Source organism: Oncorhynchus clarkii, chromosome 27 (assembly GCF_045791955.1).
Source record: "Oncorhynchus clarkii lewisi isolate Uvic-CL-2024 chromosome 27, UVic_Ocla_1.0, whole genome shotgun sequence".
Lineage (NCBI taxonomy): Eukaryota > Metazoa > Chordata > Actinopteri > Salmoniformes > Salmonidae > Oncorhynchus > Oncorhynchus clarkii.
This window is the reverse complement of record NC_092173.1, coordinates 25,325,028-25,469,206: the sequence shown is the minus strand read 5'-3', so window position 1 is coordinate 25,469,206 and position 144,179 is coordinate 25,325,028. Positions and strand designations below refer to the sequence as shown.

Below are 144,179 nucleotides of genomic sequence, written 5' to 3'. Positions count from 1 at the left end.
CTGGAATCGGATCCATTGTCCTGGGTGGTGGACCAAACAAAGGATTCGCAACTGAGCAAGTAGACAAGTACATTAGAGTGTCTACTTTGAGAAACAGACGCCTCACAAGTCCTCATCTGGCAGGTTCATTAAATAGTACCAGCAAAACACCAGTCTTAGTGTCAACAGTGAAGAGACAACTCCGGGAGGCTGGCCTTCTATGCAGAGTTCCTCTGTTCAGCGTCTGTGTTCTTTTGCCCATTTTAATCTTTTCTTTTTATTGGCCAGTCTGAGAGAAGGCCAGTCTTTTACAACAATAACAATGTCTACACTGTATTTCTGATCAATTTGATGTTATTTTAATGGACAAAAACGTGATTTTCTAGTAAAAACAAGTACATTTCTAAGTGACCCCAAACGTTTGAAAGGTACTGTAGGTTAAGTTGGCCAGACAGATAGTACAATTTCGGTAGGCCGTCAGGTAGGATAAGTTCAGACGGCTGGCCAGATAGAATAAGTCAGTCTGATAAGACAAGTCGGCCAGATAGCAGAAGTTCCACTAGTCGGCCATATGGCATAAATTTGACCAGCCGGTAGATAACTTTAGCATACAGGCATAAGTTTGTCCAGCCGGCCAGATAGAATAAGTCAGACAGATAGGACAAGTCAGCCCGATAGCATACACTGGCGAAAATTATCAATATCAGGGGATATCTTTTTGAACAATAAGGTACGAGGGTGTGTGGTATATTGCCAGTATACCATGGCTAAGGGCTGTTCTTATGCATGATGCAAAGCGGAGTGCCTGGATACAGCCCATGGAGTTGATGGAATAATCCTTTAATTCATGGCCACTTGCTCAGCTGGGACAGGGGCACTTTAATTAGGTCTGGTGGAAATGTTCAACGGATCTCAACTCATTGAAAGGAGAAAATCCACATCGCCCGACCTCGCTGCTTCCTCTTCCTTAACTCCGTCTAATCTAGACATTCTGTGCGTCCATGAATCCACGTAAATCCACCAAACCTTTTACCTTTCATGTAAACTATCTGTTGCAATCGGGAGAGCGGGCCATCAGTTACTGTTTATAGTTATTACCGCGGAGCGCGGCTTGGAGCGCACGCTTCAACCCTATTGCGTAATATTGATGGACAATGCTCACTGCCCTACAGATCATAACAGACCAATCATGCAATCGATAAATGGTTAATATATAAGGAAAATGTATGTACATATGAAGACAAACTTGAAAGGGTGATAAATTAAACGTCATTATTGTTTGCTGAACTGATAAATTCTGATATCAAACTGATGGAGATTATAGATTTAAGAACCGATCACTGATTATTTATTACTAAATTATTTGAATGATTATTCTCCTGATTATGATGAATAGTTATGAGCTTAAATGACTCAATGATGATTCCTATTGACTTCTTATTGAAATGAATTGCTGAATCATCTAATCATGTTAATAATGAGAATGATTATGATTTGACCTTAGTGATTATGAATATGATTGGATACATGTTATTATGTTTCCTTTGTTATGCAGCACAGACAGACTACCCAGTAAATATGCCACTTAATGGATAAAGGAATTCCTGCCTCAGTCTGATCCATTCCTCTGTCACCTGACCCGTGCCCACCTGTTCACCTTCACTGTCAGTCATCCTAACTGTTCCGTACCCACACAGATTCCAATAATCTTTCAACCACAAACCCCTGAGGTGCCTTATTGCTTATTGCAGCCAATCAACATTCAGGGCTCGAACCACGCAGTTTTTATATCTACAGTGTATATACAGCACCAGTCAAAAGTTTGGACACACCTCATCCAAAGGTTTTTCTTTATTTTTTCTATTTACTACTGTCATGACGTTGGCCTGGGGATAGGTTTATGAAAGTCATAAATACATCTTCCCCCCCTTTTTCCTCTCTCTACCCTACTGATGTTACATTTGCAAAACCCTTGGTTAACATAGAGATTCTGGGAACATCAGAAGGTGGGGGGAAATTAACTATATTCTGGTAATCTGACCAATTTAACATATGCGGTGGTACTTAATGAATATGATGTCAGTTCGGTTGTCATCTGAGACATTCTCATCAATGATAAGATGACAAACTCTATAGTGGAAAGTCTACATATCAGAGTTATCGGATTCAAATGGAATTGTTGTTCAATTTAAATGTTTGAATATGAAATTATTCGTGATGGGATGAAATGTGATTTTAGCTTCTAAAATGTGATATTTGAGTTTTCACAAGGTTAGGGCTCTGCTCAATTAGTGGCCCGCCCCTGTGAAGGGACATGGCCTATACAACTTTTCAAACACGCCCTCCTCTCTCTTCCTATATAAAGCCTTGACGACAATATAACCTCCTTTTCCGAGGATGTGGGGACGACGGTCCGATGTCAGAATGGTTCAGATAATAACTACAGAACAAAGCCAACATCAGCGTGAGCTTTGGTTGCGAATGGTATGAACTTTGAACTCTTATTCACTACAGAAGTGATACCTCCTAGCCGTTGAGTTAACAACAGCAGCTGCAAACGAAGGTTAGGAAGGAACAGACAGAGTATCCCGTCTACCACAAAACGACCTTACTACAACATATCCAATTTACCAGAAGAGACAAAGGACTCTGTTGGGCAACACGGCCTTCCATCTACCACCAACCTACCGAAGCGCAGCTCAGAGTAAATATATATTGCATTTTCCTTTTCCAAATGGGCGGTAATTTAGAATGCATAAGATTCTGTATTTACGATAACACAGCTTTGTTCCCAGTCTTCCCGCTCTTTCACTCAAACCCAGCCCTTTTCTTAGTTGTAACAAGCTGTCATATCTGTTCTGCCTGCTAAGGGCGTTTTCCTTTATGACGTAATTTGTAATCAAGTTATGATTTAGTTATATGTATGTGTAATTCTGTGTGATTAGTTAGGTATTTAGTAAATAAATAATTAAACCCAATTTTGTATTGCTGATTAAACTTGTTAGCCAGAGTTCGTGCAGATAACCAAGAATTTACAACTTTCAGGTGAGACTGAATTAAGATGACGATTAATATCGACTGCTATTGATGTAAAATATTACTAGGTCTTTAAGAGTTTATTCGGAAGATAACAGCTCTATAAATATTATTTTGTAGTGCCCGACTCTCTAGTTAATTGCATTTACATGATTAGCTCAATCAGGTAATATTATTTATGGAGAAATTATTTCATAGAATAGCATGTCATGTCACTTAATCTGGCATAGCCAAAGACACGACACGACATTGTATAATAGCAGCAAGTCTCTTCTTCTAATTGGTTCCCTTTGGTAGTGGTTTCTTTCTTTTATTTGAGCTGTTCTTGCCATAACATGGACTTGGTCTTTTACCAGATAGGGCTATCTTCTGTATATCACCTCTACCTTGTTACAACACAACTGATTGGCTCAAACGCATTAAGAAGGAAAGAAATTACACAAATGAACTTTTAACAAGGCACGCCTGTTAAATTGAAATGCATTCCAGGTGACTACATCATGAAGCTGGTTGAGAGAATGCCAAGAGTGTGAAAGCTGCCATCAAGGCAAAGGGTGGTTACTTTAAAGAATCTCAAATATAAAATATATATGAAATATAACACATCTTTGGTTATTACAATATTCCATGTGTTATTTCATAGTGTGGATGTCTTCACTATTATTATACAATGTAGAAAATAGTAAAAATAAAGAAAAACCCTTGAATGAGTAGGTATGTCCAAACATTTGACTGGTACTGTATATCCAGATACACTATAAATATACTTCACAATAACAGCACTTACAGTTAATCGGTGCAGCTCTAGCAAAGCAGAAATTTGACAAACTGACTTGTTGGAAGGGTGGCATGCTATGACTGTGCCACGTTGAAAGTCACTGAGCTCTTCAGTAAGGCCAGAACCCTGCCAATGTTTGTCTATGGAGATTGCATGGCTCAATTGTATACACCTGTTAGCAACTGGTGTGGCTGAAATAGCCAAATCCACTAATTTGAAGGCGTATCCACATACTTTTGGCCATGTAATGTATCTGGGGTGAGATCCCTTCAAGACATGCCCCTGATGCGTGTGCACCCGATTACATATTTGTAGACTATTTTAACTCCGAAAAGGGCATGTGTGAACATGCTGACGTACAGTACAGTACCTTTATACTTAGGCATGAATGAATCCACATACTTTCAGAAATGTATCATATCTCTAGAAATTACCTGATCATTTATGGATCCGTATTTCTCACAAAAGTACATTTCAATGTAATATTCATCCTCATGTCCGATTCAAATGGGCTAAATTCGACGCATGATCAATGTCCAGTGCCCAAATTATTTTACCTGGTCAGGCGTCAAAAATCATTGTGATTTTTCACATGAAGGTGACATAACCAGTGGCGACCTGTTACTAACGAGAAAAGCCTGCCCTGTTCGTTATGGGCACTGGATGCGATGGGTGCAGAAGAATGAGTCATCAGCGGCGCCGGTGGTGGTCCCTCGCAGTCCAGACCTAATGTAGTGGTAGTTTTGGTCTGTGATCCAATCCAAACTGTTGCATATATCATTGATCAGAATTGTGCTGATATTGCAAGAACGTATTGTCATTTTACATAACCATACCACAACTAGGATTTCACATTTTGAGGTATAATCAGAGGTGGAAACTTTCTGTGGGAATTAAAGGGAATATATGGGAATTAACAGGAATATATGGGAATTAACAGAAATATATGGGAATTAATGGAAATATTTGCAAATGTATATTAATACCATTTAAATGTAGATGTTTTTTGCATTGGATATATTTACAATATCATATGGAGACAGAAACATAAATATTTTACCTTATCATAAGTAGACATAATTGCAAATGGTTAAATCCTTCTAATATAAATTTTTAAAAACAATTTAGTTACGGATTTAACTTTAATTAAATGAGTTGACTTCACATGGGATGATTTCACTAAATAACAAAAGAAAGGGAATATTGAATGATCCATCGCATCTCCCAAAATCGTTTTCAAAATACATCTGTAAAATGATAGTCTAGAAACTAAAGCTTTGGTTGTCTTCCTCTCAGGCTTCCATGTCTTCTCCCTGGACCTCCTCAATGTCCACCTCTTGAACATCAGACTGAGGCCTCATCTTCACTGTCACTTTCCAACCTCGTTGAGGAAATGTTCCTGATTCTAGTTACTAAGACAAATAAAACATCTCAAATTAGCTACTCACTTTAGCGTTAACTTCTTTGAGGTATTGTTTTTAACAACTACTGACTTCTTTGTTTCTCCAGTTGTCAGTTCGGCCACACAGCATTTACAAATTAATTTGTGGCACCCAAATTAAAAAATTATGTTTTTTTTCCTTTATGTAAAAAGTTTATCTAGTGTCTGAAAGATTTATCTGGATTTAATATTTGACAAATTATTGAACATGTCCTCAAAACTCAGAAATCGTTCATATTTAGCATATAAAAAAGCATATCAAGATCCGGATATGGACCTAAGCCAAGAGAAGCTATATCGATATAGCTTAATATCTTGAATGTGCTGAGAAAACACAGATATGTGATGTATACAGTCAGTCCATATCTGGCCATAGGAAATGTCCATGTGTGATATTCGGAGTAATCCAAATATCATATACAGTATGTCAAAAGACACATCTGAAATCAACATTTGTAAGGATGTGGTGCAAATCCACAAAACTCAAAATATGCATTGGAAATGGTCTGTATTCTGTAGAATATCAAAAACTTGTCATGTAAATATATCCCCTAAAATGGACCCTTTTCACCCAGTGATACGTTTGGATAACCAGGCAGGATGGGTTAGGCCGGGTGGCCATATTGGCTAAGTTTGGCCTACTGGCCAAATAGGATAAGTTCGACCATCCAGATAGTACAAGTTCGGCTTATTTCTACTGGCTTGCCAGATGGAATAAGATTGGCCGGGTGGGCGGTCAAATAGGACAAGTTGGCTGGATAGGACAAGTCGCCCAGATAGCATAAGTTCCACTGGCCGGCAAAACAGGATACGTTCGGGGGCTGGCCATATAGGTAGATAGGTAGAAGGATGGGTTCGGCCGGGTGGCCCCATATATGCAAGTTCGGCCGGTCGGCCAGATAGGACATGTCAGCCAGATAGGACAAGTTGCCAGATAGGACAAGTTTGGCCAGTCAGACTGTACAAGTTCGGCTTATTTATGCTGGCTGGCCAGATAGGATAAGATTGGTCGGGCGAACAGATAACATAGGTTCGGACACATTTTGCCCACCCCTGGGACAGGACGTAGGGAGTAGTAAGGGGTAGGGTTTAGAATAACTGATCTGAGTGTTAAGTACAGTGAGGAGACAGGACTGACCTTCATCCCTACACGGGCACATGTTATAGCTACATCAGGCCTCAATGCTTTAGTCTAGGCAGCCACCTGCCACCTGGCTCTATGTGCTAGATGAGTGCTGCTGGAGATAGGAGGGGATCAGAGGGAGGGAAGAGGGGATGATTGTATGGATAGAGGGAGGAGGGAAAAGGTCATGGGGTCACCCTGAGGGCAGTGCATTAGTCGTGTGTGTGTGTGTGTGTGTGTGTGTGTGTGTGTGTGTGTGTGTGTGTGTGTGTGTGTGTGTGTGTGTGTGTGTGTGTGTGTGTGTGTGTGTGTGTGTGTGTGTGTGTGTGTGTGTGTGTGCATATGTAAGCCGTACCTTTGTCTTTATGTTCAGGTTAGCAGGGTCAGCTTGGACAGACAGAGCCACAGATTTTGTCACCAAGGCAACCAGTCTTGTAGGAATTTCACAGAGGCCAACAACCGGCAGCAACACTCATCACCGTCACTGGACACGCATCCTGGAAATGTTCACAAGCATTAACAGAATCACACACACAAACACACACACAACCATTAGCAGCCTACATTCAACCTATGACAGACTCACAATCCCATTGTAACAAATCATTTTTGTTCTGTCATACTTTATAGTACTCTAATAATACTTTGTTCATTATCCTCAATGGAGCCTTTGTCGATTCCATTTTGCCCTGTGTCTGTAATGGCATATCACCAATTCCAATAGCATTCTGCTGTCATTACCAACCACCAAGCAGCCATCAGTGTCATTGGACACTCACAAAAGTAGGGCCCTATCCAGACAGACAACAGACAGACCTACCGACCTATGGTGGACGGACAAGCTGACTTTGGCTTCACACAGACATTACCATCCCTGCCCGTCCCTGCTCTATTCAAAGTGTAACTGGGTAATTGGGATGTTTTTCATTAGCCGTTAGATGAGAATCCAGAGATTAGGGGAGGAAATGGCCTCATCATGGTGTGGATGTGTGGTGTCACGCGCGCGCCCGTGTGTGTGTGTGTATGTTTCTGTGTGTGCGCGTGCGTGCCTGCCAAGCGGCCCGGAACGAAGACGCTCCCGCTCAAAAAAGGGAACAAATTGCCCTGGCTCTTATAACAGCAGGCCTTATTCCACCATTACCACAGAAGAAGACAAGGAGCCATCCCACAAGCCAAAAAAGATTGCTGTAAAGAGAAAGAAAAAGATGGAGAGATGGAGAAAAACAAGACCGGGGATGAGGAGGGGAAAATGAAAATAAAAGATGAGCTGATGATGAGGCAATTGGTTGGGCTGGGATGAAAACGAGAAATAAGATAGAGGGACAAATGAAATGAGAGAGAGGAAGGGAGGGAGGGAGACAGATGGAGGGAGAGAGAGCGAGAGAGAGAGACGTAGGGAGAGAGGGACAAATTAAATGAGAGAGACAGAGAGAGAGGAAGGGATAGAGAGAGTGAGGGAGAGAGAGGGAGGGAGAGCGAGACCGAGAGAGGGATGGATGGAGAGAGAGAGCGAGAGACAAATTAAATGAGAGACAGAGAGAGAGGAAGGGATAGAGAGAGTGAGGGAGAGAGAGGGAGGGAGAGCGAGACCGAGAGAGGGATGGATGGAGAGAGAGAGCGAGAGAGAGAGAAGAGAGAGAGAGAGAGAGAGAGAGAGAGAGAGAGAGAGGGAGAAGCAGCCCAGTGAAGCAGAACGGTGAGGGGTTAGAGAGGGACAGAGTAGTCGGGGGTAAATGTGGTGTGTATGAACCAGGAAAATATTTGATGTTTGCAGTAGCCATACTGTACAGTTTATAGAGAATACACAGTATATGTTTTGGGATATTCAAGCTGTGTAGTCAATGTTTACTATACAATGTGTGAATGTATTTCGCTGATTGTGGAGTTTGGAGAGTTCCAGTGTGTGTATGTGTGTGTGTGTGTGTCTAATGCGTGCGTGTGTGTGTGATGCTTTATCTCACGCTGTGGTCTGGTGGATGAGACAGGGACTGACGAGGACACAAAAGGGCCCTCTCAGCACTTCTCTTTCCCTCTCCCCCTTCCCTCCATCTCTCCATCTCTCCCACCCACCCTCTCTCTCTCTCTCTCTCTCTGTCTCTCTGCAGTGTTAGCACAACAGTTCCAGAGGTTACCATTCAATTAAGCGTCAGCGCTCAGCTCGGGCTAGACAAAGACTCCACTCCTTCTCTCTTCCTTCCCTCCCTCATTCCCTCCCTCTCTCTCTCTCTCTCTCTTTCCTCCACCAAACTTGTAATTACAATGTTCAACACTCTGTTCCTGTGTGACCCACTGTAAAATATGACTATCAATTTGGACCTTATCCTTTCATCAGGCTTGCTTGGCCGATGCTGGGTGATTCTGGCTATGCCCCCGTCATGATGAAGAATATTGCTGGCCGCTATCTCCCGTGATGAATTACTTTCACTTTTCACCTCACCTCACCAGTTTGAACTTATCTCCACAAATCATTTTATTTTTTTTTTTTTTACCTCCACCCTCCCTTTTAACCATGTAGGCTTACACTAAATGTAAATGTGAAGTCACGCCATTTAGAAGTTGCTGCTGCAAGCATGTGTGATGTAGAGGGATAACGATGACCTGAAATAAAAAAGAAACGTGATTAAAAATAAAAATATAGATCTTTTAAAAACACAGAAAACTCCCACTCTAATTTGAACGCTGTAGATTGTAGAGGCTGTTAATGTGGCCGGACCATCTCCAGCCAAAGAGAACATAAATCACACAGGGTGTGTGTGTGTGTGTGTGTGTGTGTGTGTGTGTGTGTGTGTGTGTGTGTGTGTGTGTGTGTGTGTGTGTGTGTGTGTGTGTGTGTGTGTGTGTGTGTATGTGTGTGTGTGTGAGAGAGAAGAGTATGTTCAGTACTTACCCAGTAGCCTACAGTAAGGGTGTTCATGCTTTGGTTGTGCACATGTGTGTGCATTTCAATGTGTGTGACATGTATTTGTTGATTATTTTTTTCCACCGTGTATACTGACATTTGAAAGCCACACAAGGCGAGCTGACTAATAAAGGCAGTCGATTCCACAGCATTACAAAACACCTCAAGGCTTGGCTACCTGCCACAGACCACTGTGTCCAGGGCAATGGGTCTCACTGATACGTTCAGTGTCCAGGGCAATGTGTCTCACCGATACCTTTAGTGTCCAGGGCAATGTGTCTCACCGATACCTTCAGTGTCCAGGGCAATGTGTCTCACCAATACCTTCAGTGTCCAGGACAATGTGTCTCACCGATACATTCAGTGTACAGGACAATGTGTCTCACCAATACCTTCAGTGTGCATGGTAAGACTAAGTCTGACTCTGAGTTAATGTATTTCTTAACTGTTTTTTTTATCTCAAAGAGACAAATTAATGTGAAACCACTGAAACCACATTCAGACCCCTTTATTTTTTTTCACATTTTGTTACGTGACAGCCTTATCCTAAAATGGATTAAATTGTTAGTTTTTTTCTCACCAATCTACACACAATACCCCATAATGACAAAGCAAAAATATACAATTTACGTAAGTACACAGACCCTTTACTCAGTACTTTGTTGAAGCACCTTTGGCAGCGATTACAGCCTCGATTACAGGGTATGAAGCTACAAGCTTGGATGGTGAGCGTCCAACCTAACAGAGCATGAGAGGAGCTGCAGAGAAGAATGGGAGAAACTCCCCAAATACAGGTGTGCCAAGCTTGTAGCGTCACACCCAAGAAGACTCGAGGCTGTAATCGCTGCCAAAGGTTGGGCTACTCAAGGGCATTCAGAGACTTTTTCCAAAGTAACTCCTGCGTTGTCTTGGTTGTGTGCCCACAGACGTTGTCCTGTTGGAAGGTGAACCTAGCAGGTTTTCATCAAGGATCTCTCTGCACTTTGCTCCGTTCATCTTGCTCTCGATCCTGACTAGTCTCCCAGTCCCTGCCACTGAAAAACATCCCCACAGCATGATGCTGCCACCATCACGCTTCACCGTAGGGATGGTGCCAGGTTTCCTCCAGATGTGATGCTTGGCATTCAGGCCAAAGAGTTCAATCTTGGTTTCATCAGACCAGAGAATTTTGTTTCTCATGGTCTGAGAGTCCTTTAGGTGCCTTTTGGCAAACTCCAAGTGGGCTGTCATGTGCCTTTTACTGAGGAGTGGCTTCTGTCTGGCCACTCTACCATAAATGCCTGATTGGTGGAGTGCTACAGAGATGGTTGTCCATCTGGAAGTTTCTCCCATCTCCACAGATGAACTCTGGAACTCTGTCAGAGTGACCATCAGGTTCTTGGTCACCTCCCTGACCAAGGCCCTTCTCCCCGGATTGCTCAATTTGGTGGTTCTTGGTGGTTCCAAACTTCTTCCATTTAAGAATGATGGAGGCCATTGTTCTTGGGGACCTTCAATGCTGTATAAATGTTTTGGATCCCTAGCTCTGTGCCTCGACACAATCCTGTCTCGGAGCTCTAAGGACCTCCTTCGACCTCATGGAATTGTTTTTGCTCTGACATGCACTGTCAACTGTGGGACCTTTTGCAGACAGGTGTGTGCCTTACCACAGGTGGACTCCAATCAAGTTGTAGAAACATCTCAAGGATGATCAATGGAAACATGATTCACCTGAGCTCAATTTCGAGTCTCATAGCAAAGGGTCTGAATACTTATGTAAATAAGGTATTTCTGTTTTAATTTTTTTCATACATTTGCAGAAATGTCTAAAAACCTGTCATTATGGGGCATTTTGTGTAGATTGATGAGGGGGGGAAATATTTTATCAAATTTAGAATACGGCTGTAATGTAACAAAATGGGAAAGGAAAAGGAAAAGGAAAAGGGAAAGATTCTGACTACTTTCCAAACGCCAATTTCTGCTATATTTTAAGATATAGTTCTCCACTCTGAAAATAAACCAAAAAGTATTTGAAAATGTTCGGAAAATGAAATTCTCTACACGTTCACTTCCTGGCTTGATCTCTTAGAGGAGAACCTCTGTGATAAAAGGCTGGATGTGTGTCTGTGCACAAATATCTGGGGGAGGTACAGTCAATGTAGGTCCTAGGCTAAATTTTTGTATTTTACCTTTATTTAACTAGGCAAGTCAGTTAACCTCTCTTGGGTATGTGGCACGCTAGCGTCCCATCTGGACAACATCCAGTGAGATTGCAGAGTGCCAAATTCAAATACAGAAATACTAATTATAAAAATTCAGAAAAGATTCAACTATTTCACATAGGTTTAAAGATGAACTTCTTGTGAATCCAACCACGGTGTCAGATTTCAAAAATGATTTATGGCGAAAGCATACCTTACAATTATTTGAGAACATAGCCCATTACAAACAGTAACCAGCCAAGTGGAAGAGTGACACAAGTCAGAAATAGAGATTCAATTAATCACTTTTCTTTGATGATCTTCATATGTTTGCACTCAGAAGACATTCATTTAGTCAATAAATGTTCCTTTTGTTCGATAAAGTCTCTCTTTATATCCAAAAACCTTGGTTTTGTTTGCGTGTTTTCTTCAGTAATCCACAGGCTCAAACGCAGTCACAACAGGCAGACAAAAAAATCTAAATTGTATCCGTAAAGTTCATAGAAACAATGTTTCCGTGAAGTTCATGTCAAACAATGTATATATTCAATCCTCAGGTTGTTTTTAGCCTAAATAATCGATAACATTTCAACCGGAAAATAACGTCGTCAATATAAAAGATAAACAAGAAAGGCAATCTCTCGGTCGTGCACATGAAAAAGCTCTGTGACACGGCAGAGTCCACTCATTCAGACTGCTCTTACTCCCTCATTTTTTAGAATACAAGCCTGAAACCATTCCTAAAGACTGTTGACATCTAGTGGAAGGCATAGGAACTGCAATATGAGTCCTAAGTCAATGGCTACTGTAATGGCATTGAATAGAAAACTACTTCCTGACTGGATTGTTCTCAGGTTTTCACCTACCAAATCAGTTCTGTTGTTCTCACAGACATTATTTTAACAGTTTTGGAGACTTTAGAGTGTTTTCTATGCAAATCTACTAATTATATGCATATCCTATATTCTGGGCCTGATAATTTGGGCATGCTTTTCATCCAAAATTCTGCCCCGTACCCTAGTGAAGTTAAGAACAAATTCTTATTTTCAATGACAGCCTAGGAACAGTGGGTTAACTGCCTTGCTCAGGGGCAGAACGACAGATGTTTTTTTTACCTTGTCAGCTCGGGGATTCGATCTTGCAACCTTTTGGTTGCTAGTCCAACGCTCTAACCACTAGGATACCTGCCGCCCCAAAATTGTACCACTGGGCAGGACTGGTGTCATCGTGTCTACAAACACACAAAGAGCTATACAATATACTACCTGGCCAACAGGCATACAGACACAGGTATATTACCCTCCCTGCTCCCCACGGCCTCCCCCTCTGATAACAGAAAGGACTACCTTTGATGATACCAATTCACAAGGCCGATTCTCATCTCTCCTGTGGAGCACAGCATCACTGATGGTAGGGCTGTCAAAACCCCCAACCCTCCACACACAGCAGCAGTATTGTTAGAGAGGGGTAAAGATAAAGATTTTTGTTGGGGCGCCAGGCAGGTATTTACACTGCTGACATCAAAAGAGTAGGAGACAAAGAGTACTGCTACTAGAAACACATCAGCAGAACAGACTGGCTAGTGTAGCATGTTTACCAGTGGAGACTAGAATGTAGCCTGTTGGCCAAATAGCCAGTGGAGACTAGAGTGTAGCCTGTTTACCAGATAGCACGCACGCACACACACACACACACACACACACACACACACACACACACACACACACACACACACACAGTGTTATCATTTTCCTACCAGTCTTGGCAGTTTCTCGCCGTTCTCTTCCTCCCCAGATAAGAGAGGCCTTGGAAGGGCCCTCCTGTTGTCAGCTTTTTCAGAGTTATCATGTGTAGTCTACCAGCCTCTGATTTCTCCACATATTTCTCCCTCTTAACTTGTCCCACACATGTGTTATTGGAATATAGTCGTATACATTTCAGGGTGGAATACTTTAATCATTACCTTCAACATATCAATTCACTTATCAATCAACCCTTTGACTAAATATTACACACTGATACGTCAACCTTGATTGGGATTGGAATTATAAATGTCACACAAAATCAAACAAAACCAATACATATATTTACATCATATACTCATCAACGACTGTTCTAGGCCTATATCCAATTATAACTCTTCTTTTTAGGATTTTCATTCTAATCTTCATTAAATGAACAGTCTGTCTCAACATTGAAGATAGTCTCATCCAACATGAGCTCCTCGTGGTTGAAAGAATCGGAGCCATCTACTAGGCCTGGAGGCATGTAGTTGTCATCCCACTGGTCGGAGCTCGGAATCGGTCCGTACCTCATCATTTGTTGCGTCATCGATCTCTCTAGAGTCATGGTAATTAAACCTCTCACACATGGGATAAAACAGCATCCACACAACACTAACACACTCATACAGATGAAAGCAGCCCACAATACAGTACCTACAGCATTTTTCAATTTTCCAAACGTACTATCAAACCACCCAGTCAGGGAGGTATCCACCCCAGAGTGCTCTGCTACCTAATGAGCTAATGTGGTTAAACCGGCCAGGGCCTTGGTCATTGATCCATCTGGAGCTGTGTTATTAGAAATAAATGTGTAACAATGAACCCCAATCATTCTACATACCCCAGCTCTTTTCTGCCAATAACATATCGAGAATCAGTCTATTTTACCAGGTCATGAGGGAGGTGGCGGATAATTGGTCAGAGAACCCCTTTACTGCATCCCCGGTTTCATTCATGAATCTCTGTTGATTATAATAGATGTATTTAATCAAATCCTCATTTTTATTTATTGTCAACCACCAAAAGAACGTGGTGGTAAAGCCTTCACTTCATAGCTTTGTATTCATCCGGAACTTTCCTGGGGATGCCAATAGCATCCATCTAGACAAAGCTACTCCCATCCTGATCAAACCTCCTCTTGTGCCTACTTTAGCCTCCTATAACTGGCCTCTGATGGCTAACTCAAACTGGTTGGACCAAAAAAACGGGCCGCAAGTTCCTAAACACCCTTTTGGTAGTGTCTATCGTATGCGTCCTTTGCTGGTACAAGCCCACCATACATCAGTTATAGGTGCTGTGAGGTTAAGAATTTTCTCCTCTACTTCCAAACCTAAGTCAGTCACATTAACTATCAGCCTTACATCCATTAAAATCTCCTAATTCCCTGGTGCCTTTCTTGTGTCTATAACACTGGTACTCACCAGGAGTTAAAGTGAACCGAGTTGGGTTGGCCAAGTACTTCGATCTGGCCAACCCAAACCCTGTAAAGTTATTTGCTTTCCGAGGGAATTGTTTAATGTTTACCTTAAATCCTGCACCTTGACCTTCTTTGACTCCTTATTCTGTAAGGCACTCATCCTTGATGGTCAGTGTATTATATAGTTTATATTTTCTTATCAATGACAACGGCATCATATAATTAGTACCGGAAGGTGGTGGATCTGGATGTATCAGAAAGGTTACCAAGACTATAATGCAGCTCAGAGTCCCTAATATTGCCAAAACCCGCCAACCCTCTCCTGCCCTTAGTCGGTCTGCTAGGTACCACCCCATACTCACACCTCTAGGAGCACACACAGTGATGAGCGGTAGGGATAGGGATTATTCGTTAAGGAGGTAACCCCCGAACCCTGTTGGTACTCGGTTCTTCTCCTAACTCTGTGTGTTATCAGCAGTGCTTGTATGTGTTCATACCTTTTTGCAGTGGGTAACATGGGCCCAAGTGACTCTCTCAAGTGACTCTCTCTAATGACAAAGGCGGTGGTTTAACATCTTACGGCTGAAATCCCGCTAATGGGATCGATATGACAACAGCAGTGAAAGTGCAGGGCACCAAATTCAAACAACAGAAATCTCATAATTAAAATTCCTCAAACATACAAGTATTTTACTCAATTTTAAAGATACATTTGTTGTTAATCCCACCACAGTGTCCGATTTCAAAAAGGCTTTACAACGAAAGCACACCAAACGATTTTGTTAGGTCAGCACCTAGTCACAGAAAACACAGCCATTTTTCCAGCCAAAGAGAGGAGTCAGAAAAAACAGAAAAAGAGATAAAATGAATCGCTAACCTTTGATGATCTCATGATCTTCTACTCGATGCACCAGTCTTTGGAATATGGTTGAGGTTATTCTTTTGTGCAATGAAAAAGTAGGGCCAACTAGGAACTGCATAACATTGTTGAGAGTTGCGCAATACTTGAAAAGTAGCTTGGTTTGTTGTGTTCCTGTATTGAACACAGATAGACCCGTCTTCAATTGATCGATAATTAACGTTTAAAAATACCTAAAGTTGCATTACAAAAGTAGTTTGAAATATTTTGGCAAAGTTTATAGGCAACTTTTGAAATATTTTGTAGTGACGTTGCACATTTTGGAAGCTGTTTTTTTCTGGATCAAATGGGCCAAATAAATTGACATTTTGGATTTATATGGATGGAATTAATCGAACAGAAGGACCAATTTTGATGTTTATGGGACATAAGGAATGTTTTATATTTTATTTCTGCGTTTTGTGTAGAGCCTGCAGGGTTGAAATATGCTACCCTCTTTGTTTACTGTTGTGCTATCATCAGATAAAAGCTTCTTATGCTTTTGCCGAAAAGCCTTTTTTAAATCTGACATGTTGGCTGGTTGTGAACGAGTGTAGCTTTAATTGAGTATCTTACATGTGTGATTTAATGAAAGTTAGATTTTTATATACATTTTTTTAAATTTGGCGCACTGCATTTTCCCTGTTTTTTGGCCAAGTGGGGCGCAAGCATCCCCTATACCATAAGAAGTTAAATTCCATCATAATATTCAATTACACAAATTACCTTAAAATCAGTATTACAAATTACTTTAAATTCATTATCCAAATGGCTTTCCAATGAGGCTGATCAAACCATAATGGAAAGTCAAGATAGAGGTCATAGGCCATACCAACCCTTTCTTACTATATTAGACAAATTAAGGAAAAAAACATCAAACATTTTCTACATGTTGTATCTCAGGTTCCCATTTAACAAAAGAATTCACGTGTTTAATTAGAACTCTAAAACTTCTAAAATTCTATGTGTGTGCGTGCCCCTTTAAGATATCGTGGCACTAAGAAAAATTGAAATCTCCTTTAAGATATCGTGGCACTAAGACAAATGGAAATCTCCTTTAAGATATCGTGGCACTAGGACAAATGGAAATCTCACCAAACCCAAAAGGAAATAGAACACACCAATCCAAACATAGTATTTTAAAAATATCAACAAATAGTTATACGCTATTTGTTGTGTGTGGATATTTGCAAACCATAGAATAAAAACAAACAAAACATTTTCAGGCCTTTTCAATTTGTAAGTTTTTATGCCTCTATCTCCCCAAGATTTTATCCCCAGGAAACATTCCAAGGAGAGAGTAAAGGCCTGGGGACTGGGGACGGTCGCTGGAGGCTCCGGACTGGAGACCGTCGCTGGAGGCTCCAGACTGGGGAATGTCGCTGGGGGTTCCGGACTGGGGACCGTCGCTGGAGGCTCCGGACGGGGGAACTTCGTTGCAGGCCCCGGACGGGGGACCCTCTCCGCATGCCCTGGACTGGGGACCCTCGCTGCAGGCTCTGGACAGGGGACCCTCGCTGGAGCCTTCGTGCCATGGATCCTCGCTGCAGGCTTCGTGCCATGGATCATCACTGGAGGCTTCGTGCCCTGGATCATCACTGGAGGCTTCGTGCCATGAATCATCACTGGAGGCTTCGTGCCATGGATCATCACTGGAGGCTTCGTGCCATGTATCATCACTGGAGGCTGGGTTCATGGAGCTGGCACAGGATACACTGGGCCGTGGAGACGCACTGGATGTCTGGAGCGCAAAGTTGGCACAACCCGTTCTGGCAGGATGCTCACCCTAGCCCGGCACCTGCAGGGCGTTGGCACATGATGCTGAGCGCACCGGAGACACTGAGCATAGAGCCGGCACAGGATATACTGGGCCGAGGAGGCGCACTGGAGGTCTGGAGTGTAGAGCTCGCAACAGCCTTCCTGGCTTGATGCTCACCCTATCCTGGCAACTGCGGGGCGCTGGCACAGGATGAACTGGGCTGTAGAGATGCACCGGAGACACAGTGTGCAGAGCCGGCGCAGGATATCCTGGACCGAAGAGACGCACTGGAGGCCAGATGAGCTGAGCTGGCACCATCCGTCCTGGCTAAATGCCCACTCTAGCTTGACAAATGTGAGGAGCTGGCACAGAGTGCACCGGCCTGTGCATGCACACCGGAGATACACTGCGCAGAGCCGCATAACCTGGTGCCTGACTAGTCACACTCTCACCACTGTAAGCACGGGGAGTTGGCTCAGGTCTATAACATGACTCCGCCAATCTCCCCCTGTGCCTCCTCCAAAACATTTTTGGGGCTGCCTCTCTTGCATGCTTCGTCGTGACAACTCCTCGTATCTTCGCTGTTCCGCTTTTGCTGCTTCCATTTCCTCCTTAGGACGGCGATATTCTCCGGCCTGCACCCAGGGTCCCTTGCCTTCCAGTATCTCCTCCCATGTCCACTCCCCCAGAAAACGCTGCTTGGTCTTCTTGTGGTTGGATCTTCTGTGACGAACGTTGTTGGTGGAATTAGACCAAGATGCAGCGTGGGGTAGGTTAATCATATTCTTTAATGATAACCCGAAAAACAAGAAAGAGAGAACCAACTAAACGTACAGCCTTGTATGGCTCAACCGCAACAATACAAGGACAAGATCCAATCAGCTGCCTCTGATTGGGAACCACACTCGGCCAAACACAAAGAAATACAACACATAGAATGCCCACCCAAATCACACCCTGACCAAACCAAATAGAGACATAAAAAGGCTCTCTAAGGTTACATTCTCAGATAGCATGAGCTCCTGCGTTGGAAAAATATATTTTGCAATACACTGACGCATATCTTGCATTCAAGATTTTAAATGTCCAGGCTCCCCTCCACTCAGTAATGACCGGACATTGTTCCACGTAATGGAAACAGATTATAATGTTAGAATACATTAAACTTCCTGGTCAAATTCACCAAGCAACAATAAAGGTCTCAATATTTTATTTCAGCAGACCATTTAGGTAACAGACAACGTTTTACATCGATATCGCCTCGCTATTATTTTGAATGAATTAGTCTTTCAATTTAACCTAAACCATCTATTAGAACGTTCAGTCTATCTTAAAACAGGCAAAATATACCAATAGTTGAATTACAATCAGAAACCCAGATTTTAATCAATTGGTGCATAGGTTGGGAAGCGAACCCAAGCATCCCATGTGATAGGCGAGAATTATACCACTGAACCACCTAAGCTATTCAAATGACAAAGACGGCTCGCAAATAACCCTATTTATAATTGTCTGTAGTTGTAAAATCAGGCACATACTACCGAGACAATTCCCAGAAAATAGCCCTAACTTAAAGGTCCAAGCATTTCTCCGGCGATGATTCTCATTACTCTCGCTCTTGTTGTCTCTGTCTCTCTCTTTCTCTCTCTATCTTTTCCCCTTATCTTCTCTTTTCCTTTCCTCTCTTAACTTTTGTCACTCTATCTCCTACTCAGAATTTAGGAATAATTACTATTGTGACTTTTGATAAGTTATTAGATCTCACACGCGCATAATTTTCCCCTGTTGATATCCTTCTTGAAACTTTCTCTCTCTATTTCTCTACTCTTGCCATCTTTGCCGGGCTTCAGACAGCCACACCCTGGCTGTATCTAGCCATCGACCTGCTGTTTCCCTTGATTATCTACACACGTCTTATGTATCTGCTTTATCATTCATTCAAATTTTTCTCTATTTAAACTTCCATCAAATTCATATTTTTTTCTCCATATTGGACAAAAATAAATGTTCCTTCTATATATCTCCCATCTCCGGTTAATTCCGGAATCTCCTTAGAGGATGTGCCACCTATGTTTATTCAATTACTATTGTTGTTATTATGCTTATTCTCACAATCTATGTGTGTGTTTCTATAATTTGTTATTATCCTTAAATTATATGTATGTGCTTTTACATTCTATGTTGATAAATACCTCCCGTTGATCTCTCCTAGGATCTTAGAATAATACTTTTTATGACTTTTGATAGATTATTAGGTCTCACACGTATACAACAATAAGCTATTTCCGAGGGGTTGTAAGGCCCTGGCTAACTGCCCATTTTTCCGTTATTTCTTATGACTTTCGACTGATTAATATATCAAACTTATTCGCAAGTAATTATCTTCTTATCCTCGTTGAAAACTTTCTATGTGTGTGCTTCTTACCTTCTTACTCAATTACTATAGTTATTTCCAAATGTGTATTCTTTCTTTATGTGTGTCATACATCTCTCATGTCTTCCACCCATGGTATCCTCTATTGATTTTTAGAAATTGTCCTATACGGTATAGGGTTATATGGTTGTTATTGACCTACGCGCGTTCTTAAAATAATCCTAAAACCTTTTCAATTGGATTTCTATCTGTTAACTATTTTGATTTATCTCTACGCCAATACTTAACAAGTTCAATCCTAGCGGGATTTCTATCTGTTAACTATTTTGATTTATCTCTACACCAATACTTAACAAGTTCAATCCTGCCCTGTATACAGTCTTGGACTATCTCGATACCGGGTAGTTTCTTTTGGTAATGGCCTTAACTACCACAAATAATTTCGGACCCGTCCCCTTGTTTTGCCGACATGTTACCCAGTGCCACTAACACTAACATAGATACTTTTGTATTAAAACTTTCTCTACATTAGATTATATGGATGGTATACCCGATACAAATCTTACTTACTGTTAGTTTTACAGTTAAAATCCTCCCTCACATTTATTTTGACCAATGCTTTATAGGAATTTAATCCAGTCCATTCTAAGTACATTTTTTGTAAGTTTAGAATTAACCCCCAAACTAATGATTAAAGATTACTGACCTTATCTTGCAGCTGAGAATTCAATGTAGGTTGGATCTCGTCACCGCCTCTGTCATGTACCAGTTCACCACTGGCCTGAAGTAGACATTTAATCTTAGAGGTCAGGGATTTGTTTTACGGATCCATGATCCGCCCGTGCACGGTTTTCAGCAGTTCCTTGGGACGACAGAGGCAGGTATTGAGATCTGGCTCGAAGGACCAAGCTTTCACGAAAGTTTTCGATCCCAATTATGATAACAATCACTATCGCTTTGACCAATTCCCCTTAGGTTGAACAGCTAGGGTTAACTTCTTGACGCTACCCATCCCGTTAGCGGGATCATTTTCGTCAGCAACCGCTGAATAGCACATCGCCACAGTCAAATAATATTACTAAAAAATATTTATATTCATGAAATCACAAGTGCAATATTGCAAAACACAGCTTAGCCTTTTGTTAATCCACCTGTCGTCTCAGATTTTGAAATTATGCTTTACAGCGAAAGCAATCCAAGCGTTTGTGCAAGTTTATCGATAGCATAGAAAAACATTATGTACACTAAGCATTAAGTAGCTAGGTCATGAAAATCAGAAAAGCAATCAAATGAATTGTTTACCTTTGATGATCTTTGGATGTTTTCACTGACGAGACTCCCAGTTACACAACAAATGTTCCTTTTGTTCCATAAAGATTATTTTTATACCCAAAATACCTCAGTTTGTTTGTGCGTTATGTTTAGAAATCCACAGGAAAGAGCAGGTCACGACAACGCAGACGTATATTCCAAATAATATCCATAATGTCCACAGAAACATGTCAAACGTTTTTTTATAATCAATCCTCAGGTTGTTTTTAAAATATATATTCGATAATATATCAACCGGGTGTGTAGGTTTTTCAATAACACTGGGATAAACAATGGCCGCTTTACTCTGTAGCGCAAAACTCACTCTGAGAGCCCCCACCTATCCACTTACGCAATATGTTTCATGCTCATTTTTCAAAATAAAAGCCTGAAACTATGTCTAAAGACTGTTGACACCTTAGGGAAGCCATAGAAAAAGGAATCTGGTTGATATCCCTTTAAATGGAGGATAGGCATGCATAGGAACAGAGAGGTTTCAAAATAAGAGGCATTTCCTGTGTCACGACTTTCTCCGAAGTTGGCTCCCCTGCCTGTTCGGGCGGTGCTCGGCAGTCGTCGTCACCGTCCTACTAGCCGCCACCGATCCCTTTTTCGCTTGTCTGTTTGTTTTGTCTTATTAGTTTTACCTGTGTTTCTGTTGTTTGGTTTAATTAGCTTCCCTATATTTAGTAGGTAGACCCGCCCTTGTTTTGTGCGGGATTGTCTTTATGTTACGTGTGTGCATTTTAGGTAGTGGGGGATTGTCTTTATGTTACGTGTGTGCATTTTAGGTAGTGGTGGATTGTCTTTATGTTACGTGTGTGCATGTTAGGTAGTGGTGGATTTTCTTAATGTTACGTGTGTGCATGTTAGGTAGTGGTGGATTGTCTTTATGTTACGTGTGTGCATTTTAGGTAGTGGTGGATTGTCTTTATGTTACGTGTGTGTATTTTAGTTAGTGGTGGATTGTCTTTATGTTACGTGTGTGTATTTTAGGTAGTGGTGGATTGTCTTTATGTTACGTGTGTGTATTTTAGGTAGTGGTGGATTGTCTTTATGTTACGTGTGTGTATTTTAGGTAGTGGTGGATTGTCTTTATGTTACGTGTGTGTATTTTAGGTAGTGGTGGGTTGTCTTTATGTTACGTGTGTGCATGTTAGGTAGTGGTGGATTGTCTTAATGTTACGTGTGTGCATTTTAGGTAGTGGTGGATTGTCTTTATGTTACGTGTGTGTATTTTAGTTAGTGGTGGATTGTCTTTATGTTACGTGTGTGTATTTTAGGTAGTGGTGGATTGTCTTTATGTTACGTGTGTGTATTTTAGGTAGTGGTGGATTGTCTTTATGTTACGTGTGTGTATTTTAGGTAGTGGTGGATTGTCTTTATGTTACGTGTGTGCATGTTAGGTAGTGGTGGATTGTCTTAATGTTACGTGTGTGCATGTTAGGTAGTGGTGGATTGTCTTTATGTTACGCGTGTGCATTTTAGGTAGTGGTGGATTGTCTTAATGTTACGTGTGTGCATGTTAGGTAGTGGTGGATTGTCTTTATGTTACGTGTGTGCATTTTAGATAGTGGTGGATTGTCTTTATGTTACGTGTGTGTATTTTAGGTAGTGGTGGATTGTCTTTATGTTACGTGTGTGTATTTTAGGTAGTGGTGGATTGTCTTTATGTTACGTGTGTGCATGTTAGGTAGTGGTGGATTGTCTTAATGTTACGTGTGTGCATGTTAGGTAGTGGTGGATTGTCTTTATGTTACGTGTGTGCATTTTAGGTAGTGGTGGATTGTCTTTATGTTACGTGTGTGTATTTTAGGTAGTGGTGGATTGTCTTTATGTTACGTGTGTGTATTTTAGGTAGTGGTGGGTTGTCTTTATGTTACGTGTGTGCATGTTAGGTAGTGGTGGATTGTCTTAATGTTACGTGTGTGCATTTTAGGTAGTGGTGGATTGTCTTAATGTTACGTGTGTGCATGTTAGGTAGTGGTGGATTGTCTTTATGTTACGTGTGTGCATTTTAGGTAGTGGTGGATTGTCTTAATGTTACATGTGTGCATGTTAGGTAGTGGTGGATTGTCTTTATGTTACGTGTGTGTATTTTAGGTAGTGGTGGATTGTCTTTATGTTACGTGTGTGTATTTTAGGTAGTGGTGGATTGTCTTTATGTTACGTGTGTGTATTTTAGCTAGTGGTGGATTGTCTTTATGTTACGTGTGTGTATTTTAGCTAGTGGTGGATTGTCTTAATGTTACGTGTGTGCATGTTAGGTAGTAGTGGATTGTCTTTATGTTACGTGTGTGTATTTTAGGTAGTGGTGGATTGTCTTTATGTTACGTGTGTGTATTTTAGGTAGTGGTGGGTTGTCTTTATGTTACGTGTGTGCATTTTAGGTAGTGGTGGATTGTCTTTATGTTACGTGTGTGTATTTTAGGTAGTGGTGGATTGTCTTTATGTTACGTGTGTGTATTTTAGGTAGTGGTGGATTGTCTTTTCTTTAACTTGGCACCCTGTGGTTTTTGGGTTGTCTCATTGTGTGTCCCGCGCCCTGTATTTGTTGGGCTTATTATTTTGTTGTGCCTGAGTAAAGCACTTAACCTCAGTGGAACTCTCTCTGCGTCTGATTCCTGCACCCACCTAGTCCGGCGTGACATCCTGATTGGATTTTCCTCAGGATTTCGCCTGCAATATCAGTTCTGTTATACTCACAGACAATATTTTTCTATCCCAATCTGACAATTATATGCATATTCTAATTTCTGGGGCTGAGAAATAGGCAGTTTCAAATGGGTACGTTTGTTCAACCAAAAACGAAAATACTGCCCCCTACACGCAAAAGGTTAATAAGAATTAGGCACAGACTCAGATTCTGCAAAAGGTTTGTTGTAGTTTATTCATGAGAGCTCTCAAGTCAACCAAAATTTGAACGGACTTTATAACCCCCTCTACACACACACACACACACACACACACACACACACACACAAACAGAGAGAGAGAGACAGAGACAGTTTTATCACTTTCCTACCAGCCTTGGCAGTTTCTCGCCGCAGTTTCTCTCCTGTTGTCAGCTTTTTCAGAGTTATCACGAGTAGTCTACCAGCCTCTGATTTCTCCACATATTTCTCCCTCTTAACTTGTCCCACACATGTGTTTTTGGAATATATTCTTATACGTTTCAGGGTGGAATTCTTTAGTCATTACCTTAAACATATAAATTCCCTTATCATTAACCTTAGAGAATTTTCTATATTCTGTCTTACCCTCCAGTGTAGGAGTGAGGGTATGGGGGGGGGGGGGGGGGGGGGGGGTTGTGAATGGATGTGTGGGTGGGTGTGTTAATAGGCAAAAACAAAGAAGGACTTAAAACTTCTTATGGATAGGTGGCAGCATTTTCACAATTGGATGAAAACCGTGCCCAGAGTAAACTGCCTCCTACTCAGTCCCAAATGCTAATATATGCATGTTATTAGTAGTATTGGATAGAAAACACTGAAGTTTCTAAAACTGTTTGAATGATGTCTGTGTGTATAACAGAACTCATATGGCAGACAAAAACCTGAGAAAAAATCCAACCAGGAAGTGGGAAATCTGAGGTTTGTAGGTTTTCAACTCAGCCCTTATTGAATATACAGGGGGATATGGGTCATCTTGCACTTCCTAAGGCTTCCACTAGATGTCAACAGTCTTTAGAACATTGTTTCAGTCTTCTACTGTGAAGGGGGGCTCAATGAGAGGGGAATGAGTCAGAGGTCTGGTCTGGTCTTGTGATGCACGGTCAGGAGAAAGTTACCTCTTGTACCATTGCTTTTCAACAGACAAATTAATTCTCCGGTTGGGACATTATTGAACATTTAGAATAAAAACATCCTATAGATTGATTCTATACATCGTTTGATTTGTTTCTACGACCGGTAATATCACTTTCCGCTGGAGTTGCCCGCGCCTCGTGAGTTTCAATTTGTTTACTAAATGCCGTAACAAAAGGAGGAATTTGGACGTAAATTATGGACTTTATGGAACAAATCAAACATTTATTGTGGAACTGGGATTCCTGGGAGTGCATTTTGACGAAGATCATCAAAGGTAAGTGAATATTTATAATGCTATTTGTTGACTCCAACATGGCGGATATATTCTTGGGTTGTGTATGTCGTCTGAGCGCCGTACTCAGATTATAGCATGGTTTGCTTTTTTCCATACATTTTTTTTGAAATCTGACACAGCGGTTGCATTAAGGAGAAGTATATCTTTAAATCTGTGAATAACACTTGTATCTTTTTATTAATGTTTATTATGAGTATTTCTGTGATTTGATGTGGCTCTGTGCAAATTCACGGGATGTTTTTGGAGGCAAAGCCAAATGTAAACTGAGGTTTTTGGATATAAATATGAACTTGATTGAACAAAACATACATGTATTGTGTAACATGTTCTCCTGGGAGTGTCATCTGATGAAGAATATCAAAGGTTAGTGATTAATTTGATCAATATTTCTGCTTTTTGTGACTCCTCTCTTTGCTTGGAAAATCGCTGTAGGCTTTCTGTGACTAGTTGCTGACCTAAAAGCTTTTTTAAAATCGGACACTGTGTTTGTATTAACGATAATTTTATCTTTAAAATGGTGCCTAATACTTGTATGTTTGAGAAAATTAAATTATGAGATTTCTGTTGATTGAATTTGGCGCCCTGCAATTTCATTGGCTGTTGGCGAGGGGTTCCGCTAGCGGAACAGGGTTCCAGTCCTAGACAGGTTAAAATGTTCCAAGTCTCCTTGGCCAAATCACAATAGTATCACAAAAAAAGACCTAGTCCAATCAATAAACCAAAATACTAAACCATCTAAAATGCACTCCTTTGAAGACAAATGTAAAAAACAACACGACCAGCAGGGCAATAATAGTCCAGCGACAGTGAACATCAAATGATGCACAGTGAAAAAGCACTGGAGTGAGATAAGTCAAATGTGAGTGATAGAGGGGGGGGGGGGGGGGGGGGGGGGGGCGTCTTTGTTGTTGACTTCAGAATTGCAGTTGAACTTGTCTGTCTGTCCGATACACCTGATGGTTTGTTGGTTAGTTTGTCAAAGCTTCACAACAATGCTGCTACTAATTCCATGCGATTAATTACAGGAGCGGTCCCAACAGATTAACACCACCGATAGACTTAAAAACTTTACAAACTAAGCACACTGAAAATAAACGAGAATTACAAACGCTGTGAAACTGCCGCGCCAATCGAGAGCTCTCACACAGAGCTGGAAGGGCCATCTTCCTTCCTTTCCTCCTTCCTGACTGCTGATTCCATCTTAAAGTGGCAGCGTACAGTGAAGGCTCTGTGCAGGATTTTGCAAAATACACACACACACACACACACACACACACACACACACACACACGCACACGCACACGCACACACACACACACACACACACACACACACACACACACACACACACACACACACACAGACAGACAGGGTTTTAGTGGACTGATTATGAAGCTGGGTGAGACTATGTGATGGTACACAGCAGGATAGGGGTCTCAACAGGATGAGACAGGACTGGACATAAACTCACACACTCTGCGACTGTGCCGACGCAGCTGCCTCGGACATGCGGGCTCCATATGTCACAGGCAGTAGGGGAGCGATGCTCTTCCCAGCACAGCTAATCAATCACAGAGACCCCATCCTCCAAGGTTCAGCACAACACCACAGGGTACAGGGCAGAGCACAGAGCAGTGCTCCAAAAACACCCGAGAGAATTCTCACCACGACTTCAGTCAGGTCAAATGAGAGAGAGGGATGGAGTTGGCATCTGATTTTCCTTTGTGACAGAGACAGGAAACAAAGGTGAAACATGGTAATTTTGGTTTCCATTATTCTTTGCACCTGTAGTTGGCCCCTCGTCTTTTGAAACTCAAAGTTACAGACTGTGAATAATGCTCCAGAAACCACCCACAGTTGCCTCTTTCTGTTTTCAATGGTTCCCTCTTCTGTTTCTTTCCTCCCGTCTACAGTATGCCTTCATCTTCTACTCCTCATCCCTATCTCCACTGCTGAGAAGAGAAGAATAAGCAACAGAGTCGTGTTAGTGGTCGGTCGTTTCAATGTTGTCTCCTTAGTGAGCCTGCCATCTGGCCCGGCATGTAATGGCTCTCTTAATCTGCCAATTATGGGTCAGGGACGAGGATTATGTCACCAGGGCAGTCCAAGTCCCGAGTCCCAGGGACCTCTGGATCAATAAAGGCCTCCACAGGGACTCCTGCCCTGGCAGACGTCGATACTGTCCATTGGGTATTAAAGAGCAGTTTGTCAGGCCACCTTCACTAGAAGGTCCGGTCGTGGGCCGGCGTGGATGTGGGGGTCTCTCTCCCCTAAGGGAGGCCTCTGTAACCTCCAGTGTGTACTAACACCCCAGGGGGTCTCCGTTGACATGCCATCCCTCCTGAGCATCGACATATCGGGTGACAAAGGGCCTCCTCTGGGCCCTCGTTTTCCTCCGCACTGCGGTGTGGTGTGATCAGTCTGAGGAGAGGAGAAACCTACCTCTTCCCTTCTCAAACAACTCTTTCTCAGTCTACACAGGCAGTGAATGTTGGGGGATTTGGTATTATGATTTTGAATGGGCATTTTCTTCACTGAGCTCTCCCCGCCCCGGACCTTTGCCTGTTCTCAGACCGATGCCCACTGCATGCCCGCTGTGTCCCTACCCACTGCTGCCTCTCTGCTCTGCAGCCCCCTGCAGCCCCCTGCACAGCCACCACCATCTGCTCCCTGCCACTACCCTGGCACTGCCCTCCGCTCTCCTCTCTCATGCAGGGCACTAGCGACTGCGCTGACACCCTCTCACCATGCTACCTCTCACTAGGCAGGAAGCACACACACACACACACACACACACACACACACACACACACACACACACACACACACACTCACCCTGCACGCTGGGAGCTGTGGTCCATCCGGCACAAACATGAACCTTCTAATGTCACTGTGGAGATGACACAAAGGAAACAAATAATACAGTGTGTGTGTGTGTGTGTGTGTGTGTGTGTGTGTGTGTGTGTGTGTGTGTGTGTGTGTGTGTGTGCATGTGCAGAAGTGTGAGCATTGCATGAAGGATGGTACCGGGGCCACTGAACTCATTTTCGCTTCTCCCACTACACCCCTGACCTCTGACCCTTATGTCTCATTTACCCCACTTCCCATCATGCCGTTCACCCCAGAAGACGAGGGAGGGAGGAGGAGGGAAAGGGGGCGGTGTCACTGTCTTACCGTCTCACTCTCTTTTGTTTTAACCTCTTCACCCATCATTTCTGTTTATTTATGGCCACCATGGGTTATGGCGTCGGCCGTACACCTAAAGCTGTCAAACCGACCCAGGACCCCAGGCAGGCAGCACGGTAACCTTGGACTGGAGACGCACAGCACTGCACACACAGTGGCCCAGGACACAATGCACACCCACAGACACACACACTACTCTCTTTTTGGCTCCCCAGCACCACTCCGCCAGAGGTGGGTTTCTATTCCACAGGGGGTCGTATAAAGATTATAGCAGTCTTCTCTTTTTCTTCTCTTCCACTGCACCCCCCTCTCCTTTTTTATTTTCTATTTCTATTTGCTCTGGTAATTAGGTGGTAATCAGGTGGTAATCAGGTGGTAATCGGGTGGTAATCAGGTTGTAATCAGGTGGTAATCAGGTGGTAATCAGGTGGTAACAGGTGGTAATCAGGTGGTAATCAGTTGGCCAGCAGCTCAGATGACTGACCCTGTTGTTAATTAAGTGAATGCTTCCCTGGCTGGGGAGGCTGGGGTAAGATTGTGGGTGATTCCGTCTTGCTGTGGGCACCCCTGTAAACTGTCAGCAAGGCAGGGCATGGTTGGGATGGCGGGGTACCCCCTTCTCAGTCTGGTCTGGCCCCCTGCTCTGAGGCAGCTGTGAGGGGGTGCGCTCCTACAGGGGTGTAAAGTACTTAAGTAAAAATACTTTAAAGTACTACTTAAGTAATTTTGGTGGTTATTTGTATTCTACTTTACTATTTATATTTTTGACTGTTAATTTTACTTCACTACATTCCTAAAGAAATGTACTTTTTACTCCATACATTTACCCTGACACCCAAAAGTACTATTTTGAATGTTCAGCAGGACAGTAAAATGGTCTGATTCACACACATATCAAGACAACATCCCTGATTGCCCCTACTGCCTCGGATCTAGTGGACTCCCTAAGCACATCCTTAGTTTGTAAATTATGTCTGACTGTTGGAAGCGGGCTGCGGCTATCCTGGCTATCCACAAAAAAATGTTTAACTAGAAACTAGTCTGGTTTGCTTAATGTAAGGAATTTGAAATGATTTATACTTTTACTTTTGATACTTAAGCATATTTTAGCAACTACATTTACTTTCAATACATAAGTATATTTAAAACGAAATACTTTTAGACTTTTACTCAAGTAGTATTTTACTGGGTGACCTTCACTTTTACTTGAGTCATTTTCTATTAAGGTGTCTGTCACGGCTGATGAAAGGAGCGGACCAAGGTGCAGCGTGTTCGGCGTACATGTTCTTTAATAAAGAAAAAGATGCGGAACAAAACAATACACTCTACAAAACAAAACCCTGAAGCTTAAGGCTAAGTGCCATAAAGAAAGTCAACTTCCCACCAAGACAGGTGGGAAAAAAGGCACCTAAGTATGGTTCCCAATCAGAGACAACGATAGACAGCTGTCCCTGATTGAGAACCATACCCGGCCAAAACATAGAGATAGAAAATCATAGAAACACAACACATAGAAATGCCCACCCCAAATCAAATCAAATCAAATTGTATTTGTCACATACACATGGTTAGCAGATGTTAATGCGAGTGTAGCGAAATGCTTGTGCTTCTAGCTCCGACAATGCAGTAATAACCAACAAGTAATCTAACCTAACAATTCCACAACTACTACCTTATACACACAAATGTAATGGGATAAAGAATATGTACATAAAGATATATGAATGAGTGATGGTACAGAACGGCATAGGCAAGATGCAGTAGATGGTATAGAGTACAGTATATACATATGAGATGAATAATGTAGGGTATATAAGCATAAATGGCGTAGTTTAAAGTGGCTAGTGATACATGTATTACATAAAAATGGCAAGATGCAGTAGATGATATAGAGTACAGTATATACATATGCATATGAGATGAGTAATGCAGGGTATGTAAACATGATATTAAGTGGCATTGTTTAAAGTGGCTAGTGATACATTTTTACATCAATTCCATCAATTTCCATTATTAAAGTGGTTGGAGTTGAGTCAGTATGTTGGCAGCAGCCACTCAATGTTAATGGTGGCTGTTTAACAGTCTGATGGTCTTGAGATAGAAGCTGTTTTTCAGTCTCTCGGCCCCTGCTTTGATGCACCTGTACTGACCTCACCTTCTGGATGATAGCAGAGTGAACAGGCAGTGGCTCGGGTGGTTGTTGTCCTTGATGATCTTTTTGGCCTTCATGTGACATTGGGGGGTGTAGGTGTCCTGGAGGGCAGGTAGTTTGCCCCTGGTGATGCGTTGTGCAGACCTCACCGCCCTTTGGAGACCCTTACAGTTGTGGGCGGAGCAGTTGCCGTACCAGGCCGTGATACAGCCCGACAGGATGCTCTCGATCGTGCATCTGTAGAAGGTTGTGAGTGCTTTTGGTGACAAGCCAAATTTCTTCAGCCTCCTGAGGTTGAAGAGGCGCTGTTGCACCTTCTTCACAACGCTGTCTGTGTGGGTGGACCAATTCAGTTTGTCCGTAATGTGTATGCCGAGGAACTTAAAACTTACTACCCTCTCCACAACTGTCCCGTCGATGTGGATAGGGGGGGGGGGGGGGGGGCTCCATCTGCTGTTTCCTGAAGTCCACGATCATCCCCTTTGTTTTGTTGACGTTGAGTGTGAGGTTATTTTCCTGACACCACACTCCTAGGGCCCTCACCTCCTCCCTGTAGGCCGTCTCATTGTTGTTTGTAATCAAGCCTACCACTGTAGTGTCGTCCGCAAACTTGATGACTCACCATGCTGGGGAGACATACAGGAGGCTTTTTCCTTGTCCGAGGCACCGGATACACTGGGATGTGGGGGAGCACTGGAGATCTGGTGCGTAGCCGGACTGGAGACCGCCTCTGGAGGCTCCGGACTGGAGACCGTCACTGGAAGCTTCGTGCCATGGATCCTCAATGGAGGCTTCTTGCCATGGATCATCACTGGAGGCTTCGTGCCATGGATCATCACTGGAAGCTTCTTGCCATGGATCATCACTGGAGGCTTTGTGCCATGGATCATCACTGGAGGCTTCGTGCCATGGATCATCACTGGAGGCTTCCTGCCATGGATCATCACTGGAGGCTTCGGGCCATGGATCATCACTGGAGGCTTCGGGCCATGGATCATCACTGGAGGCTTCGGGCCATGGATCATCACTGGAGGCTTCTTGCCATGGATCATCACTGGAGGCTTTGTGCCATGGATCATCACTGGAGGCTTCGTGCCATGGATCATCACTGGAGGCTTCCTGCCATGGATCGTCACTGGAGGCTTCGGGCCATGGATCATCACTGGAGGCTTCGGGCCATGGATCATCACTGGAGGCTTCGGGCCATGGATCATCACTGGAGGCTTCTTGCCATGGATCATCACTGGAGGCTTCGTGCAATGAATCATCACTGGAGGCTTCGTGCAATGGATCATCACTGGAGGCTTCTTGCCATGGATCATCCCTGGAGGCTTCATGCCATGGATCATCACTGGAGTGGAGAGACACACAGGAGGCCTGGCTCTGGGAGCAGGCACAGGACTCACCAGGCTGGGGAGACATACAAGAGGCTTAGTTCTAGGCGCAGGCACAGGACTCACCAGGCTGGGGAGACATACAGGAGGCTTCTTCATTGGCCGAGGCACCGGATACACTGGGCCGTGGAGGCGCACTAGTGGTCTCGAGCGCAGAGCTAGCACAGCCCGTTCTGGCAGTTGCGGGACGCTGGTACAGAGCACACCGGCCTGTGAATACTCAACCGAGACACCGTGCGCATCACAACAATAGCACGGTGCCTGACCAGTTACATGCTCGCCACGGTAAGCACAGGGAGTTGGCTCAGGTCTGAATCCTGACTCTGCCACATTCACCAATTTTTTTTGGAGTGGCCTCCCGGTCTTTAGTGCCAGCCGTGACCCTGTGTAAACCTGGGCCCTCTTTCTCGCTGCCTCCACCTTCCTCTCTGCTTCCAGCTGCTCCCACCGCAGGCGGTCCTTTCCCGCCAGGATCTCCTCCCATCTCCAGAAGTCCAGGATCCTTTGCCATTTAGGATGTCCTCCCATGTACAGTCCTCCTTTACACGCTTCTCCTCCTTACCACGCTGCTTGGTCCGTTTGTGGTGGAAAGTTCTGTCACGGCCGTTGAATGAACTGGACCAAGGTGCAGCGTGGTGAGAGTACATATTATTTTATTTAGAAAAGACGCCGAACAAAACAATAAACACTACAAAACAAACCGTGAAGCTAAAGGCTATGTGCCATAAACAAAGTCAACTTCCCACAACCAGAGGTGGGAAAAGTATGGTTCTAAGTATGGTTCTAAGTATGGCAGCCTAAGTATGGTTCTCAATCAGAGACTACACAACATAGAACATATAATACCCACCCCAACTCACGCCCTGACCAACCAAAATAGAGACATTAAAAGGATCTCTAAGGTCAGGGCGTGACAAAAGGTATCTTTACTTTTACTCAAGTATGACAATTTGGTACTTTTCCACCACCGCTCTCCTATTGTAAGTCTGAAGAGCTGCAGCCCAATATGGTGCCCGGAATATGGGTGAGTGGGTGTATGGAAAGGAGTGGGTGTATGGAAAGGAGTGGGTGTATGGAAAGGAGTGGGTGTATGGAAAGGAGTGGGTGTATGGAAAGGAGTGGGTATATGGAAAGGAGTGGGTGTATGGAAAGGAGTGGGTGTATGGAAAGGAGTGGGTGTATGGAAAGGAGTGGGTGTATGGAAAGGAGTGGGTGTATGGAAAGGAGTGGGTGTATCGAAAGGAGTGGGTGTATGGAAAGGAGTGGGTGTATGGAAAGGAGTGGGTGTATGGAAAGGAGTGGGTGTATGGAAAGGAGTGGATGTATGGAAAGGAGTGGGTGTATCGAAAGGAGTGGGTGTATCGAAAGGAGTGGGTGTATGGAAAGGAGTGGGTGAATGGAAAGGAGTGGGTGTATGGAAAGGAGTGGGTGTATGGAAAGGAGTGGGTGTATTGAAAGGAGTGGGTGTATGGAAAGGAGTGGGTGTATGGAAAGGAGTGGGTGTATGGAAAGGAGTGAGTGTATGGAAAGGAGTGGGTGTATGGAAAGGAGTGGGTGTATGGAAAGGAGTGGGTGTATTGAAAGGAGTGGGTGTATGGAAAGGAGTGGGTGTATGGAAAGCGAATCAGCTAATTGGGCAGATTTATTGCCACTCAAGGTTTTGGTGGTGTTTTTTCCTCCCATTATTTTTATTTAACTATGAAAGAAGCCTACACAATAAACTAATATTGATAACCATGTAGATGTGACCTTGATACATACATACACTCAATGGGGACGGCATGAATGGTAACAACACAGGGACACAGTGCCCTTCGCTCCTGCTTGACAAGCACTACTGTCCAGCAACATCATTGGAAGTAGATACCTAGTAGCCAATATCAAGGTGACAGTCACTATAAGAACACACATTCAACGCTGGAAGCAACAGTACACCCATCATCAGTACTTTTAATAAAAAATAAACTATCTTCAGTTTTATAACTGAAAATGTAGAATTGTTTGTGGAAAACTAAGAGTGAAATACAACTCAGGCTCATCCTCCGGCTTCAAAACATAAGTCCTTACTCTCGCGGTACGATAGCTCAATGTATGGATGTTGCGTGGTAAGAAACGGAAGAAAAACGTATAGCAGAGCGCTTTCGACACACCCACTCATTTTTATGGATCACCTTTATTTTTCTCGTTCCCATTGTGCCCGTCAGAGTGTGTGTGTGTGTGTGTGTGTGTGTGTGTGTGTGTGTGTGTGTGTGTGTGTGTGTGTGGCAGGGGAGCAGGGCTGGATAGCATCAGTGGGCTCTGTCTGTGCCAGCGGGTCAGAGACATAGAGCTGACACATTCCCTGGCGCTGCGCCACACGCCCTGTCCAACTACATCAGCAGTGCGGAAACTCAAACACCCAGCGCCAACCCAGCACCAGCCCAGTATCAACCAGGTGCCATCCATCCCCTCCCCGCACCACGCCACGCAGTGCCAAGCAGCACAGTGGTGAAAGTCACACCAACCCGACCAAGGGCAGCCGAGTAGGAAGGAAGAGAGGGGGGAGTGGAGGGATAGTGTTAGTGCTGCAGTGTGTTTATTCATATCGTGAATGCAATACATGTGAATATGTGTAAAATCTGACTGGCCCTGACTGTGGCTGTGTCAGAGACACACTATGAACCGGTATCAGTGCTACAGAAACATCTATTTCCAACAGCACACATCCACACCGGCCTCTATAAAAAAAGTCAATTGAAATGTACATGTTAGTGAGAGGTGGTGGTTCACGCAGCGATTTAAGATGTCATCTAATTTCAAATCGAGCCACACTAATTCACGGAGAGGGAAACGAGAGTATGGGGAGGGGTGGAGACTAGAAGGAGAGATGTGGGTGGAGGAGGAGGGGGTGGAGGTGGAAGGGGAGGAGGGATGAAGGGTTGAGGAGGAGAGGGAGAGAGGGAAAAAATCTCTGTCTCAGCAAAAGTTTCCATTAAAATTTGAGACAAATGATCTCTGTGTCCTTCTCCCATGCTGCCTGGGGCATCATGCTATTTCTATGCAAATAACAACCTCACGCCTTCACTCCTATTATATCTACTAGAGCTAATACAACATGACCCGAGAGGGAGAAAAGGAGAGAGAGAGCAACAGAGAGAGAGAGAGAGAGGGGGAGAAAAGGAGAGAGAGAGCAACAGAGAGAGAGAGGGAGAAAAAATAACAGAGAGGGAGAGAGGGAGAAAAAATAACAGAGAGGGAGAGAGGGAGAGAGTGAGAGCACCAAGCACGTACCAGTGAGTGAGGAGAGACAGAGGAAGAGAGGGAGAGAGAGAGTGTGTGGGGTGGATTCACTGAGCTGTGAAAATATATAATGCCAAGAGTGTGAGAGAGAGACAAGAACAACACAAAGACATGGCCATAATTTGTCTCTGGCTGCCTCCCATTTAATATATGACACCCCTCCGCTGACGCTTCGCCGGTTCACGGTGCACTGCTGTTTAACTGTACACTTACAACCACATCAAACCCTCTGCATCGATATCACAGTCACACACCTTCACAATTACACACTGTACCGTGCCAAAGCCTAATACAAATAACACACTTTAAAGCAGTATCATATGCAAATAAATAGTCATGGGAATGACTGCAAATGCATATGAAATTCTGAGCAAATATTTCACTCTAGATAATGTATGTGGGCTTTTGTGCAGGACCACGCTTTCTTCAGTATCCTATGTAGACAGACCTTTAAATATCTGCAAATGCATATGCAATTCCGAGCACACATTTCACCCAAATTCAAATATGCCACTATTTGCCTAATTTGGGGTCCCATCAAGCAGTGTCATATATTGAATATTAATACATGGCGCAATGTGCTGTATTATAATCATGAAAGCAGGTGGGAATTGTGCCTGTTTGAGAAGACATATCTCAACCTTTTCCAAGCAAACACTATGAATGGACATGGAAATGGAAATGTTTAGAGGTCCTCTACACGTCCGGTCTCAGGTGGCATTTACAAACATAGAGCTATATTGTTCTGAGGAGGCCATGGCATGTTCCTATATATAAATATATATATATATATACATATATATATATATATATCCGTCTGACAAAAAGATACAATTCTGCTGGCTGACTATCCTATCCATAACCCACTCACAATAAATAGACAACCTCCCCTAATTTCTAGCTTTTTCTATTTTTCCATCCCTCTTTCCCTCTCTATTTCTCCATCCCTCTTTCCCTCTCTATTTCTCCATCCCTCTTTCCCTCTCTATTTTTCCATCCCTCTTTCCCTCTCTATTTCTCCATCCCTCTTTCCCTCTCTATTTCTCCATCCCTCTTTCCCTCTCTATTTTTCCATCCCTCTTTCCCTCTCTATTTCTCCATCCCTCTTTCCCTCTCTATTTCTCCATCGCTCTTTCCCTCTCTATTTTTCCATCCCTCTTTCCCTCTCTATTTCTCCATCCCTCTTTCCCTCTCTATTTCTCCATCCCTCTTTCCCTCTCTATTTCTCCACCCGTGTCTCTCTCTCTCTCTCTCTCTCTCTCTCTCTCTCTCTCTCTCTCTCTCTCTCTCTCTCTCTCTACACACAGCCAGTGCTCTGAATGACAGGCACATACCCACTCAGTTGGCAGAACCGATCGATTTGCTCCAGTGTCTGTATCGGGCTGGCGAGATGGACAAGAAGAGAGGGTTTATGGGGTAGGAGGAGTGACTTCGCAGCCGCATGTCCACCTGCACAGACGGGCTCTGAGTCCAGACAGAGGCACCCTGTAGGGGGGCAGCTAGCTACCCAACTGGAACTGAACTGGAACACAACTGCAGTCAAAACAACATGCTGGTTAGCGACTAATTGCGCCTGCCTCCATATGGCGCGGGCTGACCCCGATATGTCCTTAAAGTAAGTGTGTGTGTGTCCGTGTGAGAGAGCGCCTACTCAGACTCGTGTGATGGAAAACGAAAAGCCCGACATCAGCGATGATAAATCTAGCCATTATTACATGTGAGTTGGGACAACAGAAACAACCTGCGAATGACTTCTCACACAAACCCAATCCCATACCCCTCCATTCCACCCCTGTCCCCCCATAGTATCCCCCCACTGTCACCCCAAAGGCTGCACCCCCTCCCCTTCCTCTCTTTAAGAAGGCACCTCAATCCATCTGCTACACATTCCCATTTGCATTTCATGCCTCCCGGCTTTTTTTTGAAGTGGCAATATTTTGATGCAGTCAGAAGGACACATTATCATTATTTCAATTTCCTTTGCGAGGGAAAGAGAGAGATGAGAGAGGAAGGGAGGGAGGGAGGGAGGGATCGAAAGAGGGAGGAAAGGAGGGAAGGAGGGAGGAAAGGATGGAGAGAGAGAGAAAGAGAAATAGAGAGAGAGAGAGAGAGAGAGAGAGAGAGAGAGAGAGAGAGAGAGAGAGAGAGAGAGAAAGAGAGAGAGAGAGAGAGAGAGAGACAGGGCTCTCAGTTTGTGAGTACAGATGTGCCTGGTAGCAAGGCTGTCCACCTATCCCTGCCAGTGTGCCTGTGGTGTGTACACTTGTATGGATGTTCTGTATGTGCATTTGAAAGAGGTGGAAGGAGAAAAAGAAAGCAGAGAGAGAGAGAAGGGAACACACAGAGAGAGATGAGAGAAAGGCAGAACAAGAAGAGAGAGACTGGTGAAGAGAGAAGATGAGAGAAAAGAGTACTGTGAATTTTGTGATGCTGTCTGCAAGCCTCTCCTACAGTAATATGCTTTGTGCTTCGTGATGTGCCTCTCTCTCTCTCTCTCTGCACCCTAGCTCCCTCTATTCCTGAACAATGACACTACCAGGCTAGCTCTGCAGAGAGACACTTATAGCACAATATCCTAAATCTCCCTCACTACTGGACTTTACGTTTTAGGAAAAACGGCGATATTAGAGCAGCTCTTCTTCAACCCGGGAAAGAATCATGAGCCTACTTAATTCTAGGTGTCTGTCTGCTATTTTGAATGTGATTTGAATGTTGGCTCTATAATGTGGATTTTCATGCAATAGTAACAGACAGCTATCATAGAAAAGGCATAAAAAGGAGTGATTGAAGGCAATTAGAAAATTGTCGAACTGGAGAGATGTAGAGAAAGAAAGAGAATAGCAGAGGAAGAGGACGAGAAACAATCTCCTGCTAACATGAGAGAGTATAGGACACATAGTCTGATTCTGCCAAAGCCACACTGGAAGCCATTCTCTGTGGCAGTGTTCCACATAACCCCCCCCCCCCCCCCCCCCCCTCCCTCCATAAATCCACTGTGGAGAAATGAGAATGCACAACCCTCCACCCTGCAACCAGCCCTCTCTTCTTCCCCTGTCCTGTCTATCCTGGTCCCATGGACCAGGTGGGCATGGTGACTGGGACTGCCTGGTTGGGTCTCCCTCCCTGTCTGTCTGTGAGCATAATTTAAAAACTATGCAGCAGGGAACTGGCAGTGGGGAGTAGAGGAGAGCAGCCCTATACAGGCTGTAACTCTCTCTTTCTCAGTCCCAGGCAGCTTCCCAATGAGCTGGGTGCCCTTACTCATGTCTCAGTCTATAATACTGCATCAGGGGGGAGTCGCCAGTGAGCTCTTATCATGGAAGGGGTCTGTGGGATGATGGGGAACCCGCACGGCATCCTTTCAGTCAGGCCAATATAATGTACTGTTGTGCACTGCATGTCATGATACTGGAGATGAAGCTGTAATACAGTAGAACAGGGTTGGCCAAACCTCCTCCAGGAGAGTGGATATGCAAACTTTTGTTTCAGCCCTGCTCTAACACACCTGATTCAGCTCATCGTGGTCTTAAAGAGTAGTAGATGCAGGTGTATTAGAGAGGGGCTGGAGCAAAAGCCTGCATACCCTATCACTCTACAGGAGGAGGGTGGGCCACCACTGAAGTAAATACTTAATGGGACAGAAATAGAGCCTACATTGAACAGTACTTCCCCTATCCAGCACGTACAGTGTCAACATACGGGAATGTCCTGCTCATGACAATGACAGTCATTGCCCAGGGGTAGAGTGAGATTGGATCTGTATTGCTTTCTGCCAGGCTAACAAGCTGACCAATCGTTAACATATTTACAATGCATTATATAGCATACAGCGGCAGTGCACTTCACATACAAAACCACACATGCACAACAAAGCTAACTCAATACCCTGGTTTGTGTGGATTGTTTCAGGCAAACCATTTTCACAGCTATATTGTTTTGGATTTGGTATTTCCCAATGGACTGGCCCAAGATAGGCTGTTATTTACTGGGAATGCTGGGATCCATTAAAGAGCATGGGATTAACCCGCCTTCAACTCCCGCTTTCTGGGGTTAATGTTAATGACGGTCATAAAACGGCAGCGCGCTCAATCTTACATGACTTCCCTGTGGGTCAAAGCCATCCATATGGAATACATTACAATAAATACCACTCTGTTTGGCTGGCTAGAGGTGGCCAGATAGGGACTGGAGAACTCACCATCAGAGAGAGAATACACACACACTTTCTCACATCAACATACAGCTCAAGTCCCTTCCAAAATCTCCATGTTACACCCCAACACTAAAATACTACTGTGCTCTCGGCCTGGCTGGCAATTTCCAAGGAAATGAGAAGCCCTTCCATCAGTGGGTAGATTTAAACAAAGCACATTAGATTGTCCTAGCACACCAGAAAGGTAGTTAGGGATGTGTTTTTATGTGCAGATCAAAATGCAACCCCCAAATCCTCCCGTTTGAATTAAGGGGCCAGGATATGGAAAGACTGAGGGGACTAGCTTGGAGTTCGGAGTTAGCTGCGGACACACACACATGCACACGCACACGCATGCACACACACACACACACACACACACACACACACACACACACGCACACACAGCCTAACAAGAAACAGTTTTGCAATGGATTTCTGAAGAAAAAGAGGGACACCTGTTGGTCAAAATGAGGAACTGCACACTGTAAATGAGCCACTTCCATCAAGTTGTAATTTTTGCTTCAGTTGAGATGTGCTCACAGTCAAAAGAGGCTAGCTGGATGTGAGCAGGCAAACAATGTAAAGGAAATGAGAAGGAATCACTTTGTTTTGAATGAAATGTGTTTTGAATGTGTTGTCGAAGAAATGGATCTCTCTCTCCATTCAACATTCCCAGTATTCTCTAGCAGGCTACACATATTAAAAAATGATTGAATGACTGTGTCTTTCAGCCACAGCACAGGGGTTTTTGTTTGCTTCACCACTGTTTCTCACACACACAGACACACACACACACACACACACACACACACACACACACACACACACACACACACACACACACACACACACACACACACACACACACACACACACACACATTTATTATATATGTTTTTATATATATATATACATTTTTAATGTATATATTTATTTTCACACTACTGCAACAATGCAGACAAAACCTCCCCTCCCTCTCATCCTCCCAGCTCTAGGTTTCAGGGGCAAAAACAGCAGCCTTCCAAATATCACCTGTCTTTGAATTAAAAACAGGCATTATTGTCCACAAACCCAACCACTGAAAATGCTCCCCATTATTCGGAGGCAAGAACGAGCTTGCCTCACATCTACACTGGTATAAGTGTTAATTAAGGAGAGTGAACACAATGCGTTTTCAACTGGATCCCTGTTTAATGCTGTCTGGCAACTCTAAATAGAGAAGGAATGAAATCCTCCCCATATGTCTCTATTCACTACTAAGGCTACTTGCCAGGTTGTGTGAAATAATTATAAAACATGTTTAAAAAAGAAGTAGATGTAATTTGAATTCTCCATCCCTGTGTATGAGTTTATGGTTGTAATCTCAATCGTCTATGGGTTGGGACTACTTCTTGTTCATGGCTACTAATGATTATGGAAATAAGCCAATAAGACAAGTTATAAAATACTAATTTAGAGTTTGTAAAAGCAATTACAAAAAGTAATTTACAAGCCGTAACATGTATATGCATTATTACAGAGCAGTGACTATAACTGTGTTTAATAGAGAACAAACAAGCCCTATAATAACTATGTACAATTAAATATGAATATTAAGGTAAGAAAACTATATATTAGCAATGTAATGAAACACATGCATTAACGGATTCGAAATTACATTGTTAAGTTTTAAATACCAGTGGGTTTATAAAAATAAGGAGCAGATTGAAAATAACTTTCATTAATTTTGATACAAGTTACTTTTATACCATTTGAAATTTGTTTGCGGCAATTACAAATAAATGCAAGTCAGTTACATCTGCAAATAGTCCACGACAATCCAAATAGGCCAGCCAGCGAGTAACATCTCCAGCCTAGAACTTAAAGACTGTCATAGGCCCAATATTCAGTCCAACTCCCTTCATCAGACAACTACTTTAGCTGTGTCTGAATGTGAAGAAAAAGGGAACGCGATCAACTGATCAACTGCTTGAAAGATACAGAGTTTATTGAGATGGAAAATGGCTGCCGGTTAGTGGCCTGGGCTAAGTAAATGATATAAAAGGCAATTACATCCTCTTAATGGGTGCCTTTTTTTCTCAGAGTGGGTGAAAGTAATTAAAAAGTTCATTACGGTAATGAGGCAGGCAGCTTTCGAGGAGCCATGGCTCGGCCTGGCCTGGCTAGAACAGACATGAGAACACTCACAGCATGCCGCAGGGACAGACGGGGGACAGACAGGGAACAACATGTGATGATGTCATCTAGAGGGTACGCTGAAGTCTCTCTACACACCTAAGACCTCAACCCACCGCAAATATAACATCTTAAATACCCTGCATGCGTCAATTGACTATGCACAAGATTATATGAGACACTTCAATGCATTTTTTACATTTTACATTTTGACATCTGATTTGCTTTTTGCTGAAGATGTTTTAAGAACATATGAAATGGCACATTGGATTCTCCATGCAAGGGATACTGTATAAAACCATGTCATGGCTCTCCAGTGTACTCATCCTCACTGTTTTGCCTGCACAGACCTAAATGATGGTTGTGCATTGAGTTTCCTGAGTACTCTGGACACGTAGAGAGACTGGTCTATACAAACACGCCACACCACTGTTATTTTGGCCAGATGCCTCTCGTGTGTGATGGAGAGAACAGAGAATCGATCCAAAGTTGTTTCAGATGCAAATAAGCACTCTGTAGGAGACAGCAGACATACAGCATGGAGGAGAACGAGAAGGGGGAGAGAAGGAGGGGTGAGGATAGAGAGGCAGCAAGAGGAAGGTAGAGAGGGAGAAATAGAGTGGTGAAATTCAGCATTGATGTCAGTCAGAGACTTTTGTGTCTGTTCTTCAAAAACAACTTGCAAATATGCTCATTTCAAGTTAACTTTGCTTGTCAAAACGTGCAGTGTAGGGGCGAGGTGGAGGGACAGGTTGGAGGGGGTCTATTTTAGCCCTGTGTGCCCGAGCAAGAGGCTCCCACTGAGCACTAATCTGATCAATGTTGTGAAAACAATCCTGATGATGCCCTGGAATTATCCCGACGAGGCCCCCCGCTAGGCAGGAGATTGGAGAACGATCTGGGAGAGACCTAGCCTAATGACACCGCTAACTATCCAGCAAGCCTGGGAAATTGGGTGCCTGGTACTTGGTGAGCCCTTAATGGTGAATGCATTGTGAGTCAATTAGCAACTGTAAATACTGTACAGTGTGCACCTTAGAGACTATTTGCACTGACTCTCCACACATCCAACCCTTACACACAATCACACATGCACACAATCATCCATAAACAAACACACACAAGCACACACATACACACAAACACACAGTCAACGCTGCTGTTCTATGCTATTTATTCAACTGCGCAACCAATACAGGACTGATATTGAATCCTACTACACCGGCTCTGACGCTCGTCAGATGTGGCAGGGCTTGCAAACTATTACAAAGGGAAACCCAGGCTCGAGCTGCCCAGTGACGTAACCTACCAGATGAGCTAAATGCCTTCCATGCTCGCTTCGAGGCAAGCAACACTGAACCGTGAATGAGAGCAACAGCTGTTCCGGGCGACTGTGTGATCATGCTCTCCGTAGCCAATGTGAGTAAGACCTATAAGCAAATCAACATTCACAAGGCCGTAGGGCCAGATGGATTACCAGGACACGTACTCAGAGAATGCGCCAACCAACTGGCAAGTGTCTTCACTGACATTTTCAACCTCTCCCTGACGAGTCTGTAATAACGACATGTTTCAAGCAGACCACCATAGTCTCTGTGCCCAAGAAAGCCAAGGTAACCTTACTACTGCCCCGTAGCACTGAGGTCTGTAGCCATGAAGTGCTTTGAAAGGCTGGTCATGGCTCACATCAACACCATCATCCCAGAAACCCTAGACCCACTATAATTTGTATACCGCCCCAACAGTTCCACAGATGACGCAATCTCCATTGCACTCTATACTGCCCTTTCCCACCTGGACAAAAGGAAGACCTATGTCAGAATGGTGTTTGTTGAGTAGAAGCTCAGAATGGTGTTTGTTGACTACAGCATAACACCACAGTGCCCTCAAAGCTTATCACTAAGCTAAGGACCCTGGGACTAAACACTTCCCTCTGCAACTGGATCCTGGACTTCCTGATGGGCCTCCCCCAGGTGGTGAAGGTAGGCAAAAACACATCTGCCGTACTGGTCCTCATCACAGGGGCCCCTCATGGGTACATGCTTAGACCCTCCTGTTCTCCATGTTCACCCACAACTGCATGGCCACTCACAACTCCAACACCATCATTAAGACTGCCGACGACACAAACGGTGGTATGCCTGATCACCGACAATGATGAGACAGCCTACAGGAAGGAGGTCAGAGACCTGACAGTGTGGTACCAGGACAACAACCTTTCCCTCAACGTGAGCAAGACAAAATAGCTGATTGTGGACTACAGGAAAAGGGGGGGCCGAGCACACCCCCATTCACATTAACGGGCTGTAGTGGAGCGGGTTGAGAGCTTCAAGTTCCTTGGTGTCCACATCACTAGCAAACTATCATGGTCCAAACACACCAAGACCGTCGTGAAGAGGACATGACAACGCACGCTCCCCCTCAGGAGACTGAAAAGATTTGGCATTGTTCCTCAGATCCTCAAAAAGTTCTACAGCTGCACTATTGAGAGCACTGGTTGCATCACCGCTTGGTATGGCAACTGCTCGGCATCCGACGGCAAGGTGCTACAGAGGGTAATGCGTATGGTCCAGTACATCACTGGGGCCAAGCTTCCTGCCCTCCAGGACATTTATAGCAGGCGGTGTCAGAAGAAGGCCCTAAAAATTGTCAAAGACTCCAGCCAGTGGTACCAGAGCACCAAGTCTAGCTCCAAAAGGCTCCAAAACAGCTTCTATCCTCAAGCCATTAGACTGCTAAACAGTTAATTGAATGGTTACCGGGACTATTTGTATTGACACCCTTTTTTACACTGCTGCTACTCGCTGTTTATTATTTATTATCTATGCATAGTCACTTTATCCCTACCTACATGTACATAATACCTCAATTTACCTCGACTAACCTTTACCTCCGCACATTGATTCTGTACCGGTACCCCCTGTAAATAGCTTCGTTTTTTTTAAATGCTTATTTTAGTTTACTATTATAAAAAATGTTGGTACTTAAAAAAAAAAATCTGCATTGTTGGTTAAAGGCTTGTAAGTAAGCGTTTGGCGGTAAGGTCTACTACACCTGTTGTATTCGGTGCATGTGACAAATAATATTTGATTTGATTTGAATATACTACCCACAATGTATTTGTAAATACAGTCATTCTTGACATAGCACATTCATTATCTATGCTGTATATCTTACTGTGTATATACCAGGATACTACTATACTACCTCTTCTACTACTTATTATTATTTATTTTTTTCTTGATATTGATTATTGTACTAGAATGTTGCTATCACACAACCATTTCGCTGCACCTTTTATACCTGCTGTAAACTGTGTATGTGACGAATAACATTTGATTTGATTTGCAGACCGGCGGCTTGGAAGAAGTCTCTGAGAAAGGATTAGGATTCATTAGGATTCATCTGCCTCCGGGACTGGCTTCATAGTGTTTAGAGTAAATTACAGTAAATAGAAGCTGGTAATCAGCCACTGACCACCTAGAGGAGAAATCACCTGTTGGATGAATAAAACATGTGTACAAAAGGCGGCTGTAAAGTGATCTGAGATGAGGGAGTATGGCTGCTGTCTGTTAAAGGTCATTGGGGGGCCTAGTCCCTAGACAATGGTATGTTAGGTACAGAGACTTGCTGATTGGGCTAGTTCAATGATTGTGCATCATATCAGTAAAGCTGCAGTTGAGCTCCCATAGACATACAAACCTACACCAGGCCACCCAGGCACTATTGGCAGCATCACTTGTAGCGTTCTGAATTGGCAGAGCCATAGCCAACGGCTACACTGCAATTTTCATTACTGGAGGGCCGGCTGTAGTTTTACGGCATTGCACCCAGCAATTTGTATTTACAATTCGTGTGTGTGTGTGTGTGTGTGTGTGTGTGTGTGTGTGTGTGTGTGTGTGTGTGTGTGTGTGTGTGTGCGTGCGTGCGTGCGTGCGTGTGCGTGACTGTTTGTGTGTCTCTATACAAGCATGTGTTTTTTGTATATATTTATGTGTGCGTATGCATATGTGCATGCATACATTTGTGATTATGTTTGTGCTTAGAAATGAATGTGTGTTGGTGGTGCCATGCCATGCATCAGTGCCTCACGCAAACACCCATCCCCACTCTCTCTCCTCCCTCCTACCCCCTACTCCCCCTGTTTGGCAGTGAGTGACTCATAATCCACTTTCCTCTCCTCCTCGGCACCACACACAGCCAGGGTCTCTTTAAACAGAAAAACAAAGCAACTATGAGAGAGTGAAGGATCATTTAATAGGATTTCATTCAGCAGTGATGGGGGAGGGAGACAGGGAGCCAAGCCAATGGAAGACTGGGCCAAGGCACATTCTCCTGTGTGAGACAGGAACACCTGAAAAATACAGTAGGAGGAGGAGGAGGAGGAGGAGGAGGAGACACATAACGGGGGTGATTACCTCCTAGGGCCAGGAAACAAATAGGACTGGGTGCAATCAAGGCCATGCCTTGTCTAATCAAATGATGCTGGAGGCACTAATCCCAGCATTTAAGGAAAACATGAAGCCTTGTTGTCTTCTAGCCACATTCAGGGATGTGAGAGGAGTGGAAAGGCGGGTGAAGGGTTCATACACACATACACCTTGTACATAGACTTATGAATGCCATTTAGAAAGAACATTGGAAGTGCACTGCAGTACTGTTATGAATAAACCCTTTGGTGCAAACTGCACAATTTCAATTAGTAGTATTACATGAGTAACAAGACGTGCAACCTAAGTTGTTGTCTAATAGTTGATACCGTGAGACAGTGGAAGCAGTGACTTTCTCAGAGAAATACTGTCAAGTCAGTGTGAGTGGAAATAAAATCAAAGACCGCCTTGAGATACCTATATTGGGACAGAGTGGCTCACTGAATATGTATTCACATCAACAGCATTGTGCTTACTGAAAATGTATTCACATCAACAGCATTGTGCTTACTGAATATGTATTCACATCAACAGCATTGTGCTTACTGAATATGTATTCACATCAACAGCATTGTACTTACTGAATATGTATTCACATCAACAGCATTGTGCTTACTGAAAATGTATTCACATCAACAGCATTGTGCTTACTGAATATGTATTCACATCAACAGCATTGTGCTTACTGAATATGTATTCACATCAACAGCATTGTACTTACTGAATATGTATTCACATCAACAGCATTGCGCTTACTGAATATGTATTCACATCAACAGCATTGTACTTACTGAATATGTATTCACATCAACAGCATTGTGCTTACTGAATATGTATTCACATCAACAGCATTGTACTTACTGAATATGTATTCACATCAACAGCATTGTGCTTACTGAATATGTATTCACATCAACAGCATTGTGCTTACTGAATATGTATTCACATCAACAGCATTGCGCTTACTGAATATGTATTCACATCAACAGCATTGTACTTACTGAATATGTATTCACATCAACAGCATTGCGCTTACTGAATATGTATTCACATCAACAGCATTGTACTTGCTGAATATGTATTCACATCAACAGCATTGTGCTTACTGAATATGTATTCACATCAACAGCATTGTGCTTACTGAATATGTATTCACATCAACAGCATTGCGCTTACTGAATATGTATTCACATCAACAGCATTGTACTTACTGAATATGTATTCACATCAACAGCATTGCGCTTACTGAATGTGTATTCACATCAACAGCATTGTACTTACTGAATATGTATTCACATCAACAGCATTGTGCTTACTGAATATGTATTCACATCAACAGCATTGTACTTACTGAATATGTATTCACATCAACAGCATTGTGCTTACTGAATATGTATTCACATCAACAGCATTGTGCTTACTGAATATGTATTCACATCAACAGCATTGCGCTTACTGAATATGTATTCACATCAACAGCATTGTACTTACTGAATATGTATTCACATCAACAGCATTGCGCTTACTGAATATGTATTCACATCAACAGCATTGTACTTGCTGAATATGTATTCACATCAACAGCATTGTGCTTACTGAATATGTATTCACATCAACAGCATTGTGCTTACTGAATATGTATTCACATCAACAGCATTGTACTTACTGAATATGTATTCACATCAACAGCATTGCGCTTACTGAATATGTATTCACATCAACAGCATTGTACTTACTGAATATGTATTCACATCAACAGCATTGCGCTTACTGAATATGTATTCACATCAACAGCATTGTACTTGCTGAATATGTATTCACATCAACAGCATTGTGCTTACTGAATATGTATTCACATCAACAGCATTGTGCTTACTGAATATGTATTCACATCAACAGCATTGCGCTTACTGAATATGTATTCACATCAACAGCATTGTGCTTACTGAATATGTATTCACATCAACAGCATTGCGCTTACTGAATATGTATTCACATCAACAGCATTGTACTTACTGAATATGTATTCACATCAACAGCATTGTGCTTACTGAATATGTATTCACATCAACAGCATTGCGCTTACTGAATATGTATTCACATCAACAGCATTGTGCTTACTGAATATGTATTCACATCAACAGCATTGTACTTACTGAATATGTATTCACATCAACAGCATTGTGCTTACTGAATATGTATTCACATCAACAGCATTGCGCTTACTGAATATGTATTCACATCAACAGCATTGTGCTTACTGAATATGTATTCACATCAACAGCATTGTGCTTACTGAATATGTATTCACATCAACAGCATTGTACTTACTGAATATGTATTCACATCAACAGCATTGCGCTTACTGAATGTGTATTCACATCAACAGCATTGTACTTACTGAATATGTATTCACATCAACAGCATTGTGCTTACTGAATATGTATTCACATCAACAGCATTGTACTTACTGAATATGTATTCACATCAACAGCATTGTGCTTACTGAATATGTATTCACATCAACAGCATTGTGCTTACTGAATATGTATTCACATCAACAGCATTGCGCTTACTGAATATGTATTCACATCAACAGCATTGTACTTACTGAATATGTATTCACATCAACAGCATTGCGCTTACTGAATATGTATTCACATCAACAGCATTGTACTTGCTGAATATGTATTCACATCAACAGCATTGTGCTTACTGAATATGTATTCACATCAACAGCATTGTGCTTACTGAATATGTATTCACATCAACAGCATTGTACTTACTGAATATGTATTCACATCAACAGCATTGCGCTTACTGAATATGTATTCACATCAACAGCATTGTACTTACTGAATATGTATTCACATCAACAGCATTGCGCTTACTGAATATGTATTCACATCAACAGCATTGTACTTGCTGAATATGTATTCACATCAACAGCATTGTGCTTACTGAATATGTATTCACATCAACAGCATTGTGCTTACTGAATATGTATTCACATCAACAGCATTGCGCTTACTGAATATGTATTCACATCAACAGCATTGTGCTTACTGAATATGTATTCACATCAACAGCATTGCGCTTACTGAATATGTATTCACATCAACAGCATTGTACTTACTGAATATGTATTCACATCAACAGCATTGTGCTTACTGAATATGTATTCACATCAACAGCATTGCGCTTACTGAATATGTATTCACATCAACAGCATTGTGCTTACTGAATATGTATTCACATCAACAGCATTGTACTTACTGAATATGTATTCACATCAACAGCATTGTGCTTACTGAATATGTATTCACATCAACAGCATTGCGCTTACTGAATATGTATTCACATCAACAGCATTGCGCTTACTGAATATGTATTCACATCAACAGCATTGTGCTTACTGAATATGTATTCACATCAACAGCATTGTGCTTACTGAATATGTATTCACATCAACAGCATTGTGCTTACTGAATATGTATTCACATCAACAGCATTGCGCTTACTGAATATGTATTCACATCAACAGCATTGTGCTTACTGAATATGTATTCACATCAACAGCATTGCGCTTACTGAATATGTATTCACATCAACAGCATTGCGCTTACTGAATATGTATTCACATCAACAGCATTGTGCTTACTGAATATGTATTCACATCAACAGCATTGTGCTTACTGAATATGTATTCACATCAACAGCATTGTGCTTACTGAATATGTATTCACATCAACAGCATTGCGCTTACTGAATATGTATTCACATCAACAGCATTGTGCTTACTGAATATGTATTCACATCAACAGCATTGTGCTTACTGAATATGTATTCACATCAACAGCATTGTGCTTACTGAATATGTATTCACATCAACAGCATTGCGCTTACTGAATATGTATTCACATCAACAGCATTGTGCTTACTGAATATGTATTCACATCAACAGCATTGTGCTTACTGAATATGTATTCACATCAACAGCATTGTGCTTACTGAATATGTATTCACATCAACAGCATTGTGCTTACTGAATATGTATTCACATCAACAGCATTGTGCTTACTGAATATGTATTCACATCAACAGCATTGTGCTTACTGAATATGTATTCACATCAACAGCATTGCGCTTACTGAATATGTATTCACATCAACAGCAGCTTACAGCTTACTGAATATGTATTCACATCAACAGCATTGTCAACAGCATTGTGCTTACTGAATATGTATTCACATCAACAGCATTGTGCTTACTGAATATGTATTCACATCAACAGCATTGTGCTTACTGAATATGTATTCACATCAACAGCATTGTGCTTACTGAATATGTATTCACATCAACAGCATTGCATTGCTTACTGAATATGTATTCACATCAACAGCATTGTGCTTACTGAATATGTATTCACATCAACAGCATTGCGCTTACTGAATATGTATTCACATCAACAGCATTGTGCTTACTGAATATGTATTCACATCAACAGCATTGTGCTTACTGAATATGTATTCACATCAACAGCATTGTGCTTACTGAATATGTATTCACATCAACAGCATTGTGCTTACTGAATATGTATTCACATCAACAGCATTGTGCTTACTGAATATGTATTCACATCAACAGCATTGCGCTTACTGAATATGTATTCACATCAACAGCATTGCGCTTACTGAATATGTATTCACATCAACAGCATTGTGCTTACTGAATATGTATTCACATCAACAGCATTGTGCTTACTGAATATGTATTCACATCAACAGCATTGTGCTTACTGAATATGTATTCACATCAACAGCATTCACATCAACAGCATTGTGCTTACTGAATATGTATTCACATCAACAGCATTGTGCTTACTGAATATGTATTCACATCAACAGCATTGCGCTTACTGAATATGTATTCACATCAACAGCATTGTGCTTACTGAATATGTATTCACATCAACAGCATTGTGCTTACTGAATATGTATTCACATCAACAGCATTGTGCTTACTGAATATGTATTCACATCAACAGCATTGTGCTTACTGAATATGTATTCACATCAACAGCATTGCGCTTACTGAATATGTATTCACATCAACAGCATTGTGCTTACTGAATATGTATTCACATCAACAGCATTGTGCTTACTGAATATGTATTCACATCAACAGCATTGTGCTTACTGAATATGTATTCACATCAACAGCATTGTGCTTACTGAATATGTATTCACATCAACAGCATTGTGCTTACTGAATATGTATTCACATCAACAGCATTGTGCTTACTGAATATGTATTCACATCAACAGCATTGTGCTTACTGAATATGTATTCACATCAACAGCATTGTGCTTACTGAATATGTATTCACATCAACAGCATTGTGCTTACTGAATATGTATTCACATCAACAGCATTGTGCTTACTGAATATGTATTCACATCAACAGCATTGCGCTTACTGAATATGTATTCACATCAACAGCATTGTGCTTACTGAATATGTATTCACATCAACAGCATTGTGCTTACTGAATATGTATTCACATCAACAGCATTGTGCTTACTGAATATGTATTCACATCAACAGCATTGTGCTTACTGAATATGTATTCACATCAACAGCATTGTGCTTACTGAATATGTATTCACATCAACAGCATTGTGCTTACTGAATATGTATTCACATCAACAGCATTGTGCTTACTGAATATGTATTCACATCAACAGCATTGTGCTTACTGAATATGTATTCACATCAACAGCATTGTGCTTACTGAATATGTATTCACATCAACAGCATTGTGCTTACTGAATATGTATTCACATCAACAGCATTGCGCTTACTGAATATGTATTCACATCAACAGCATTGCGCTTACTGAATATGTATTCACATCAACAGCATTGTGCTTACTGAATATGTATTCACATCAACAGCATTGTGCTTACTGAATATGTATTCACATCAACAGCATTGTGCTTACTGAATATGTATTCACATCAACAGCATTGCGCTTACTGAATATGTATTCACATCAACAGCATTGTGCTTACTGAATATGTATTCACATCAACAGCATTGTGCTTACTGAATATGTATTCACATCAACAGCATTGTGCTTACTGAATATGTATTCACATCAACAGCATTGTGCTTACTGAATATGTATTCACATCAACAGCATTGTGCTTACTGAATATGTATTCACATCAACAGCATTGTGCTTACTGAATATGTATTCACATCAACAGCATTGCGCTTACTGAATATGTATTCACATCAACAGCATTGTGCTTACTGAATATGTATTCACATCAACAGCATTGCGCTTACTGAATATGTATTCACATCAACAGCATTGTGCTTACTGAATATGTATTCACATCAACAGCATTGTGCTTACTGAATATGTATTCACATCAACAGCATTGCGCTTACTGAATATGTATTCACATCAACAGCATTGTGCTTACTGAATATGTATTCACATCAACAGCATTGTGCTTACTGAATATGTATTCACATCAACAGCATTGTGCTTACTGAATATGTATTCACATCAACAGCATTGCGCTTACTGAATATGTATTCACATCAACAGCATTGTGCTTACTGAATATGTATTCACATCAACAGCATTGTGCTTACTGAATATGTATTCACATCAACAGCATTGTGCTTACTGAATATGTATTCACATCAACAGCATTGTGCTTACTGAATATGTATTCACATCAACAGCATTGTGCTTACTGAATATGTATTCACATCAACAGCATTGTGCTTACTGAATATGTATTCACATCAACAGCATTGCGCTTACTGAATATGTATTCACATCAACAGCATTGTGCTTACTGAATATGTATTCACATCAACAGCATTGTGCTTACTGAATATGTATTCACATCAACAGCATTGCGCTTACTGAATATGTATTCACATCAACAGCATTGTGCTTACTGAATATGTATTCACATCAACAGCATTGCGCTTACTGAATATGTATTCACATCAACAGCATTGTGCTTACTGAATATGTATTCACATCAAGCAGCATTGTATTCACATCAACAGCATTGTGCTTACTGAATATGTATTCACATCAACAGCATTGCTTACTGAATATGTATTCACATCAACAGCATTGTGCTTACTGAATATGTATTCACATCAACAGCATTGTGCTTACTGAATATGTATTCACATCAACAGCATTGTGCTTACTGAATATGTATTCACATCAACAGCATTGTGCTTACTGAATATGTATTCACATCAACAGCATTGCGCTTACTGAATATGTATTCACATCAACAGCATTGTGCTTACTGAATATGTATTCACATCAACAGCATTGTGCTTACTGAATATGTATTCACATCAACAGCATTGTGCTTACTGAATATGTATTCACATCAACAGCATTGCGCTTACTGAATATGTATTCACATCAACAGCATTGTCAACAGCATTGTGCTTACTGAATATGTATTCACATCAACAGCATTGTGCTTACTGAATATGTATTCACATCAACAGCATTGTGCTTACTGAATATGTATTCACATCAACAGCATTGTGCTTACTGAATATGTATTCACATCAACAGCATTGTCAACAGCACTTACTGAATATGTATTCACATCAACAGCATTGTGCTTACTGAATATGTATTCACATCAACAGCATTGCGCTTACTGAATATGTATTCACATCAACAGCATTGTAGCTTACTGAATATGTATTCACATCAACAGCATTGTGCTTACTGAATATGTATTCACATCAACAGCATTGCGCTTACTGAATATGTATTCACATCAACAGCATTGTGCTTACTGAATATGTATTCACATCAACAGCATTGTACTTACTGAATATGTATTCACATCAACAGCATTGTGCTTACTGAATATGTATTCACATCAACAGCATTGTGCTTACTGAATATGTATTCACATCAACAGCATTGTACTTACTGAATATGTATTCACATCAACAGCATTGTACTTACTGAATATGTATTCACATCAACAGCATTGTACTTACTGAATATGTATTCACATCAACAGCATTGCGCTTACTGAATATGTATTCACATCAACAGCATTGTGCTTACTGAATATGTATTCACATCAACAGCATTGTGCTTACTGAATATGTATTCACATCAACAGCATTGTGCTTACTGAATATGTATTCACATCAACAGCATTGCGCTTACTGAATATGTATTCACATCAACAGCATTGTGCTTACTGAATATGTATTCACATCAACAGCATTGTGCTTACTGAATATGTATTCACATCAACAGCATTGCACTTACTGAATATGTATTCACATCAACAGCATTGTGCTTACTGAATATGTATTCACATCAACAGCATTGTACTTACTGAATATGTATTCACATCAACAGCATTGTGCTTACTGAATATGTATTCACATCAACAGCATTGTACTTACTGAATATGTATTCACATCAACAGCATTGTGCTTACTGAATATGTATTCACATCAACAGCATTGTGCTTACTGAATATGTATTCACATCAACAGCATTGTACTTACTGAATATGTATTCACATCAACAGCATTGTGCTTACTGAATATGTATTCACATCAACAGCATTGTGCTTACTGAATATGTATTCACATCAACAGCATTGTGCTTACTGAATATGTATTCACATCAACAGCATTGTGCTTTTGTTTATGTACACATTGTTTTGTATTTGTTTATAGTGCTGGATGACAGAAATAAGTGTTTTTGGTGTGTGTGTGTGTGTGTGTGTGTGTGTGTGTGTGTGTGTGTGTGTGTGTGTGTGTGTGTGTGCGCCTGCGTGAGTGCATGCATGCGTGCGTGCGGTGTATATTTGGAAGTGTGTATGTGTGATGTCTCAGTTGAGTGCAACAGGGTGATAGAGAAAGAGAGAGAGAGAAAGAGAAAGAGACTGAGTGGGATTGAGAGGAAGAGTTAGAGGGTCCCCTACAAGCCAGCGACCGCTAGTAGTTCAGAGTCTAACAGGGCCAATCAGCCTCAGAGTGTCAGATAATGAGGGTTGCTGGGGCCTCTCCTCCCCTCTCCTCCTCTCCTCCTGTTATCAGCCAGACCATACTTCTGCTGAATCAGGCAGGCGGTGGGTGTGAAGTAGGTTATTAGGGGACAGATTAGGTCATCCTTTACCTGCCTTACCTCCATCTGATCCCACCTCTTTCACCAACGGTCCGGCAGTCACTCATAGCGATATGATCCTAATTTTCACAAAGGAACCCAAAAAGGCTGGGCTGTCTCCTGAGGCCTTGGTGTTTCAGCTCTCTCTCTCTCTCCTTCACGCCACTGCTCCTCTCACCACACACCCTGCCGAGCGCAGCCGCCCAGCAACTTACAATTTTCCCATTATCATATTTGACTTCCACCTCTTCCACTCGTCTGAGTGGCCCATTTTATCCGGCGAGCAGTGCACTTAAGGAGGAGTTTACAACCTCTTTGGCTTCCACAGCGCCGGACACAGACATCAAATAAAGCCTGAGATGTCTCACAAGTGCACGCATCGGAGAGTTGACCACCAGACAAAGCATGTTGTGGCTCAGAGAGGTCTAAGTCTGCTTTACCCTGCCTAGAAATATACAACAGCGCACTGCCACATAATCATAATCAAAGTGTTCTACAGGCAGCAGAGTTAGTTGCTCATGTAACATAAACCTCCAACATGTCCCAGCTACACTGGGAGGGAATCAGCCTAGGCAGCCCCAGAGATCACAGCATTTGAATAAATCGAGTTGAAGGCACCTTTTTCACCAGCGGAAGAGATTAAAATTGTGAAATGTGTAAACGTCTTTTAAGAAGCTGGGGCCTGGCGATAAAGCATGATGTGCTGCTACTAAGGGAGAAGAGGAGGCGAGGCGAGAGGAGAGGAGGGAAACATGGACTTTGGCAAATGTGGTCTCTTCAGGATGTTCTGGGCTGGGTTACCTTCACTTTGACTGCTCATCTTTTCTGCTGCAGCCTGTAAGCCTTCAATTAAATGACGGCTACCTTTTTCAAGTCACTAATCCTCTTAACTCAGTGTCTGCACCCTTTGCCATACGCAAAGAACCCTGCATGGCAAAGAGAAGAACATTTTGGAGAGTAGAGTCAGTCCTCTCTGCCCCCTCTCTCTCTCTCAACGTTGCCATACCTTATGGGGTTCACCAAGTGGGGGCCCCCACAGGCCCCCAGGCTGTTGGGGCAACAGCAAGATCAAAGGTCAAAGATGAAGGGTCAGGGTCAGCTACACCGCTCCTCCCATCCCCTAAGTCTTAGCTTTACTTTGCCTCTGTTCTTGAACCTAAAAAGCATTTCCAAAGAACATTGGAATACATAACATAATGTAGCTGCATTTTTTTTTGCTATTATTTCTTATTCAGGAAGCATTATGAATTTGAGATGTCGGAAATTGAACCATACTTCCTCAAATCTACCAAAAGGGAACTGAAACATTTAGCAATGGTAAATTTCCCTTCCCAAATGGGTTAAATTGCAGAGTGTTGGAAATTGTGGGGAAAGCAATTTTAGGGGGAGAACAAAGTGCAAAAGCCCCAAAAAGCCTTCATCATTTAGGTTTAGATTCGACTCTCATCTTTTTCCATTTAGTATATGCAGAGAGTTAGGCAGGAGGCAGGCAGATGGGGAGGCAGGGGTTTGGGGGCCGTAATGGAAAGACAGGAGCTTGAGACAGAAATACCGGTCGCAGGTCAAAGAGGACAGAAGAGGATTCACAGAACTCTCAGACCTTCAGATGACCCCCACAGTTCTGTCACAATACTACCATAGTCATCCTACATTTACTACACTATACTACCATAGTCATCCTACATTTACTACACAATACTACCATAGTTATCCTACATTTACTACACAATACTACCACAGTCATCCTAGATGTACTACACAATACTACCATAGTCATCCTACATTTACTACACAATACTGCCATAGTCATCCTACATTTACTACACAATACTACCATAGCCATCCTACATTTACTACACAATACTACCGTAGCCATCCTACATTTACTGCACAATACTACCATAGTCATCCTACATTTACTACACAATACTACCATAGTCATCCTACATTTACTACACAATACTACCATAGTCATCCTACATTTACTACACAATACTACCATAGTCATCCTACATTTACTACACAATACTACAAATCTGCCCTACCAAGCAAAAAGGCAGTAAGTGTTCATAGTGTGGAACTGAGAAAAATTGCTTTTCTTTACCTTGGTTGAACAGTAACTTTATGCAGTTACTGCTAACATGACCCCCCGTTTTCTCCAAACACAATACAATATAGGCAGGATACTTGTCCACATGAATAAGAATGTATTTAACATAGCAAAAATGACATTAACTAATTTTCAACCAAATGAGCAGTTACTGCCTTTTTGCTTGGTAGGGCAGCATAGTCATCCTGCATTTACTACACTATACTACCATAGTCATCCTACATTTACTACACAATACTACCGTAGTCATCCTACATTTACTACACAATACTACCGTAGTCATCCTACATTTACTACACAATACTACCATAGGCATCCTACATTTACTACACGATACTACCGTAGTCATCCTACATTTACTACACAATACTACCATAGTCATCCTACATTTACTACACACTACTGCCAAAGTCATCCTAAATTGACTACACAATACTACCGTAGTCATCCTACATTTACTACACAATACTACCATAGTCATCCTACATTTACTACATAATACTACCATAGTCATCCTACATTTACTACACAATACTGCCATAGTCATCCTACATTTACTACACAATACTACCATAGTCATCCTACATTTACTACACAATACTACCATAGTCATCCTACATTTACTACACAATACTACCATAGGCATCCTACATTTACTACATAATACTACCATAGTCATCCTACATTTACTACACAATACTGCCATAGTCATCCTACATTTACTACACAATACTACCATAGTCATCCTACATTTACTACACAATACTGCCATAGTCATCCTACATTTACTACACAATACTACCATAGTCATCCTACATTTACTACATAATACTACCATAGTCATAAAAAACATTTTATGTACTGTACTATAGGAAAGATGCAAGCTGAAAATCTATGGTAATTCAAATTAGCTCCACATGTAACCAGACTAAACATTTACGTTACAACATAAAACAGTGATTTGTGTTTACGTTAATTGTGGTTTTGTTTGTGTCGCTACCCGTCACGTAAATACATGTTTTCCCACACTGACTCATAGAGCACCCATGGAGAGCTGCCTTTCAGTGGCCTTATTGATTGATGTTGTGTACAATGCCTCTTTAAGAGAGGGGGTGTTCCCTCTATAATCAGACTACGTTAACTATTGATTGGCTAGTGGCAGGCAAACAGGGGAGGACACAGTCACAGAGTCATGGACAATTAATGTTCTCTCCATAGGTCTCTCTCACTCTGTCTTGCTCTCTCTCCCCCTCTCTCACTCTGGCTTGCTCTCTCTCTCTCCCCCCACCCCTCTCTCTCAGGCAATTAAATTCTATTCAAACTGGTTTATTGACATGGTAAATATGTATCTACACTTCCAAGGTGTGGAGGACCATGCATTATTAGTAAAAACACAAAACTCCGGATTGTGATTACACACCAAAAAAAACTGCTCTAAACAATAGTGTCTCCCACTGTCACTAACTAGCTGGTAAAATGAGATGGACACTGACATGTCGTGTTGTGATGTACAACACACAAACACACCCACGCACCATGTCCACCCACGCACACAAACAAATCCACGCACCATGTCCACCCACCCACACAAACAAATCCACGCACCATGTCCACCCACGCACACAAACAAATCCACGCACCATGTCCACCCACCCACACAAACACACCCACGCACCATGTCCACCCACGCACACAAACAAATCCACGCACCATGTCCACCCACCCACACAAACAAATCCACGCACCATGTCCACCCACCCACACAAACAAATCCACGCACCATGTCCACCCACCCACACAAACAAATCCACGCACCATGTCCACCCACGCACACAAACAAATCCACGCACCATGTCCACCCACCCACATGCACACAAACACACCCACGCACCATGTCCACCCACGCACACAAACAAATCCACGCACCATGTCCACCCACGCACACAAACAAATCCACGCACCATGTCCACCCACCCACACACACACAAACACACCCACGCACCATGTCCACCCACCCACCCACACGCACACAAACACACCCACGCACCATGTCCACCCACCCACCCACACGCACACAAACACACCCACGCACCATGTCCACCCACACGCACACAAACACACCCACGCACCATGTCCACCCATGCACACAAACACACCCACGCACCATGTCCACCCATGCACACAAACACACCCACTCGCACCATGTCCACCCACGCACACAAACACCCACACGCTCAAACACACCCATGCACCATGTCCACCCACGCACACAAACACACCCACGCACCATGTCCACCCACGCTCACAAACACACCCACGCACCATGTCCACCCACCCACCCACCCACCCACACGCACACAAACACACCCACGCACCATGTCCACCCATGCACACAAACACACCCATACACCATGTCCACCCACCCACCCACCAACACGCACACAAACACACCCACTCGCACCATGTCCACCCACGCACAAAAACACCCACACGCTCAATAAAACACCCACGCACCATGTCCGCCCACACGCACACAAACACCCACACGCTCACAAACACACCCACGCACCATGTCCACCCAAGCACACAAACACACCCACGCACCATGTCCACCCACGCTCACAAACACACCCACGCACCATGTCCACCCACCCACATGCACACAAACACACCCACGCACCATGTCCACCCACCCACCCACACGCACACAAATTCACCCACACACCATGTCCACCCACCCACACGCACACAAACACACCCACGTACCATGTTCACCCACCCACCCACATGCACACAAACACATCCACGCACCATGTCCACCCACCCACCCACACGCACAAAAACACACCCACTCGCACCATGTCCACCCACGCACACAAACACCCACACGCTCACAAACACACCCACGCACCATGTCCACCCACCCACGCACACAAACACACCGACTATGTCCACGCACACAAACACACCCACGTACACAAACACACCCACTCGCACCATGTCCACGCACACCAACACACCCACTCGCACCAAGTCCACCCACGCACACAAATACACCTACACACCATGTCCACCCACGCACACAAATACACCTACACACCATGTCCACCCACATGTACACAAACACATACGTAGCAAAAATAAGAAAATCCAAGGAAATCAAGTCTCCTCATTCAACACAGAACAATGAAAATGGGCTGGTAATGACAATAAGGGCTCTGTAATTACCAATCTTTAGCAAAGAGAAAAGCCATTATCTGTCAATATCCTCTGAGCCCGCCCGCCCGCCTCAGAATAGCAAGCCTGGTTGCAACACAATAATTTACTGGACAATTTTACACTGCTCCTGTATCCTTTTCAATCAAATATCCAATATTAACACCAAGAAATCATTTATTCTGCTTTATTACAAATGCAACCCTCCTTTTCTGATAAATCAGCCACTAAGGCTAGAATAATTCACAGTGGAAATCAAGCATATTTTCTTTGAGGCAGAATTACAATCAAAAATAGTAATTATTTCAAAGTTCTTGTTCTGTGGAACAGAGCCAGAGCGACAGAGACAGAGACAGAGACAGAGAGAAAGAGAGAGAGAGAGAGAGAGAGAGAGAGAGAGAGAGAAAGAATGAGAGATAGAGAGAGAGAGCGAGAGAGATAGAGAGATAGAGAGAAAAAGAGAGAAAAAGAGAGAAAAAGAGAAAAAAAAAGAGAGAGAGAGACTAGTATCACTTTGTCTAGCTGCCTATCACTCTGTTCTTGTGTTCTAACTTAGTTGTGGTAGAAACTATTGCCTCTTGTCAAGATATCATGGTACACAATACATAACAGAAATACAGTGAGAAGGGAGTTTCAATTATTTAGTTAGATTCTGACAGTTAGATTTTAGATGTTCTGATCATGGAGACAATGCTGATACCCCTGTGAAGTTGTCCATTTCTATGTTTGGTACCAAAACTAGTAACATCTATTGTCACGTACAGTAGTGTACTGTCATGACTTGTCTGCCATGCTGGCATACAGCACCTCCAAACCTCCTTCCTCTCATTAGAATACACACAGAAACCACATATGCCTCAATGCGCCGCTACATCAATTAGCAGCAATTAACACTGGCTCGCGGAGCACCTGTGTAGCGTTAGTATCTGGGCCATGTTAACAGGAGTGTGTGGTGTGGTGTAACACAGAGATGCCCCAGGTGGACCCTGTCAGCCCCCAGTTGGCCCATGTCTCAGCCTGTCTCTCTGAGACAGGACCAGCCACCAGACAGGTGAGCACAGAACTCTGGTGTACGGGACATTCATTGATATTTGTTTTAGGTGGCCTATGCAGTATGATGAAGATGGATTGATTGATGCATTTTGAACTGATCATGGCCATTCTATTTCCTTCTAGATCTATAGCTGTCACTTTTATTTCTAGATCCTCCATCCAGCCAAGCAGCAGTCAGTCCACATTATTATTATTTTTCACGACTAGCACAGAACTCTAGAAAGGCCAGAATCTGTGTTTAGTGGAGGGAGACAGGAGGGAAGGGTGTGGGGTGTGGGGCAGGCAGGACTAGATGAAAGAAACAGCTGTATACAAATGACAGCCATGCAGCACACCCCTCCACTGCCTCCTGTGGTGGAGTGCCCTGTGCGGTCATCAAACCGCTTCAAAGAGGAATGCAGGCAAGTGCCACAGAATCCTCAAAGAGCCAGCCTCTGTCACACAGCCACAACCCCCCCCCCCCCCCCCCCCGCACACACACACACACACATACATTAGAGAGACAATGAGAATGAGAGAGAGACAGAGTGTGAGAGAGAGTGTGTGTGTTGGAGGGAGTGTGTGTGTGAGAGAGAGTGTGTGAGAGGGAGTGTGTGAGAGAGAGAGTGTGTGTGAGAGAGAGTGAGAGAAAGACAGAGAGGGCTGGCTTCATGATGAATTGCATGTATAGCCAACATTATAGACAAGGGTTGGTTAGATCTATGCAGTCCATATAGGGAAGTGTATGTGTGTACATATATGTAAGTGTTTGTGTGTGTATGGTGAGTGACTCACGAGCGAGCGTCCTGTATCTTCTCATTTATGGGTCTTGCAGGGAGATCTCAGAAAACACAATTTATGGTGCATTGCATTTGGTTGGAGTTTTACAAAGGAACAGCCATATACATCAAACAAACATAACCTGTCAATATAATAGGTTTGTATCCTATCAACCAGTTTCCTCAGACCATAGCTGCAGTGACCTTTTAGACCCTTCTCCTCTGCACACTGTACCTGTGACAAGTGTCATACAGCAAGACGACAGTGTGAAAATGCTAAATGGTGCCAACAAAGGACTTGGCGCCAGCATACTGCAGAGTACACTGTACAAGTGAATACACACCAATACACTGTAACTAGGAAGGGTATGAGTGTATGAACAGAAGACTGTGTGTGTGTGTGTGTGTGTGTGTGTGTGTGTGTGTGTGTGTGTGTGTGTGTGTGTGTGTGTGTGTGTGTGTGTGTGTGTGTGTGTGTGTGTGTGTGTGTGTGTGTGCGTGCATGCATGGAAGAGTGTGTCATGGAGGTCTCAGTTGGAGATCATGGGTGCTCAGTGTGTGACTTGGGGGGTGGAAGGGGGTGCCTGTATGGAGGGTAGAGGGAGGAATGGTGGGGTGTGTGTGTGGGGGGGGTGGTGTTACCAGGAGAAGGGATCACACCTCCATGCCAGCCCCCCCATAGTAATTACACACTCCAGTGGCTGGACTGGGAGGGAAATTGAAGGCCTGGGCAAGGGAGGCCCCAGCTGCCTCTCCCTCCCTCCCCATCAGCGGAGTGGTGATTGAACCTGGCTAACAAACACACGGCATACACACGGCACAGACGCACACACGGCACACAGACAACACACATGACACACACACACACGGCACACTCTGATACACACACACACATACTGAATCCTCAGAGGAAATGCTGCTTTGTGTCGCGGTAATGAGATTCTCACACACCCTGCCTTATTTACCAGCCCAGATGGGTGAGGACGACGGAGGGAGGGAGGAAGAGAGAGAAAGCGGGAGAGAGAGGAAGGGAGGGAAAGAGGAAGAGATGGAGGATGAGGGGAAGAAGAAGGGGCAGGCCATAGCCAGCCAGCTTCACTCCACAATTATATAAATAAATAAAAATATCCACCCCACTGCCTAGAGAGACAGATCAGCTGGCCTGGGCTGAAGGAGTGAGGGGTGGATAGAATGTTTCCTAAAATAGGCATATTTTGGCTGTGGGTGGGACCTTTTCTCATTCATTTGTTAATAGGACAAGGGAGAAGGTAATATTGATCAAAAGTATAAAACTATACGCAGCCAAGCATGTCTGGGCCCTGTGTCGCCCTTGTCCTCCTTGGCACGGCGGGGGAGGGACAGTCGCCAGCGAGTCATGGGACTTGTACACAATTAAACACATCAGCGTGGGGTAACCCACCACACCTGCAGGGGGTGAGGACAGCAGCACCTCGGACAGACCAGGCACACAAACACACAAACACACACATACACCAGACAGGGGTGGGGACAGGATAATTAAGAAGATACCTTGAGAAGGGGACCAAAGTCTAGCTAAGACCTCAATTTCCACTCCATACACAGTAGCAACATGAAGAAAATACATATAGATAACACGAACACATGATGAAAATGTATTACATAATAATAACTTATTAATTACTTTTTTATTTCTTTGGAATTCATCAAAACATGCACTTGTTCTGTACCAGGTAGTTACAATTGTATTTCTTTGAATTAGCCGAATGTACCCATTGTTACCGCATCATTTCCTACCAGGAAACAGAGAAAATGGCACCGTTAAAAGAAGTGCTACTGACAACGTTATACAAATGTTCATGAAAACAGGTGTCATAGTTGTTGGACTAAAGCAGTAGTTTGTCAGACAGTGCTTGCTTTATTTAGCAACCAATCTCACAAGAAGTGCTATTCTTATTTGCGTTAGACGGAATTACCTTGATTATGTACCAAAAAAGTCAATTAAATGAACTGTGAAAGGCTATTTATTTTAACCCCAGAATGTGTTAGCTTTTTCTTTAATAGGCATTATAGGAAAAAACTGAATAGCAAAATTGGCAGGAGAACAAAGAAAGAAGCATTGACGTTACTGTGAGCAGCTGAGTCACACTGCCATCATGTGGTCAAATAGAAGTACTGCACAACTGCAAACCAACATGGGTACCATTACTGTGTAAACCAGTATTTCTATATTAATTCGTAGGGGACACCTTGGAGCACACATTTTTGTGCTATCCCTGCTATATCACACCTCACTAGCTAATCAACCAGTCACCAAAAAATGTGCATGTCTGAGGTTTTGGACTTCAATAAAATCCCTCCCTATTCTTGAGTGTTGAGTATAATCCACTCTTACAGAATACACATCTTTATTACTAGAGTGCAACAAATTGATTTCTCCTCCACATGTCACTTCATACGCCTGTTGGGTTGAGTAGGGCTACCCACTCTGTTGCCAAGTATACAGTAGGAGCAACTTCAGTCTGAAGAAACCCTCTATTTTAACTACAGTCAGACTGACAGCCACGCACTCAGAGACTCAAACACACAAACACACCCACCCACACGCACACACACATCACGCACGCACACACACACACAAAGATAGAGGGAGTGATATGCGAGTGAGAAAAAGACAATGTGATTGCCTTTGATAGACTGTGGGATTCTTTCTGTCTCATTGAGTTTGAATATTTTCCCAGATCAAATTAAGAGTAATTACACAAGACCATCTCATGTAGAATGAGGGAGTGGCCAAGAATGTTTCACTGAATTGTAAACATCTCACTGAGAAAAGACGTCAATTCGATGTTGTTCAACGTAATCTCTTTTAAATGACGTGGAAACAACGTTGATTCAACCAGTGTGTGCCCAGTGGGAGATGTCATATTGGCAATGCAGTCACTTTCTTCACACATAGCTACAGTTGAAGTCGGAAGTTTACATACACTTAGGTTGGAGTCATTAAAACTTGTTTTTTAACCACTCCACAAATTTCTTGTTAACCAACTATAGTTTTGGCAAGTCGGTTAGGACATCTACTTTGTGCATGACACAAGTCATTTTCCAACAATTGTTTACAGACAGATTATTTCACTTATAATTCACTGTATCACAATTCCAGTGGGTCAGAAGTTTACATACACTAAGTTGACTGTGCCTTTAAACATCTTGGAAAATTCCAGAAAATTATGTCATGGCCTGTGGATGTATTTCAAGGCCTACTTTTCAACTCAGTGCCTCCTTGCTTGACAACATGGGAAAATAAGCCAAGACCTTCAGAAAACAAATTGTAGACCTCCACAAGTCTGGTTCATCCACAAGTTTGGTTCATCCTCCAAAAGTTTGGTTCATCCATCCAAGTCTGGTGAATCCTAAGCAAGTTTAAACACCATGGGACCACGCAGACGTCATACCGCTCAGGAAGGAGACACGTTCTGTCTCCTAGAGATGAACATACTTTGGTGCGAAAAGTCCAAATCAATCCCAGAACAAGAGCAAAGGACCTTGTGAAGATGCTGGAGGAAACAGGTACAAAAGTATCTACATGCATCTGCATGAACCCTGGCTAACAAGTTGAATCAGCAATGCAAAATTGGGTTTAATTATTTATTTACTAAATACCTAACTAATCACACAGAATTACACATACACATATTTAAATCATAACTTGATTACAAATTACGTCATAAAGGAAAAAGTCCCTAGCGGGTGGAACAGATATGACAGCTGGTTACACAAAAGAAAAGGGGCTGGGTTTGAGTGAAAGAGCGGGAAGACTGAGGAACAAAGGGCAAAGCTGTGCTATCGTAAATACAGTATATTTTGCATTCTAAATTACCGCCCATTTGGAAAAGGAAAATGCAGGTAGGTAGGTTGGTGATGGAAGGCCGTGTTGTGCAACCGAGTCCTTTGTCCTATGAAGAATGTCTCTAGTTGTCAATTGGATACGTTGAAGTAACGTCGTTGTGTGATAGAAGGGATACTCTGTCTGTTCCTTCCTAACCCTCATTTGCAGCGGCTGTTGTTAACTCAATGGCTAGGAGGTATCACTTCTGTAGTGAATAAGAGTTCAAAGTTCATACCATTCGCAACCAAAGCTCACGCTGATGTTGGCTTCGTTCTGTAGTTATTATTTGAACCATTCTGACATCGGACCGTCGTCCCCACATCCTCGGAACAGGAGGTTATATTGTCGTCAAGGGCTTATATAGGGAGGGCGTGTTTGAAAAGTTTTATAGCCCATGTCCCTTCACAGGGGTGGGCCACTGATTGAGCAGAGCCCTATTTTATGAAAACCCAAATCTCACATTTTAGAAGCTAAAATCACATTTCATCCCATCACAAATATTTTCATATTCAAACATTTAAAATAAACAACAATTTCATGTGAATCCGATAACTCTGATGTGTAAACTTTCCACTGTAGAGTTTGTCATCTTATCATTGATAAGAATGTTTCAGATGACAACTGAACTGACATCATATTCATTAAGTACCACCGCATATGTTCAATTGGTCGGATTACCAGAATATTGTTCATTTCCCCCCACCTTCTGATGTTCCCAGAATCTCTATGTTAACCAAAGGGGTTTGCAAATGTAACATCAGTAGGGTAGAGAGAGGAAAAAGGGGAGAAGAGGTATTTATGACTGTCATAAACCTCCCCCCAGGCCAACGTCATGACATGATCCCAATTGACCTAAAACAGGGAATTTTTACTCTGATGAAATGTCAGGAATTGTGAAAAACTGAGTTTAAATGTATTTGGCTAAGGTGTATGTAAACTTCCGACTTCAACTGTATAAGCTTTGGCTCTGTCGTATGCTCTCAAGGCCTGTCACAGCTTTCTTCTGTTGAAAGAGAGGCGGACCAAAACGCAGCGTGGTTATTGTGATACATCTTTAATAAAGATGAAAATAGAACAATATACAAAAAACAAGAAACGTGAAAAACCGAAAACAGTCCTATCTGGTGTAACAAACACAAAGACAGGAACAATCACCCACAAAACCCAACACAAAACAGGCTACCTAAATATGGCTCCCAATCAGAGACAATGACTAACACCTGCCTCTGATTGAGAACCATATCAGGCCCAAACACAGAAACAGACAAACAAGACATCCAACATAGAATGCCCACTCAGATCACACCCTGACCAAACAAAACATAGAACATACAAAGCAAACTATGGTCAGGGTGTGACAAGGCCTCTATTGTAAGGTTGGTCTGTGGTCTGTAGTCTGTAGTCTGTGGAGGGGAGGGAGCTGGCCATGGTGCTGAATAAGGACTAAACTTAATGATGTAACTGAGAGTTCAGGTTAGGGATAGAGCTCAAGATCTACACATGCTTCTCCACTGTTGCCATCTTGGAAAGGAGTCACCTAGCCATAAGAAAGCACACAGTCATATTGGCACCACCTGCTACACTAGGAAGAAGCAAAAGTACTCTGAAATCACTGAATTGAATCTCCACATTACTCAACAAGGTTGACTATACGTGTGATAAATCAACCAAATGCTCATCCTAACCAATACCTACACCTCCACACCGGTGAAGGCTGCTGAGTGGAGGACGGCTCATAACAATGGCTGGAATCGAGTCAATGGGATGTTATCAACCACGTGTTTGATGAGTTTGATACCATTCCAGGTGTTATTATGAGCCCTCCCCAACTCAGCAGCCTCCACTGTTCAGCATTATAGGCCTATATGACATAATGTGAGCAGCAGCAGACATTGGCTAACTGCCACCTCTGAAACAGCGGTTGTTGGGTGGCTCTATGGAAATTAGGTTTACTTTACTTCAAGCATGTTAATGTGGCTAATCCCCAGATTACGTGCCCATTTTCAAGGTGCTATTACATCACTGAGTGTGAGGATCACCATAATAACGGCTTCTCGTTTCCACCTAATCCTGCAGCATTTTATTATCAAACCAGGTGGCGGGTGATCGGGAATGATGCGGGCCTTAAGGCTCTTTGTCCTCAACACAAAGGGACGGATCAAAAGTGTAACAGGATGCGTCTTGCTTTCTGAGACACTGAGACATAAGAGCAGTACAAGATGGTAACCTATAAGGCAAAGTCCTGCCACCTTGGGGAGAGCAGTTATGGTTGTATCCCGGGGGTTGGGTGCATCTGAATGTGATGATCTACTGTATCGTCCATGTTCCAACTCTAATCCACTGCTGGTTTCTAGGCAACAGTTGAGGAGGACAGATGGAAAGATGGGTCACTTACACAAAGGTGCATGAACCATGGTGCAGGATTGATAACCCACTGTAGGCCACAGAGATCCTATTAAATTTGATTTATAATATGCCATTCTATGCTGTAGGCCAACATCTCTTTACACACCAGGAATCAGGGGATGGTGTGTGTGCGTGTGTGTTTCATATTAGGAACGGTATAAGTAAACAAACAAGCAAATAGCGCCTATGGAGGCTGGGCGCCAATTGAGGCAATCTGAGATTCAGCACCATGGACAGTATTGATACTCTTGGATGTATAGTGTACAAGTAATAAAGGGATGGGGGCTGGTGAGGTCACGTATGAACTGTTTGTACCACTTACTGTTTTAAGAGACTTCAACGCAGTGGGCATGTATTTGACATCCATTTGATGGATATCATTCAACGACAGATATCCATTTGATATCCATTCATCATTAAATACCGTCTGGCCTCTCAGTCTGGCATGCTTGGAATATGCTGTCTCCGCCAACCAAAAATGTGGTAGTTCCAACATGGGCCACAAATATTAAATATTGAACATGTGATGTGTTTTAACTTTGTTGCATTGGATAAATCATGCACTCTGACGACATTATCTCCGTAAATCGTGTACAGTAGAATAACTATCATTAGTATTATTAAATATTACTTCAGTGAGAATACTCCAATTACAGATGTAGAATCTTAATTTAAAGTATGTAGTGTTTTTGAGGTTTAAAAAGGTTTCGGAAGTTTTCGGTTTCCACTTCCACATTTCAGATTAGATTGTCCTTTATGGAAAATGCATCAACCCCTACAATAATGTCCATTAATTATAATACACATAATAATTCAAATATTTCTGCAGGGTTATTTTCCTGCTGTAGAAAACTGGCTCGAATTAAGATCCTACATCTGTATGACAGATGCAGAGTGTGATAGTGGTGAATGTGAATAGAAGACTCAGTGCACAGATTCCCAGGGTTTTGTACAGAATACAGAAACTCTGAAGGGCAATACCTGTATCTGTAAGGTGTTCCCTTGAACCAGTCTAAAAGATCATCATGAAACCAGAGTCAAATTTAAATAGTCTAGTGGACAGACCATATGGTTCAGGAGAAAATGGCCTTTTTCATTAAACAAAAAATATTTTCAACAATGATGGCATTTAAAGCAACTCTGCAACAATTGAACTATTGACGTAGTCAACTGACACCAGTTCGGCCCCCCAAAATAACCACAAAGATATATAAAAGAGAAAGAAAGTTTAACAATATAAAGGTTTTTCTGTGTTGAAATCATCAGCAACTATATTCACTAGATTGATAGGTTATATTAGGTTCATATTTGACAGTTCTGAGATTGTATTTTTAACATAAGGGCGTCAGGTAGCCGACCGGTTAAGAGTGTTGGACCAGTAACCAAAATTCCAGAGCCTTTATATTTTTATCCTTTTTATTTATCTTACATTTTATTGAGAAATCCCCAGATTCTTGATTACTGGTAAATATCCAAAGTTACTGGGAATGTTCACTCTCTTTGGACAACCCCAATAAGGAATGACTATCAGCTGACCTGAAAAAGTTCAATTTCAACGATAGTAGAGATGATCAGAGGGGCAGAATTTCCACTATGTTTACCAGGGCAGAAGTATGGATAGAGTTTCTCAGTGAAGGTGTAGTCAATGAAAGACCTGGCCTCCACATCACAGAAGGAGACCTGACCCTCTTCATAATTCACAAACACTCCCACCTTCTGTGACTTCTCTCTCGGGGAGAAACATGGACGCAACAGTGCTGTACTCATCTCCATTCCTCAGTGACAGAATCCAGAATTAATTCCCAGTGCTCAATGTAATCTTCCCCTTCCTGTTGATGGACTCTGGCCTTCATATTACAGTTAACCGAACACACTGTTCCCAGGCCGTCATTGAAAATAAGAATTTGTTCTTAACTGACTTGCCTAGTTAAATAAATGTAAATAAAATAAATATAGACTAGTCAGTCTTCCCCTTAACCTCCCACTCATAGTGGAATCTCCCTGAAGAGAAACCCTCCTTTCCCAGGACATAAAAGGAAGTAGTATCAAACCTTGCTGGTTTGTCAGGAAGATCCTGTTTTATATCATCAAGTCTTACTTGTTTCCCATTCTCAGACAGGTAGTTTGCTGTATCAGGGTCCAGAGTCACATCCACTGCATACTGATGCATCCTCTGTTGCTCAGAATCACACAATGACTTATGTAGTCCTGGTTCTCAGAGCCTCCTCCAGCTGATACAGAGCTCTCCTCAGGTTTCCTACACAGAGCTTAGTGTAAATACTGATCTAGTCCATGGTGGGATGAAAGCTACAGAGGGATGCAGAGCTCTGGAGAAGGTGGAAGTGGTTAAGGAGTAACAATAAAATAACCCTACCGATACAGAGTAGCAATTTTATTAGATGTTCAGGAGTCTTATGACCTGGGGGTAGAAGCTGTTAAGAAGCCTTTTGGACCTAGACTTGGCACTCCGGTACCTAGACCACCTTCATGTAGTAAGTCTGGCTTTTCTAAAAATCTGCGCACCAGTTCAGTGAAGGGTTCCATGGTTTTTGCTTTCTCTCTCTCTGTGTATTACTTTCTGAGATCTACTGTGTTTCATTTCTTGAATCTTCTGCAGTCTCTCCCGGATCAGATCCTGGATCAGATGCTGCTCTTCTGCCTATGTCTTCCCCAGCTGAGCCTTCTTCTCTTCCCATAGAGGAACAGTGTTGTGAACTTTGTGGTCTGTCTCAATGCAAAACTGGCACACACATATTTGGTCAGTCCTACAGAACAGCTATAGGAATTTGTTGTGATTCTTACACATCTTGTCTTCTTCCGGGTTGTCCACGGTCAATCAGCGTGTGTCTCTTTAGTGCTGGGGATATCTGATGAGGCTACAGGTGAGTCTCACAGTAAGAGGTCAGACACACCAGTCAGAACTTCCAGGAATGAGCTTCCAGGCCTTGAGCCAGTATCCACTGATGCAGGCCATGCAGAAGTGTCCACATGGAGTTGTGGCTGGTTTAGTAAACACATCCAGAGATAGAGCACAAGAACTGCACTTCAGACTGGGGACTGCTGGTGGTAGCTATATCTAGACAGACCAAAGGTAACCGGCAGCTAGCAAGACCGTAGGAATAAACAAACCCAGCTTTAGAAAAGTGTCAAGGATGGTTTTGTATGTCCTAATACCAACTAATCTGTGTCATGTCTTTACTATCATTAACTGAAGACTGATAGTTTTTATCAAAGATTCTCTGAAATTAGTTACTATGCGATCAACTGATTAATCACGTAACTAATTAACTATGAAATCGGGGTACCAAGGAAAAATATTCAGATTACAAAATTATCATTTCCTAAAATAACTTTTCAGATATTTTATCTGATCAATTAGTCTTCAAATTAATTAACTATTTACTTTACCTCACGTTAGTCTCATTCCAAACGTAGATGCATAGATGACCAGCAGGGTCAAAAAATAATCAGTGGTTGTAGAGGGTACAGCAGATCAACAGCTCAAATGTTTTTCATAGCATTCGGAGGTTGAGACAGCAGTATATACAGTATATAAAGTGGGGCAAAAAAGTATTTAGTCAGCCACCAATTGTGCAAGTTCTCCCACTTAAAAAGATGAGAGAGGCCTGTAATTTTCATCATAGGTACACTTCAACTATGACAGACAAAATGAGAAAAACAAATCCAGAAATCACATTGTAGGATTTTTAATTAATTTATTTGCAAATTATGGTAGAAAATAAGTATTTGGTCAATAACAAAAGTTTATCTCAATACTTTGTTATATACCCTTTGTTGGCAATGACAGAGGTCAAATGTTTTCTGTAAGTCTTCACAAGGTTTTCACACACTGTTGCTGGTATTTTGGCCCATTCCTCCATGCAGATCTCCTCTAGAGCAGTGATATTTTGGGGCTGTTGCTGGGCAACACAGACTTTCAACTCCCTCCAAAGATTTTCTATGGGGTTGAGATCTGGAGACTGGCTAGGCCACTCCAGGACCTTGAAATGCTTCTTACGAAGCCACTCCTTCGTTGCCCGGGCGGTGTGTTTGGGATCATTGTCATGCTGAAAGACCCAGCCACATTTCATCTTCAATGCCCTTGCTGATGGTAGGCTTTGTTACTTTGGTCCCAGCTCCCTGCAAGTCATTCACTAGGTCCCCTCGAGTGGTTCTGGGAGTTTTGCTCAACGTTCTTGTGATCATTTTGACCCCACGGGGTGAGATCTTACGTGGAGCCCCAGATCGAGGGAGATTATCAGTGGTGTTGTATGTCTTCCATTTCCTAATAATAGCTCCCACAGTTGATTTCTTCAAACCAAGCTGCTTACCTATTGCAGATTCAGTCTTCCCAGCCTGGTGCAGGTCTACAATTTTGTTTCTGGTGTCATTTGACAGCTCTTTGGTCTTGACCATAGTGGAGTTTGGAGTGTGACTGTTTGAGGTTGTGGACAGGTGTCTTTTATACTGATAACAAGTTCAAATAGGTGCCATTAATACAGGTAACGAGTGAAGGACAGAGGAGCCTCTTAAAGAAGAAGTTACAGGTCTGTGAGAGCCAGAAATCTTGCTTGTTTGTAGGTGACCACATACTTATTTTCCACCATAATTTGCAAATAAATTCATAAAAAGTCCTACAATGTGATTTTCTGGATTTTTTTTTCTCATTTTGTCTGTCATAGTTAAAGTGAACCTATGATGAAAATTACAGGCACCTCTCATCTTTTTAAGTGGGAGAACTTGCACAATTGGTGGCTGACTAAATACTCTTTTTTGCCCCACTGTATATATCAGTGGAGGTTCCTCAGAGGAGGAAGGGGAGGACCATCCTCCTCAGTGAATTTCATAAAAATGATAAATAAACTATACTAAATACAATCACAGGTCACCAAAAAATTTATTAAAACATGCTATTTTGCAATAAAGGTCGGCAGATCCCTCAACAGCACTCTGTAGGGTAGCACCATGGTGTAGCCGAAGAACAGATAGCTTCCGTTCTCGTCTGGGTACAAGGAATCCAATACAAAACCTAGGAGGCTCATGGTTGTCACCCCCTTCCATAGACTTACACAGTCATTATGACAACATCTCCAATCCATAATCACATCTAGAATCGGCTTTCTATTTCGCAACAAAGCCTCCTTCACACACGCCACCAAACTTACCCCAGTTAAAATGACTGTTCTAGCGATCCTTGACTTCGGCGATGTCATCTACAAAATAGCTTCCAATACTCTACTCAGCAAACTGGAAGCAGTCTTTCACAGTGCCATCCGTTTTGTTTACCAAAGCCCCTTGTACCACCCACCACAGTGACCTGTATGCTCTCATTGGCTGGCCCTCGCTTCATATTCATCGCAAAACCCACTGGCTCCAGGTCATCTATAAGTCTTTGCTAGGTAAAGCCCAGCTTTATCTCAGCTCACTGGTCACCATAGCAGCACCCACCCGTAGCACGCGCTCCAGCAGGTATATTTCACTGGTCACCCCCAAAGCCAACATCTCCTTCGGCCGCCTTTCCTTCCCGTTCTCTGCTGCCAACGACTGGAACGAACTGCAAAAATCGCTTAAACTGGAGACTCATGTCTCCCTCACTGGCTATAAGCACCAGCTGTCAGAGCAGCTCACAGATCACTGCACCTGTACATAGCTCATCTATAAATAGCTCATCCAACTACCTCATCCCCATACTGTTATTTTTATTTTTTATTTTGCTCCTTTGCACCCCAGTATCTCTACTTGCACTCATCTTCTGCACATCTATCACGCCAGTGTTTAATTGTTAAATTGTAATTATTTCACCACTATGGCCTATTTATTACCTTACCCCCCTTGTCTTACCTCATTTGTACACATTGCATATAGACTTTTTCTATTGTATTATTGACTGTATGTTTGTTTGTTCCATGTGTAACTCTGTTGTTGTTTGTGTCGCACTGCTTTGCTTTATCTTCGCCAGGTCGCAATTGTAAATGAGAACTTGTTCTCAACTAGCCTACCTGGTTATATAAAGGTGAAATAAAACATAAATAAAAACAATATATATTTTCCACCATCACCAAAGGGCTATCCAAGTAATTACAACTGTCCTCAAAGAGCAAGTAACTGTAAGGGTTTTCTTGGTGAGAAGGAGAGTCGGACCAAAATGCAGCGTGTAGATTGCGATCCATGTTTATTCAATAAACTAAACACGAATCTAAATACAAACACTACAACACAATAAACGTAACGAAAACCGAAACAGCCTATACTAGTGTAAACTAACACAGAATAAGGACATCAAGACACTAAGGACAATCACCCACGACAAACTCAAAGAATATGGCTGCCTAAATATGGTTCCCAATCAGAGACAACGATAAACACCTGCCTCTGATTGAGAACCACTCCAGACAGCCATAGACTTTGCTAGATAACCCCACTAGCTACAATCCCAATACATACACACCAAAACCTCAGGACAAAACACACCACAATACAAAAAACCCGATGCCACACCCTGGCCTGACCCAATGCATGAAGAAAAACAAAAATACCTCGACCAGGGCGTGACAGAACCCCCCCCCCCCCCCCTAAGGTGCGGACTCCCGAACACACCTCAAAACAATAGGGAGGGTCCGGGTGGGCGTCTGTCCATGGTGGCGGCTCCGGCGCGGGACGTGGAACCCACTCAGTCAATGTCTTAGTCCCCTCTCCTCGCGTCCCTGGATAGTCCACCCTCGCCGCCGACCATGGCCTAGTAGTCCTCACCCAGAAACCCACTGGACTGAGGAGCAGATCGGGACTGAAGGACAGCTCGGGACTGAGGCAGCTCGGGACTGAGGGGAAGCTCGGGAGTGAGAGAAAGCTCGGGAGGGAGAGAAAGCTCGGGAGTGAGAGAAAGCTCGGGAGTGAGAGAAAGCTCGGGAGTGAGAGAAAGCTCGGGAGTGAGAGAAAGCTCAGGCAGGTAGGTAGATCTACCAGATCCTGGCTGGCTGGTGGTTTTAGCAGATCCTGGCTGACTGGCGGATCTGGCGGATCCTGGCCGACTGGCGGATCCCGGCCGACTGGCGGATCCCGGCCGACTGGCGGATCCCGGCCGACTGGCAGATCCTGGCAGATCCCGGCTGACTGGCGGATCCGGAAAAGTCTGGTTGACTGGCAGATCCTTAAGAGCCTGGTTGACTGGCAGATCCGGAAGAGCCTGGTTGACTGGCAGATCCGGAAGAGCCTGGTTGACTGGCAGATCCGGAAGAGCCTGGTTGACTGGCAGATCCGGAAGAGCCTGGTTGACTGGCAGATCCGGAAGAGCCTGGTTGACTGGCAGATCCGGAAGAGCCTGGTTGACTGGCAGATCCGGAAGAGCCTGGTTGACTGGCAGATCCGGAAGAGCCTGGTTGACTGGCAGATCCGGAAGAGCCTGGTTGACTGGCAGATCCGGAAGAGCCTGGTTGACTGGCAGATCCGGAAGAGCCTGGCTGACTGGCAGATCCGGAAGAGCCTGGCTGACTGGCAGATCCGGAAGAGCCTGGCTGACTGGCAGATCCGGAAGAGTCTGGCTGACTGGCAGATCCGGAAGAGTCTGGCTGACTGGCAGATCCGGAAGAGTCTGGCTGACTGGCAGATCCGGAAGAGTCTGGCTGACTGGCAGATCCGGAAGAGTCTGGCTGACAGGCAGATCCGGAAGAGTCTGGCTGACTGGCAGATCCGGAAGAGTCTGGCTGACTGGCAGATCCGGAAGAGTCTGGCTGACTGGCAGATCCGGAAGAGTCTGGCTGACTGGCAGATCCGGAAGAGTCTGGCTGACTGGCAGATCCGGAAGAGTCTGGCTGACTGGCAGATCCGGAAGAGTCTGGCTGACTGGCAGATCCGGAAGAGTCTGGCTGACTGGCGGATCCGGAAGAGTCTGGCTGACTGGCAGATCCGGAAGAGTCTGGCTGACTGGCGGATCCGGAAGAGTCTGGCTGACTGGCGGATCTGGAAGAGTCTGGCTGACTGGCGGATCTGGAAGAGTCTGGCTGACTGGCGGATCTGGAAGAGTCTGGCTGACTGGCGGATCTGGAAGAGTCTGGCTGACTGGCGGATCCTGACAGACTGAAAGATCTGGCTGCTTCATACAGTCTGGCGGCTCTGGCTGCTCCATGCTGACTGACGGCTCTGGCTGCTCCATGTAGGCTGACAGCTCTGGCGGCTTCTTACAGACTGGCAGCTCTGGCTGCTCCGTGCAGAATGGCAGCTCCTTGCAGACTGGCAGCTCCTTACAGACTGGCAGCTCCTTACAGACTGGCAGCTCCTTGCAGACTGGCAGCTCCTTGCAGACTGGCAGCTCCTTGCAGACTGGCAGCTCGGGCTGCTTCATGCAGACTGAGAGCTCGGGCTGCTCCATGCAGACTGACAGCTCGGGCTGCTCCATGCAGACTGACAGCTCGGGCTGCTCCATGCAGACTGACAGCTCGGGCTGCTCCATGCAGACTGACAGCTCGGGCTGCTCCATGCAGACTGACAGCTCAGGCTGCTCCATGCAGACTGACAGCTCAGGCTGCTCCATGCAGACTGACAGCTCTGGCTGCTCCATGCAGACTGACAGCTCTGGCTGCTCCATGCAGACTGACAGCTCTGGCTGCTCCATGCAGACTGACATCTCTGGCTGCTCCATGCAGACTGACAGCTCTGGCTGCTCCATGCAGACTGGCAGCTCTGGCTGCTCCATGCAGGCTGGCAGCTCTGGCTGCTCCATGCAGGCTGGCAGCTCTGGCTGCTCCATGCAGGCTGGCAGCTCTGGCTGCTCCATGCAGGCTGGCAGCTCTGGCTGCTCCATGCAGGCTGGCAGCTCTGGCTGCTCCATGCAGGCTGGCAGCTCTGGCTGCTCCATGCAGGCTGGCAGCTCTGGCTGCTCCATGCAGGCTGGCAGCTCTGGCTTCTCCATGCAGGCTGGCAGCTCTGGCTGCTCTATGCAGGCTGGCAGCTCTGGCTGCGCTGAACAGGCGGGAGACTCCGGCAGCGCAGGAGAGGAGAAAGGCTCTGGCTGCGCTAAACAAGCGGGAGACTCCAGCAGCGCAGGAGAGGAGAAAGGCTCTGGCTGCGCTAAACAGGCGAGGCGCGCTGAAGGCCTGATGCGTGGTGCTGGAACTGGTGGTACTGGATCGAGGACATGCACAGGAAGCCTGGTGCGGGGAGCTGCTTCCGGAGGACTGGAGTGTGGAGGTGGCACAGGATGGGCTAGATCGTGAAGGCGTACTGGAGATCTTGAGAGCAGTGTTGGCACAGGACGTGCAAGGCTAGGAATGTGCACAGGAGGCCTGGTGCGTGAGGCTGGCACCGACTTCACCAGCCGACTAACACGCACCTCAGGACGAGTATGGAGCGCTAACCCAGGTGCCATCAAATCCCCAACACGTTCCGTCGGGCGAATTCCATGCAAAAAGCAACAACACAGCAACTCCCTCATTTCTCTCTCCTCCAATTTCCCCATTAACTCCTTCACAGTCTCTGTTTCACTCACCTCCAACACCGGCTCTGGTTCTGGTCTCCTCCTTGGCTCCTCACGATAAACAGGGAGAGTTGGCTCAGGTCTGACTCCTGACTCTGCCACACTCTCCCTGAGCCCCCCCCCCCCAATACATTTTTGGGGCTGATTCTCAGGCTTCCATCCGCTACACCGTGCTGCCTCCTCATATCTGCGCCTCTCAGCTTTCGCCGCCTACAGTTCTTCCTTGGGGCGGCGATATTCTCCAGGCTGAGCCCAGGGTCCTTTACCGTCCAGTTCTTCCTCCCATGTCCATTTCTCCAGGTGGTGCAGCCTCTCCCACTGCAGCTGCTGCTGCTGCTGCTGCCTCTGTTGCCTCTCCTGTGGCTCCTGCCTGTTAACACGCTGCTTGGTCCGTTGGTGGTGGGTGATTCTGTAACGGTTTTCTTGGTGAGAAGGAGTCGGACCAAAATGCAGCGTGTAGATTGCGATCCATGTTTATTCAATAAACGAAACACGAATCTAAATACAAACACTACAACACAATAAACGTAACGAAAACCGAAACAGCCTATACTAGTGTAAACTAACACAGAATAAGGACATCAAGACACTAAGGACAATCACCCACGACAAACTCAAAGAATATGGCTGCCTAAATATGGTTCCCAATCAGAGACAACGATAAACACCTGCCTCTGATTGAGAACCACTCCAGACAGCCATAGACTTTGCTAGATAACCCCACTAGCTACAATCCCAATACATACACACCAAAACCCCAGGACAAAACACACCACAATACAAAAAACCCGATGCCACACCCTGGCCTGACCCAATACATGAAGAAAAACACAAAATACCTCGACCAGGGCGTGACAGTAACCCAACTAATGTATTGGCCAATTGATTGAAAATAATTGCATTGATGGCCTTACTGCCTTCGTTTTCCTGTTAAGTTGATGTCCGTTCCTGTGTAGAAATCTAATTAGCATAAACAAATGTAAAATGCTAATGAATCTCTGTGAAGAAACAGCTAGTCACATGAATAAGAAGTGCAATATCTAGAGCAAGTCACACTAATAAACTATAGGTCTGTTTGGTTTATAAATTAATTAAATAATAAAGGATCCAGGACACTCAGTGACAAGGGAGTCAGCTGTTTTTATTTGAACGCATTCAATGGATATATGTCATACCTGAATAAATCCAGTAGGGGGAAACATATTCAAAGCAAAGGAATGACGGATCAGTCTTGAGCCATAATGTCAATCTCTGGTAGCCTATCACTGTCTCTACTACTCTAACGCTAGATGGGGCTGAAAATGCAATGGGGTACCAATACATCATTGGGGTACGTGAGTTTCGGGCTCTGAAATATAATTTCAAAACATAGTGAGATTGGGCTATCATATTACTGTCCATGGGATGACAATCGATAGGCTATATTTGTTAATGATACTGTAGGCCCATTAACTCAACTCTGGACCTGTAAACCAGATCCACTGCTTTTGTGAATGGTTCCTCTCTAATCAGGATCTGATTTAGACCTGTGACACCAGGTGGGTGCAATTCATTTTCAGAAAACCAGCAAGCTCCGGACCTAGGTAAGATTTGAATACCTCTGATGTAGGTTAATACTTGCATTCATATATCCCAGTAATTTGAAGTAGCTAATCACTTGGAAATTATTATGTTGTAGTTATACACGTGCCGCGTTCAACGAATCAGCAAGTCGGACATTTTCGAGTTTCCTAGTTCCAACTAGCACATGAACGCGGCATTTATTTTAAGGGTGTCATAGTCAAACAATTGCAAAGTTTCAGTTTTTTTTAAATCAAACATACCTCGATACTGGTAGATACATACCAGTTAAATGAACAACCAAAAATGTGTAGCCTAAATTATAATATTTCGTGGACAGACTACGTACATCGAGCATATGACCAATTACACGAGACTTTAGTAAAACATATATATATATTGGTATTATTGAAATTACAGTAACAAATTAACAGGACATCACTACAATTATATTTTATTCTTATGAAACTAAATAAAATAATAAAACAAAAAAAGGCCAGGGGTTACATTTGCATAAACCTATGGTACAGTTGTAAGAATGAATTGTTTTGTTTTTTGTCATTGACTAAATCTAGAGATGTTTGGGAACAGATTTTAATTATTTTATTTTGTGTATGTAAAATTTACCAGAGAAAATTAAGACATTAACTATTAATTAAGTAGGAGTAGGGGAAACTTTTATACACATTGTTTATGAGTGTGACTCTGAAGTTATTTTTGAGCGAGCTAAGTAATTGCATGTTTTACTTCGTTAATAACAACGAAATATGTCATATGTTTTTATTCAAATCAAATCAAAGCTACAACACGAGGTTTTAGTTCTGGGTTATCCCAGATTACCTATATTACGACATCGTGGAACTATCCTTCGTCGCGGAGGGCATATTGCGCATTGCTGTAGTCCGCGGAAGGATATGGAATAAAAGATTTGTCACAGTACTCGCTTCGTCATTTGTTATGTATTGACATAGGTTAAATTTGTCAGTAGACAAGGCTGTACCTGGCCAATGTGATTGGAAGGGGAAAGACGAAGCCAAAATAATTTAGCAGATTAACTGTATTAAGGGACATACATTCAATGGTTTTACTTGTCGTACGGTAAATGTGAATTTGAATCGGTTGCCATGTCCTTGCTGACCCAAGTATTTTCGCCCTGTGACTGAGATTTGATGACCAATGATGAAAATCAAGGAATTTGAATAGATGCGATTTGGATAACATTGAAGAGAATCGCACGAACGTCAATGTTTTCCAAGCAGAGAGAAGTCTTCTGGATAGAACATCTCACCAGAGGACTAGTATGACAGTAAACTGACTGACACGAATTCTATTGAAACTCAGTAGTGTTGAATTTCATAGCTTTCCAGGAAAATTTATGGGCCTGCATTTGAGATGTTCTTGCAATAACCTGCGATAATCGGATCATTGCTAGTTGTGATCCGTCAATTCAATTGATATTCTGTTTAGGTAGCATGAAGCTAACGTTAAAGCTAACTAGCTACTGTATATAAGATGCTGTTAGCATGGTTGTTTGCCAGCAACAATGGGCAACATGACGTATGTCACAGCATGTCACTCTCTGGTTATATAGTAGAAGTGTCTGTGGGTGTTTGAAGCTTGCAATCTATTTATCCAGAATACTTGACATCATGTAGAATGTCAAGCAAAGCAGTTTTGAGCTAACTAAATGCACATATTTGTAGGTAGCTAGCCAGTGTATAACGTTAGCAATTGGGGTCAGAAAATGACAGCTGGCAGTAGGGACTGACATTGTGTACCTTGGGATTGTGTCCAGCCATGCATAAAGCTGACTGCATTGTCTGATTCTGGAAATAGTTTAACGTCAAACATTACAGAATCTGTTGTAGTTGGCTTCTGACAGGAAATAGTTTGACACTAGCTCCAGTTTTGCAGTCTCAGGCAATATCAAAGGTGGACTGGAATGCACGCTTGTCCTTGTAAAACTGACTTGTATTGTGTAAACGCCACAATCACTAGTTTGCTTGACAGCTAAAGCAACGTTTAGGTGGATACATTATTGGACCAGGGTTCTGATATCAAAAGAGAGCATCCTTCAACGTGCCTCACTGAAGAAAGAACCTTAAGACACCTGACCTAAATTGGACGGTTACTTTGACAATGGAGACGGTTGGAGACTTTGAATACAGCAGAAAGGACTTGGTGGGACATGGGGCTTTCGCTGTGGTGTTCAAAGGAAGGCACAGAAAGGTAACTATCTGGAACATAGAAGGTCTGCATCTCCATCTTTCCCATTGCTTTGCTTGCACCCTCCCTCCTCTTTTTTTTCTCTATGATGTTATGTGAGAGTAGTGATGTTTATATAAATCTAGGTCAGTGGCATTGCACTGCAGTAAATAAAATGGCATAATGGCATAATTTTGTTTAGTTTTCCTTCAACTAACTAGACATAAATATTAGTTACGACAGTGATGCAAAAAATTGCAGTTAAATCCATTCTATCCGTTCATAGTCTTCACTGTATTCAAATATAACAATGTTATATACATGTTTGATCATGCATGTTATTGTGTTTCATAAGCCTCGATCATGTGATGATGTTGTGCAATCTTGCGTTATGGTCTGGCACTGGGTGCAGAGAGATGCGAGCCGTTCATTCATGAAACGGATGACTCAAACAGCAGTGAATAGCTCGCTGACGTAGCCAGCCAGCCTAGATAAGGTGGAAAAAGAGCATGTTTGTTTGTTTTTCCTCCTTAAAGGACTTCTTTCTCCATCTTCAGTCAGGATATGAGCAATAGTCTACATCTCTATGTAATCCTTTTTTTTTATATCAACAATGGAATGCGATGATAGTCATCCTATTAGCTTGATTGTCCACACACTCACAGTGATGATAAGCATCTTGACTGACTGACAGGACTGTGGTGACTGTCCATGATGGGGATGTGGACCAAACAGTGTTCTGTTGATCCAGGTGCAGCTGAAGGACGGTCAGAGAGTAGAGACTGTTACATATTTCTGAGCCTGCTCCACATCTATCTCACTGTGTGATGTATCCAGGGATTATGTTACCATGCTACCCTATTGCCACTGTGTAGTGTACAGTATTGTATTAATTTATTCTGAGAGCAGAACATCAGTATGCAAATATTCATAATACAGTAGGTAGCAGGTAGCTACTCCAATGGTGAAGGTATGTCAACATTAAGACAATATGGATACAATAACAGGGGTGTCAAATTCACACACAAACCATATTGATAAAATACAAGGAATTTGCGGGCCAGACATTTTACATAAAAGGGATGATATCATCATGGTACCCTATTGCCACTGTGCAGTATCAAACTTTATTTGTCACATGCGCCGAATACAAGTGTGGACTTTACCGTGAAATGCTTACTTACAAGCCCTTAACCAACAGTGCAGTTCAAGAAGAAGAAAATATTTACCACGTAGACTATAATAAAAAGTAACACAATAAGAATAACAATAACGAGGCTAAATACAGGGGGCACCGGTACCGAGTCAGAGCGCAGGGGTACAGGCTAGTTGAGGTAATCTGTACATGTAGGTAGGGGCAAAGTGACTATGCATAGGTAACAAACAAACAGCGAGTAGCAGCAGTGTACAAAAGGGAGAGGGTTCGATGTAAATTGTCCGGTGGCGATTTTATGACTTGTTCAGCAGTCATGGCTTGGGGGTAGAAGCTGCTGAGGAGCCTTTTGGTCCTAGACTTGGCGCTCCGGCACCGCTACCTGTGCGGTAGCAGACAAAACGGTATAACTTGGGTGGCTGGAGTCTCTGACAATTTTATGGGCTTTCCTCTCGCACTACCATCTGTCGAGTTCTCATTTGCAACTGCGACCTGGCCAAGATAAGGCATAGCCGCCAGTATTAGGCAAATAATTACAATTATGCAGATTAACGCTGGAGTGATAAATGATCAGATGGTTATGTAAAGGTAGAGATATTAGTGTGCAAAAGAGCAGAAAAATAAATAAAGGTCCAATGGATGGTTCCATCACAGGCAGCAGAGAACTGGAACGAAAGGCGGCCAAATGAGGTGTTGGAGCTGGAGCGCGTGCTACGGATGGGTGTTGCCCTGAGATAAGGCGGAGCTTTACCTAGCATGGACTTGTGATGCACGGATGAGCCGTGAAGGAGGCTTTTCGCACTACCATCTGTCGCTCCATCCGCCACAGGATGTTTTTGTGCTGGTCGAGGGCAGTCAGAGTGCCAGGGGCTATAGCAGTTCTGCATTTTTTTGCCTAAAATGGTGAGGAAGTTATACCAGGCGGTGAGGCAACTGGTCAGGCCTGGAATGCGTTTGACTCGACTGCGGCTCCGTGGTACAGGCAGCTGTAGAAACAGCGGAGGTGTATTTGGAGGGCCAGTTGGTCAGGATGAGGTCAGATGCCGAGCAGTTGCCATACCAGGCGGTGAGGCAACTGGTCAGGATGCTCCCGATGGTGCAGCTGTAGAACCTTTTGAGGATCTGGGGACCCATGCCAAATCCTTTCAGTCTCCTGAGGGGGAAAAGGTTTTGTCGTGCCCTCTTCACGACTGTCTTGGTATGTTTGGACCATGATAGTTTGTTGGTGATGTGGACACCCAGGAACATGAAACTCTCAACCCGCTCCACTACAGCCCCCTCAATGTTAATGGTGGCCTGTTCGGCCTGCCTTTTCCTGTAGTCCACGATCAGCTCCTTTTGTCTTTCTCACATTGAGGGAGAGGTTGTTGTCCTGGCACCACAATACCAGTTCTCTGACCTCCCTATAGGCCGCCTCGTTGTCGGTGATCAGGCCTACCTACCACTGTTGTGTCGTCAGCAAACGTAATGATGGTGTTGGAGTCGTGTTTGGCCACGCAGTCGTGGGTGACCAGGGAGTACAAGAGGGGACGAAGTACACACCCCAGAGGAGCCCCAGTGTTAAGGATCAGCGTGGCAGACTTGTTGTTGCCTACTCTTACCACCTGGGGGCAGCCCATCAGGAAGTCCAGGATCCATTTGCAGAGGGAGGTGTTTAGTCCCAGAGTCCTTAGCTTAGTGATGAGCTTCGTGGGCACTATGGTGTTGAACGCTGAGCTGTAGTCGGTGAATATTCTCACATAGGGGTTCCTTTTGTCCAGGTGAGAAAGGGCAGTGTGCAGTGCAATTGAGATTGCGTCATCTGTGGATCTGTTGGGGTGGTATGTGAATTGGAGTGGGTCTAAGGTGTCCGGGAGGATGCTGTTGATGTGAGCCATAACCAGCCATCGTTTCGGCAGGTTACCTTTGCTTCCTTGGGCACAGGGACTATGGTGGTCTGCTTGAAACATGTAGGTATTATAGACTCGGTCAGGGAGAGGTTGAAAATGTCAGTGAAGACACCTGACAGTTGGTCCGCACATGCTTTGAGTACACGTCCTGGTAATCCGTCTGGCCCAGCGGCTTTGTGAATGTTGACCTGTTTAAAGGTTTTATTCACATTGACTAGAGCGTTATCGCACAGTCACTTAGAACAGCTGGTGCTCTCGTGCATGCTTCAGTGTTGCTTGCCTTGAAGTGAACATAAAAGGCTTTTAGCTCATCTGGTAGGCTCGCGTCACGGGGCAGCTCGCGTCTGAGTTTCCTTTTGTTGTCTGTTTATAGTTTAAGCCCTGCAACATCCAACGAACATCAGAGACGGTGTAGTAGGATTTAATCTTAATCCTGTATTGACGCTTTGCTTGTTTGATGGTTCATCTGAGGGCATTGCAGGATTTCTTGTAAGCGTCCGGATTAGTCTCCCGCTCCTTGAAAGAGGCAGCTGTAGCCTTTAGCTCGATGCAGATGTTGCCTGTATTCCATGGCTTCTGGTTGGGATATGTACGTACAGCCACTGTGGGACGACGTCATTGATGCATGACGTCATCGATGTACTTATTGATGAAGCCGATGACTGAGGTGGTATACTCCTCAATGCCATTGGATGAATCTCGGAACATATTCCATTCTGTGCTTGCAAAACAGTCCTGTAGCGTAGCATCTGCGTCATCTGACCACTTCCATATTGAGCAAGTCACTGGTACTTCCTGCTAGAGTTTTTGCTTGTTAAGCAGGAATCAGGAGGATAGAATTGTGGTCAGATTTGCCAAATGGAGGGTGTGGGGGAGCTATGTGTGTATCTCTGTGAATAGAGTAAAGGTGATCTAGGATTTAAAAAATTCCCTGGTTGCACATGTGACATGCTGTAAAAAGTTTGGTTAAACTGATTTAAGTTTGCCTGCATTAAAGTCCCCAGCCACTAGGAGCGCCGCTTCTGGGTGAGCATTTTCTTCTTTGCTTATGGCCTTATAGAGTTGGTAGAGTGAGCTTTGTGGTGGTAAATAACATTTGTCCAGCCTTTGCTGCAATGCTTACAGATGTGCATAATATGCTGTGACCCTAATCAAAACGTTTTTAATAACTCCAAATAACAAAAACGTTGCTAGGTTGTTGTAACATTTGAAATTGAAACATGTTTTTTTTATTCATTGCCGCAAGCGCATCAGGCTGTAATTTGACTCAACTGTTGACTCATTTATACTCATTGTGTGTCCTATTGTCCTTTAGTAGTAACTTATACCCGCTTGTGAATCCTTTATCTTGTAACTTTTTGACAACCAAGTTAAAATTCTGTGTGCTACAGCAATGAACTGTTAGAACCAACACTTGGCATGGACATTTAGCCTACAACAGTTTAAACTTTCGGTCTGGTAGAAGATTAGGTCAGTGGCATTCATGATGATACAGCGCACTGGTTTTTGTGTGTGGGTCTGGGAGAAGGGGTGTGTGTGTGACAATGCACAACCGGTTGGCATGCAGCACGTTGGCAGTGCCTGCTGGGACTTGTATTGCAGCGCGGGCGGTATGGAAGCGGGCCGAAATTAATTGACAACCCAAATCACTGAGTGGGCCGGATAGAAATGTGTCATGGACCGGGTTCTGCATGCGGGCTTTGTTTGACACGTGCGTTATAGGGACACCTACAGTATAGTGTCATAGCTGGGTTGTCATGGTAACATAGTATTGTACATTTCACTGTTATTGAGGAGCCTGAGCTGGAGTGTAGTTTATGTTCATACTGTACTAGCCCTATGTGTTTGACTGTGACCAGAACATAGCAGCTAAATTTAGTGTACATTTGAAGCTGTGTGTACTACCAGTGTACTGTTATGTGACCTGATGTCCTTCTTCCAGTGATGTTCTTGAGCTGGTTAAAATGCAAGCACCAATAACATCTTGTTCTGTCTGTCCTCCATCTCATAGCCTAGGTGGAAATAATCCTATAAATATAAGGCATGCCGATGCAGGGTTATAAATATTCCAATCACATGATGCCAGGTCCACTTTTAACAGGGCTGATGAATTGCCTCATCTTTTAAGCATCCTACTGTAGTTTGAACTAGCCCTGCTGTCACTGTTTAGACCAGGGATGGGCAACTTTTATGTGGTGGGGACCACCAAAAAATCTGAACTCAGTTATTCGCTGGTCTGTGTACCTGCATCCGTAACCCCCCCCCCCCACACATTTTTGTTCCCCCCTCTTGGTTTGATAGTGGAGAGACAGCAGATAATTCAAACATAATAACAAGTTTAGATAGCTGACTGCAAAAATAATTTAGCATTCAAAACTATTTTAGCTGACATGGGCTAAATGACTGACTGTCAGTGACGTACAGAGCCTTTGGAAAGTATTCAGACCCCTTAACTTTTTCCACATTTTGTTACTTTATGGCCTTATTCTAAAATTGATGAAATTGTTTCCCCCCATAAACGTACACACAATACCCCATAATGACAAAGCAATAGTAGGTTTTTAGACATTTTTGCAAATTTATGACAAATTAAAAAACTGAAATCACATTTATACAAGCATTCAGACCCTTTACTCAGTACTTTGTTGAAGCACCTTTGTCAGCGATTACAGCATTGAGTCTTCTCTTTAATATTGTAGCTTCCATCAATGTAATTGTCTGCATCACTTTCAATCCCCCATTGTTGTCCTGTTGGAAGGTGAACCTTCACCCCAGTCTGAGGCCCTGAGCGTTCTGGAGCAGGTTTTTATCAAGGATCTCTCTTTACTTTGCTCCGTTCATCTTTGCCTCGATCCTGACTAGTCTCAAAGTCCCTGCCGCTGAAAAACATCCCCACACCATGATGCTGCCGCCACCACCATGCTTCACCGTCAGGATGGTGCCAGGTTTCCTCCAGACGTGACACTTGGCATTATTGGTTTCATCAGACCAGATAATCTTGTTTCTCATCGTCTGAGAGTCTTTAGGTGCCTTTTGGCAAACTCCAAGCGGGATGTCATGTGCCTTTTACAAAGGAGTGGCTTCCGTCTGGCCACTCTACCATAAAGGCCTGATTGGTGGAGTGCTTCAGAGATGGGAGAACCTTCCAGAAGGACAACCATCTCCACAGAGGAACTCTAGAGCTCTGTCAGTGGCCATCAGGTTCTTGGTAACCTCCCTCACCAAGGCCCTTCTCCCCCGATTGCTCAGTTTGGCCAGGTGCCAGCTCTAGGAAGAGTCTTGGTGGTTCCAAATTTCTTCCATTTAAGAATAATGGCCACTGTGTTCTTGGGGACCTTTAAATGCTGTAGAACTTTTTTGGTACCCTTCCCCAGATCAGTGCATCGACACAATCCTGCGGACAATTCCTTTGACCTCATGGCTTGGTTTTTGCTCTGACATGCACTGTCAGCTCTGGGCTCTTATACAGACATTTGTGCCTTTCCAAATCATGTCCAATCAATTGAATTTACCACAGGTGGACTCCAATCAAGTTATAGAAACATCTCAAGGATGTTCAATGGAAACAGGATGGACCTGAGCTCAATTTCGAGTGGCAAATGTCAAGGGGTGTGAATACTTTCCGAAGACAAGAGAAAATGCTAATGCACATCCAAATTTAGAAATTGCACCTGATGTATTGTAACTTGCAACAGTATAGTTGAGACCCCAAATGAGTTCCTAAATTGAAATTGGAAATTGATCCGAGGGCCTTCATGTGTCCCACTGGCTGCCATTTGCAAATCCCAGATTTTGACATTGGGACATCGTATGCGTTTGCCTATTGTCTTTTCTATTCTGGATTTTGTCTTACAGGGTCTAGTGCATTTTAGAATGTAGAATCTGTAGTGAGATCACTCACTACAGGTGCATGTATGAACATCTTTATTCATTATTGTCTGTCTCTTTGTCTCCTGTGATCTATTCACTAAGTCCTGCAGCCATGCCGTCACTATTGAGATCGCATATGCGTTTGCGTGTTGTCTTTTCTTTGTGGGTTTTGTCTTACACAGTGTAGTCATGGCGGCAGAGCCTAGTGGTTAAGAGCGTTGGGACAGTAGCTGAAAAGTTGCGGGTTCAAATCCTGAGCACAAATTATTATCTACAATGACTGCCTACCCCGGGCCAAACTCGGACGATGCTGGGCCAATTGTGCGCCGCCCAATGGGACTCCCAATCACGGCCGGTTGTGATACAGCCTGGAATCAGGGTCTGTAGTGATGCCTCTAGCACTGAGATGCAGTGCCTTAGACCGTTGCGCCACTCGGGAGCCTCATCGGGCTATACCTGCTGAAAGGGGCTAACAATAGATTTATTTGGATTGTTCTGGTTCAACGTCAGCAATAGTTTTGGCAGTTTTGCTTTAAACAATCAGTGTATATGGTAATTTTAAGATAAAGGGTAAAGTTGATAATGCCATAGCTAATTTGTATAAACATTGATGTATTACTAGCTCAAACTTTGAATCTGCAAAAACAACAAGTTTAATTAGTAGGTGATGGTGATTTATTCAGCTCAGACAGATCCAGCTAAGAGAGGCCTAGCTCAGACCGATCCAGTTAAGGGAGGCCCAGCTCAGACCGATCCAGCTAAGGGAGGCCCAGCTCAGACCGATCCAGCTAAGGGAGGCCCAGCTCAGACCGATCCAGCTAAGGGAGGCCCAGCTCAGACCGATCCAGCTAAGGGAGGCCCAGCTCAGACCGATCCAGCTAAGGGAGGCCCAGCTCAGACCGATCCAGCTAAGGGAGGCCCAGCTCAGACCGATCCAGCTAAGGGAGGCCCAGCTCAGACCGATCCAGCTAAGGGAGGCCCAGCTCAGACCGATCCAGCTAAGGGAGGCCCAGCTCAGACCGATCCAGCTAAGGGAGGCCCAGCTCAGACCGATCCAGCTAAGGGAGGCCCAGCTCAGACAGATCCAGCTAAGGGAGGCCCAGCTCAGACAGATCCAGCCAAGGGAGGCCCAGCTCAGACAGATCCAGCCAAGGGAGGCCCAGCTCAGACAGATCCAGCCAAGGGAGGCCCAGCTCAGACAGATCCAGCCAAGGGAGGCCCAGCTCAGACAGATCCAGCTAAGGGAGGCCCAGCTCAGACAGATCCAGCCAAGGGAGGCCCAGCTCAGACAGATCCAGCTAAGGGAGGCCCAGCTCAGACAGATCCAGCTAAGGGAGGCCCAGCTCAGACAGATCCAGCTAAGGGAGGCCCAGCTCAGACAGATCCAGCTAAGGGAGGCCCAGCTCAGACAGATCCAGCTAAGGGAGGCCCAGCTCAGACAGATCCAGCTAAGGGAGGCCCAGCTCAGACAGATCCAGCTAAGGGAGGCCCAGCTCAGACAGATCCAGCTAAGGGAGGCCCAGCTCAGACAGATCCAGCTAAGGGAGGCCCAGCTCAGACAGATCCAGCTAAGGGAGGCCCAGCTCAGACAGATCCAGCTAAGGGAGGCCCAGCTCAGACAGATCCAGCTAAGGGAGGCCCAGCTCAGACAGATCCAGCTAAGGGAGGCCCAGCTCATGAGCTCCATCAGCAGAAGATTTTAATTTAGAATGGAAAATGTATGTTTGTGCATCGTATCGCATCAAACTGAATGACATCAATTTATTCTCTAGTCAAACCGAATCGCACCAAATCATTTCAAACTAAAACATATTGTTCCCGTATCGGAGCCCATGTGTCTAGATGTGTATCGAATCGCCTTGAAAGGGAGATATGCCCATCCCTATGTTGCTGACATTAAAGGCTTCCACATGTTTTTGTTCGGCTGGCACCTAATAGTTGCTCACATAGTCCCTTAAAAGACCTTCACTTGAAAAACAAGGAAAAAAACAGCAATAGTCCATCTTGAGGCACCGTAGCCATTATGCACTTCCTCAAAATAATTTAAGATAACTGAAGAAATTGTCAGAGGAGATCTTAGTTGTGCAATTTTACATCTAACTAATAAAAAAAAGTCCAATGGAAAGTGCTTACTTTTCCCTTCAGTCTCTCTGACTGTCTCTGTGTCATCATAGCAGGAGCCTGGTCATTAACTTGATTTGGTGCAAACAATACCCACCACCCTCTGCTCAGCATTACACCATAGGCCGATGGGGTGATTCTATTGTACGGGGTTTCTGTTTGCTGCACTGCCTCTGTATATGTCACGGTTGGCTGGGGCATGCTGTCACGTGTTGCCTCCCTGTGCTACTACCAGTAGAACCCTGTCTAGTGGCAGATCCAATTGCAACACAGAATTAAAACCTCTCCTATTAACCTAGATTCGTTTGGAAAGCAGCAGCCCTTTTTATTCATAGAATTCCTCTCGGAAAGTCTTACAATGCACCGTCCATTCCACCTAGCCTAATAATGTAGGCTAGTTGTGGTCATTGTCCAAGCTCAGTGTCTCTGTATCTCAAGGGCAAATAAATCAAGCATTTTCTGTCATGTGAGCTTGAATAGTGATTTTTTAATAAGCTACTCCGTCACACTAAGGGCTCATGTGAATGAAGAAAGCATGGAAACGGTCTCTAAACTTGAGTAGAAAAAAGGTCTCTCGCTCAGGTTTTAGTGGAAGTGGGCTACCTCGCATGATAACTCAGTGTTCTAGTATTCTTTTGACTGTTTTGTCATTTAGTGTCACAGAGGCCTATCTGATTGAAACCCGAGAAACCTGTGTTGATTTAATGTCTAAGTTGTTCTCTTCCCCCGCATCTCTCTCACAAACAATGATGCACATTGCACACAAAGCAATTAAAGGCCAGCTGGCCTAGGCTTTACACACACGTGTGAGTGATGGGGGAACTGAACACATCTAAAGGGATTTTAACTAATTGTTCTTTATTTCTCTCCTTGCTCCATCTGCAGAAGACGGATTGGGAGGTGGCCGTCAAGAGCATTAACAAGAAGAACCTCTCCAAGTCCCAGATCCTGCTTGGCAAGGAAATCAAAATCCTCAAGGTGAGTAGTATGCTTAACCTAATTGCTTGTCATTTATCTTGGAAACGTATTTAAAGAATTAGTTGACATCGATCCTCCATCAGTCAGCAGGTTTGATTGAAAGGCCTTGACTTCCTTGTTATAAATGTAAATAGAAGCCAGTCATCACGTCAACAGTACAGTAGCTAATGCATCACTAATGTGCTTCTTTCTTCATTACTTTTCCCAGGAACTTCAACATGAGAACATTGTGGCACTTTACGATGTCCAGGTAAGTCCTTATCTGGTTTTCCATTGAAGTAAGGTCGAGCTCAGCTGATTGCAGGCAGACTGGGTGTGTCTACTGCATTTGAGTTAGCCTAACTTCACTAAAGCTGCGTGCTGACAGCCTCCAGTTCACTCTGGTGCTTTTTACGATGACCGCTCTTCGATTCAACTAGCCATTCTCTTCAACAGTGCTCAATTAGACCTACATGGCTAGAATCCAATTATTTTATTCATTATAACCAGCCAAATGGGACAGTGCATGGGCAGTGCAGTGCAACTGTACACAAGCAGAACAGTCACTAGATCACCAGTGAGACAGACAGATACATAATGATTTGCCAAGCTCCTGAGTAGACCTTTTCTCTGTTTGCCCGGTCCATGTGGAGCTGGCTGCAGATTACCAGAGCAGAAGTATGTGTTTAATGTTAGTGGACATTCATGTGTAAACCATTAACTCCGATAAGACTTCTGACTGGTGGTCCAAGGCTGTGACCACTGATTGACTGGTGGAGCTTCTCAGTCACATGACACCACATGACTGGCCATGGTTACTCCAGCATCACGCCCATCACCTCCGCTGGTGGTCAATCAGCACACACCGCTGACAGTCCTCAGTGATGTAACGGGGCCAGGGGGCAGGGTCGTCCACTTCAAGGTGGGTGACAAAATGGCTGCCACCAAAGGTCAGGTTTTAGTCTAACTCACCATGACCTTACTTCATGGTGACTACTGGACCTGTAGCTTTGGTTCACCATGGAAATCACTGAGAGCTGTCTGTAAAAGAGCAGGAAAGACTTTGAAAATCAGCTTAGCTCAGCCCTCAGTCCGAGAGCTCTCTGTGTGCGTGGGTTTTATTGTTCACTCCAAGGTTAGCAGGTAGTCCTATGAGTCGCTCTGCGTTCTCTATTTATAAAAAGCCTTTCCAGTAGGGTTCCAGCCAATAGGGAGAGATGGAAAGAGCTGTAAAGAGAGAGAGAGTTATTGAAGTCATGATCAAGCAGCGCTGCCCACATGGTGAGGCACTTTCTTTGTTTACGTAAGCCTCCCACCGGGACCCTGCTGCTCTACCCATCCGGCCCTCCTCCCTTCATCCCTCTATCCGCACCCCTGATGTGATCACCACTAATAGTCAGACCTTTCATTATACTAATGTAGCATGTGATGTATAATGTGTTTGAAAAGCCCCTTATCAATACTGAATGGACTGAATGGATGGAAGTAGGTTAAACCCACTAATACAGGCACTAGGTGCCAATATATTTTCATACCCCTTATGATTAAGGTTATGATTGGGGGTCAGGGAGTCTGATCATAGATAACTACTTGACCAAGAGTATGTGGACACGTTCTCGTCGAACATCTCATTCAAAAGTCATGGGCATTAAAATGGAGTTGGTCCCCTCCTTTGCTGCATAACAGCCTCTACTCTTCTGGGAATGCATTCCACTAGATGTTAGAATATTGCTGCGGGGACTTGCTTCCATTCAGCCACAACAGCATTAGTGAGGTCGGGCACTACTGTTGGGCTATTAGGGCTGGCTCGCAGACCAGGTTTCCAATTAATCTCAAAGGTATTTGATGGGGTTGAGGTCAGGGCTCTGTGCAGGCCAGTCAAGTTCTTCCACACTGACCTCGACAAATCATTTCTATATTGTCATGCTGAAACAGGAAAGGGCCTTCCCCAAACTGTTGCCACAAAGTTTGAAGCACATAATCGTCTAGAATGTCATTGTATACTTTTGTGTTAAGATTTCCCTTTTTACTGGAAATAAGGGGCCTAGCCCGACCCATGGAAAAACAATCCCAGACCATCATTCCTCCTCCACCAAACTTTACAGTTGGGACTATGCATTTGAACAGGTAGAGTTCTCCAAACCCAAGCATTCTCCAAACCCAGATTCCTTTGTCGGACTGCCAGATGGTCATCACTCCAGAGAATGTGTTTCCACTGCTCCAGAGTCAAATGGTGGTGAGTTTTTCACCACTCCAGCCACGTTTGGCATTGCGCATGGTGATGTTAGGCTTGTGTGTAGCTGCTCGGCCATGGAAACCCATTTTGTTAAGCTCCCGGTGAACAGTTCTTGTGCTGACGTTGTTTCCAGAGGCAGTTTGAAACTCTGTAGTGAGTGTTGCAACCGAGGACAGATGATTTTTACGCGCTACGTGCTTCAGCACCCGGCAGTCCCGTTCTGTGAGCTTATGTGGCCTATCACTTATCGGCTGAGTCGTTGTTGCGCCTAGAGGTTTCCACTTCAAAAAATACAGCACTTACAGTTAACCGTGGCAGCTCTAGCAGGGCAGAAATTTGACAGACTTGTTGGGAAGGTGGCATCCTATGACAGTGCCATGTTGAGTCGCTGAGCTCTTCAGTAAGGCCATTCTACTGCCAATGTTTGGCTATGGAGATTGCATTTGTTGTATGCTCGTTTGTATACACCTGTCAGCATCGGGTGTAGCTGAAATAACCAAATCCACTAATTTGAAGGGATGTCCACATAATTTTGTGTATATATACTGGATGTGGTTAGGGAAGCGGGCAAGTTCTACCTGGAAGTGAGTAGGAATGCCATAGAACACTAATCATAATTGAAGACACTGGTTTGGGCTTTGTGTGTAGTGTCTTAGTCAGTCTCTCTCTTTCTCTCCCCTCTCTTCTCCTCTCCCCCCATTGGCAGTACCCTCCCTGGGCCATCTCTCCCCTCTGCAGCTGTCACTTTTGGCACACAGGCAGTGGGGCTTAGAGATGCTGTCTGAAAGGGAAGAGAGGAGAGACTGCAGCTTTGGCGTTTTAGAGGGAGACAAAGATAGTGTTGCAGTGTTATTGATGGGTGTTAGGCCTCCAAGTGCTCTCTCTCTTTCTAGGGTTTATTTTCACTCTGTCTCTCTTTCTATTGCACTCTCTCATTTCTCTCCTTTGTTTTGTTCCCCTGGTCATGGTTCCCCCTCTCCAGTCACCAGTTACAATCTTGGCCTTTCTGTATGTCTGTCTGTCTGTTATGATGTTTATTCCACTCTCTGACCATCTGAATGTGCAGCCTGACCGTAATGGAGAACTGTGGGAGAACACTGGCTCCTGGCTTTGTGACTGCTGGGTTTCTCTCTCCCTGTCATTCTTCCCTCTTCCTCCCTTTCTTTTCTCCCTCTCCTACTTATCTCTCTCTCTCCCTCATGTCTCTCTGTCTCTCTCTCTGTGTGGGCCTCTGCCCAGCCTCTTCAGCTGTTCTGGCTTGCACTACATGCACCGGGTCACTCAGTTTACCCAGAGAGCTGTAAATGATAGGGCTTGTGCAACAACCACCAGACAGAGTTACAGCATTGTCCTGGCGGGGGCATTGGGATACCCTCCCCCCTCCCTTTGACTGACAAGGAAAATAGTTGCCATTGTCGGCAAGGTCGCTGTTGTGAGACAAATACCTAAGACGGCTGCCACCCTATCTTTCCAATAGAAGATAGCAGGTGCTCATGCATCTTTGCCCTCATTCCTGTGGATGTTTATGGAGCCCCGGTTAAAGGTGCAATATGCATAAATCGCTCCACCATTTAATCTCAAACGCAGTAAAAAATAATAATTCAATAACCAAAAATAATGTATTTTCAACTGATTGAAGCTGGTGTTCAAAACCAATAGTAAAAGACGCAAAATGTAACTCAACAATAGGAAACATAGAAATAGAACACACAGAACCGATTATACAGCTTCCTAGACTTGCTTTTATTGAGTGACAGATCTATCACTTACATTTCTATGTGAATTTGGTATGGTTGCCCAAAACGTTAAATATTGTAGCTTTAACATTTAGCAAGGCCTAGCACGGGGGTAGGCAACTAGATTCAGCCACAGGCTGATTTTTTTGTTTGGTGGGGCGGAACATAATTATATTAATTTTACACTGCAAATTGACCACAACTAAGCCCAAAAAGAGATTGTATTTGAAAATAACAATTTCATACCTTATTTGAATTGAGACACGATCACATATTTATGTGTGGGAATACTTTGGAACAGGTATTTTTTATTTGTGGGAATAATTGGGATTTCTGCAATTGATATCTTTTTTTGGCTGAATTCCTGGTATTGCTGTTTTTGTCCAAATAGTAAAATAACAAAAACTAGACCTGACATCTGGATTCAGATATAGGCCTAGATATTAGCCTGTCCTTACTCCTACTCTTCAGTCTTAGTTGAGGTGGAGGGCCGCTAGTGGTTATCGATGCCACACCCCTGAAAGGCCAATTAAGCAAGTGTGGTCTGTTTACAGTCAGCAGTCATTAGTTGAGGGTAGGAGGACTGTCACTGCGTGTTTGTAAGAGTGTGAGGTGGTGCCTCGTTAGAGAAGGCTGCTTGAAAGGCCCGCTTCACGGTGAGGGCTCCTTTAGATCTAAATGTTGGCAAAACATATAGCCTATAGACACAAACATCACAGACCTTGTGATAGCAATCATTTATGTAGTATACAGTATACCCTATGAGGGCTATGCAGAGACCTCTCTCACACACACACACACACACACACACACACACACACAGCAATCACTAGCACACACACACACACACACAACTACATCACGTACACACACACACAACAATTATTAGTACACACACACACACACACGCGTGCTCTCACACAATCACACTGTTGCTATTCCTGGTCTTCTGGCCTACACCACTGTGTGCTAATACCTCAGTGACACATTAGTGTGAATGTGGTCTCTAACCATACACTGACTAGTTTCACACACATTCTTTGTGAACCCCTGTGTGTGTGAGATTTCCGACTGTTTTTATCTCCTTCTGCACGTATTGGAAGTCTGAAACCAACGTCTGATAAATGACTCAATATAACTCATGAATTAGTGTTTTCAGAAAGGAGTCATGTTTATAAATCCAGTATAGGAGTAGGGCTGGGTGACGGGAAGGTTTCAGAGCTTATTCTGATCCTGAGGTGTTCTGCTCATTAGGCTTCTGTCATAATAACAGGCCTATGCAACACTAGCTAGGCTACGTCTGTCCCTGCTCTTCCTTATGGAGCTATTAGCATTAAGCGGGAGGGAGGCAGCAGTGTGATGCAGAGAGCCATAATCACAGAGTCTCTCTCCAGGCTGACACAGCCCAGACTGTACAGCATGGCTCGGTACATACCTGCTATTTCATTAAAGGTTCACTGCAGAGAGTGTGTGTAAGTGGTAGACCCATAAGGCATTGAAATGGATTCGAGACTATCTTGAATTGGCATCTTTGACACTAGCCTGGTACACAGCCCACACTGATTTACCAGACATGAAACTGGAGAGGGAGAGATTGACCAATAAGAGGCATAACGAAAATAGAAAGAAGTAGGTCTACAGGTTAATTTGCATTATTTTTGTTAGTCGTCATACATTTTATTTATCACACGCGCACAGCATACAGAGCCTAGTTTGAGGAGCGGAATAGCCTACAACCTGTCAGTCAGCAAGAGAGTAACTCCTCAAAAAGACTGCAGGCTACTGGAGTGAAACCTGCTTTTGTAAGCCCAGTCATTGTGCAACAAATAACAAATGCTAAATGCAATCGCGTGTTAACTTTGGTGCCAAGATTAAAAAGGATCTATTTTTATTCCTTAATCTCAACTGGTAAACCGTGCCTCCCATTCGCCATTCGGATGGATGCCTGTCGACCGTTGACTATCAGACGTGACCCACCACTTTGCAATGTCAGCTTGAGGCAGTGTAATTGTTTACTTTACTTCAAATAATGTGGCATATCTTACCTTGCTTCAAATTAGCTTTGCGAAAATCCATCCACAGAAACGTGGGGGCAATTATTTTCTAAAGACTTCCTCATGCCATTAATCAGCATTTCTCTCCTCTTGTATTGGTTTTCATATCAACTTTCTTTCGTTGTCCAGAAGCACAATCTTAGTCATATTAGCAACCCATCATAGTAGTTGCTATTAGATGTTCATCTCTGTCACATATGGAACTGCTCGCATTAGGTGTGCTGTTTACAACTGTCTTCCCCATAATGCATTTTGGTAAATGTTTGAAAATGACATTTTATTAGCTGCTTCATTATAGGAGTAGCATGTTGAATACTAAGCTACAGTATTTTGACTGGAAGAAGATAGGCTTGATATTGTTGCATGTTCTATTAAGTTCTTAATGAAAAATGTCTGGTCCTTGTATGCATGCATAGTTTTAGAGAGGAAGAGGTGACGCGAGAGGTTTCACGCTCACCAAAATCTGTTCAAAATAAGTCCAATGGGTTTGTATGGGGTTATTTTGGGCCTAAGCTTGTCGTCTGCCTTCTTGCCTTGGGACGATTACCATTGTTAGGGCGGAAACATTAGCATCTCGTCATTATATACAGATCTCTGATAGTATTTTCTGTCGGACACGTCATTTTACTGTTTGGATTATTATTTATTTTGACTGGTTGATGAGGGTCAGTTAGTGAGCAGTTAAATTGACCAACATGTGCATCCCTAGAAAGAAGAGAGGCAGGGTAGGAGGCGGGTTTGATTATGAAGTTGAAGAGTCATGCGTCTGTGAGGCAGTCCCGTGGTGGAAGCTTTCAAAACCTCTTCTGAACTCTGGTAGAACACTGTGTGTGTGTGTGTGTGTGTGTGTGTGTGTGTGTGTGGAAAGAAGGGGAGGTAAACGGGGTGGGGCTGACTTGATAAAATAAGGGGTGGGCTCTGGGCAGTAGAACTTGTTGTTGGCGCACATGGGAGATTTCAGGAATCCTGTTGGTCTTCCTAGAAAACTAACTGTCTGCCCCTCTCTATTCCATCATCTGGCTTTTCTTTACAGCCTGTTAAATGGCTGAGAACATTCTCCATACTGTAGCAGTTAGCAACTCCCTCCCAGCACACTCAAATCTCCCACACACACACATACTGCTTTTACATAAGATTAATGGTAAAACAAAGTGTGTAAAACAAAGTGGGCAATGTTTAAGACCACCATACAAGCAAGCCCCTTTTTACCACAGTCTTGCCTTTATACCTCCCGTGCGCATGCCAGGGATGAGTGGTAGTAGTGGTGTGGAGATCTTGGTGGGCATCTATTTTCAGAAATCCAATGAGAATATACACCATCAAAAGGAAATCCTTTATTATTTTGTTTAGGCAGGTCCTAAGAAACATTATAAGACTAATACAATCTATTTTCTAAGGAATAGAATAGCTATTTTGAGTTTAATTAGGCCAATGTTATTAGTGGTCTGTGCAGCCATGGCTGAGACATACAAATGAAATCAGTAGTTTGTTATTTTGTTCAGTTAAACTGAAAAGACACACTTACCTGATCACAGTCAGACATATATTTTATATTAAGAAAAATATAATGGAATATAAATAAATAAAATATTCTTCCCACACAACTTAGATCATGGGAACATGTGGAACCGCTGTCATATTATTATTTTATTTTTTTTATTTTTAAACGGAGCTCAAGCCCATGCTATTTTTATCCACATTTCATCTCTTTCCTACCCTCACTACACTTTGTTAGGGAGCAGGTATAGGGTCTTATCTTCATCATACCGCTAAAAAAATATCAATCCTATTTTCAAAAGCATGCAAGTCTGTTGTTCATATTTCAGAACCTATGCAGGTTTTTGGAGTTGGCTATACGCGATTGAGCGAAATAATAGGCCTACTCTTGATTTAGGCAATATCATTGCATGCTAAATGTTTCTGATCAGTGATAGATGCACAAACAAATAGATGAGCTAACCACCTCCCCTTATTTTCCCATCCACAAACTAATTAACCAAATAGCCTATAGTAATGAAGATTCAGTGACACTAAATCACATTGATTGATTATCAGACAAGCCAGTGAAGTCGCAGATTTTTGGTTGGGAGTAGGCCTAGGATACTAAGCGACTAACAAGTGGATTAGTTTGCTCTTCACTCGCAAACTAGATACGATGGCAAAATGTTGTAATAAGTGAGCCAACCAGACAAGATGATGATGAGCAGCATTCACCTCAACTTAGATGACATTTCCCTAGCCTAATTGTAGCCTAACCAATATCCAAACGAAGGTTCAGTCTGACATAGATGTCTGACATAGATGAATCTATCAAGATGAGCCCCCACACTTTTCTCAAATCAGAGCGATGGCGCTGTCCCAATCAAAATGATGCTGAAATTATCATCTAGTTGACCACACGCAGGTAGGCTATTGCTTAAAATATATTTCAAGGATGACTTTGGGAGTTTCAGTAAGCAACCATTTGATACATGCCTTCAGATGCATTAGCCTACTTCATTCCAGTATTTTCATCATTCAGTCATATTTATTCCCACTGTCATTATTTCTGGATCCATCCCATTGTGGTTAAGAAAACAGTGTGTGCTTAGTGGTGGGCTATGCCAAGAGATGGGCTAGATGCCTTACAAAGTTTAGAGGAGGATGGTAACAGTGCGCTGCCTAGCAAGAGTTTAAGAGCGTAGTGTGTGCCAATGCCGCCTCAGCATTATGGCTACGTTTTATACTAAGCCTTAGGCAGAACTTTACCGAAATGTTTTTTATTTATTTTCTTTAACCCATATTTTACCAGGTAAGTTGACTGAGAACACATTCTCATTTACAGCAACTAGGTCGTTTGGCTTTGATACCGGTAATACCTTTCAGATCTAAAGAAAAGGTGGGAAAAGTTGACGGGATGGTAAACTATAGTACTGTAGTCGATGCTTTGTTCTCCCTAAGTGAGGAGAAATAACACACAAACATGTTTGGTTCCGAATGCACCAAGCAAGGAGGAAGTGTTGTGCTAGAGGCATCTAATTTCATTAGTCAATATTTTCCTGACATTCTTTATTGTACAGTACTGTCTTTTCTATACTCCTCTGCCTTGTTTTGGCCTAAGGAGAGGGAAGAGGAGCATTATACCTCTTGTTAGTTGGCCTAATTTCTGGATACTCGTGACCTAAAACGGTGATTTCATAGAGAGACATTGCCAGGTTGTATCCGATGTGATGCCTTTGCAGGACATTAGGTTCTCCCACAGGGACAGTCTGTGCCCTTCCACTGTGACTAGATCACCTGTGTGAGTGTGTCTATTGTGCACATGTGTCATGAAAACACCAACGGGTCCCGTGCCACCACTAACAAAGCAGTATGTCCCCTGCTGCCCTAAGGGTTCACCCAGTTTCAAGTTATAATCATCATAGCATGCGTCATATCACCACAGTGTCTGTCATAGGGTGTGACACAGTTATGTGTCTAGCGTGCAGTGATATTAGACTAGGCTAGATACTTGGTTCTCAGAATGCTCTTTGCGTAACAGATGCGTGCCGGGTGGATTTCCAGTCCACATATGGAACCCTATTCTCTACCGTCTTCAGCAATTTTAAACTGAGCCAAGCTGGCCCCCTCCCATCTCTTCTCCCTCTACCCCCCCCCCCCCCCCCCCCCCCCCCCCTCCCCCTTATTTCTTATGTAGCCCAGCACTCATGGAGTCAATCGTGTGACGCAACAAGCTCCTGCACGATTGACTCCACCGACACACTGAGAATACGTTGTTGTTTTGGCCCGGCTCTAGAGTGGCTGGCGTTCTAAAAATGTCTGAGGTGGAGGGCTGAAGCGGTGGAAAATGCTTGGGGGATGTTTTGAGTTTCCCTCAAGACAGTAACATTTCTTCGAGCTGATGTAGTACACTTCCTTCCAGTGTTTCCTAGAAGAGCATCAATCAAAGCTTGTTTGTGGCATAACTCTGGCTGGATCGCCTGGTGACTCAGTGGTTTTCCATCTAGCAAGTGGATGGGAATAGAAGGATTGTGAAATGCTTTTATAAGTGGAATATGACTGCCTGTGCGTGTGGGGCTGCTGATGTTAGATAGCAGGAAGCAGAATTGTTTGTGCTGCTGTTTTTGTTTTGGCGTATTCCTTTTGAGGAAGGAGGGTTATGTAGAATAACCCTGTTGGCAGGTTTTGTATGTGTCCAAAGTCCAACTCTTTAACAGATAGTGTTTTGAGTAACATTACATTCTGACTCATTGGGTGTCTCCTCTCTTGTGGTAAAAATGTTGATAATAGCAACAGCTGTAACCAACCACTGCCTTAGAAAATACAGAGTGTCACTTAGTCTAGATTTGCACCATGGAAGAGGTTTTGGACTCTATTGTAGGATAGATTTTATGGTGGCATAGACGGTTCATTTTCAACCTCCTGAGGGCTGGAGATTAAAGGGGGTGAGGCTGTCCTGTATTTGTACCTCTCACATATGTTACCCTCCTCCTCCAGGACAGTGTACAGCCTGGCCAACTCCCTTCTTTCCTTTCCTCCTATTCTTCCTCTCCCAGTCCCCATCCCCCCCATCAACCAGTATAGTGCAGGGGCTGAAAACGGCTAGTCCCCAGGCCAATACCAGCCACCACACACACACACACACACACCCCGACCGATCAGAGCAGATAATGGTGGTGGGGTCTCCCCTCCCCCATTGCTACAACCCAACAGCAACATCCTTGAAATCCATTTTCCTAGTATCCACAGCCATGAGCCAATGGGATTGGTCAGGGAGGAAGGGGCCCAGCCAATAAGCCTGGTGCAGGCTGACAGGTCAGCTGACAGGAAAAAGCTGAAGTGGAATTAATGGATGGCTGGTTTTCGGAGCGAATGCAGTGTTTTTTGCTCTCCAACTGGAGGCCTTGGCTGAGAGATGATTAGAACCAGAGTAATGCAGTCCAATAACTGACTAGTATGGCTGTTGGTAGTCAAGGAATTGATTTTCTGAGACCCTTTGATTTGTTAGTATGGCACACAGAAAATAATGACGTTAAATTGTTTTGAACTCATACACTGGTTAGAGATTAAAGAAGCCTTTCATGTGACAGGCTATTTCCTTCACCGAGAATCAATCATGGAAAGGGGTTTGCATGGTCTTGTCACAAGAAACACTTCTGGATCTAATCATAGATAGCCTACTTAGAATGGCGCTGAAGGGATTGGAAAATGTGTGACGACAGTTGTTTTTTTTATGGTTGTTGTTAACTTCATGCACATGGCAAGCTGCTCGATCTGCCACATGATGCAGTACCCTCAACCTGACACCACACACACACGCACACTCCTCCAAATACATGTGAGCTTGCTTAACCTGGAGGCCTGATTTTGTGTTACTTGGCTTCTGTCCAGCGTCTTCTTAGCTCCTCCATCACCATGTTGGCAAGGTGTCCCCTATATCTGTAACATCGCCCAGTTCCCTTGAACCCAATAGCCTCGAACACGCACACACACACACACCAACAATCTCAGCTTGACCCTGCTGTGTAATGAACTCCATTTCTTTCCCTTCAAGAATGTAGACGGTAGCACGACACAGCTTTGAGGTGAGGGGTTCACTAAGGACGGCACCTTTTCTTTGAGGTGTGTCAATTTGATCTTAAACCCATGTCAGTCGCACAGTGTGAGATGAAGGATGAGGATGTCAGTGTGTCTGTAGATTGGAGCCAGCTACTCTACTGTACGGATCTAATCCAGATCAGTTATGTGTTATGGGCTTCAGTTCATGCTTGGTGGCAAGGGAATCCTATTCTCTGTACTGTACACATGATCCATCTGTACAGTATGTAGACTATATCTGTCTGTATCTGTACATACATGTCAGTCTGTTTGACGAAGCTGGTCCTCTACAGTAGTGGATGTGACAGGTGTTGTGAGAGAGATCACTCTAACCCATGTTGTTTCTCTCCTCTCATTCAGGAAACTCCCAACTCTGTGTTCCTGGTCATGGAGGTAGGTGGTGTCACACTGTCAGAATGCAACCTCTTCTGCTGAGCTGCCTATAAGCTGCCAGGGTCTCTATCTTTGTGTTGATACCTCTCCCCTCTCTCTAACTGCTCACTCTCTCTCCATGTGCCCATGGTCATTTCATCAGTCCTATGAGAGGCTGCAAACCCAGTGTGTTTCTGTCCTCGCTCTGCCTCTCCTCTCTCCTTCCCCTTCTTTCTCTCTCTACCCCCTCCCTCTCATTGCTCAAGGCCACAAAATTCCACAAACCGCCTGAAGGAAAAAAACAAACTGTCTGCCACCTTAAGTAGCCCTCAAAAAACGTACCTGTACACTCACACCCCGCTTTCGAGGAATACTGTTATCCAAGAACAAACTGTGTTTGTTTGCCTTATATTTAGCCCTGAAATACTTATTCTGCCCTTCTCATATTCAAGCTGTTGTTACGGTAACTGGCTGAGCAAGGTGTCTTGGGACCCTGGTACCTGTTACCCTGGCCTGCCTGGGGTGTTCTAGATGGTTGTGGTACGCAGGATTGTTATTCTGAGAGCCACGCTGACATTAAGGAGGCAGGGTCTCCTGGCACAAGAGAAGAAACAGACATAAATCTGGCTTTGTAGCCTCTGAGCACCATTCAACCTTGGTCGTATAGATAAAAGGCTGCTTAATCAATGCTATAGCACTCCAAGAGAGATGTGCATAGATGGTATCAATACTAGGCTAGCATGAATACTAATCTGGCTGGTGTTTGCCAGACTGCCTGTTTTGCTTAGTAAGAAAGGCTTGTCTTACGCAATGGTTAGAGGAGGGAGCAGATGACTTATTAAGCAGTCACTTATTAAGCAATCAGCGCGCAGGGCTCACACTCCAGTCTTTTGGCAGCGGTTGGAACACATTAAAAATAATACTGTTTTAAGGGAAACAATGCCCTTTTAGCTGCAACATTGACTCTCAGTATGAAGCAAAGCAGTCTTTTTATTTGAACAAACATTATTTGTGTGCAGTGTACCTCATAAATGATTGTCCTCACACAGAACTTAATCGGATAGATTCACTAGAATATAATTATGGGCCCTTGACCATTCATGGCATCCCAAACAGCAATCAATGTGGACACCCCCATAATAGTGAAATATATTGTTGCCCTACAATTCTGTGGTTATGGCGGACCCCTAAGAATGTGTTATTGAAACCCTGCTCAATGCCTCTGCTGCTTGCAGTAAAAGGATGGACATACACACAGAGCATCCATCTTCCCGTGTCTCATGTCAATAAGGATCTGAGCTGTAATTGATTTTCCTGTTCAAAGGGTAAACAACATGGTGTGGTAATAAACTGAACTGGAGTCAGATCCTACCAGTCACTGTGATAAGGCAGAAGCTCTTTAAGGCCAGATCAAACCAATGCTTTGGTCAGAGGAAGCTTCGGTAACCAACAGGATTTAATTGGTATTCTCACTGTGGTAGACTACATCCAATTTGCTGAGTAGAGTGTTGGAGGCTATTTTGTAAATTACATCACCGTAGTTAAGGGTCGGTAGGATAGTCCATTTTACGAGGTTATATTAGCAACATGGGTAAAGGATGCTTTGTTACGAAATTGGAAGCCGATTCTAGATGTAATTTTGGATTGGAGATGCTTAATGTGAGTCTGGAAGAAGATTTTACAGTCTAACCAAAATATATATAAGTATATGTAGATGTCCAAATTAGAGGTTGACCGATTAATCGGAATGGCCGATAAATTAGGGCCTATTTCAAGTTTTCATAACAATCGGAAATGGGTACTTTTGAACACCGATTTGGCCGATTTTATAAAAAAAAAATGATTGATTATTCATTCAAACAGCACTTTCGTGCGTTTTGCCAGCAGCTCTTTGCTTTGCTTCAAGTATTGCGCTGTTTATGACTTCAGGCCCATCAACTCCCGAGATTAGGCTGGTGTAACCGATGTGAAACAACTAGCTAGTTAGCGGGGTGCGCGCTAATAGCTTTTCAAACGTCACTCGCTCTGAGACTTGGAGTAGTTTTTCCCCTTGCTCTGCATGGTTAACGCTGCTTCGAGGGTGGCTGTTGTCGATGTGTTCCTGGTTCGAGCCCAGGTAGGGGCGAGGAGAGGGACGGAAGCTATACTGTTACACTGGCAATACTAAAGCGCCTTTAAGAACATCCAATAGTCAAAGGTATATGAAATACAAATGGTATAAAGAAAAATAGTCCTATAATTCCTATAATAACTACAACCTAAAACTTCTTACCTGGGAATATTGACGACTCATGTTAAAAGGAACCACCAGCTTTCATATGTTCTCATGTTCTGAGCAAGGAACTTAAACGTTAGCTTTCTTACATGGCACATATTGCACTTTTACTTTCTTTTCCAACACTTTGTTTTTGCATTATTTAAACCAAATTTAACATGTTTCATTATTTATTTGAGGCTAAATTGATTTTATTGATGTATTATATTAAGTTAAATAAGTGTTCATTCAGTATTGTTGTAATTGTCATTATTACAAATACATTTTAAAAATCGTCTGATTAATCGGTATCTGCTTTTTTTGGTCCTCCAATAATCCGTATCGGTATCGGCGTTAAAAATCATAATCGGTCGACCTCTAGTACACATATTCTAAGTCAGAACCGTCCAGAGTACTGATGCTAGACGAGGGTGCGGGCAGCGATCGGTTGAAGAGCATGCATTTAGTTTTACTTGCATTTAAGAGCAGTTGGAGGCCACGGAAGGAGAGTTGCATGGCATTGAAGCTCGTCTTGAGGTTTGTTAACACAGTGTCCAAAGAAGGGCCAGAAGTGTACAGAATGGTGTCGTCTGCGTAGAGGTGGATCAGAGAATCACCAGCAGCAAGAGCGACATCATTGATGTATTCAGAGAAAAGAGTCGGCCTGAGAATTGAACCGTGTGGCACACTGAACTCTATCTGAGAAGTAGTTGGTGAACCAGGCGAGGCAGTCATTTGAGAAACCCATGCTGTTGAGTCTGCCAATAAGAATGTGGTGATTGACAGAGTCAAAAGCCTTGGTCAGGTCGATGAATACGGCTGCACAGTAATGTCTCTTATCGATGGCGGTTATGATATCGTTTAGAACCTTGAGCGTGGCTGAGGTGCACCCATGATCAGCTCGGAAACCAGAATGCATAGCGGAGAAGGTACGGTGGGATTCGAAATGGTCGGTGATCGGTTTGTTAACTTGGCTTTCAAAGACTTAAGTAAGGGCAGGATGGATATAGGTCTGTAACAGTTTGGGTCTAGAGTGTCTCCCCCTTTTGAAGAGGGGGATGACCGCGGCAACTTTCCAGTCTTTAGGGATCTCGGACGATACGAAAGAGAGGTTGTAACAGGCTAGTAATAAGGGTTGCAACAATTGCGGTGGATCATTTTAAAAAGAGAGGGTCCAGATTGTCTAGCCCGGCTGATTTGTAGGGGCCCAGATTTTGAAGCTCTTTCAGAAGAACATCAGCTATCTGGATTTGGGTAAAGGAGAAATGGGGGGGGGCTTGGGCACGTTGCAGTGGGGGGTGCAGAGCTGTTGACAGGGGTAGGGGTAGCCAGGTGGGAAGCATGGCCAGCCGTAGAAAAATACTTATTGAAATTATCAATTATCGTAGTTTTATCGGTGGTGACTGTTTCCTAGCCTCAGTGCAGTGGGAGGAGGTGCTCTTATTCTCCATGGACTTTACTGTGTCCCAGAACATTTTGTAGTTTGTGCTATTTCTGTTTGTGTATATTGGTTCCTAACTTCCCTAAAAAGTTGCAAATCGCGGGGGCTGTTCGATGCTAATGCAGTACGCCACAGGATGTTTTTGTGCTGTTCAAGGGCAGTCAGTTCTGGAGTGAACCAAGGGTTATAGTTGTTCTTAGTTCTACATTCTTTGAATTAGGGCATGCTTGTTTAAGATGGTGAGGAAAGCACTTTTAAAGAATCACCAGACATCCTCTAATGACAGAGTGAGGTTAATAGCCTTCCAGGATACTCTGCAGGCTATCTCTGCAGTAGATTGCAACTCCACCCCCTTTAGCAGTTCTATTTTGGTGGAAAATGTTGTAGTTGGGGATGGAAATGTCTGAATTTTTGGTTGCCTTCCTTAGCCAGGATTTAGACATGGCTAGGACATCAGGTTTGGCGGAGTGTGCTAAAGCAGTGAATAAAACAAAGTTAGGGAGGAGGCTTCTAATGTTAACATGCATGAAACCAAAGCTTTTACTGTTACGGTTAAACGAACTAAACTGGAAAATGGCGGACAGACGGGGTAAATGCTAGCATAAATTAGCCTTCCCTTAGCTCCCCTCTGTTTCTCTACTTTTCTCTTCCCTGCTCCCTTGCACATTTTCTCTAACTCTCTCATTCTTTTTCTTGGACTACTCTCCCTCACACTCTGTCCTTCCTGCTCTCTGTGTTGACTAATGCCAGGATTAACAGAGATTGTCAGTACTGATAACAGCACAGCCATTCATCAGATTTTAATTGATGAGACCCTTCATTATCTGGGCTTTGTGGTCGCACACAAACACACATACACACACACACAGCCTGATACTGATAATCTGTGTTGTTCTTACACAGCCTGCTAATAGAATGGTTTTGTTTGTCTTGTTCCTCCCCACAGTACTGCAACGGTGGCGATCTGGCTGACTATCTGCAAGGTAAGCATCACACTAATCTCAACAGACACGGAGTATTATTCATCAAAACAGAATAACTAGCGGTGGAGAGGAGTGTGGGTACTTTTGTGTACGTCTCTATCTGCCGTCTGTCTGTGTGTGTGTGTTGTGTGTTCCCAATGCGAGGGAATGTTGTGTGTAGGAGCCAACACAGTGATATGACACAATGGGTTCCTTCTTTAGCATCAAGGTCAGCATAGCTGAGTCTCAAAGGTCACTCCTCTCTCATAATGCTTCCCAAGAAAGCACCAAGCACTGAACGTCTTAATAGGATGTTGCTTGTGGAGGTCTGCATGGTATATCATTGATTTTATTGGCTCTCACATCACCTCAAGGCACGGTACAGTGTCTGTACCTCTCTCTTCTAGCGCGCACAGTCACACTCTCCCCCTTTCTGTTGCGGTCTCTATTTCTCTCTTTCTCTTTCTCTCTCTCTCTCTCTCTCTCTCTCTCTCGCTCTCTCTCTCCCCCCACCCCCTTTATAAACCCTCATTGTATAATATTGTCACACAACCTTGTTATTTGATTAATTACACAACTTTGCTACGTTTAGAAGAAGTTGTCACAGTTGTACTTTAGAGAGTGTTGTTAAATCCCTGATTTAATGTGTGTAAGCATGGTTAGATTGACACAAGATCCATTGTGATCATAATGGTTTGGTTTACTCTTTAGAGACCCAGGAATCTTCTAAGCTAGCAGCTCACTGGATTAGCTAATGTTATTGTTTCACTGCAACCAGTACATGCAGGACCAGACACACTCCACTGCCCGACCTCTTATGCTAACTACAGTAATCTTCATCACTGTTAATACTTTTATTACTTAGGCTGCTAATGTTCAAACAATTACTACTCTAATCGGTTGTGCTTGCATAGAAGATGTAGACTACTTGCAGAATAAGCCATCCCTTGGATTCTGTGTGCAGTTGTGGTGACGGAGCTCTCCCAATGCATCCTGATGTAGAAGTTTTAATGCATTTCTCTCATTGATATAGGTGCATCTAAATCACTTAAATGTAAGCTGAGGCAATCTGTAATTAATGCAATAGATTAGGGAGATGGAGATATTGAGTGTGTATAACTGCTGGCAAATGTTTGGTATGGGTCCCATGTGGCTCAGTTGGTTGAGCATGGTGCTTGCAATGCCAGAGTTGTGGGTTTCGTTTCCCACAGGGGGAACGTATGAAAATGGATGTACTCACTACTGTAAATTGCTCTGGATAAGAATGTCTGCTAAATGACTAAAATTTCAATCTGAAAATGTAATGATTGGTGTGAGTGAAACATTAGTCTGTGAAATAGTTGTAAAAAGTTGTCTATGGCCTCAAGACTAGTGTATCGTGGGTGGATAATGTCCTTATAGAGTTTTCGTGCATTATGGGTATTGTAGTTTTGTATGAATAAAATATGCTGATAGCCAGTGTGGGTGTAGTAGTCTTTTACCACTACATCCCTGGTCATCATACATTATGTGCCAATACATTTCTACTGTAATGAAGGATTGTGGGTAAGTGGTTTTTCCCTCCTCTCTGCTCTCCCTAGCCAAGGGGACACTGAGAGAAGACACTCTGAGGGTGTTCCTCCAGCAGATATCTGCAGCAATGAGGATCCTCAACAGTAAAGGCATCATCCACCGAGACCTGAAACCACAGAACATCCTGCTGTCATACACCAGCCGCAAGAGATCCAGCATCAACGGCATCCGCATCAAAATAGGTGACTGACCAACCCAGCCCCTCAAACACAACACACACTCAGTTAAACTAAGCTAAAATTAAAGACAACTATCCCTTTAATTCTTCATAATGTTTCTATGATATAAATACTGTGTATATATATATATATAGAGATGGCCTATCCATTAACTGTTAGCCATCAAATGATTTGTCTTATTGTCTCACAAGTGTCATCAAATGTCATATATCACGATGCACCACAATGACAGCTAGCTAAGGTCATGATTAGTTGTTTTGAACCCTACAGCTATATTTAGTTTGCACAGTGCTATTTGCTCAAGATGTGGTGACTCTCATGTTGTGTGTTGCGTTCTCAATTTCCTAGTGTCTGAGAGGCCTGGTAATGGGAGTCGTGACACTCCGACAATAGTAGCTATTAATAACACAGACTGACGGCCTTCTCTCTTTCAGCTGACTTTGGCTTCGCACGATACCTCCAGAGCAACATGATGGCCGCCACGCTGTGTGGCTCCCCCATGTACATGGTGGGTGCAGGTGTGCGTGTGTTTTTAGTGTTTGTGTGTGTAAGGGTGTCATGTCTGCAGTCTCTTGTTCTCCGGCAACCTGCAGCTGGAACGGTCCTTTCAGAGCGTGACCTCTAACCTCTGTCCTCTAACCAGGCCCCAGAAGTGATCATGTCTCAGAACTATGACGCAAAGGCAGACCTGTGGAGCATTGGAACTGTCGTCTACCAGTGTCTCGTAGGGAAGCCCCCTTTCCAGGTAGGATGGAGAGCGAAAGGGCAGCATTAAACTGTGTGAAATATCAAATAAAATTGTATTTGTCACATGTGCGGAAAACAACAACAGGTATTTCTTTACAGAGAAATCCTTACTTGCAAGCCCTTAACCAACAATGCAGTTTTAAGAAACCCCCCCCCCCCCCCCCCCCCAAATAAAAGTAAGAGATAAGAATAACAAATAATTAAAGAGCAGCAGTAAATAACAATAGCGGTGCTATATACAGGGGGTACCACTACAGAGTCACCGGTGTCGAGGTAATTGAGGTAACATGTACATCTAGGTAGAGTTATTAAAGTGACTATGCATAGATAATAAGAGTAGCAGCAGTGTAGAAGGGAGGGGGGCAATGCAAATAGTCTGGGTAGCCATTTGATTAGCTGTTCAGGAGTCTTATGGCTTGGGGGTAGAAGCTGTTTAGAATCTTATTGGACCTAGACTTGGCGCTCCGGTACCGCTTGCCGTGCAGTAGCAGAGAGAACAGTATGACTAGGGTTGGGTTGCTGGAGTCTTTGACAATTTTTAGGGCCTTCCTCTGACACCGCCTGGTATAGAGATCGTGGATAGCAGGAAGCTTGGCCCTGGTGATGTACTGGGCCGTACGCACTACCCTCTGTAGTGCCTTGAGGCCGAGCAGTTGCCATACCAGGCAATGATGCAACCCTTCAGGATGCTCTCGATGGTGCAGCTGTAAAACCTTTTGAGGATCTTATGACCCATGCCAAATCTTTTCAGTCTGCTGGGGGGGAATGGGTTTTGTCGTGCTCTCTTCACGACTGTCTTGGTGTGCTTGGACCATGTTCATTTGTTGGTGATGTGGACTTGAAACTCTCGACTCGCTCCGCTTACAGCCCCGTTGAAGTTAATGGGGGTGTGCTCGGTCCTCCTTTTCCTGTAGTCCACAATCATCTCCTTTGTCTTGGTCACTTTGAGGGAGAGGTTGTTGTCCTTGCACCACACGGTCAGGTCTCTGACCTTCTCCCCATAGGCTATCTCATCGTTGTTGGTGATCACGTCTACCACTGGTGTTAGAGTCGTGCCTGGCCGTGTAGTCGTGAGTGAACAGGGTGTACAGGAGGAGACTGAGCACGCACCCCTGAGGGGCCCCCATGTTGAGGATCAGAGTGGTGGCTGTGTTGTTACTTACCCTTACCACCTGGGGGCAGCCCATCAGGAAGTCCAGAATCCAGTTGCCAAGGGATGCGTTTAGTCCCAGGTTCTTTAGCTTAGTGATAGCACCACACCTCAGTACTCAGCGCTTAACAATCTACACTTTGTAGCTTTGATGGCATTCTCACATAGGTGTTCCTTTTGTCCAGGTGTGAAAGGGCAGTGTGGAGTGCAATAGAGATTGCATCATCTGTGGATCTGTGTCCACAGATTAAATATGAAATATGTCACCCACAATGTTTGTTTATAGAAGTAGTATGCAAACCCCATGTCACTCTGTTCTCTCTCTGTCTGTCTGTCTTTAGGCCAACAGTCCTCAGGACCTGAGGATGTTCTATGAGAAGAACAAGTCGCTGCTACCCATGTAGGTCAACAGATGATAGGATTTAGGAATGATTTAACTATCTGATCGAGGCCTTTTGGGCTGAAAATCATGTTTTTACCTAGAATGTGTGTCTGTTCCTCTATTACTTAGCATCCCGAGGGAGACGTCTCCTTCCCTTTGCAACCTGTTGCTAGGCCTGCTGCAGAGGAACCAGAAGGACAGGATGGACTTCGGTCAGTTCTGACATCACGTCCCTTCTAGAAAATAAATGATTTAATACTTAAAGTTTGTTATCTATAAATTGTACATTACTTCTCTAACATTCACACTCCTGTCTTGTTGTTTCAGATGCGTTTTTCAGTCATCCTTTCTTAGATCCAGCGTCTGCCATCAAAAAATGTGAGTAGATGGATGAGAACTTCCTTCATCAATAACGGGGAAATACCTGTTGTGGTGTCAGAGCTGTATTGTGAGGTGGCATTGATGTTGAGAGCACTTAGGTCTTGTGTATTTGCATGTTATTGTCTCCAGCATGTCCTGTTCCAGTACCCAACTGCCCTAGCGCTGTGACCGACATCACATGTGGCAGCTCACCCTCTGTTCGCTACAACTCCCCTGCCGTAAGTTCATCCTGATTGCCTATACACCTCATAGTTGCATTCCACACCCAGTGGGTTTATCCGTACCTCAAGGCATAGCACCACACCTCAGTACTCAGCGCTTAACAATCTAGACTTTGTACAGTAGCTCAGTGGGAAAATGGACAAACTGAGTTTCCCAGGGATGTACTCTTTCTCTCTGTCCACTGTGATTGCATTATTCTGGCAGTCTACATAGCCCAGTCTGGCACTAATTGAATTGTACTGCCCAAGCCCTCTCTCTCAATTTCTTTCTCTTTCCCTATCCTCCTAACACATTCACACACACCACCTACCCCCACCAACATAAACACACCTTTTGCTCACTACAACACACACATACCCCTTCCCTTCTTCAGTCTCTCCCAGACATGCAGACCTTACCTGAGGACTGTCTGTCGTCGCCCCCCCTGGGCCCTCCAAACTACCTGCAGCTGTCTAAGGAGTCTGGGGGAAGCACCAGCAGCAAGAACTCCTCAAGCGACACGGACGACTTTGTCCTGGTACCACACCTCTCCACAGAGTCTTGTGAGTCTGCAGGAACACACACATGCAGACATGCACACACACAATGGACACTTGCTACTCCTTATTACACTAATTAGGCCTACTGACAACACTACATGTACATTGTGCACCTACGTACACTCTTAGACTAAGCACCTGCTATAAAACGCACACTGAGCACCTACTCACACTTGACACACACAGTTGACCAAATAGAAACACATTTTGAGTGGCAGTATGGGTAGTAGGTTCATTCACTTATGTGCCATGGTTTATACTCTTGTCTGGTTGGCTCACTTCCCTCTTCCTCAGATGACCAGCCAATGGGAGCAGTGGGGCATCGGCCGTCTGGAGAGTGGTGTGGAGGGTGAGTGTAACGTCATCGACTTCAGGTCTTAGCATAGATTCAGCCAGTGTGTGTGTGTGGGTATTTATGTACAGTACCAGTCAAAAGTTTTGACACACCTTTTCATTCAAGGTCTTTTCTTTATTTTTACTATTGTCTACATTGTCGAATTATAGTGAAGACATCAAAACTATGATGTAACACATATGGAATCATGTAGTAACCAAAAGTATTAAACTAATCAAAATATATTTTATATTTGAGATTCTTCAATGTAGCCACCCTTTGCCTTGATGACAGCTTTGCACACTCTTGGCATTCTCTTAACCAGCTTCGCCTGGATTGCTTTTCCAACAGTCTTGAAGGAGTTCCCACATATGCTGAGCACTTGTTGGCTGCTTTTCCTTCACTCGGCGGTCCAACTCATCCCAAACCATCTCAATTGGGTTGAGGTCGGATGATTGTGGAGTCCAGGTCATCTGATGCAGCACTCCATCACTTTCCTTCTTGGTCAAATAGCCTTTAAACAGTCTGGAGGTGTGTTGGGTCATTGTCCTGTTGAAAAACAAATGATAGTCCCGTTAAGCGGAAACCGGATGGGATGGCGTATCGCTGCAGAATGCTGTGGTAGCCATGCTGGTTAAGTGTGCCTTGAATTGTAAATAAATCACTGACAGTGTCACCAGCAAAGCACCATCACACCTCCTCCATGCTTCACAGTGGGAACCACACATGCGGGAATCATCCGTTCACCTACAGTACTCTGCATCTCACAAAGACACAGCGGTTGGAACCAAAAATCTCAAATTTGGACTCATCAGACCAAAGGACAGATTTCCACCAGTTTAATGTCCTTTGCTCGTGTTTGTTGGGCCAAGCAAGTCTCTTCTTCTTATTGGTGTCCTTTAGTAGTGGTTTCTTTGCAGCAATTCGACCTTGAAGTCCTGTTTCTGAACAGATGTTGAGATGCGTCTTAGTGAACTCTGTGAAGCATTTATTTGAGCTGCAGTTTCTGAGGCCGGTAACTCTGCAGTATCCGCTGCAGAAGAGGTAACTCTGGGTCTTCCTTTCCTGTGGCAGTCCTCATAAGAGCCAGTTTCATCAGAGCGCTTGATGTTTTTTGTGTCTGCACTTGAAGAAATATTCAAAGTTCTTGAAATGTTCTGTATTGACTGACCTTCATGTCTTAAAGTAATGTTGAACTGTCGTTTCTCTTTGCTTATTTGAGCTGTTCTTGCCATAATATGGACTCGGTCTTTTACCAAATAGGGCCATCTTCTGTATACCCACCCCTACCTTGTCACAACACAATTGATTGGCCCTAATGCATTATGAAGGAAATAAATTCCACAAATGTCTTTTAACAGGACATCTCTGTTAATTGAAATGCATTCCAGGTGACTACCTCATTAAGCTGGATGAGAGAATGCCAACCAAGTGTTTGCAAAGGTGTAATCAAGGCAAAATGTGTCTACTTTGAAAAATATCAAATATATTTTGATTCGTTGAGCACTTGTTTGGTTACTACATGATGCCGTTATTTCATAGTTTTGATGTCTTCACTATTATTCTACAATGTAGAAAATAGTAAAAATAAAGATCAACCCTTGAATGAGTAGGTGTGTCCAAACTTTTGACTGGTTCTGTGTGTGTGTGTGTGTGTGTGTGTGTGTGTGTGTGTGTGTGTGTGTGTGTGTGTGTGTGTGTGTGTGTGTGTGTGTGTGTGTGTGTGTGTGTGTGTGTGTGTGTGTGTGTGTGTGTGTGTGTGTGTGTGTGTGTGTGTGTGTGTGTGTGTGTGCATAGGTAGGTAGGTAGGTAGGTAGGAGTGTTCTAAAGCTGTCCAACTCTTTGTTGTCTGATTTGGGCCGGCCACCATTTCAGAAAGGAACATACAGCATGCCCCTGCACCTCCTCTGGTTATCCTTGGAGCACAATATCTAGATGACCTGACCTAGTTTCTCTGACTCCCCTGGGCTTGACTGTGTTGCACCATGCTCATTGGAAATCTATCATGTTTTCACTGTTGACTTGTTGCGTCATGGAAATGTAACTTAAGCTCAGAAAGGATTAATAAACAGTCTGTTTGACCTGTGTCCCTAAACTGGGATATTTCAGGAAATGGGCAAGTTTTTTTTTTATGTATTTGAGCAATTAGATTTATAGCATGTTAGACAGATCTAACAATGATTGTCACAAAACATAATAAAAATGTGTGGTGGATGTTGACAAGGACCAAGATTAGAAATAGACTGAGGAGCTGATGGAGATATGAGCCAGTCTGCATGCTGGTATTTCAGCCCCAGATATCAGGTTTGTGTGTGTGCAGTGACATGTGTCCGTCAGCTGTGAACGGGCTCTGCATGAGTAAGTGCATTCTGTCTACTCCACATGGACATTTTCAATGTATAACTCTACTGGTGTCATCTCTGTCAGTCTGCAGAGCAGCTGTGTTTTGTTAATTTTCTACCCCTTAGTCATAAACTACATGATATTGGTGTCTGAAAGCAATATATTCATGTCAAAATCGATTTGATTTGTGCTTATATTGTGTAGATGTCTCAGATAAATGGCTACTGTGTATCCTAAACAACCCAGACTAGGCAGGTCTGTGGTATAAGAATAGGTCTCTTACACACAGGAAATCGCTGTGGGCAAACGTCACGGCACCTCAAATGACTGTCTCATACACACAGAGCAGAGACACAAACACCACTTCTCCCCAAAGTCACTTCCTCCTCTCCTGTGACCCCACACTATCTCTCTCTGTTTGTAAATAACCTGCAGCATGAGAAGGCTCTCCACCCTCATCTATCACTCTTTTTTTATTTTCGCTCCCCCTGTTCCTCTCCTTGTTTCTCTCTTTGTAAATAGCCTCCAGTAATACTGTTTTTTAATGCTCTGTTTCTCTCTCCCTGTCTTGTATCCACACTCATTTGGTCTATTCCTTGCTTGTTTCCCCCTGTCACTCTCTCCTCAATCATATAGCTGCTTCCCTCCTTTCTCACCATCTATCTATATTCATCTATGGGGTGATAGTTTCTCTCTTTTCCCTATCACCCTGGCGCTTAAAGTGATCCTCCAAAGTTAAGAATATACATTTTTACAATATGTTACGAATTTGTAAGTACTTAAGATCCTGGACTGCGTCTTTAATTCTCGCTCTTCCTGTCCCTTTCCCCCATCCCTCCCCTCTCTTCATTCTCTTTCCCTTGTTCCCTGGTTGTGCTGCCAGGTGGTTAACACTCAGCCTGTCCTTCTGTGACCTGTCTTTCTGCTGTGAGGTGAGGAGCTAGTCTGTATGAGTGCCAATAGAGTCATTCTCTATTCCTGGAGGATCCCACCCCTCAGTCGGCTCACATCACCTCAGCTCCCCTTACCTCCCACAGTCACTTGTTTTTCCCCTGTGCTCTGTCTGTCCTTAATCGATCCCTGGGCCAGGGAATGCAAGGGGGGGAGGGAAAGTGCAGAGAGACAGAGCCACTACTAAGGATGAATATGGAGAAAAGAAGGGAGCAGCTGCCCAAAATGAATGAGGAGAGGGCAATGAGCAGAGACAAAGAAAATATAAAAAGAGTATTTAGAGAGAGACAGAGGGAGTGCACACAGAGGAGAGGGAAAAGACAGTGCTGTGTTTCCATTCCCCTCTGGGTAGATGCAGTAAAGACAAACAGATTCCCTCTCTCCTCTCAAAGAAGATGGTCATGACTGACCTACAAACTGCCTATTGTTAGGGAGAGCATCGTGTGTAGCTCCAGTGTCCCCATTAGCTTCGTTTGTTAGAACACATCAGCTTTTAACAACCTGTTCTGGGGAGAAATGAATGTGTTAAACTGAATGACTGCATGGGGTAATACAGTGCACTGAGGTTATAGAATAAACCACGGATATGCCACTTTGATGAACCTTTATGGCCCTTTTTACTTTTGGTTGGAACTAGAAATGTCTTACCAAAAGCTTTGTCAATGTGTGTTGTGTTAAAATGTGTTTCTTTGCTTCCCGGAGTGGAAAGCAGACAAAGAAAACCCTCTGTCTTTGTCTGTGTGTTGCTGCTGTACAGGACAGATGGATGGTCGTGTGCCTCACGTGTATCCCTCAGTCTATTCCCTTTCTCTGGTCTACACCCTCCCCCGCTAACCATCTTATTACATAATGCTGCTACTGTTAAATCTGCCCTGTTCTATAACATTTATATTCCTCCTCCCTTTCCTCTCTTTTTCCCTTTTTCATTCTAAACCCAAGTCAACCCCCTATGGTTGACCCGTGTATGACTTTAGCTCAGGGAACATTTTGGACCAATGGAATAACAAAGGCATGTAAATGAGGCCAGCTTTCTTTCCTCCTGTCCCTTTGTCTGATAGAAAGGAGGTGGGCTTTAGCACGTGCTATTGGCTGAGCTCTCAAACCACAGTCTCTTCCATAACTCCTCCTCTTAGCACTGACTGCTCCCCACTGATTGGGCAGACACGTGTGTGCGTGCGCGCATGTGTGCAATGGCCCTGCCCCCTCTGGGTTGGGCCAGCCCCCTTCTTGCAGGACTGAAGTTTAGTTCCTCCCCCAGCCTCAGTTGAAAATGCCATATGTGTAAACTGACCTACAAAAATAAAATAAAAAGAACTCCGAGACATAGCCTGGCTAGAAACTTCTAGTCAGTCTTCATGTTCTATTTATACAAATTCTGTCTCAGAAGGACTGAAGTATTTTTTTAAACATTAATTTCTATGGGTGCCATCATTCCTGAACAGATGGTGCAGAACTAGCAGACAGACTGGCTAATGTTCCTGCTCTTCCCCCTTTCACCACTCCAGGCAGCCGCAGACCACCGGACAGACCCCCATGGTGTCCCCCCGGGCAGAGACTACCCCCATCCCTGTGCCCACCCAGGTGCGGAACTACCAGCGCATCAAACAGAACCTCTCCAACAGCCCCACCACCACCACGCTCTATGGCTCACACAGGTAAGAGACTGGGGAGGTGCCACTTTCCTGGGGAGTTCCCTGAAGTACACCTGAGACTAGTCTATCTTGTTGTTTGATCTCTGATGACTAACCTTTGGGTTTGGAAAATTCCTCTTCAACTCTGTCAGTTATTGCATCAGGCAATTAAGTTTAATCAGTTCAGTCAGTGGATATTGCTTGTGTGTTGTATTGTGTATAATATATATATATATGTATATATATATATATATATATAAATAAAATATAAAAGCACTTCCCTCCACCACAATACAACACACAAGCAATATCCACTGACTGAACTGATGAAACTTAATTGCCTGATGCAATAACTGACAGAGTTGAAGAGGAATTTTCCAAACCCAAAGGTTACACCTTTTATTTAACCTTTTATTTAAGTTAGTTAAGGACAAATTCTTATTTTCAATGACGGCCTAGGAGCAGTGCCTGTTCAGGGGCAGGATGACAGATTTGACAGATGTCAGCTCGAGATTTGAACTTGCAACCTTTCGGTTACTAGTCCAACGCTCTTAACCACTAGGCTACCCTGCTGCCCCTAGGCATATATAGAAAGGGAGGGAATACGAAAAGGTTTCGAATCTCCTTTCGAGGCAAATTAGTTTTATTGTTGTGCTTCTATTGACTGTTGTGAGAGGAGATAAGAACATTGCCACAGGGATTAGTATAAAGTTCCTGTGGTGTTTTTCCAATGAGACTTACCCCCACACCAGTGGGCAGCCAGGGTTTTATGTTAATGTGAGCTCTAGTGTTATTGTGTTTCCATCAGGAGTGTGACACTAGAGGTGGTGAGAAGAATCAAGACTGTTGCTTTGCAAGAATGTGTTAATGTTCAGTGTTATGTAAATGCATGCTGAAAAGTACCCAGGGTCTTACCTTGGCTCCAAGTTAGAGCAGGCCCGCCGGGAGCCATGTCCCAGTGAGACATGGGTACCGGCCCACATAGATGGAAACAGAAAAGTCTGAGCCTTTTGGGTAAGCTACTGGGGTAAATCCTCAATGGACATGCGGCACTGGAGTAGCCTAGCTCCACAGTGAACCCTCAACTCTACACCCCCTACTTACCCTCACCACAGGGCCCCGAAGCCTGGGCAGCGGGTACTGAGTAGCCAGCCTCTCCAACTGCTGACCCTTGGCCCTGGGTCTGACTCTGAGTCCACCAAGGAGGATTAAGCTCTCTGTCACAGACCGACTACCCTGTCCCTTGACCGTGTCTGGGCTAGTTAACAAGTTAGCGCTAACAAGACGAGATGAATGCAGAGAGCTAGCAGAAAGACAGTGTGCAGACATCTCAGGGGAAGACTGGCTTCTATATGTGCCCGGCTGCTGCCTACGCTTTCTCTGTTCGCCATCTTTTTTTAAAAACTCCATACATCTCAAGAGAGGAAGTGCAGGAGAAAGAGTGGAAGAGTACTCGCTATCAGTACAACAGTTTTAGCGAGGATAGGCTAACAGCTGTGTTTTGAAGTCCTGTGCTTGCAGCGTGACAGGGTTGTCTTGGCAGCAAAATGACGGTCGCAGAATAACTCAGGAAGTTTAAATTAGAACCAAGTGAAAAAGGCAACCGTTAGACACTGAGCTGAGGGAATGGAATCTAGCTAAGCTCATTGACAAAAGGTTTATTAAATGTTAAAGTTTTCAGGTGTTTCAGAAAGGTTATTTCATGATAAACATGAAGGATAGTGGTTGGAAACTAGAGCTTCGCTGTAAGCTGAAAATAAGGGTGTTCAAGAACTGTTAGACAAGTAATGAAGCTTGGTGGTGTTGGTTCTGGTGGACTAACAATGAATGTGTAACATTGTTGGTATGTATGTTCTGTATATTTGTGATATCTAAACCTTCATTGTGTGTGCTTGTGGTCTATGCAGGTCTGGTACAGTGAGGCGGTCCAACACCAGTCCCATGGGTTTCCCTAAGGTTGGCTCTGGGTCCCCCAGCTCTGCAGACTGCAGCCCTCAGATGACAGGCAGACGTCTCTCTATAGGCAGCTCCCGCCCATACTCCCCCTCACCTCTGGGTAAGAACATGCCCCCATCTCTTATCATTCAACACTCCTGGCATCATAATTAATTTCACTTTTAAACTTTCTCATTGAAACGGCATTAATATGTCTGTGTTTCTCTAAGTGGGCACCATCCCAGAGCAGCTGGGTCACTGTTGCTGTGGACACCCTCAGGGCCATGAGTCCCGCAGCCGCAGCTCCTCAGGAGGTGAGTTCAGTAGACCGACAGACATACAGACAGACAGAACAAGGCTGGGTTTACCAAAAGCATCATGGCACTAAAATCATCGTAATTCCACTGAAACTAAATATGATCTTAGTGATATTATGCTCTGGGGAAACACAGCCCAGGATGACTTTTTAAGGAGACAAAGCCAGCTACAGAAGTGTTTACATGTTCTTCCCTCTCTCCCCTCCTCCCCGAGGCGGATGTTTATGCCATGAGTCAGGTTATTTTTTTGAGTAACAGGTGTTCCATTAACGCTCTGGGAGGGAGGTTGTGTGTATGGGAGTTCCACCCATCCACACAGTTTTCACAAGTGTGTCACTATCTGAGTCAAGAGGCCAGTATCCATGGCAACCCCAGTGACATAGGTGGGACTTACCCTGAGCAAACCAGTGCAGATACAGTTAGTACTTAGTCTCCTTTTAGAAAACTTGATGACCTACTAAAGAAAAAAACAGAAGTTTCAGGGGTCTTTTTTCTTTTTTGAACTTCTCAGCAGCAATCCTGTTAATGAACAAGACGCTCATAAAACAGGAACCTAGTGGCCCTTTACTGCTGCTATTTACTGCTGCTATTTTTGACTTGGTTTACAGTGGAAAAATACACATTTCAAGACTGTAGAGCCATCTAGTGGTGAATTTTAAATCTTCTCTAGATCAGTATGTGCTAACGCCACTGACACTATACTAACACTAATGTAACTAATGATCGCCACTAAACCAATTATTAATGTTAAACTTTTACATTTGACATTAATAATTGGTTTAGTGGCGATCATTAGTTAAAAAAATTACTTGTATGAATGACTCTGTGTGTCTCTTTTAGGTTCTCCAGTGCCGTCGTCCCAGTTACTGGGTGGTCGCCTGCAGAGTGCCCCCACCCTGACTGAGGTCTACCACACCAGACAGAAACTCCACAAGCAGCTGTCAGACCCCATCCAGCCCTCCACCTGCAACTACCCCCCCAGCCACTCCCCCCACCTGGGTCGCCCTGGCAACCTGGGCACCTCCCCCCGCTCCTCTGATTGGCTGACGAAGTCACCTCTGCCCACAATCATTGGCTCCCCCACCAAGGTCGGTTGAGTTGATAACCATTTTGGCATATTTTAATCATTAACCTAATTCTGTTTCGCTACGGTGTGTCCGACTTACCACAACCAGTAACTGTTAACCTCTATGTCCCTGTTCAGCCCATCTCAGCCCCATTTAAGATACCTAAGACGCAGGCGTCCTGTAACCTGATGGCCCTGGCAGACAGTCCCACACCCACTAAGACCCTGGCGGACGCACGAGACATCTGTGCCCACCACTGTACCCCCTACCCCAGTGGACGCCAGTCTGTCCCTGAGGCCAGCAGGACCACATTTGGCAGGTAAACGGTGCACTGTTGTCTTTTTCTCTGTCTCATTCTCTCTGTGTGGGTAATATATCTCTTATCAATGTGTTTCTCTCCCCAGGTCTGTCAGTACTGGCCGTCTGTCTGAACAGCCAGTCAGAATCACTCTAGGGGGACAGCCCTACCAGGGAAGCACAGACAGCCTCAACACAGAGCGGCCCATGGATACAGGTAAATATACACACACACACACACTGTCTTAGTTTCATCCTTCCAGGTATAAATAATGGAACAGATGTTTTTACCATTAATTAGAAAGGAGCTGGAGACTGAAAATGTGTTGTGAAATAACCTAGCTGGTAAACTGACCTGGACATCAATGGTTTAGTAGATAATACTTACCCGTTGTCCCAAAGAACAACACAAATACAAACACGCACCAGTCTTTGCTTTATGGATTCTCGCCCTGCATGAACTGCTTGGATTGGCTGCTCTGACAGGACCTTCCTGTGTAACAGAGAGCTTGATTGGCTTAGTGTGAATGACCGGCCCTCCCTCCCTCCCTAGCACCAGCAGGACCGTTTGGGCTGGCTCAGCCTCGGGGCGGGGCGGCGAGTCCCCGGACCGTTCTCTTCACCGTGGGCTCGCCCCCCAACAGCAGCACCCCCCCTACCTGCAGCCACTTGGGCACCCGGCCGCGCACCACCTCAGGTGAGACCGCTCACTGCATCAGCGGCTAACTGCTAGGCTAACCGCTTGCTAAACCCCACTTCCCAAAGCTACACCCTCCAAGCTAACCTGCTAACGCTAATTACTACGACTCCACTCAATGTTTCCTACCTGGAGTGAAGTGACTCCGTGGTGGTGGTTCCAATGCCCTGAGATACATTACTGCTATTTAGTGGGCAGTCTCTCTCCCTCTCCTTGTGCTGTTCATCTTAGTGGGTACTATCAATAATACTCTGTGTCTCAGTGGGCTGAACTTTGTTCTGGAAAATGTTGTAATTTTGTTCATCTGAAATTCTCTATTCAAATTCAGCCAATGAAAGGAGCAATCAAATTATGCCAAAGTGATAGGCCTACATATTGACACACATCAACAACAAAGTTATCCTTGCGCTCTCTCTCCCTCTCTCTCAGTGGGCTCCAACAGTTCGGCAGGCTCCCTGTGCTCCACCAGTGGGCGGGTGTACGTGGGCTCTCCTCCGGGCATGGCCATCGGGGCCTCTCCCCCAGGGGGTGCAGAGGCAGGTCCCAGCAGCCTACGCTATATCCCTTACGGTACCTCTCCCCCCAGCCTGGACGGATTCATCACCTTTGAGGCCCCAGAGCTGCCTGAGGAGACACTTATGGAGGTGGGAGAGGGGGCCCTTTGTGTGTCTGTGTGTGTGTGGCATTTCTATTTGCACACGTCTTTATGTAATATCTGACCTGTATCATGTGTTTGACTACAGCGAGAGCACACAGACACTCTGATGCACCTACGGATGATGCTGTCCTTCACCGACTGTGTGCTGGAGATCGCAGCGGTGCGAGCAGGAGGGGCAGACCTGGGCGTATCGGCTGCCTCCCTCTACCCCCCTCAGGAGAGTGTGGTAGTGGACCAGATCAGCCAGCTCAGCAAGGAGTGGGGGTAAGGGAGAGACCAAAAATGGGGGAATGGGGTTCACAGTTTAACTGAAAGTATTATGGTTTTAGTTTGGACCCAGACCTGTAGCATTTCATCATAGTGAGGCACAAAAACATCAGTTTCATCACAATTTAAATTATTGTTGTAAAAGACAATTATGACGTTTTTAAGAAAGAAAAGCCATGGAAGCCGTATAGGTTAGTAATGTGTGCTGTGCTACCCTCTACAGGCAGGTGGAGCAGCTGGTGCTGTACATGAAGGCTGCCCAGCTCCTAGCCTCCTCCCTCCACCTGGCCAAGGCCCAGATCAAATCAGCCAAGCTCAACCCTTCCAGCGCCGTCAAGCAGGGTAAGACAAATGTCCCCAGACCGGTACAGTGGCATTACACTATAGTATTTATAAACCGCATACAAACTTAAAACACTTAAAATATACATGTATAATTACTTAGATATAATTTATTTTTATTTGAGCATAACTAACTTTCTCTCCCCCTCCCTCACCCCCTTCTTCAGTGGTGAAGAGTCTGAACGAGCGTTACAAGAGCTGCATCTCCCTGTGTCGGCGGCTCACAGACAAGCTGAACCACTTCTTCTCAGACAAGCAGCGCTTCGTAGACGAGATCAACAGCGTGACCGCAGAAAAACTCATCTATAACCACGCTGTGGAAACGGTGCAGTCTGCAGCTCTGGATGAGATGTTTCAGCAGACGGAGGACATAGCCTACCGCTACAACAAGGCTGCCATGCTGCTAGATGGCCTGTCCAAGATCCTCCAGGACCCTGCAGACATCCAAAATGTGGCCAAGTGTAAGTATCCACGTGCCGTCCTTAACTGTAGACTGAAGACCAGTCTGTTTCTGCTATGCCATTGTTATGTCATGTATGGCCAAAGCACAAATCCATCTGACAACCAGGCTCCCCCAACAGGCTCTGTCAGAGACCAGACAAGCTCATCACATTGTAGCAGAGACTCTGGTGTAGTGGATATGAATATGGACAGTCAAGTTTAACTAGAGTCTCTTCTGAAAAATCCCTTTGACCTCTTATCTTTAATCAGCACTCACAGGCTTACTTGAACCACTTGGTCCAGCTCTGAGCTTATTTCAGATCAGGCTTCAATCAGATGAGGTTTAGAGTGCACTGTGCTTCTCTGTGTGTGGCATGGTAGCCAGGTCATTGTGACATAGAACAGCAGCTACAGTCACTGTGATCTGACTGTGTGTTTGTGTCTCCTCAACAGACAAGGCCAGTGTGAACCGGAGAATCTCTGCCCTCTGCTACTGCACCGTCACACTGTACGAGTAGCAGACCACACACACATATCAGGGGCAGTTGTGACCTCTCTGTCCCCCTTCTCTGCCCAGAGGGACCACTCTCTACCCTGACAATAGAACATTGAGGACAAACACGGAACCCACATGTTCCCTCACGTAGCAGTCCAAGCACCTTTCCGTTTGGATCTTTTTCTGAGTTTAAGGAAACAACACGGCAGATAGTGTAACACCTTCTTTGGCATCGCAGACTGAACGATGAAGTGCGTGAGAGATGATGCACACATTCACTACCAAAGATGATCAAATGATCCTGGAACTGAGACATTCACAGGACATGAACAAGACGCAAGCATCTTTTTGCGTGCTGTCTGTCAACCGAATAGAGTGGGACGGGGACACACAAACTCTACCCAGCTTTTTGTATCCGACTTGCAGGATTTTTACATTTTGTACTAGAAGAAAGAGATGGATATAAGGACAATCTATCATGGGCCCAGAGACTTATACACCCATGAAAAATACATATTTTTAATGCAAATCACAGAGGTTATTATAATGTAAAGGTTTTTACTCTGTATTAGTATTGCTGTTGGGATTATTTATTGTTTTGGAATAGGAGGAGGCTGTTGTGATGCCTGTCTGACATTGTCTTTAGTATTGAAGTGGAAGGAAGGAGTATATGAGATTAGTCCATTTAAAGGAGTATATGAGATTAGTCCATTTAAAGGCGTATATGAGATTAGTCCATTTAAGGGCAGTCAGTCTAGCCAATCCTGTAACAAATACACACACTCAAACGCCAAAACACACACTTTACAATACATGTACAAACAAGAACACACAAACAACCATGTAGATTTGTAATTAGATTTTTTTTTTTTTTTCATTTGTTAGCTGAAGCACTTTATTGTGAAAAGTGGGGGGGACACTTTGTCCTGACAGGTTAGGAAAGAGAAATGTGAAGGCTGTTAGTTGTAGCTCAGGTTGGTTAAAGGGGTGGGGGTGGGGGGGGTTCTCTCACCCTCTTCAGCCCACAACACCACTTGCCCTGCCACAGCTCTCCCTCTCATTGCTGCGCACACTCTGACTGTTAAATGTTGCCGTGGAAATGGGGTGAGGGGTCGTAAGAAACGTCCAGTCTCTACACATCCCACACCACTGGTGGGCTTTTAGAATAGTATGGCAAGAAGAAGCTGGTGGGTGACAGATAATCGGACTAAAATGTATGTTTTCTTTGCCCATTGAACTTTTAGTGTTGACCAGCACATGCCCCTAGGCATTTGGGGAGGAGGGGTTCCTAATCAGTTAACCAAGGGGGAACGCCCCTCTCCTGGGTGAATCAAGAGAAAACAGTCAAATTACTTGAGTAGTTTTTGCTAAATAATACAGAAACAAGCTTTTTTTATGTTCATACATGAATAACTGTAACTAATTTCCAAGTAAATTGATGTTTGCAAAAGTGTAAATATTTGTATGTTGTGCATGTGATTTTGTTTTCCTGAGTGAATGTGTGTGAGAGAGCACAGTGAGAGAGTTAGGGGGTCAGTGAGCAAGACGACGCCATTGGATGCCCTGCCTCTCGATCAAAGAGCACAAACATTTTAATGTACTTTTAACCACGCCTGCCACGGGTTCAAGTCAATCTATCCCCACTAGACGTCCCTGGCACAGAGGAATGTGCCAATCACAAGGCAGCTGCTCCAAACATCTCCACACAACCTCTTCTTTCTACTGGGACTGTTCATATACTATACCGGATGGGGATTCTGTGTGGAGAGATCTCCTAGCATCCATTCAAATCTGCTCCGCTCTCTCCCCACGCAGCCGCTGTGCTTGCAATGCAGTAATGTTAGTGAGTCTGCACACGTCAGGTATACAAAAGGCCAGTGATCAGAAAGTCCATTACAGAAGAAGAGCTGCCTCATAAGCCTAATTGAAAAGTGGTCAGACTCCTTTGATTTCCTATTGTACAAGTGTGAATAGTGTGTAAATGCGTAAACTTGCAACTGTTGGCCACTAGCTCTTTCTATGATGTACTGTTCCTTTTTTAGACATATCCAAGTTTCTGTGGTTTATTTAGTTTTTGCTCTTGTGCCCTCTCCCTTTGCTCGTGAGCACTCCGCACCACAAAAAGCCTTTTCTGCACACTGAGTGGAGGGAGAAGTACATTAAAACAATAGTCGGAAACTGTCTGAACTTACCAAATCCATGCATCTATTTATAGCGCTGTAGATTTAGGCCACACTCCCTCACTAGCAGTAGTTTATGAAGAATGGAGTACTAACGATGGACTGTTTCAGAGACAAACCATTGGTACTGAGCACATGTTATATCCCGTAGAGTGAATGTATTCACCCTCCCAGTCATTTGCACCTCAGACTCTAGCTGAATGCATACAAAGTTACCAACCCTTGTGATGGTTAAGCCCCCCTCCCCTGAACAGACCATGACAATGAAACTGAATTTCCACACACCTATTTTTCAATGACAAATGTTGATGTGTTACTTGATGTGAGTTAAAGGGCATCTTTCTTTATGGAACTCTACAAATGCAGCCTCTGTTAATTAAAAAGAAAAGTTGGACTACATGCATGGTCTGTATTTCATGGAAAATATTAATATAACATTTGTGGGTCCCTTATTATCACTAGAAAAGCCGAGCTTCGTGGGACCCCCATTTGAGCCAATGAGCAGTCATTTTCACTCTAACATTCACTAGATGGAGCCAAATTCCTGCTTCAAAATACTGTATGTTTCAAACCATATCAATCTCATGGACCATCAGTCCATAGTTAGGGTGGTTATATACAGTTTAAGTGTGGTTACATTTAGCTTAGCTGGAGAAACTTTCATCTGTCTAACAATCAAGCAATCCCCATCCCTACAGATTCTGATAGCAAAACTTTCACCACAGATAGCATAATTAGCTACACAAGGGACTCATTCACTGAACATCGCCTAATAAATTAACAGGATTCCAAAATCACACGGTTCTCTATGGAACTATTCTAACTCTTCCAGCCACTTCACTATTCACTGCCAAATAGAAAGTGACAGATAGGGAGGGATATTGTTTTGGGACTGTGTTACTGCCAATGTTTTCTGAGGACACAGTCAGCAAACTGTTTGTGGCAACCTTCTAATCTCACCTTCAGCTGTTTATTTTTACAGACCTGAACAAGTACAGTTAGAGGATAGATGTGGCCAGGTTCCCAAATTCTGCTGACAAGACTACTTCTGCAAAAAAAAAGGTAAGCCCACAGTTGAATAAACATATTATTTTCTCTCTCAACTTCAATGTTTTTCATACCTGCCTCTTCATCTGTCTGTAGGTATGTGTGTGTGTGTTGGAGCCCACTCTCTGTCATCATACTGTGAAAACAATGAATGTAGCCCAGAACCCACAGGTGGACAGCGGGGAGCCCAGTATTATGCTGCAGCAGATGTTGATCATCATTTCTCCCACTTGGCCTTCCCATACCTCTCGCTTCCTCTTAAAGCTTTGTTACCACCCAGAGCAGAGCCCCTGTTGTTTATGTCTACATCAACCATTTGTCAGTTGCTATGGATGGCCTTCATCACCACATTGAGGCTGCAGTAAATGTAAAAAACTAAAAGCATGGAATCCATTAGTCTGCATTATTGGGGACATTTGCCATTGCCCAAACTAAACATTTAGCCTTTTATTACTTAGATTTCCTAAAAGCTATCTTATGATTTAGGCTAAAGGCTACATAACATTGTGAAATTATGTTGAGCATTCCCTTAATAATAGAGAGTTTCTAGAATCTAGATAGCTTACAGTGCAGTGTCTTATCTATTTGGGGTTTCCTATTTTCCATTTTCATCACCAGCCACATTTTCCCTAAGGTGCGCAAGTACCAAAAAATATTCTCAATTTATTTTAGCCAAAATGGCTATATTTCCTAAAGTAGAACCCCATCATTGTCCGAGTAAAAACAGGCATCCTATAGAGTTCCACAGTATGAGTCATAATACCCATAACACCTAGCGGTCAATCGGGGAAATGGTTCCAATCGTTTTCCCACAATTCTTTACTAGGGGATTTAAAGCACTTCAAATAAGGGCTGTGTTTCGCGTTGGCTTACCCTGCATGATGTTTTGATAACCGTGTAAATATCTCTAGGACAAGGTGACATTTATCAATATACACACACACACTAATTAGCTGCTAATGTGGCTATTATAATGAACTACATTTGACAAGATGATCTGGACGAGACTGTCGATTCGAGGCATAGATGATCATCTCTAGATTAACTCTCTGTTAGCTAAATTGAGTAATCAATAAATTGGCTACATTTCTTTAAATGGACAATTCTGTGAACTGTCTTGTGAACGTTTTTAATTTAAGTAATACCTGTTAGAAAATGTGTCAGCTAGAGATGATGTCCAGGAGCTTGCAGGGATTTGTAGTTTTGCATGTCATCTACTTTTCGAATCTGAGAGTAAATGGAGCCAAAAATATTGAGAAAAATCACCTTGCCTGAGAGAGATTTGCATGGTTATCAAAACGTCACACCGGGGTAAGCATACACGAAACACAGTCGTTATTTTAAGCGTTTCTAAAATCCCCTTTTGGAAACATTAACGGTGGAAAAACATTTGGAACAATTTCCCTTTTTGACCCCTAGGTATTATGACACCTCCACTGTGGGGCTCTATTGCATAACATTCTTCATAGAGTATCTGTAAGTAACAATAGAATCATTTCATGTCGGTCGCCGAAGCAACAGTCTCGCCGCTAGAGTGCGCCTCTTTCGTGTCCGACTTCAAAGTAATGCTGGCGGAAACCTATCTGAACTTCAGTGCTCTACGAAGAAGTCTGGGGAGTCTCGTCTCGACCTCAACTCAGGATAGATAGTTGCAGCACTGACAGTTAATATAAAACCGCAAGAAATCTCTAATTTGCCTGAACCGCACAATGATATGGGATTTACAAAAATGGGAGCGGAGGTTGAGTCTCTTGCAAGATTCCTTGGCGTGGTGAAGTAAACTGGATTGTCCAGGAGAGCTAACGGTCTAAATTCCAATTTGATGGTAAAGGTATGTCAGAAATGTGTGAGCAAGTTAGAATAGTCCTTGTTATCAACGGTATTTTAAACTTTTCTTTTGATTTCAAGGTTTTCAAGCCTTGGAACGACGGAGGTCAGATCATATTTCTGATTTCTCAGAAAAACTGCGTTCCTCTGATAGGTACAATTTGCACATAATAGCCTATTAGTTAATTACACTTGTAATCATGTACTTAAAACCTTGAAGAATACTTATTCACAGGCCAAACTTGGTTGAGTGATGTGCTTCATGGAAATGTGACAAGTCGAGTGATAATTGACAGAAGAAGGTGGCGGGACTTGGGAGTAGTCTGGTACATATGAAATATGATTCATTTCTCAGGTACCACACGGATGAGTTTGACGGTCTCAGAAAAGTCGGCAGGCTGCAAGGTAAGGCGAGGTTTGCCACGGATACAGAAAAATAGATCTCCAGCGGCAAACGAAGTCAATTTGCTAGCCTTGTTTTACTCACCGAGGCCAGTTCATATTGCGCTTAAATACCGTTTATTTTTATTTTTTTGAAATGGGCGTTTAGGCAGCCTATGTGGAAATGCATGCATAGAGCTTTGAGTCAGACGTTATGAAAAGAATGCAAGCAAGACATTGCCATGGCTTAACGATTATTACTTTTTGAAGAATTCACTCTAAATCTAAGTTTTCATGACTCAAAATAGGTTTAATATTGAGATAATCGTATGCCATATCTATATAATATATTTTAAACTAAATCATAGTGCAATGACGCCAGGACGCGATATTCCGGCGCCCCATTGTTGCATAGCTAGAGGGCTCAGAGACCACCATCCACGGGGGACTCACCCAATGCCACCCTACTGTATATTCCTCAATACCAAATGAATGGGGAAAAATAGGCCCATCGAAAATTATGAAATGAGTGTCTGAGATGATCAAATTTGTGCCCATCGTTTCCATTTATTTGGGATTGAGTCATTTAGCTGGATCTTCACAACAGATGGTATGGAACTCATCTTGAGATAATATCACTTTAAGTCTTGAAATGCTTTGTAAACTTTAACCCTACACTGACATATAGCCAGTGCAATAGTTCAATCCTATTAATTATGGAAACTGAGGACTTGTTGTCCTGATGAGACTAGCCTATACTGTTTTCTGCACTACTTCAAGCTCACATTAAACCTGGCTCTTCTTAATGTCATGCATTCATTTGGCTTAAATGGATTAGCGTGCCCACACAATCTCTCCTAATTAAATTGTTTGTAGGCTTTGACTTTGGGATTTAGCTGGTAAAATGCACTCTTAGGGAAATAAAGGTGCTATCTGAACCAAAAAGGGTTCTCCTATGAAGACATCCAAATAACCCTTTTGGAACCCTTTTTTTCTGGGAGTGTACTCTCCATCACATGGAGAATGCTTCTGAACTGTGATAGACCTGCTGTCTGAGCTGCAGAGACCAGGTATGAGCAACATTGCAAAGGCCTACTTGGACCTATTCTAATGAGGCTCAAACCATCCTCAGATGCCAGGACATCAAATTACACTGGAAAATAGCCGAAAATGCAATAAAACATAATTCCCAGTTCCCACATAGCTTAGCATTACCTCACATGTTGAGCGTTAAAGAATACAGGAAGTCAGATGAAATGTATATGGGGTCTTTTGAGGATATAAGCATGTTGAAAGACAAGATCCTAAAAGTGAGATGTGTTTGTGGCCTACAATTTCCCCTGAGGAGAGTTGAGGTGCGGACAGCCGTAGTTGTCAAGTAATTATAGTGTGCTGATTGTAAGTCTGGGCTAACAGCCATTTACTATTTGCTGTAATTTATTGGTGAAAGGATGAGAGGAACACCTGGTGTGGAGAAGTTCAATGTCCCCAGTAAAAGAGCAGCAGATGTATTCATGGACAACATACTTGGACAATGAAGAGAGGGGGAAAATACACTAGCTAGCACTAATGTAGTAGACTAGACTTCTGAACTAAATGAGCACTTAGTTTTAGCCACAGATTCCCACTGCATGTCTTTAGACTGCCCCTCTGTGTTCTAATTAAGTCACTCAAATAACATTTTATTGGTCACATACACGTTTTAGCAGATGTTATTTGCGGGTGTAGCGAAATGCTTGTGCTTCTAGCTCCGACAGTGCAGCAGTATCTAACAATTTCACAACATATACCCAAAACACACACATCTAAGTAAGGAATGACATTAAGAATATATACATATATGGACAAGCCATGTCATAGCGGCAGGGTGTAGTCCATGTCTGGGGAGTATGCAGGCTTGTAAACATGGGATGGGAGGATGATTCCCTGTCAAAGTAATTGTTTTTATTAAAATGGAAACAAATTAGTAGTAAAAGTTAATCTAGTATTGTGAAAACAAAACCTTATTAAAGATACGTACGTACCTTATCTTGGATTTGTGGCAAGCAGAAGCACAATAAATCTATTGATCTTGTTTAATGGGGAAATACTCACTCACCGTCATTTGATATCTTCTACTTATTTTGGCTATCTGCCCTATCTTGTATGGTAGGGAGGACTCCGGCTTTGAGTCAACAAATCCAAAGAAAACACATTCTCTCTCTTTCACACACTGAGAACAGAGTGGCTCAACTCAAGACGGGGAAGCTGAGCTATTTATACTGAACATAAATGTAAGCGCAACATGTAAAGTGTTGGTCTCATGTTTCATGAGCTGAAACAAAATATCCAAGAAATGTTCCATATGCACAAAAAGCTTATTTCTCTCAAATGTTGTGCACACATCCCTGTTAGTGAGGATTTCCCCTTTGCCAAAATAATCCATCATGTGTGGCATATCAAGAAGCTGCTTAGTGTTGGGCCAGTAACCGAAAGGTTGCTGGATCGAATCCCCAAACTGACAAGGTAAAAGTACGTCGTTCTGCCCCTGAACAAGGCAGTTAACCCACTGTTCCCCGGTAGACCGTCATTGTAAAGAATAATTTGTTCTTAACTGACTTGCCTAGTTAAATAAAGACTCAATTAAACAGCAAGATCATTACACAGATGCACATTGTGCTGGGGACAACAAAAGGCAACTCTAAAATGTGCTGTTTTGTCACACAACACAATGCCACAGATGTCTCAAGTTTTGAGGGATCGTGCAATTGGCATGCTGACTGCAGGAATTTCCACCAGAGCTGTTGACAGAGATTTGAATGTTAATTTCCTTACCATAAGCCGCCCCCAACGTCATTTTAGAGAATTTGGCAGTACGTCCAACTGGCCTCACAACCGCAGACCACGTGTAACCATGCCAGCTCAGGACTTCCACATCTGGCTTCTTCATCTGCGGGATGGTCTGAGACCATCCACCCAGACAGCTGATGAAACAGGAGTATTTCTGTCTGTAATAAAGCCCTTTTGTGGGGAAAAACTAATTCTGATTGACTGCTCCCCTGCCCAGTCATGTGAAATCCATAGATTAGGGTCTAATTAATTTATTTCAATTGACTGATTTCCTTATAAGAACTGTAACTTAGTAAAATTGTTTAAATTATTGAATGTTGTGTTAATATTTTGGTTTAGTATATATGGAAATCCAAGATGGATCTTTGCGGGATGATATTTTGCTACATTACTGAAATGCTGTACAAATTTGCATGATCTTTTTTATTTTTAAATAAACTGACTCAACCGCCACACAACATGAACAGCTCCAGTTGAGTATATCAGAGTTTCTGGGCAGCTTACCACATCAGTCTTCATGTTGATTCTAAACTATTCCAGATCTCCTTTTTGATTATCCAACATCCTCTGTTACATAATAACCTTCTGTAGCCTTTGCAGGCCATCTAGGATTAACATACCAGATAACTCTTAAAACATTTTTACTGCTGTGTGCTAAATCAGGGTCACACAGTGTTTCTTGGTAGTCTTAAACATCTAATTTGAAACAAAAGTATACACCTCTCACACATGGTTATAGCCTTTTAAAAAAGAAGACACCTGTACCATGTCAAATATAGTATGTACTGTATTCAATTTTGAGTTTGCATCCCAATATTACACTTTATATACTCAACAAAAATATAAATGCAACATGCAACATTTTCAAAGATTTGACTTAGTTACAGTTCATATAAGAAAACCAGTTAATTGAAATATGTTCATTAGGCCCTAATCTATGGATGTCACATGACTGGGAATACAGATATGAATCTGTTGGTCACAGATACCTTATTAAAAAAAGGTAGGAGCATGGATCAGAAAACCAGTCAGTATCTGGTGTGACCACCATTTGCCTCATGCAGCACGACACATCTCCTTCACATAGTTGATCATGCTGTTGATTGTGGCCTATGGAATGTTGTCCCACTCCTCTTCAATGGCTGTATTGGAAATTGGCCTGAACTGGAACACGATGTCGTACACGACGCTCCAGAGCATCCCAAACATGCAGGCCATGGAATAACTGGGAAATGTTGTGAGGCTGGTTGGACGTATTGCCAAATTATCTAAAACCACATTGGAGTATGCTAATGGTAGAGAAATTAACATTCAATTATCTGTCAACAGTTCTGGTGGAAATTCCTGCAGTCAGCATGCCTATTGCACACTCCCTCAACTTGAGACATCTGTGGCATTGTTGTATGACAAGACTGCACATTTTAGTGGCCTTTTGTCCCCAGCACAAGGTGCACCTATGTAATGATCATGCTGTTTAATCAGATTCTTGATATGCCACAACTGTCAGGTGGATGCATTATCTTGGCTAAGTAATAACCTTCCACCCATGAGGCCACTAGAGGGTAATTTTGTCTGCACGAACGTTTGATGTGATAACCTTCCACAGACTATACAGTACCTAACTTTGGCCCACTGCACAAATTAATGATCAATCCTTCAATGGCTTTTCTGCTGGGTCATGCTTGGGTATACACCTCCTGACCAATGACCAGTTGTTATACAACTACAATTGTTAAAGCAGCAATGAGCCGTTTAAACAATATCAAAGTGTTCTCCCCACCACTGTTTCGGTAAAAAGCGGATGGGACTGTGCTAGACATTTTTTTCCACTCTCAAATTCAAAGACTAAGCTATAGATGTTAGGACAGACCATCCATGATATCAAAATGATAGTTTTACCCATGTTTTTAGGCAATGCAGTGTTTGTTTACATTTACTTTGTTTACAAACATTGGATTAAAACAAGCTTATATTTTGGGTTCTGATGGGGTACAACAGTTGAACTTAGCTCATGAGGCATTTCCAAGTTATGTTCTTTTAAATACTCAATGGGTACATATCATTAATTTCTAAGTAAAACTGCTGATTGTCCCTTTAACCTTTGCCCAATTCCATTTGTTGCGTGTGGGTACTCTGCTTTGCTCATTATGCCAGTGTTGCTGCCAAGTGCACTAATAGGTTTAAGAGCAGATCATTTACCTCCACAAAGGACGTGGGTTAGGGAACAAAAGTCCTGTGAACCACCAGCCTTTTTCTCAGTCAGATATCTAGCGCTGTGGAGTGAACAGGAAACTAGCGACAACAGAAAATATAGGTATGAAGTGCATGTTCTGTTTTAGTTATTGCTTGGTTATTAAACTTATTTAAATGTTTTCAAGGTTAACTGTTTTGTCTGACATTCCATTGTTATTTTTGATACTGCGTGCCATTTGACACACAGTCCTTAAGATGTAAATGTGAACTTTCTAATGAGTAGCTACTGGTGTCTCAGACATCTTAATACAGAACTGTCTGCTTGGAGGAGACTGATGACATTTCCTTCTTCCCAGTGTAAGCACCTTTAGAGATGAGACACAGATATTATAAGGACCTTGAGCGATGATGTCTCCTTTTGCATCCTCACAACCATGAATAGTTTGTGTTGTAAACTAAGAGAAAGAAGTGGGAATGAGCTCTTTGATCAAGAAAATGAGGTCGAATCCATTGGGAGCCCAAAGAAAAGAGAAATTAGGGCTGTTGGTGTGTGTTTCAAGGAAAGCTTGAAGTGTTTCTGGTAACAGGTGGCATTTTGAAAGGGAAAATCTCTAAATTTGAGTTTTCTAACACTACATTTACTGTCTGTTCCGAGAGTAATCTTTGTTACGTTGTTCAGAGAAGCGGCTTGAGGGAAGGAATACTGCTAACGTGTGTCTACTAAATAAACAATAAATGAGTCACTTATGGCCATTACCACATTTGTCATATTTATTTTGCTTTTAATGTGTATGTAGAGATTATATTTATGCATGATGTGTTTAACCCTAGTATGCATTTATATCCTTAATGTATCCCTGTAATGGAGTGCATATCATTGTGACTCACAGAGATTTTTTACTCCCTGTAGTGTCAATGGAGTCCCAATCTCCTCTATGTTGCTCTGTTCACTGGATGATGCAGAGTGCTGTTAATGACCCATATACTGTATTTGTTTATTTTGAGTCAATGAGAATAATATCCAATTAGTTGTTTCTTTTCATTTGAAAGAATGGAAGACATTAGACTACTAGTCACGTAATCCATGTATCTCTCCATTGACCTTTTCTCAGATATCTGCTAGTCACTACAATATATAATTTGTTTTTAGCCCAAACATACATTAGATGTAACATCTTTGTTTTGTATTTGTGTCCCCTACAGAGCACGATGTCGTTCCCCCTGTGTGTTAGTCTGTGGATGCTCCTGGCTGTTCACTGCCAAGCTGGAGCTGTGAAGAACTGCCACCCAAGCTGCCACTGTGAGGTGGAGAGCTTTGGCTTGTTCGACAGCTTCAGCCTGACCAGGGTGGATTGCAGGGGAGTGGGCACCAGTCCCATCCCCATCCCCCTGGACACTGCCCACCTGGACTTGTCCTCCAACTCCATATCCCTGCTGACCGACACTATGCTCTCTGGACCTGGCTATACCACCTTGGTCAGCCTGGACCTCAGCAACAATCGCATATCCATGGTCAGCCCCAAGGCCCTGTCCAGGCTGCGCTACCTGGAGTCTCTGGACCTCAGCCACAACTCCCTGGAGGGCCTGGATGAGGGCTGCTTCTCTGGCCTCCCTCTGGCTGAGGTTGATCTCAGCCACAACCACTTCCGGGAGTTTGACCTCGACATGTTCATCACTAAAGGTCATGGAGAGCCAATCAACGTGGATCTGTCCCACAACCAGCTGACGGTGGTCTCCAGGAGTTCCTCTAGGAGCCCCTTGCTACATGTCCAGAGCCTGACTCTAGCAGCCAATCAGCTGAGGGCCGTGCCTAAGCTCAAAGGCATCCCGTTGAGGGACCTAAGCTTGGATGGGAACAGTATCTCGCACGTTGAGGAGGGGGCCTTTGAGGACCTTAAGGACCTGGTTCACCTATCCCTCAGTGGGCTTCCTGAGCTCTTTGACATCCAGCCTAACAGTTTCAGAGGCCTTCAGAACCTTCAGGTCTTGGACCTGTCCAACAACGCCAAGCTAAAAGCACTGAGTCCAGCTGTGTTCAGTGGACTTGTGTCTCTACAGGAGCTCAATCTGTCCAACTCTGGAGTAACGTCATTGCCAAATAACATGCTAAGTCACTTGCCAAGCATCAAGAGTATTACCCTGGGCCAGAATATCCATTGTTGGAGGGCTCAAAAGCAGGGCCAGTTTCACAGGCAGCTTGGACAGGAACAGAAACATGACGAGGTGCTAACCTGTGACGTTAAAGGCATTGTGTCGTGATTGTGTTGGGATTATGCCTTCAGTATGGACATCTAACTAGCACATTAGTGCTAAAACTGTGCCTTATATCACTATATGCAAAGAACACTTTTTGTTATTGCCGCCAAACATGATAATTACTATTTGAACAGTTTTGTTTAAATTTAAATTAAATTTGTGTTTTGCTTTTATTCCAAAGGCCTGAGGTATTTATTTCAATCCACTGTTGATACACTATCATGTCATGCTTGCTATGCATAAATCATGTATTTCAATTACAGTAATATCCATCCATGCTATTACTAGCTTGTTATCTTCAAACCATTTAGCTTTTCCTCTTCCAGTTTTTAAGGAGATTTTAGGATCTGGAACTAAAAAAATATACACATTACTGTGCAAGGACCACTCTTATGTCAGACCAAAAGGTAAACATCTTATGTAGAGTATGTAGTTATGTATGTCTAGCATAGGAGGCTGGTGGGAGGAGCTATAGGAGGACAGGCTCATTGTAATGTCTGGCGTTGAAAATATGGAATGTTATCAAACACATCAAACATATGGAAAGCACATGTTTGACCACGTTCCATTTATTCCATTCCAGCCATTACAATGAGCCTGTCCTCCTATAGCTCCTCCCACCACCCTCCTCGGATGTCTAGTTATCATTTCAATCAGATATTATTGTGGACAAATTCTCCTGCTATCTTCCTCAGTCATGTTTACATGGCCTAAGACCTGGAAGCCAACATCGCCTGTTCTGTTTCAAAGAGCTGTTACACAACGGGTTGAAATGTGATCTGAACAAATCAATGCAGAAACAAATTCTTGAACGTCACCTAGGGGATTTTCGCTGCTCTGTTATTGAATCAGTTTCCCATGACCGTGACCATTTATTTCGAAACATAAAATTGGCTTCCGGCAGTTTATTAGACACCAGACATGTTTCATCCTGTATTTTCTTATCTCTTCTGACAGAAGTGTGTTTTAACTGAAATACTATATGTGATGTATTTGATGCATTGTATTATTCACCCTACTTTGAAATGTTATAAATGTCACATCTATTCTACAGCATCAACTTTGGATCTACATTGGCCAAAATCCTTCAGATATTCTGTGCAACAACAACTGCATGTTTGAACACCTGCCTTGGTTGCTATTCCTGTGGTATAATATGGACGGAAAGAGACATAACTGCACTTGAACTGTTTTGAATGTTAAACATCTGCTTAAAGATGTTTTATATTTCTTTATCAATAGTGTATACACTTAGTGTACAAAACATTAAGAACACCTTCCTAATATTGAATTTCACCCCTGAGAACAGCCTCAATTCGTCGGGTCATGGACACTACAAGGTGTCCAAAGCGTTCCCCAGGGATGCTGGCCCATGTTGACTCCAATGCTTCCCACAGATGTCAAGTTGGCTCAATGTCCTTTGGGTAGTGGACCATTCTGATACACATGGGAAACTGTTGAGCGTGAAAAACCCAGAAGCAGTGCAGCTCTTGACACTGAAATGTTTTGTTCTGCCCATTCACCCTCTAAATGGCACATGTACACAATCCATGTCTCAAGGCTTAAAAATCCTTCTTTAACCTCTCCTCCCCTTCATCTACACTGATTAGAAGTGGATTTGACAAGTTACATCAGTAAGGGATCATAGCTTTCACCTGGATTCACCTGGTCAGTCTGTCATGGAAAGAGCAGGTGTTCTTAATGTTTTGTACATTCGGTGTATAACTTTGTATAGATGTGTAGAATAATCCATCTATTTTACATCTGTGTACTTTACATAAATGTATTAACTTTTAATTATTTGTTTTACTTTGTTTGCTTCCCTGTCCCCAACAGCCTGTGGCATTCCACAATTGCTTGGTGTGTCTGTATTTGAAAATATATAAATTGTCTGGGTTTCAACGCACACCACACTGTTGTCACTCCAAGAGGGTTTCACAATTTCACAGAATTCCCTGTATTCATGTGATTTCATTTTGTCTGCTGTACTGACTCACAGGGTGTGTCCTGTAACAATAGCACTTATGTCTTCCTCAGTGCCTAGCGCAGCACTATATTTACTTTCACAAGCTGCCTAACATCCTTCCTTTATTTACTTGAAACTCCCCCTGTAAATGCACCCACACTAGTGAGTGGTCTCGAGAGGTCCTTAAACAGAAGCAGTCAGAGACACTAGTTCCAGGCAGGGAACCATGATACTGTGGACTGATGTATGAAGTCTGTGAGAGGAAAAGAGAAAGGGAGAGGGAAAGGAGGAGAACGGCCTGACTTTGTGTAATGGCGGCTGGCTGTAACTCCACAGATCTCTGTGCTCTGAGAGTGTTCCATTGTGTGCTCCTCCTTAAAGACACAGAGAGTATTCAGATATCCCCTCAGCTCCTTGCAGTGGTTGCCAAAGCACAGTCCTTTGAAATTCTAAGAGACCCGTGTGCCAATGACAGAGCCAAAAGAAGTTTGACTCCACAAAAGAAGGTTTACTCCAGATTACATCTCCTGTATTACAACATCCTGCTCTGGAAAAGTACGGCTTTGTAGGAAAAGCTTGCAATGATTTTGCTTCAGTTTATACTCTTTTAGATATATTTTTGCCAACCAAGGAGGGAGAGAGAGAGAAGAGCAAATGTGATTTTCTGAGAGTTTGGCCCTCTGCGGATGGCCCCATTTAGTAAACCTGTTCCAGATGTCTGGGCCGTTTGTCCATCTCCTGGAGAGCAGGAATTTGGAGGCGGGGTGGTTGGAGGGCTGTCAATCACAGCTACCTCCCTCAGGTCAGCCTGCCAGGATCACCCTGAATGGTGTTAAATTGCAAAAAAACATTTGCAATCCAAATACAACTAATCAGTTTAGCATAAGAGACTCACAAGGGAGTCTTGAACTTTTCTTTACCATTTCTTTCCATGTTTGTAATCCAGTGACTCAATTTGCTGAGTACCTTGGTTGTTACTTTATCTTTGGTTTCGAAATATAAAGATACCGACATGTCTCTCCAGGGCAATATAAAAGGTTCAGGTATATGTGGGGTCATGACACTCAGAGCTACTGTATCAGGGTAGCCTAATAGAGCACAGATCAGTGAGCCAAAGGCTCAACTCTGCTGGGGAGTTTTAATGCAGCAGTGATTTGCTTACTGAACCCTCTGGAGACATGTTCAACATCCCCAGGCCACTTCATAATAAAATATAAGATACACACAAACACACACACAGCTGGCCATTTGCTCCATGCATTATGGATTCACTGGCTGAGAAAAATCAATGCTTCCCAGTAAATGTGAAGATTTTCATTACACTTTCTATGACAATGTGTCTTCATCTGACAAATAGAGTAACATAATGTGGAATTCACAGAAAATGGTCATACTATAACCTGGATGTCTAAGAGTACAATATATCATATTAGCATTTGTATTGCACTGAACTAATGTTATGTTTTGGCAAAATATATTTTAAAGACCACAGCAGCACCCTTACCAATAGCCCAGTTATCTACAGAATCTCTTTGCCTCTGGATATGGCCTGATTATAACAAATGTTTTTTATTTCATCTTTATTTAGCTACGCAAGTCAGTTAAAAACAAGTTCTTATTTACAATGAGGGCCTAACCCGAACGACGCTGGGCCAATTGTCCGCCGCCCTTTGGGACTTCCAATCACAGCCGGATGTGATACAGCCTGGATGAGGATTTTGATTGGCCGGTCACCTGAGAGTAGGAAGTTATACCGTGGGGCAAAAAAGTATTTAGTCAGCCACCAATTGTGCAAGATCTCACACTTAAAAAGATGAGAGAGGCCTGTAATTTTCATCATAGGTACATTTCAACTATGACAGACAAAATGAGAAAAAAATCCAGAGAATCACATTGTAGGATTTTTATTGAATTTATTTGCAAATTATGGTGGAAAATAAGTATTTGGTCAATAACAAAAGTTTATCTCAATACTTTGTTATATACCCTTTGTTGGCAATGACAGGTGGAACGTTTTCTGTAAGTCTTCACAAGGTTTTCACACACTGTTGCTGGTATTTTGGCCCATTCCTCCATGCAGATCTCCTCTAGAGCAGTGGTGTTTTGGGGCTGTTGCTGGGCAACACAGACTTTCAACTCCCTCCAAAGATTTTCTATGGGGTTGAGATCTGGAGACTGGGTAGGCCACTCCAGGACCTTGAAATGCTTCTTACGAAGCCACCCCTTCGTTGCCCGGGCGGTGTGTTTGGGATCATTGTCATGCTGAAAGACCCAGCCACGTTTCATCTTCAATGCCCTTGCTGATGGAAGGAAGTTTTCACTCAAAATCTCACGATACATGGCCCCATTCATTCTTTCCTTTACATGGATCAGTCGTCCTGGTCCCTTTGCAGAAAAACAGCCCCAAAGCATGATGTTTCCACCCCCATGCTTCACAGTAGGTATGGTGTTCTTTGGATGCAACTCAGTATTCTTTGTCCTCCAAACACGACGAGTTGAGTTTTTACCAAAAAGTTATATTTTGGTTTCATCTGACCATACAACATTCTCCCACTCTTATTCTGGATCATCCAAATGCTCTCTAGCAAACTTCAGACGGGCCTGGACATGTACTGGCGTAAGCAGGGGGACACGTCTGGCACTGCAGGATTTGAGTCCCAGGCGGCGTAGTGTGTTACTGATGGTAGGCTTTGTTACTTTGGTCCCAGCTCTCTGCAGGTCATTCACTAGGTCCCCCCGTGTGGTTCTGGGATTTTTGCTCACCGTTCTTGTGATCATTTTGACCCCACGGGGTGAGATCTTGCGTGGAGCCCCAGGTCGAGGGAGATTATCAGTGGTCTTGTATGTCTTCCATTTCCTAATAATTGCTCCCACAGTTGATTTCGTCATACCAAGCTGCTTACCTATTGCAGATTCAGTCTTCCCAGCCTGGTGCAGATCTACAATTTTGTTTCTGGTGTCCTTTGACAGCTCTTTGATCTTGGCCATAGTGGAGTTTGGAGTGTGACTGTTTGAGGTTGTAGACAGGTGTCTTTTATAGTGATAACAAGTTCAAACAGGTGCCATTAATACAGGTAACGAGTGGAGGACAGAGGAGCCTCTTAAAGAAGAAGTTACAGGTCTGTGAGAGCCAGACATCTTGCTTGTTTGAAGGTGATCAAATACTTATTTTCCACCATAATTTGCAAATAAATTCATTAAAAATCCTACAATGTGATTTTCTGGATTTATTTTTTCTCATTTTGTCTGTCATATGATGAAAATTACAGGCCTCTCTCATCTTTAAGTGGGAGAACTTGCACAATTGGTGGCTGACTAAATACTTTTTTGCCCTACTGTACATCTATTGCCAACAAGAGAGGGGACTCCTCAAAAACATGCCACTTCGATACAGCTACAACTGGAAGTGACTTTTCCTCGCAGATTAGTAGAGCATTTTCGCCAACCCTTTCATAACCTTAACCTAATTCTCCTAACCTGCTGCGAAAAAGAGACTTCTGGTGGTAGCTGTATCGAAGTGGCAGGTTTTTAGGGAATCTCAGCAAGAGAGACAGAGAAGCATTCCACAAAGATGGTGGATAACTCAGGCCGTTTACGATTGAAAGAAAATTGTCACAATTCCCGTCTGCTTAAGGGATGGCTCTCCCATAGGCACCAATGCATTAGCAGCTGGGTCTGGTCTGCTTAGTTCATTGACTGTATACGAACCAGAAAAAAAGTAGTGATTGAGATCTCGCTTCCTCTTCCGTCTCTAATGTCATGTGAATAGGAAATGTGATGATGTTAAACCCACGGGTAGATCAGATCCAAGGAGCTGGCCTATTAATAATCACACATGAAGTGCCTTCTTTGTTTCGCTTTAGCCCATGTGTTGATGGATGACCCCCTTTTTGAATGTCTTAGCACTACTACAATGACACATACAGTACAGTAGAAGAAGAAACTACAAGAATAAATTTGCCCGTTTATGATTACCTCTGCTGGAGTTGAAAATTGGGGCATGTAAGCCATGAAGGTTTGTTTTCTGTTTCCAGTGAGAGAGCTAAAGCGATACGATCAGAAACACAATCAGCCAGCTCAAGGCTTCAGACATGACTCTAAACAGTCAGTAAATTACCCACTGTAGCAGGTCCTGTGGGGAAATTGGTTACACTGCCCTATTTCATGTAGGATTGTTTATCACCTTTTG

The 144,179-nt window shown here is 43.4% G+C and overlaps 2 protein-coding genes and 1 pseudogene across 5 annotated transcripts; 2 read left to right on the top strand and 1 right to left on the bottom strand.

The window, feature by feature from the left end:
- Positions 1-70,034: 70,034 nt before the first annotated feature.
- LOC139385744 (erythroid membrane-associated protein-like) lies at positions 70,035-76,926 on the bottom strand (annotated as a pseudogene).
- A 3,553-nt stretch (positions 76,927-80,479) lies between these two features.
- On the top strand, positions 80,480-127,885 carry LOC139385513 (serine/threonine-protein kinase ULK2-like). Of its 2 annotated transcripts, XM_071130634.1 has the most exons (26): positions 80,504-81,765; positions 91,660-91,752; positions 91,961-92,002; positions 103,695-103,727; positions 108,348-108,384; positions 109,944-110,117; positions 110,549-110,622; positions 110,758-110,859; positions 112,353-112,411; positions 112,523-112,605; positions 112,721-112,771; positions 112,904-112,992; positions 113,370-113,538; positions 113,830-113,884; positions 118,669-118,818; positions 120,702-120,850; positions 120,960-121,043; positions 121,887-122,134; positions 122,251-122,432; positions 122,518-122,627; positions 122,964-123,107; positions 123,537-123,751; positions 123,851-124,029; positions 124,256-124,374; positions 124,542-124,835; positions 125,269-127,885. In XM_071130634.1, the coding sequence occupies exons 1-26, from the start codon at positions 81,676-81,678 to the stop codon at positions 125,331-125,333; spliced, it is 3,090 nt and encodes a 1,029-aa protein (XP_070986735.1). In that variant the 5' UTR covers positions 80,504-81,675; the 3' UTR covers positions 125,334-127,885. The 2 variants fall into 2 exon arrangements, with proteins under 2 accessions (XP_070986736.1, XP_070986735.1); XM_071130635.1 differs by lacking the exon at positions 122,964-123,107 and having other exon boundaries at positions 80,480-81,765.
- Positions 127,886-130,130: 2,245 nt separating this feature from the next.
- Positions 130,131-139,930, top strand: LOC139385893 (tsukushi-like). 3 transcript variants are annotated; one of them, XM_071131185.1, is made up of 4 exons: positions 130,177-130,369; positions 130,447-130,519; positions 130,721-130,770; positions 136,972-139,930. In XM_071131185.1, exons 1-4 carry the CDS (start codon positions 130,361-130,363, stop codon positions 138,025-138,027), a joined length of 1,188 nt encoding a protein of 395 aa, XP_070987286.1. In that variant the 5' UTR covers positions 130,177-130,360; the 3' UTR covers positions 138,028-139,930. The 3 variants fall into 3 exon arrangements, with proteins under 3 accessions (XP_070987287.1, XP_070987286.1, XP_070987288.1); XM_071131186.1 differs by lacking the exons at positions 130,447-130,519; positions 130,721-130,770 and having other exon boundaries at positions 130,131-130,369; XM_071131187.1 differs by lacking the exons at positions 130,177-130,369; positions 130,447-130,519; positions 130,721-130,770 and adding an exon at positions 135,754-135,889.
- Positions 139,931-144,179: the final 4,249 nt, after the last annotated feature.

Excerpts from the sequence above, each read along its gene's own strand:
- LOC139385513 (XM_071130634.1), top strand. The coding sequence starts at position 81,676 with ATGGAGACGGTTGGAGACTTTGAATACAGCAGAAAGGACTTGGTGGGA. Across the intron at positions 112,993-113,369 it reads TTCGCTACAACTCCCCTGCC|TCTCTCCCAGACATGCAGAC; the intron begins GTAAGTTCATCC and ends TCCCTTCTTCAG. Across the intron at positions 120,851-120,959 it reads ATACTCCCCCTCACCTCTGG|TGGGCACCATCCCAGAGCAG; the intron begins GTAAGAACATGC and ends TGTTTCTCTAAG.
- LOC139385893 (XM_071131185.1), top strand. Across the intron at positions 130,520-130,720 it reads AAACTGCGTTCCTCTGATAG|GTACCACACGGATGAGTTTG; the intron begins GTACAATTTGCA and ends TTCATTTCTCAG. Across the intron at positions 130,771-136,971 it reads AAAAGTCGGCAGGCTGCAAG|AGCACGATGTCGTTCCCCCT; the intron begins GTAAGGCGAGGT and ends TGTCCCCTACAG.